The sequence below is a fragment of the Macrosteles quadrilineatus genome, unplaced genomic scaffold, assembly GCF_028750875.1.
Source record: "Macrosteles quadrilineatus isolate MER2022 unplaced genomic scaffold, UCM_ALF_1.0 Scaffold_7__1_contigs__length_78375512, whole genome shotgun sequence".
Classification (NCBI taxonomy): Eukaryota; Metazoa; Arthropoda; class Insecta; order Hemiptera; family Cicadellidae; genus Macrosteles; species Macrosteles quadrilineatus.
The window spans coordinates 38,202,011-38,346,189 of NW_026542600.1; the positions used below are offsets into that span (position 1 = coordinate 38,202,011).

At 34.4% G+C, this 144,179-nt stretch overlaps 5 protein-coding genes across 9 annotated transcripts; 3 read left to right on the forward strand and 2 right to left on the reverse strand.

The window, feature by feature from the left end:
- Positions 1-10,411: 10,411 nt before the first annotated feature.
- LOC128997830 (alpha-tocopherol transfer protein-like) lies at positions 10,412-25,671 on the forward strand. Its single transcript, XM_054423579.1, has 7 exons — positions 10,412-10,490; positions 21,199-21,343; positions 21,785-21,944; positions 22,569-22,836; positions 23,478-23,588; positions 24,142-24,244; positions 25,084-25,671. Exons 1-7 carry the CDS (start codon positions 10,482-10,484, stop codon positions 25,233-25,235), a joined length of 948 nt encoding a protein of 315 aa, XP_054279554.1. The 5' UTR covers positions 10,412-10,481; the 3' UTR covers positions 25,236-25,671.
- Positions 25,672-27,171: 1,500 nt separating this feature from the next.
- LOC128997829 (serine proteinase stubble-like) lies at positions 27,172-75,964 on the reverse strand. Of its 4 annotated transcripts, none has more exons than XM_054423578.1 (10): positions 75,767-75,964; positions 48,831-49,040; positions 47,956-48,139; positions 44,086-45,415; positions 42,670-42,869; positions 40,470-40,588; positions 37,987-38,154; positions 35,592-35,766; positions 32,600-32,789; positions 27,172-28,034 (listed from the first exon to the last, which is right to left on the reverse strand). In XM_054423578.1, the coding sequence occupies exons 2-9, from the start codon at positions 49,038-49,040 to the stop codon at positions 32,605-32,607; spliced, it is 2,571 nt and encodes an 856-aa protein (XP_054279553.1). In that variant the 5' UTR covers positions 75,767-75,964; the 3' UTR covers positions 27,172-28,034; positions 32,600-32,604. The 4 variants fall into 4 exon arrangements, with proteins under 4 accessions (XP_054279553.1, XP_054279551.1, XP_054279550.1 ...); XM_054423576.1 differs by lacking the exon at positions 75,767-75,964 and adding an exon at positions 63,578-63,744; XM_054423575.1 differs by lacking the exon at positions 75,767-75,964 and adding an exon at positions 63,500-63,744.
- Positions 68,114-73,070, forward strand: LOC128998925 (uncharacterized). The gene is made up of 4 exons (XM_054425282.1): positions 68,114-68,212; positions 69,543-69,698; positions 70,855-71,022; positions 72,909-73,070. Exons 1-4 carry the CDS (start codon positions 68,138-68,140, stop codon positions 73,068-73,070), a joined length of 561 nt encoding a protein of 186 aa, XP_054281257.1. The 5' UTR covers positions 68,114-68,137.
- Positions 75,965-78,075: 2,111 nt separating the features above from the next.
- LOC128997820 (uncharacterized) lies at positions 78,076-80,424 on the forward strand. Its single transcript, XM_054423562.1, has 4 exons — positions 78,076-78,183; positions 78,724-78,882; positions 79,222-79,389; positions 80,232-80,424. The coding sequence occupies exons 1-4, from the start codon at positions 78,094-78,096 to the stop codon at positions 80,373-80,375; spliced, it is 561 nt and encodes a 186-aa protein (XP_054279537.1). The 5' UTR covers positions 78,076-78,093; the 3' UTR covers positions 80,376-80,424.
- Positions 80,425-84,662: 4,238 nt separating this feature from the next.
- On the reverse strand, positions 84,663-119,290 carry LOC128997963 (WASH complex subunit 2). 2 transcript variants are annotated; one of them, XM_054423832.1, is made up of 16 exons: positions 119,177-119,290; positions 116,582-116,692; positions 113,874-114,062; positions 108,167-108,312; positions 106,601-106,751; positions 102,839-102,943; positions 101,980-102,043; positions 99,081-99,152; positions 96,851-96,887; positions 96,136-96,233; positions 94,246-94,331; positions 93,381-93,493; positions 90,882-92,581; positions 90,214-90,416; positions 87,597-89,160; positions 84,663-86,810 (listed from the first exon to the last, which is right to left on the reverse strand). In XM_054423832.1, the coding sequence occupies exons 1-16, from the start codon at positions 119,177-119,179 to the stop codon at positions 86,701-86,703; spliced, it is 4,752 nt and encodes a 1,583-aa protein (XP_054279807.1). In that variant the 5' UTR covers positions 119,180-119,290; the 3' UTR covers positions 84,663-86,700. The 2 variants fall into 2 exon arrangements, with proteins under 2 accessions (XP_054279807.1, XP_054279808.1); XM_054423833.1 differs by having other exon boundaries at positions 116,582-116,702; positions 119,177-119,268.
- Between the last annotated feature and the right edge of the window lie 24,889 nt (positions 119,291-144,179).

Consider the following 144,179-nt stretch of genomic DNA (forward strand, 5'->3'; position numbering starts at 1 on the left):
GTTCCATTTTTCTAGCCCCATAGTGGCTATCTGGTTTTGAGTTTTCCGTTTGTGGCTATATAAGTATTTAATCATATCTGGTTTGAGTGTGAACAGACCCGCACAAATTCTCTTTAATAGACATGGCCATTTCATCATTTCAAATTTACCCAAATTTCATGAATAAACATATCGCATTCACAGTTAGCTGTGTTTTTCCTAATTTTATTTTAGTTAATCCTTAACATTCTTTTTTTGTGTGTAAAGGGAGCAAGTGGCTAAGTTAGGGGGGGGGGTTGAAAGGGACAGTGTGAAATGGGGGGGGGGCTTTGTGCTCCTGACCTTAGGGGGATGGACACCTCGGCACCTCAGTATCAGACAGAAACATACATTTGTTTCTTCAGGCCAATCGAAAAGGATGATAAGGCTAAAGTAAATTAGGCCACTTTATGTTTAATTATTTATTGTAAAACTTAATACTTCCAATACTGTACTGCAACATTTACTTTAAACTGTAACATTTAAATGTATGTTGATCTTGACTCATAACAGTAGTTCGCATATTTTTTGCTATCCCAGATTCAAGAACATGTATTATTAGATTTAAATGTTTTTTTTATGCCTGAGTTCCTATAGGTAAGATGTTTGTGTTACCCTGCATTTCGCCACCTTATATCGCATCTTCAGGGGTATTCTTGTGAATTCATCTTCTTACTAACCCTATATAGTATATATTTACACACACACAGTAACTATATACCCTTAGCAATATGGTGGTGCCCCTGAACAGATGTAGTTTACCTGGTGTTCAGGGACACCACCATATTGCTAAGGGTATAGTATCCAGTGGCGGCTAAAGGGGGGGGGCCCCCCCCCCAGATATGAGGATTCGCATTCTTATTGGTTAAGTTAGAACAATTAATTAAAAAAAAATAATAGGAACCTCAATTTTTATATTTGTGAACAAAATTTATTATTTTTATACGGTGTCTAGTAGTACGGGCAAGTCGGGAATTAGTATTGTATTGTAAGTGGCCGCGGGAGTCAATGATGATGTCTAGACGGCCGCGGGAAATGATCATAATTTTGCCGTGATCATCGCAGACGACGCCGATGAAGTTTCCGTGGCCACGGGAGCCAATGATGATGTCTACACGGCCGCGGGAAATGATCATAATTTTGCCGCGATCATCGCAGACGATGCCGATGACGTTTCCGTGGCCGCGGGAGTCAATGATGATGTCTACATGGCCGCGGGATATTATCATAATTTTGCCGCAAACGCGAACGGTGATGACGACGTCCGAGGCAGTTAATAATGCTGTCTACTTGGCCGTAGAAGATTTTCATCATCCAATAAATCCAAATTGGCTAGTTAAAATTGTTATTGCTGATTTTTTTCTTTACTTGAAAACCCCTCTTTACATATTAATACTTTATGACATGAAACAGAGTTTGGTGTAGAATTCAAAAATTTGGTTAGATTATAAAAATTTGTATAGGTATCAAGAATTGAGAATCGCTACATTTTGGTATCAACACACACCACTAATAATTGTTGAAAATTTTCTCATTAGTCTTAAAAAGTCTGGAATTAGTCTTGAATTTTTAATTGTAAATTTGCTAGACACAATAAATTTTAACTTTTTATGGGGTGAAAAATTAAGTCTTGCCATTGCCAAAAAGGTGTTGGCGCTCTCAATAGAGTGAGAAGACCTGAGTTAGGATCCATCTATTTTTTTTAGGATCCTAGGTACACAGTAAACTCATATTTAGGGTTTGGATCAGTCCGTTCCTTTCTTTTACCTTATGTCAGCTATTTTCCATAATGTGTAAGGGTGAAATTCTTACATGGAATTCGTAAATTAGCCTATTACAAGGTCCTTCAAGTATGTTCACCATGTTCACTGAATCCCTAATTCCTTTTATGTTGATTTCCAAATATCCTAAAATACGTCTTTGGAGCTTATATTTTTTTCAAAAATTTTCCCGGCCCCCCTCCACACTGAGGGGTATTCCATACCCTCCAGACCCCCCGGCAGCCCGGCTTAGCCCTCCCACATTTTAGGGCCTAGGTCCGCCTATGATAGTATCATGGTTGTTGTTGATCTGTCAAAGAATTATCAAATTACGGCATTGAAACGGACAAAACTGGAAACACAACAAAAACCGACAACACTGCAGAGATCAAAGCTCCCACCTGACCATAAACAGGGAAAGTCCAAACTACCATCAACCGTTGAACGGCCCAAATGCCAACCAACAAGAAATTAATCGGAAGAAGGACGACCTCGTCTCGTGACTCCGCCGCATGTCTGAAGCCCCGTTGTCCAATCAACCCCGACCAAGATACTTTTAACAATCAAAGTAAAAGTAGTTTGCAAAGGAGATATCATTCTATTTGGTAGTTAAGGTTTTAGAATTTAGTCCAGTAACTGTAACCGGGCTGTTATTGGTAGTATTAAAAAATAATATAAATATTATGCCTGACCATGCACATTCTTTCAAAGCAGTGTCTCAGCATCGCATTCTTTTAGGAACAGTGCCTTTTGGAGCAGTTCCTGAGCCCTGAGCCTGACCATGCTCATTATTTCAGAACAGTGCCTTAGTGGATGGTTCTTTACGGAGCAGTACCAGTGCCCTCAGAGTAATGCCTCTCGTAGCAATGCCAAACTCCGGAACAGTTTTAAAGCACAGAGTTCAACCTTTGGCCCCAAAGTGGTTAGAGTAGTTATTTTTAGATGTAATGAGAAAATAGATATAGTGTTATGTATATTCGATGATCAGGGTTTTAAGATAGCTGCAAAATAAACTTTTACAATTTTTAGTGTGTCAATCAATATATTAGTGTTAGTCGCTTGGGTGTTTTTACTCAAGTCATTCATGAATGCCATTATGAAGGTTTCCCATTGAAAACGTTCATAAAGCTATGTTTATTAGAACAATTTAAGGACAAAAGCTAATTCACTTTAACATCAACACTGCAACAAAAAAAAATTTATTTGAATATAAATTATTTTTTGAACTACTGTGCTAAGAGGCAATTTTTACTGATCATTGTGTGTTTTATGACATGAACTGTTTCATCCATCTTTGGCTGCTATATACAGTGGCTCGTAAAATATAATACCCAAGAAATATTAATCAATAAAAGAGATTTAACATGATAAATATATTCTTTTTTGTAATGTCTTCTTTCAGCTAGTTTTGTTCTAAATAAATGTTACTTGTTTAAGTAAAATGTTGATTCTTTATATGTTAACACAGTTACATTGAAGGCAAACTTAAAATAAAATCGTGTAAATAATAACAAATATTTATTCTTAGTGACACTTGTTACAACAATCACTATAAATAACACCAACAGGTTACATATAACACGCAATAACATAAGTGCTGGGTACCTAAGAAATATAGTTTTAGATAGTTAGACTTGATTATTTACCACATTTGCTACAACTTTAAATCGTTATAATTGAAGCAATGTGTTGCATTAAACTTCATTAGGAATAACGATATAGGTGTACAACCTGCAAAAGCAGAAATTATTTGAACTTTGGCTTATCATATTAATCATGCAGGAGCAGGATTGATATGCATTTTTTTTTTTTTTTGTATTACAAACATATTTGGGTTATTTAACAAACTTTATTTGTGATAAAATTCCAACCACATTGATCGATACATTTTTACATAGTTGTAGATGAATATAACACTAACTTTCAGTGGTATTATTTTTTATAATGTTTTACTAGCTTAGCCTATACTTTTTTACCAAATAGAGTGTATATCTTAGTATTTATTATTTCCATGTTCATATAAATTAAGCTTCAGATTGAATGATTCAAACATAAAAATGTAAACAATAAAATACCCAATGCCACCCTCGCACCGGAGTCTACATTAACTCAATATACTGTATTGGTTTACAGGCTATTTATTTTTAATTATTTGAAACAACTCTCACTTTCTATAGTAAAGAGAAATTCATAAGCCTGAGGCATTATACACTATTTCTAGATCTCCTAGAGGACCAGCCTAACAGAGATACACATGGAACCCCAAGTAGGAACCCTCTGCACTCTCTCCTACTTGCCTAGTACCGGCCATGTTTAACATAAAAATAAAAAAAAATTGTATTGTTGCCTTCACAAAATCACAAAACAGCCACTGACAAGTTGAAGTTTAAATAAGTTGATAAATTGTTTATAGAAAGTGAAGGTGTACGAAGTATATATATTTTAAGTGTTATTAGAGTATCTTTTGTTTACTTTCCAATTTTTTAGTATGATTATATTGCATGTTAGTACTTAAAGTTTCCTTAAAGTTGTCATATTTATTCCGAATTTAAATAACAATAAGGTTTTATTTTTTACTTGTCAATATGCTGCTTGAAATTTCCATTCAGTTTATAATTTATGGTTATATCGATATATTTAGAAAAAAATGTGTTTGGTTTTTAACTGTTTATGTCGCTGGTTTGAATGGGGTATCATTGAAGGTTTTAGATTTATGGGTAGGGTAGTGCAAATTATGTAATCAAGCATGAACGCCCCTCAAGAAAGGGTTCCCGGGGTTTTCTCTTGGAAATTTTGTATTTTTAAATCCGTTTGGTGACCTTCTAAAGCCATTTTTATCGTTTAAAACTGTGTCCAAAACATCCATTACGTTCTTATGATGAAATGTATGTATGCTTTGAATTTATTTTCCATGGCCTAATGGGGGTGGGCTTTATCCTCTGTAGCCCCTTTGGAACTGCCACTGATTATTCCCGAATCATGACAGCCCAAACGCTACATTGACACCCCATGATTCCGACCTCACCTTAGCCTCCAGACGGGTAACCCGTTCAAATGACAGGCGTCTGTCATGCTCTAGCGCTGATTTTTACCAAACATTAAAACAGTGACCGGAAAGAAGCGGTGGTTTCCGTGGCCTGTGCAAGCGTGTATACAGCAGCGTGTCTGTCTACCAATTAAAAGTCATCGGACATATGATGGGGCTCTCATTAGATGTGGTCGGTGGTCGGCGAAAGTGACCATCACGTGATGTAGGAAACAAAACCGGCGAACAGACGTACTTCGGGGTCTTGACCGTTCTGTTCTAGCAGACGATCACTTGTCGACCAGTAGTGTTCAGCCGCCGCGCCGGTGAGTACCACATGGTCTATCTTACAGTCTTAGTGAAGTAGGTACAAGGAAGGTAAGTTGCATTTTTTGCAATTTTAACGTTATTGTTAAGTTTTTTAGTGATCCAACCCCTAGTCTCATTACTAATTAACATCTTCAAAATTTAGTCCTTAAAATACACATTAAAAAAATTGCTATTTCATTTTTTTTTTATTTAAAACAAAACGGGCGCACAGGTAGCACTCTGCTATTTCCTATTTGTATTTGTTAAATTTTTGGGCTATTTAAAACACAACATTTATGTATTACTCTGTAGTCACATGCAGTAATGAAATCTGTAGCCAATGTTTTTTTTTCTTTTTTTCTTTTTTTTCTTTTCAAACTGTATTTATTCATTCTTCCACTATTTGAAGCCGACCTTTTGTCATGTGTCTCCATGGTTACAAGTGTCTACAGTATGTACCGTACTACAATATCTGCTCAGCTTATTTACCTCAACATCTGTGAACACTATATTTATAGTTCTTGCCATGTTTTTGTTACACCGGATTCTGGTGATATATACATGTATTGTATATCAGCGCCTTGTAAATGGCTTTGAGAATAAGAGATCTTATTTTCATTTTTAATTTTACTAAACAAATTAACTCAAGTTTCATGAACTGAACGTGTTTACAAGAGTTGTCTGTCTGTTGGTTGAAGTAGCCACGAGTTACATAGAATGAATACTTCACCGTAATTGGAATGTAAATCAAGTCTAGACACACTCTATTACGACTAATAGTAATAATTCGGTAAAATTTAATTAAAATACTAGACGTTTGTAATTGTATTCATATTACAAACTAAGTAATATAAATTAAACAACTTGGTTTATTAAATCAATAACAACTTGGTTTAGAAAACAATAGCAATATTTTAAGGTTGTCTTGTTTATGGCATGAAGAACATAATAGGGAAATAATAGTGATAGTTTTAAATCCGTTAATTCTTAAACATCAACAGGTTTGGAAACATCTTGTTGTCTCCTCCTGGTGCTATCTCAGGACTTGAGTTCCACCCGCCGGCTGGTTACCACATAAACATGGTCCTACAAAAAATAACCTCGTGGCATTATTAAAGTGTTTATCAAGTTGAAATAAACTGTAAACTATTCACAAAGATCCAAACTATGCCCTGGAGGACCTCAAACTTTCTTAATTGTTTCTTTAAGTATTTATACCAAAAAATTGTGAAAATCCGTAAATTAAACTTTCTCACGTGTGATTTTAGCTTCTAATAGTTAAACATCAATCCATCCCCATCCATTGCAATCTCTGATATGTTAAGAGCACAAAAAGCACACAATCATTGGAAACAAATTACTGTAGTTTTAAAGTGTTGAGAGCTTGTACCGCAGAGGCATGTTTAGAAACATTAGCATAGTTAGCCGCCATCTTGAATTGACCGGGTAGAACCCTCTTAAAAGGAGGAAATCTAATACCAATAATAAGGCTTTTACATATCCCACTCCTTAATATGTTTCTATCACCGAACATTAAAAAGCATATAGCGTTTGTTGACACCTATCACATAACAACTTGCTGTAAATACTAAATGCTACTTCTTCTTTTTTTATATCGAAAAAGAGTTAACAAAAATCCATAACAAACTATTATTCAACAATAATTAATGCTAATAATTCGTGTATGGGTGGTATGATATGCCATAAAGGGGTTGTAATGCTTTGTAAAATCTTAATTTGAAAATACCCCGCAGCAGCAAACCTGCTAACTAAGAAAATTACCATTTGCTGATTTTCACTCAAATATTTCCTTTAAGTTAGGTATAAGTTACAATAATGTTTTATTTTTGACTTGTCAGTATACTGTTTGGCTTTCGTTAGGTTCTTTACTTTTTAAACATTTAAAATTAAAAAAAAATATCTTACTCATTGACAAAAAATAATCGTATCTAAACAAATAAAAGGTTTATTATACACACTACATGTAGGCCTATTATTTCTCTGTGAGATTAGTACACACATATATTTGGTCCATACACCTTTACCTCAACAATTTTCGTCAGTATATTTTCAAACCATAACCTTAAATGTCCGATTTCAATTAAACACGTGAACAAAATTTTTCGTGTTTATATTCTGAATGCAATATGTAGATATTTTCTATCAAGATGAGTATTAACTTGTTATAATTATTAGACTATTGATATTTTTATCGTAAACAATTCTTCTGCTAATAATTCTGGTACACATTATTTTGTAATCAAATACTAGAGAAAGGAGTATCAGGAAATATATTTTCACCAAGTTCAATGTTGATAGGTTGTAGTAACCAGTATAATTCGTCTGTTAAACAATTTCTGTACAATGATACTGTATTTAGTTTTGTCGACTCTAGTGCCTACATTGTATAAATACTGCAGGGCACACATTTAAGTATTGCGCGCTGTATCTTATCATTGCAGGGGAAGAGAAATCGTGTTGCAGGTTGATACACTGTTTTAACACAAACCTGTTTTGAATATGAATAAAATAAATTGATTTCATGAAATTCATGGAGGTTCAAGTATCAGCATAAATATTCAGTACAATGTATTTATATCTGTCAAAAAAAATGTTTTGTACTTTGTAACAAACAAGGTTTTTTATCAGTATAGTTGTACACCAGTATTGTTCATCTTGAAAAGTAAAGTTGTCAAAGACAATAAAAGCGGGTGGGATATTTACATTATGGAAGGTAAATAAAGATACGTCTTAAAACACTTAAAACATATATTTACGCTTATACTGTTACTCACAAGACGGTAAATATACAAAAGATGGTAAGTGGTGATCGATTTTGATTGGACACTCCAATCATCATCAGACCCAATAGGCGAATCTATTCGACTACAAAAAGAATTTACAAAATGTTATGTTTCGGTGTAATAGATTGGCAAACCCCTATGTTTAACCCATAAAACCCCATTTCCATAGTTTAATAATGCTGGTTCGCAAACTCGTTCGAATATACTACATACAAGGGAATATACAAGGGGGGGGGGGTTTACCTTTTAGAATATATATCGATTCCCTTGTCTTTGTCTTTAAATATCCTTAAGTTTACACCTTACTACCGAATTTCATCTAGATCGGATAACTTTTACACTTTTATCGTGTAAATGGACATATATGTATGCATGATTTTGAACGGATGGTGTTTTGGCTTCTGGGTACATTAAAACCAAAAAGCAAATCGGTCTCGCGTCCGATTAACAGCAAAATTAGCAGCTTTAACATGATAGGTAATTGTAACTCATATCTTGAGTGTATTGGCTAACGAACAGAGAACTAAATTAATATATTTTTGTTTTGGGGTTTCTGACACATTTTAAATGGATGGATTCCAATCAAAGTTTAAATGGATTAGTATTTACCTTCTTCTTATTTCAGACCCAACGTTCAGACCACAGATAGTAGATCTCTGAATATTTCTTTGCATTCAATTACTGCAATTTGTGTATTAAATTAAACCATGGTAAATAAAGGACGCGATTAGTCTAATGATTAGAACGTGATACTTCAGTCCTATATAGTGTTCAAATCCCGCAGATACCAATATTTATTTATGAATGTAAATATGTCGTTAGCCGGTGATTTGAATCCCATTAAACTGTAACTCGGCTTACATAGAAAACAAGTGTACGGTTTCATCATACTATCACACACTTTCTTCCTTTAGTTTGTCAATAATACTTATAAGCGGTGGGAGTTACTAAATGTGATATTTTATGGGTAAAACCACAAAAATCATTTCTGAGCCGTAATGGGGGTTGTTGAATTTTGTTTACAGTTAAAAGGTCCATAACGTGCATCATTTAAATCAAAATCGTTAGAAGCATTTAAGTAAACATTCTATTTTTCTATTATTTTATGGGTTTTATGTGAAAATCACTGTTAAAAAAAATTCCAAAAATTAAAAATACCTAGATATGCCATGGGTACCACATACCAAATTTCATCAAAATAGGACCACAAAGTGTAGTCTGAGTCTGTAACTTGGGGCTATGGTTTCTCCACTATTGTAAGAGTCAGTATTTTACTTCTAGACGCGCGGGTAATATAAATAACAAGACAGAGTCCACTGGATGATTTTATGTTTCAATCTACCTGTACTACTAAACCTAACCGTCTAAAAAAGTTTCAACTTCAAAATCGATACTAAAAAAATCGATTTGCTAATGCAAGAATGAATAATTAAAAATCCCGTTTTTACACATTCTACCAATAATATGTATTCAGTTAGATTTTCTCAATACCATCACCCGTTAGTCGTTTGCTTCATATACTAAATTATTATTATACATCGATGACTATATGTACCACCATGGTACCATACATGAACGTCGGTACAGAGTTTGGTAAAGTTCAAGGACATTCAAACGAAATATGTAAACGCAACTCAGGATTTGCATAAATTACCCACAAAGAGATTGTTTGTATCTTTTTATACCTCATCCCCATAAGAAGTTTGATACTAAAGAACGTTGTGGCCGTGCTTTGCTCAGGGTAAAATGTTTCCGGGCTTTTCTACCTGAAAATTTTTCCATTGTTAGAATTAATAGTAAAACACATTCCTTGGGAAATAATATTGATAAATCTTCATAATAAAGATGACAAAACTCAAAGACTATAAATGACTCATGGTTCCACAGTACAAATCTTTATTATTTAAATATTTTCAACATCGCAAATTAGTTATTAGTTTTTAACTCGATGGTATATTATTTTTTGCTTCAGTTGTCATAGATTTTTTAATACAGCCCTAATTTAATTAATTCAAGATCGATGTTTGCCCCTGATAAAATGGGATACGCTTAAATAATTATTTGTCATCAATACCCATGTGTTTACGTATATATTATGCTCTGTGCAGCACTATTTCTAGCTTTACTTGAAGTAGAAAAGCTAATAGTAATTTATTTTGTCACGTTTTTTGAAGAATTACTTTTCCCCAGCATTTACTTTAAATACTGTCTCATATGACTTTCAAGCCATGCAATTCAGTAATTCTCAGGCCAACCAATGCCAGGAAAAAACTATTTGAGTATTGAAAACTGCATGCTTCAATGAAGCAAAGAAGAAAGGCTAACTAATATTTCAGTGCGAAATTGTCTTGTCCCCCTAAATTTTGCACCTGGTTGGGGAACCCCCGATAAGCTTCATCTATGACGTGGGGTCCCCTGACTCAGCTGGCCCCCTTGCGTAAGGACCCCCCCCCCCACTTACGAGTCCCTCATTCTCCTCATTCGCTGATCCTCGTTCGTAAGATTCTTTCCCTCAGTCCGTGCCCGACGTTTCCCTACGCACGATCGAGATTGCAGACCGTCATCATGGCCACTGTAAGTACCCCTCCCACCGCCTCTGGGATTTACACAACAATTATGTATGCATTATTACTTGTTGCCAGCTTTGTTAGAAAACCCAGTAATGATCGACAATCTTCATTATATTTGACGTCAGCTGTACGTATAATGAAACTAGTGTTGATTTCCGTAACATCCACGCAAATTCACTTATTGTTACTTTTGTAAAATTCAACCTTTAAAAGTTTCGGATGGTTATTTCAGGCATATTCCGTTGAAACGTTACTTTATTGAAACACACTCTTTTTGTGTCGTAATTTTGTACTTGGTCGGTTTCGTTTTTTTTTTTCGTTTACGTGTAAACCTATCCAGTAAGTCAAATATTCAGTTTACACATTATGCTAATGTTTGTTTATACTATATTAAAAGTTTAAGGTAATTTTTACGACACGAGTGCTTTTAAAATACCTACCCAGTAATCTATTTCTGTTATTTATCTGCATGATGCTGTGTCACTTATGTTAATACTGTACTTAATTTTTGAAAGGCTTTTAGTTTTTCTCTAATTCATCAGTTGTTGCTCGCACGGCAAAATCAAGTTAATCCATGTTTTTGTCAAAACGTGTAAAAACTACGTACAAGACAACTGCAAATTTTCCCCACCATTTGTTTAAATTGATATTTACGTATTTATTTACGTGTCCGTAGACACTATAACTCTAAAAAACCTAAATAGTTTAATGCAATTTGAATCAAAAGTGAACATAACAATCAATTTGAATGAGCGCGCGAACGAGTTCGGTCCTATCAGTTGAAGAAGGCTCTTTGAACACCTCTTACGGAGGAAAACTTTTAATTCTAATAAATTCAATATAAACATCCTTAATACGTTCAATGACATTTGACAACGTGCTTCTTGTTAGAAATCAGAATACAAATAATACTTAAACCAATTATTATGAATTGTGCTACAAGAACCGACCGCTTTACAATGTAAATTAATTATGAGATACAAATCATAGTTATCATGAAATTATTTACATTTTTAGGGGATTCTTCAGTACAATCTATGTAGAATTGAAGATTCCCGTCAATTTAAATCTTGGAATTCCAACAAAAATCAATACTATTTTAAGGGGTTTTGTGGCTGGAATCATTTTTTAAGGAGTTGAGCTTCTTTTGGTGAATTTCCCTATAGGTTAGTAGCTATTACAGTAGGTGGAACGATAAGAACTAGGCCCGGGACCGATTTACTTTTTCATTTTGATGTCCCCAGATGCCAAAAACACCATTCGTTCAAATTTTTATATATGTATATATAAATGTGTCCGTGAACGGTAACTTGAGAAATATTTTTCTGATTTTGATGAAAATTGGTTTAAAGGTGGGGTAAACTTGAATGAGTTCGTGAACCAGCATGATCGGATCATGGGAATGGGGTTTTAAGGGGGGTTTTATGGGGTGAAAATTGGGTTTTCTCTTTTTTGAGCCTCAAAACACAAAAATTTCCCAATTCCTCTCTAAACCTTTTTAAAGAGCTAAAGAACAAATAATTTTGTTTAAGAAATTGTTTTTGTACGGTTTTTGGTAACAGATAAAATAAAAAAAAATTTTAAATTTAATATTCCCATATTATTTTTTTGGAGAATATTAAAACGTTATAGTTTGCTTGTTTATGGAAATATTTTGATCAAACTTGACAAATTTATTTATTTTATACTAAGCTATTAATATTTTACAAAAAACAAACTTTACTAGTTTCCTTGTAGCAGCAAACCTAGGTACTCGTTAAACCTAATGTTATAAATAGATTTCATTGAAAATCAATTTTTGATTTACTAATCTTTAACTCTGTTCTAGGTCTCTTCTCGCTTAAAGTCTGTATGTAATTCCAATTCCGAAAAATTGTGAAACTGGTGTTTTACCAATCAGTTATGAACGTCCAAAATAATAAACTTCACTGATAAAGCTACTGTTTCAAACTATGATCAACTATTAGGGGAGCGAGCTGGTGTAGTGGTTAGAGCGCGGGACTTCAGACCCTGGGGTCCCGGGTTCAAATCCCGCCAAATCACCAATGAATTTTAAGTGATAATGCCGCAACCCATAGGTCTAGCCTGAAGTAATGTGAAAAACAATCCCGGGCCTATGCCTAACGTCCTAGGACAAAAACAGATAAACTTTTAGGAGCGTATGAATCGTTGTGAGTTGTATATGTCGAACAAAACTATATTCCTTTCGGGTATTCGTTAGGTTTTTATTGGGCTGGAACATTCTCATGCAAGTATAATAATTTTGTATTTTGTCTGATTTTAGATAGAATTAATAAACTCCTAGTCCTTTAACAAAAAATAACTTTTTGATCATTGCGTACATGTTATTGAATTTACAGAAAGTAAAAAATATGTCTAATTAGAATCTTGAAACATGTATTTACACTTACACTGTTAACTCACAATACGATGAAGACATAGAAAAGTACCAATATATAAAAGAATCGACGTATTTTTATTTACTTTATGTTCTATAATAGAAAGCATGATACTATTGAAACGTAACAGGTATATAATTTGAAAACTACTTTACCAGCAGGATATTGTTTGTGTTGTCAAACTAAATTAAAGATGAACTATAGTACAAATCAAATATTTAATCACCATATATTTAGGCAGTATAATAGACGAGATATTATATTATACTTAATTTTTCATAGTTAAGACTAATATCCTTTATTTCCATACTTCAAAGATAAAGTATAAAGAACACCAATCCGTACAGAATGTGTAAAATAGGAATAACATAATAACAGAAACTAAATAACTGGCTGGTAATGTGTCACACAGAAAGTATAGTGAAACTTTGATCGTTCTGCATCAATTACTGTATTGCAATAATAAAAGTACAGTTAGAAATAAAATTTACAGTTGGCCTGGTGCTTTCAATTGTGAAAGTTTGTTCTGCCAATTAGTATCTATAGTTTTTTTATTGAACTGGAGGGAATTGTTATCTTATTAGCATTAGAACTGTATCGAACTTTATTTGTAACTTTATGCAGCAAAATAATATTTATAACTGTATGGATTCGTTCTAGAAACCTTTAAACGTGATGTATTTTCAAAAATGCTGTTGCGATATGAGTGAATTGAATTATCAAATGCATTAAAACTGAGGAATACCAATACAGCAATTCTGGGTACTTAACTAATCACTAGTTAAATTATTGCATATTGATTGTGCATTCACAATGAGAACGAATCTTAATATTGTAATACCTAGTAACAACTTAGGATACTGAATGATTAAGGTTCACTACAACGATGAAAACACAAAAACTTGATCCTTTGTTAAAACTAAATATCGATTACCAAACTATAAAATAAAGTTTATTAAAGTATTCACACAAAGAAATATACGTAATACTTATTTTAAAATATTGTTGATGAATTACAACAATTTATGGTTTTCATAAAAAATACTAAACCAATGTGAACTGTTTTAAATAAAACACTCTAGGTAAGTATCTAATGAAACTCATACTGAACGACAAAAATAATTTTAATGAATACCAACTCAATTTGATATCTAGAACCTAATGGTAAAATATTGAGGGCCAAAATTTGTAATACCTAATTATTACGGTAAACCCTCCCTTAACAGAAGGGGTTTCAATTTGGCAACCACCTCCTACGGTTTAAAGTTCGTAGAACGGTTAACTTGTACTTAAATAGACGCATTGTTTGACGATCTGAGCTTTGACTAACTAGAGTACTCAGTAGTTGCCGACAAACTATTTCCAAGCCACTTTTAGACTAGTTAAAATGTAAGTGCTATTGCTATTTTGAACTTATCAATACAGCAATATTAAAAAATATGGACCTAGTTTTGGGGTTTTGTATCTCGAAAAGTATAAATTGGAAACAAATAAGTTTTACACCGTTAGAAAGAGAAAATTACAACGTTTTATTTACACGGATGCTTAACGTGTCCCCCCTGTGCTCCACGGCAAACATCTAAGCGACAGCCAAATTCGTGCCAACCACCAGACAGCATCTCTTGTGTCACAAATTTCTTGAAATTGCCTAGAGCAACGAGTTATGCTTGTTCTAGTAGGTAGTTTATTACCGATTTCGATGTGAAAAGCCCGCTGCACTGTAAAAGGAGACTAAGTTTTTGCAAACTCTGTCACACAGAAAATCTTATGTTGCACAGTAGGCATCTAACTAACAACTGATGGTAAAACAAAATGGTTGCCCATTGTTGGGATAACTTTTTCGACCATTTACGGAACTATAATCAAATATCTTGGAATTTTTCTTTTTTTAATGTTGTAAAGTTTATTTCTGTCCGATTTACTCTTTTTGAGATTCAAAGTCATGAAGTAGTGTTCATATTTTTGAATAGCTCGCTGTATTATAGAAGGTTGTGTCATTTTATCTATACGAGTCTTATGACGTGTTAATCTTAATACAACCCACATAAATTTGTGCGAATTTCATGCCAGTGGGAAATAGAAATAAAAAATGCAAAAGTATCAAGAGAACGCGGGACCTAGGTTTTGGAGGCTCGAGATCAAACCCTAACAATCGAAATTATTGACTACCGAGTAGTAGTAGTAGGAGTTAGCTCAATGATAGTGCACTATGTGATTAAAGGAATCGTCCATGTTTCTTATTCAATAAATTATATGGCTACATGCATAAAAAATGTCAGAATTATTTTAACAGCTACTTATTATGCCAATAGTATTGTAAAAAAAGTTTAAAAAAGATTTGATAAAAGACTCCGAATTTCTTTAGGTACTCGTCTTCAATAGCATGTTTAGGAACTCTTTGTATTACAAAACAGGGAGGTGTTTGCTATTCACTCGGATTTCATACAACACTGTACCTATATCCACCAGCTATTATTGTTGTAAAATGTGAACAACTTACATTACTATATCTCTAAACAAAACTATCACAGAAATAAGCAGTGATTCCATAATTCGATCCATTAAGACAACAACTAAAGTGAATACTGTAATATTTATAGTTTAACTGTTTATGGACGTATTTAGAAAGTTTTGTTAATAATTCAACGGTAAATATTTATTTTAGAAATAGAAAGTAACACTGTTGCATAGTACGGGGCGGTGCAAAAAAGGAAACCCAAACGCTGAGCTATTTCATGAATATTGCAACAATCATCGATCAGCTGATCGTCAAAAATTGTTGAAAGTGTTTTCTTCTTTCTCATTTTAACAGTTTTCACGAAGGCTAATTTATCAATTTCGATTGAACACTCCAATCATCATCAGACTCAATAGGTGAATCGCCTATTTTGATTCGTCTATTGGGTCTGATGATGATTGGAGTGTGTGCACAATATGGTCATTGTACGCATGGCCCTCTGTTTTTTTTAATGATTGTAGTGTCCAATCGAAATCGATCACCACCTACCATCTTTTATATGTATTTACCGTCTTGTAAAAGTGTAAGTAAAATATAAAAGTACACAGTATAAGTGTAAATATATTATTACAAGTGTTATTTGCCGTATTTTATGTGCTTTCAGGTAAATTTTATTGCGATTTTACAAAGTTGTAACTTGTATGAATGTATAGGGTTACATTAGCTACGGTTGCTTCCTAAAAGCCCGCCGAGCATGTCGGGTAGGGAGAGAGCCCCCAGTAACGTGGCGTTATATAATGTTTCCGCAAGAGGACCATTGCGGTAACGCACTGTGAACAAAAAACGCTTTCCTTTGAGTCCTGGAGTTAATTGCGTGTGTTTTATTTGCTGGTTTCATTTTCACCACTTCCGGCTGGTAATGACGATTCGGTTGTGTATGATTCGATTTATCTCTTTGCGGTTTAAAATGACTAAAACATAAAATCGAACGGAACGTTTATTGCTGAACATAAATCGGTTTTTAGATCGTAAACTGTATTTTAACAATTGCAATATTAAAGTAGATTAACTGTTGATTGTAGGTCTACAAAATTTCATTTTTATTGGTCAGTCTAGTAGAAATTGGATATTAATGTACACACCCAGAACCGATGAGCATTGTATTATTGTATTATAGTAAGTGGTATAAGACAAGATTTTTAATGAATTAAAAAAATAACAAATAACAAAATATCAAAGTAAAACATGTGTGCACATTTATCTTTCCACAAGCTTTATTTTACGTAGAACATTATTCAATGGGAACCGAATTATTCCAAACTATTGTTGCGTACCGTAGCTTCGTAGCTATAAAGAGATTTCCTCTGGTAACTGAGGTATGATTCATCATTGCCCGCAGAGGAGCAAACCAGATGAGACAATGGGACTTAAGTATATCAATGGAACACAGGTTGCCGGCACTTGTATAGGATATGAGGTCCATCTTGAGATCGAAACAGAGAGAGTTGGAGAAAGTGGGTACAGCAGACATCTTATGTAATGGTCCTTGCTCTTGCCTAAGCGTCGTGCCCGGTCAGCGACGGTCCGGGTGTTTACTGTTGGTTACGTTTTTACTCAAACACGAAATAGACGTAAAAATAGATATATAATATGAGTAGATAACTAGAGGAGAAAACATACTGACTGAAATAGAATAGTCAACGATAAAAGGAGAATATAATAAGATAACGTAGGGAAATACGTAATAAAGATACTATTATCGATTGGACAACGAAGAATAATAATGGAATGTAATGAGATAAGAAAGATAAAATATAATAAACATACTTTCGATTACTGATAAGATATAAGCTTGATATGGTATCATTGTAATATAATCTGAGGTTGGAATATAAATGTAATATAATATGGTGAGAAAAACATAGATGCCTACGCTACCAAATGTAATTAAGAACTAGGAAACGGATATGCTGTAAGAATAATATTATGTTAACAAAGCACCGACCATAAAAATAGTTTTCTGTATGAAGCGGCGAACTGATTATGGTGTGACAAAAATTTAAAACGGTTTGAACAAATAACCAGTAGTACAGATACGGGATACTGATAAAAGATAAGATTGATATGATATCGATTGTAATGTAATATAACAAGATAAGGGAAAACATAGATGCCTGTGACTACCAAATGTAATGAATTAGGAAAAGGATATTGTAAGAATGATGTTAAGTTAAAAAGCGCCGGTCCAAAAAGGAGTTTTCTGTATGACGAGGCGAAAACAGAATTTAAAATTGTATTAACAAAGAAACAGTTATACAAATACTTCACGTTCAAATGCTTCACTTAAATTGTTTCTTCTCTTATGTGAGACCTTTTGCTTTACTAATTACCAATTTAACACTATAAGTATTTTTTTGTTAATCGGTTATTCCTCGTCATAAATTAACAAATATTTTCTATTAATTAACATCTTATATTTTTATTCGTGTTTTTCGTAATATATTTTTGTCAATTAATTGTGTGTGAAGTATTTTTTTATTGTCTTATATTTTGTAATTGTGTAGTAATTTATTTGTTTAAATTTATTTTTGTTGCGATTTTAAATGCATTGCATTGGAGACGGACTGGCAACATATTAGGCTAAAAAAAACTGTTTTAAACTGATATTTTATTGCGATTTAGGTACACGTTTTATATTATCTAAAATATTTGCTGGGTCCTTTTTTAAGCAAAACTAAGAATTCATAAACTTGTAAAATATACAAGTAGGCCTATACAAAACACACACGTATCCTTAGTGACTCAACGGATTCAAAGTTCATCCAAGGGTAGTCGGCAACTCATTTAATCTGCGACAGTCATGTCGAAGGCCTTCGTCTCCTAGATACGCCAACATAGGAGTGACCTTTGCTCTTGGAGGACCTCTGAGCACCCAAGGACTTTGTAGCCTACAAAGTGTCCTTGAATAGACTTACTGCAGGAATATCAACGTACTTCTAGACACAACGTCTAAAAAGCGATAAATTATATACAGTATCAGCCATAATGGGGTTGGTAAATTTAAAAATTACTTCAAATATTGTATTTAGGGAATTTTGAAGGAGTGATAACTAACTGTAATTTAACCATATTTAGTATTTTTCATGAAATTAATTTGTTTATCAATGAATTATTTCTTTGTTTGGTTTGTTCTACCTTATAAAATGTTAACTAAATAAGAAATTTTTATTTTGGTCTCTTGCACTAAACAACAATAGAGTTGACAAATTTAGTTTATTAGTGTATAACCAACATGTTGTTAAGCCAACAAATATTTTTACTAGCCAACATTTCTTCTAAATTTGGATTTTAATTTGATTAATTATTATCTACCATTTAAAAATTCAAAACAAAAATTTTTGAGTTATGTCTCACATAACATTGTCCCCTTCATAGTCTAAAACAAATTTCACTAGTATTTCTTATGGCATGAAAACTAATTACGTTCTTGCCTCATAATCGTACTTTGAAGCAATGTTAATCATAAATGACAAACCGCCATTTTAAAACTACCGTGGTTGGTAATTTCTCCTACGTAGGCTACGTAGGTAGTTGAGGTTAATTATCTCTACATTTCAGAGCCATCTACATTTCATAGCTTAATTCATTTAGATTCTGATCCCAAAATATTTATCAGCATTTTAAAATTTTCAACTTATAAAGCGCTCTGTGGAACAGCAAACGCAGGTCGCAAATTATGTTGGAGGCGTAATTAATCGATTGAGATGTTTCAAACTGCACTGCACCCACTGCAGTAATTAGCGTTACCATGGTGGCGGGTTTGTGCAAAGCAGTGATGAATACGGTTGACACGGTTTTGTTGTCTCCCGTCTAATTGTGTATTGGCACAATGCACTATAACGATCACTAATACCTATTCAACAATTGTAGGATTGTTAAGGTTCAATAAACAACATTTTTTACGGATTTATTTCATTTAAAGCTTCCTTAGTTTTATTACTGCTTAGGTAAATATTTGTTTTTACGAAATATTCAGTCAAATATTTAATATGTAGGCCAAGCCAAATTTTCCATTATCGTCAAAGAGGTATCAAATGTGTTGACAGTTTGAATCAAAAAGATGATTTGTTTGAATTTTTATTGAGCATTTTTAAGTCTGATTTTTTATTGTTTAGAATTATAGATATATAAATGGAAATACAAACATTCCAAGTAAATAAATAAATCCCTAATCTATAAATTAATATTTAAATACAGTTATTGTTTGTGGGTTTGCTTTTAGTGTTATACATTACTTTTACGTACAAATTTAAATTTAATGGTATATTTTTTTAGGCCAAAACTTGTGATTAAACAATCAATATCACCCACCCTATTGAGAAGTTGCTGTAGCAAAAAAAATGAAACCATTACTGTTTTATGACAAATGAAAGCCAAATGTATCAAATCTTAACATTGAACTATAATTTATTTAGTATTATAATTTCATTGGTGTATTATAGTAAAACCTCTAGTTTTTCTCTTAAGGGAATACATTTAACAGGTAATCTAGGAAAATGTTACTGAGATTTGTGCTACCCAAATATTTAAGACAGAAGTAAATTTAACGGATATCAGGATATGATTTAATTCTCTAGGGGTATTTTATGTAGGTGTCGGTATCGAGGTTCTATTCTTCTTGCCAATCTCATCCTAAATGACAATGTTTATGAGGTAGAATTAAAATATAATTGTCTCAAAGTCCCAACAAGTGGCGACTCATCACAAATTGCCGTTGAGGCAACAGGGTCTTTTCATCAAGGCAAAGAAGAAAAGAAAAGTCATCACAAGATTAGTTGCTATAATCATCTGTCAAGGTGATACCCGGCCTGGTATTAAGTACAACCTAATAAACCACCTTAGTCAGAATGGAATATAAAATCAGGATGAATATGTGCTTACATTAACTATGATTTTCCCTCGCCTTTCTTTGCCTTGAACAGTTTCTCTTTTTTCCACACAAACATTGTATAACTTCTTCAGCAAGTCTAAAAAATTATTGAAGTTGGTAAACATCCTTCAGTGCAATGTACTGTTGTTAATCTGTCTTGAAAGGAAATTGAAAATACACAAAAGAATCTCTCCTTCACAAAGCGACATCTAAGGCCATTGAAGTCTGACTTTGAAGTCGTAATACAAAGACTAGTAAATCAACCAGGAAGAGCCATCAAACAGATCAGTTGTCATTCCCCATTTCAAGCCCCAATAGTTTAACTTATCCACCAATCTCTTCTCCAACGATCACATACTTAAATCGGGAAAGAAGATCCAGCAGATAAAGTTAACTCTGAAACGCCCATATTGCATTAATCACTGATTCCTTTCAGTGTGGCAGATGGAAGCAGTAATATTAAAAGAACAATCTTTTTATACCTTACCATACTTAACTACTCAGCAGCCAAACGCTAAACCCGATCTTTTCATCAGCACCCAGACTTTTTGTAAGGTCAGTAGTCCAGCACCCAGACCACCGACTCTTTTCATCTCCAGTCGATCCTACCCTGCACCCTCTTCTTCCAGGTGCAGAGGTCTGCTCACTAAGTCTGCTCAGGTCACATTAGACATTTACTTGTCATTTCAAATATGACCCTCCTCTACTCCTCCTTCCATCAGGTCAACCCTTCATCACTCTTCTTGTAACCCTATGGCCCTACATCCCCATCACAGCCCATCCAATATTCTCACAGCCTTTATAAAATTGACAATGTCCCATTCAGTATAACTTATTTCAAGTTCCAGATATGTTCTTATTCTCCAGGCTCCATTTTTCTCTAAGCTTCTTGTCTGACCATTACGATAATATAACTTTTTTTCAGAAAACAATGACCCTGGTACAGCCATCTGCCGAGCAGCAGGCTAAGATTCGTACTGAGCTGAATGAGAATGTCACGACTCGAGATCAAGATTTGGAACACATCAAGGAATGGCTCAAGCGCCAGCCCCATCTTCCCGACTTTGATGGTAAGAGGGTCCTTGGACTCCCCATCATAAAACCAGAGTATCTTCAACTAACATGTTTTTTTGCTAATATTATAAACAAAAGAAATTTAAATTTTCTAGTATCATCTATCTTTTTAGTTAATTTCAAGGAGACTGTTGTATCAGATGTCAGTTATATATATTTATACAAAGTTTGTTAAATAAACAAAGGTGAAATATATTTTTAAATAAATAACTTCTTTACTATTTATGAGAAGGCTATACTGTTCAAAACAGTATAATAAAGGTTAAAAATTGGGCTTCAAAAAGCTTAATATCGCAACAAGGTACTATTATCCCTTGAATAAAGCTGGATTCAGAAATTGAAATAACGAGAGACTCAAATGCAGCAAAAACCTAGATCAATGTTTTATTTCAGAAACAAAACAGTTGAAGGTAACATCAGACCTTTTTAATTCACAGATGATGGGCGCATCATGACATTTCTGCGAGGCTGCAAGTTCTCTCTTGAGAAGACTAAGAGGAAGCTGGACATGTATTTTACCATGAGAACTGCAGTCCCAGAGTTTTTCGCTGACAGGGACCCTACCAAACCAGAAATCCAAGAAGTCTTCAAGATTGCGTAAGTGGTTCTTAAATTCATGGATACATTTAGACCCCTATAATACATTGTTACTAGGCCACAGTAACTTTTCCCAGTCTATTTTTGTATTTTGAAACAGATTGCAAATTGTAAATATTGTGTCAACTTGCATGGTGTTGATTCTTGTGGGATGAGCTGCAGCTAAACTTTATGGAATTGAAACTATGCTCATGTTCACTAGCGTCCCTTCGAGTTATTAGATGGCTGCTTGTGCACTTACTGCAATGGCCGCCGTTGTATAATTCACCATTCTATGGCAAGCACAAGTAAAATTTTAATGAGTTTTGAATAAGTGAAACAGAATTGCAGCTCAATTGTAATCCACTGGTGTAAAATTGTGTGAGCAACAATACAGACAAAAAAACCGGACTGACAATATTATGCACTCTTCTTCCTGATTTTACCTGATCTTGAATGTCAATATCAGAGTGTTACATAAACATTCACTAACAGCAGTCAAATAACCAAACATGCATCCACCTAATGTTTCCTGATTTAGTAAGAGCCTAGAGAATCCTTTTCCTCAGACAAAGCACACCTTTATGCCTAAGTATATAACATGAAAAGCAGAAGGAAGGGCTTAACAAATTTACAACTGCTCAGACAAATCCCCCCGCTGCCAGGACTGACCCCGAATGGAAGACGAGTGGTGATCATGCGAGGTGTAGACGCATCCAACAACATCCCCAACGTAGCTGATGGGATGAAGGTGGTGCTGATGATAGGAGACATTCGTCTGAAGGAGGAGTTGGTAGGCGTCGCAGGAGATGTCTACATTTTGGACGCTTCCATTGCAACTCCTCAGCACTTCGCATCCCACTTCTCCAAGTTTACACCAACACTCATCAAGAAGTTCTTGATTTGTGTTCAGGTAAGACAAGTGAAAATGAAAAATACATTTTAAATAATTCAGTGTATCTGTGTAACACTTTTGGGTTGTTATAACTTACTGTTGTAGCTCAAAAACATTATAATATTGCTATGTTTATGAAGGATTTGATTTGTCATGCATATTCCACATCTTAACTTTACAGGATCATTGCACCTTTTCAGAGTTCTTGACATGTAGATCATTTATGTTTCCAACTCTCCTAGATAAAACTAGCCTCTAAAGTATCCGATTTTCCAGTTTTGTTTTAAGGAAGATATCCGTCTCATTACTCTTTCCTGACCAGTCATTCCTCTATTGCAGCCACGAGCAATAGAGTATTAATGGAATTAAACACTTTCATTATTTTACACGTTTTCTTTTGATCTGCATCCAATCTTTAGTATCCCTGAAAAGGACCAAACAGACCTAAGTGAACTAGTAGAAACGAAAATTTGAAATTTTACAGGGAAGTTCCACAACATGAAATGGTTTGCAATTTTCTTTTTTTTTTAAGTTTATTGTAGAACAATAATTCCCATTTAAATTACAGTAACCATTGTATTAAACATGAACAGACCCTAACTTTTAGAGTTTATAAATTTAGTTTAAAGTGTTATTAATGACAAACTTGGCATTTTTAGGAAGCATACCCAGTCAAGCTGAAGGAGGTCCATGTGATCAACGTAAGCCCATTGGTGGACACAATAATCAACTTTGTCCGACCTTTCCTCAAGGATAAGATCAGAAGCAGGGTAAGTATTTAAATGACTATTACAACAGTAATTGAAATGCCCACTGACATTTAGTGATATCCAGGGTAATAATAGCATATTTAGGAAGTGAATTCTTCAATAGAACTTCAATAGAACAAACTTAAGTTAATCCAAATACACATTTTGTGAATAGCTATTGAACAGCAGTATCTGATAACTGAGGCTTTTGGCTTACAACAAATTGAGTTCCCGAAAACAATAAAGACACTTTTTAGAATTTTCTATACAAAACCTCGAGTATTTTTTTGCTTTTGAACAACTGATTATTCTGATTTAGTGATTTGTATTAGTTTTTATACTCCATAAGACAAACTTTGAATTTTAAATTCCATCTTTCAGCATAGTAGTTAATGCTTTGTACCCATCATAGTAGACTAGAACAAATCGATGGCACAGAATTTAGTAATTTTTAACTTATAAATTAAATTGTTGGCACTGTTTGGAAAATTTTTAACCAACAAAAAACCATAAAAAAGAAAATAAACCTAGGACCAAACCTTACTCATATGATAGGAATGTTATGGGTTTTCAGATTCATGTTCATGAAAACCTTGAGTCTCTTTATGAGTACGTGCCTAAGGACATTCTACCCCAAGAGTACGGTGGAAATGCAGGACCTATTGATGCTATCAACAGTAAGTACAGTGAATGAAGTTAGTATACATGGGTTATTTAGATGATGAACTTTACAATATACGGATTATGAAAATGTCCTTTTTACCCCAGAGATGAAGGGAAACATATTTTATTGCTTAGCATTAATAACTAATGGGAGAAAAATCTCTAATATGAATATCTCCAGTGAATTTCAAATCAATATAACTCTTGCAATGAAGAGTTTACAAAGTAACCTAGAAATTGTTGTTACATTTTTCACCCCAGATATCACACGGACCTAATGTAAACCTTAGTATTTTCATTACTTAAGTATTGAGAAATTATCATGATCACATTATCTTATTTCTTTACCCATGGCTAAAGCTACAAAAAATAGACGTCACCCGTAGTGTATAGTAACTACCTTTATGGTTATACAATGCTATGTTATCCTTATTCCCCTCAGTAAAATTGCCCATTCAACCTGTTCATGGTATTTAGTACTCAAATTTTATTTTAATTTGATATTAAATTTTGCAAACACCCTCTCAAAGTAATTCACTCAGCAACAATAGTTTTGTCGTAGTAATGAGTGTCTCAGGGTGTACTGGGAAAATTATGTTTGTTATCTGCTGAAGCTATAATTTTAAATATCAAAAGGTATATTGATGCACACACACACAAACATACCACTTGAATAAATTTTCTGAAATGTAAACATCAGTAACCAGCCACGCTAGCCGACTGATTTTGTAAGATGCGAATCCTGTCAAAGTTGAGTCTAGACTACTTCGATTTGAATATTTCACAGAGAAATTTATCTTACAATTGTATTTTTTTTACAAAACAATTTTTGACAAAAATTTTCCCATTCCAGAGCAATGGTACGAAAAGCTGGTATCATACCGCGACTGGTTCGCATCCCAAGAGAGCATCAAAGCTGACGAGGCCAAACGTCCCGGAAAGCCTAAGACCCACGATGACCTCTTCGGCATGGAAGGCTCTTTCAAGCAGCTCTCCATCGATTGATCACACCAAAACATCTTATGTTAGGTTAGGTTTCATATGTTAAGCATTTATTCGCTCCTTTTTCTATTTATTTCACATACATAATATCATACGCTAAGGTTTATGAACTGTGATACCAAATGGTGTTTAATTAAACTACATCTTTCAAGTCCTTAAGTAGTGATGCTGGTTTACCAAATATTCCTTAACTATTGACACTAGGAATAACATTTTGAATGAATTTTACTCTAGAAGAGCTTTAAACTTCTGTATGAAATGTTGAAATACTAATCAGTATTATAGCTATAGCTAAGTATTCAAATCAAAATTTGCTTTATTTGATATTATGATATTTTTGAATTGTTAAAACATTATCTACTACTGCTCAACACCTTTACTACTATTAAGTAAGTCAATATATTTGTTATAAACAGATAAATAAATGGTTTATATTACATATTGAGTTTTTTAGTTAACCAGTAGTTAACCTATTCCAGTTCGGCCAAAACTTCTGTGCGTCCGAACAAGGTCGCTACTAGCCAAACTAAAACTTACGGCCTTCCACGTGCCAGTTATTGGTAGTGGTGGGGGGTAGGGATGAGTGAGTCAGGCTGAGTAGCAAGACACAAATATTTTCACAAAAGTACCTCCGCAAACGCCCTCACCTAGACCCGACCAGTTCTGGCCGCGCAGAAACTTTGGCCAGACTGTACCTTTTCCTGTACATCTACTATTGATAAAAAATCTCTCCAATTGAATATGCATATTTTTATATAAATATATAGGTTACTTACTGTCTTCGCAATCATGATTTAGCTATAGCACTATGGCTGTTTCGGAGATTACTCCATCGTCGGGTGTAGTCGTACACTAAACTCAAATACTTTGGTATTTACATTTTTCACGGGATTTCTTCATTTCAATTACATCTTGAAATTAACAATTACAATTTGTTAATAAATAGTATATATACAACACCAGTAACGACACAAAAACATTTAAGCATGTGCACAGCTTTTTCAGTGTACGACTACACCCGACGATGGAGTAATCTCCAAAACTGCCGTAGTGCTATAACGAAATCAGGATTCCGAAGACAATTAACCTATATAATCTATATATATATATATGCAATCTGCCACACTAAAAAATCATGCATATTTTACGATTTGCAACATATTTTCAGGAGGTGAGTGAACTAACAAAATAATAGAATTATTAAAACTGATCCATTTATAAAAACTTGATATAGTTCCTACATAAATTATGTCCTGACGTAAGAAAAATGTTAATCAGAAAGATGGAAAAATCTATCTTTCTTATTAAAGTTTTCTGAACTTCTGATTAGCATTGTGTAAAATAAAATAAATAAAAGCAAAGTTGTAATATCATGATTTCCATACTAGTTTGGCGAGATTGAAAAAAATGGATCACACAAACTTGTTGGAATAGAGATAATATTACATAGTATTTTAGGGTCTGTTTGTTCAAACCTAGCAGTACTAATAACAATGTTTAACAAACTAGGACATAGTAAGTTCAGTTTATAATTCTGACTTCTAGTGAATTATCATTGGTGGTCTGTATTTTTATCTACAAAGCTATAATAAATTACAATAAATCACCCTTTCAGTTCGGTATGGGTAAACATTTGGGGTATAAGACAGAAAATGCTATTTAACAGCACCACATTCTATCAATGGCTCAAACAAATTAAATTATCTTTTGATTCTAAAATTGCCAACAATTTGATGTATCTTTTATGTTAGGGTTTACAGTCAACTTGAATACTACCTCACTATTGCAAACAACAGATAGTGTATGAAGAATAAAACAAGTCATCATCATTTATAAGTGTATAGGTAAAGGAAAAATGAATATTAAATTTCACAGTATTTTGTTTTGTTCTAAGTAAATATGAGGATAAAACGAAAGTATTCAAATTCCGAGCAAGATATTTGTTTTACAACATTTATTAAAACATGATCTTTGTTACTTATTAAAACTTAACATGAGCCAACTGAATTAAGTCTATCATCACGTCCTATAGTCCAATACTACTCAAATGAGTGTGTTTAGCCCTGCATCTGGCAGCTACAAATCTCTGTATTGGCAGGCCATTTGTTACTGTATATACATAGGTTACTTTAGAGCTGTATAAATTGAGTTCTACCATACAAAAGTATATACTATTATACATTTTCTTTTTCAGGATAATAAAAGGAACAAATTTAAACCATTGACAGATTACAAACAAATTTTTTTGAACTGTTTACTTGTAAATACAAAAGATTTTTTTATTAGAAATCCAAGATATGAAATAACTGTTGAAAAATCTTTCTTTACATGAAAAAAGTAAAAGAAAATATTTATTATTATTTGTATGTAAACAATGTAAGAGTGAATTTTACATCACACGCAGTTGCGTCAACCTACGTTTTTATTCTCAGCTTTCAAAATATTGTTAAATCACGGTAACAAAACAAACTATGTATCAAAATAAACGTTATAATCTCCTGTGTAAAAGGATATAAAGCAATATCTAATACAGTGATGTTTTCTGTTGAAACTTAGAAGGTAAAAAAGTTGATGCTCAAACAACTAGTGACTAGTCATTTGGTAGTGGAGGAAATAGTTTCAATAACAACTAGGTAAGAGTCGGTGTCCAGATGCAGGGTTAACAAAAGTCTTTCACTACTCTACATAGTTGAGCTTGTAAATTATCCGTATAATACAATATTCACATGCCTCTTCCTAACTTTGTTTGAAGTCACAGCCACTTTGAAGTAAGCAGGAAGCTCCACCATTCTCAGTTCAAACCTGGAAAAATGTTTAATGTATAAAGTTATGTTGCCATCTGATATAGATTGTGCCAATTACAAGTAGAAAGCGGGATGTGCATACGTAACAGAACCCTTCTCCCAACATTGTTTCTTTTGTTATTTTTTACATTAATTTAATACCACTATCGTCTAGAGGTGTGACTTTCAGGGCTGTTAAAAGAATTTCCTCATCCTAGACGCAATCCTAATGACATTATCTATACCTCTGCTCATATGAAAGGAACTGAACCAACAGTATGAAATAACAAATTGAAATTACAAATTAATGTTTGATTTATTAATAAATTGGTATGTTTGTTAGTATTCAATAATATAGCTTGAATTTGTAGCTATCAGCTACACAACTAATTGGAAAAAAACTTCTTAATTAGCATGTTATGTGTTAATGTTATGGAGATTTCTAACAACTAATTGGCCTTTCCTAACTCTATTAACAACTAACCACTAACTTTAATAACTACTAACAGCCAATTTGTCTTTCCTTTACTTCTAACAACTAATTAGTAGATTTAATTTTTTATAAAAGTGCAGTTAGCCAACAAAATTTAAATACAGTCGAACCTCTATAAGACAAATTTCAAGAAGTAGGGGAAAAATTTGTACTATCGGTATTCTTAAAAAAGAGGTTCTTTTTATCAAGGTTTAATACTGCCATTATTTGTCTTATAGAGGTTTCTACGTGCTCTGAGATAACCTCTCTAAAGAACTGAGGAAGGAAGAGGGATGGGCGGGGGTTTGATGTTGAGACAAAAGCATCTGTTTGTTTTGAAAACTGCGTACTATAGAGGTTCAGATAATGAGAAATACATCTTATAGAGGTCACATTCGTCTTGAAGAGGTTTTGTGCTAAGAATATTTGTTGTAGGTATAGAGTTTAAATAGTCCTAGCCCATGTCACAAACAAATTCGTCTTATGGAGGTTTTAAACCTAATTACTACGTTGTATACAGGTGTTTTTAGCATTGACCTATGTGACAGTTTCAAGGGGATTAAAAAAAAAATTGTCTTATTGAGGAATTCTTTTTACTGAGGTTCGTAGTAACGAGGTTCGACTGTATTCATATACCGCAAATACCGTTCCAGTCTTCATAATTAATAAAGACCTTAAGCAACCAACGTTTAAACACTCAAGGAACAAACCCTTTCTCAAATCACAGCTGTGATATGATTCACTACCAGTTCAAATATTACAGTAATATATGTATACTGTATTGAAATATCAGTTCAAATATGTACCAGTAATTGGTTATATTTAAAAAAATATCAATTATTTGTGTCTGGTATTATACACTCCCGCAAAACTAAGAACAAAAGTTTCAAATACACATGTCCTAAGTACATTTTTCAAAGGTTGTAAAAAAACTAGGGATGGACGGGTCCCGAAATTTCGGGAATTTTTCGGGAAAAAAATATTCTCGATTATCGGGACGGGATTACATTGGACTCGGGAATTTTTCGGGACGGGATTTGGTCCGATCGTCGGCGATTTTTCCGCTTCGCGAGTGCCGATAACGCCGTTATTGCGAGCGATAGGTCCGCGAACGCAGGAGACGAAGTCATTTCGACGATTACGCCGTGACCGCGGAGTCCTACCGACGACCGCGCCGTGACCGCGAGTCATACCGACGATCGCGCCGTGACCGCGGAGTCCTACCGACGATCGCGCCGTGACCGCGAGTCATACCGACGATCGCGCCGTGACCGCGGAGTCCTACCGACGATCGCGCCGTGACCGCGAGTCATACCGACGATCGCGTTGTGACCGCGAGTCATGACGACGATCGCGCCGTGACCGCGAGTCATGACGACGATCGCGCCGTGACCGCGAGTCATACCGACGATCGCGTCGTGACCCGCGAGTCATGACGACGATCGCGTCGTGACCGCGAGTCATACCGACGATCGCGTCGTGACCGCGAGTCATACCGACGATCGCGTTGTGACCGCGAGTCATACCGACGATCGCGTCGTGACCGCGAGTCATACCGACGATCGCGTCGTGACCGCGAGTCATGACGACGATCGCGCCGTGACCGCGAGTCATACCGACGATCGCGTTGTGACCGCGAGTCATGACGACGATCGCGCCGTGACCGCGAGTCATACCGACGATCGCGTCGTGACCGCGAGTCATACCGACGATCGCGTCGTGACCGCGAGTCATACCGACGATCGCGTCGTGACCGCGAGTCATACCGACGATCGCGTTGTGACCGCGAGTCATGACGACGATCGCGCCGTGACCGCGAGTCATGACGACGAGTCATGACGATGATCGCGCCGTGACCGTGGAGTCATACCGACGATCGCGCCGTGACCGCAAGTCATACCGACGATCGTGCCGTGACCGCGAGTCATGACGACGATCGCGCCGTGACCGTGGAGTCATTCCGACGATAACCCCGTGACCGCGAAGTCATACCGACAATCGCGCCGTGACCGCGAGTCATGACGACGATCGCGCCATGACCGTGAGTCATACAGACAATCACCTCGTGACCCGCGAGTCACAAGTTTCTATAGGTACCTGTAAATTGTTACCCATTTTTTGGTTTTTATAGATCAGTGCCACAATGGTAAAAATTGATTTCGTATGTCTTTTTTGGTAACTGCAATACAGTACTTTCTTTTTATGCACAGGAAAAAATCCCGTCCCGTCCCGTCCCGAAAATCGGGAAGGAAATAAAAATCCCGTCCCGTCCCGTCCCGAACTAAAAATTCAATCCCGTCCATCCCTAAAAAAAACCGTTAGTCTTTTTGTTTATTCGTTATACATTCAAGATTCCATCAAACATTAATCTTATTACTTTTACATAATTTAATTTAAAGTAATGATTGGTGAACTAGTATTTATTGGTAATGAAATTCACCCAATAGGATAGTGCATTAAGCTAAAATAGTAACAGAATAGACACATAGGAATACTAAAAACAATTTAAGGTAGAACATTTACAGTGTTAGAATATCCTCTCATCTGATAACAATAGATATAGTTTAGGGGGATCCATGCTGTAGGTGAGAAAGTGAGTTGAGCAGCCAATGACAATAACGATAAAGAAAGTAAAATCCTCCAAAAAAACTTGAATACAGAAAAGTTTTTAAGAGTTGTTAGCCTCCGGATTACGTTTGAATATTTATAATGGTTTAAATACCTGCATTCAGTAATCCAATAAGCTGCTTGTGGCAACTATAGTTTCGGTTCACAAGGAACCATCTTCAGGCCGTACAAGGCGTCGTTATTCACTTCCATATGTGAAGGTCGTCATTTAATAAATAAGTACATAGAACACAAACACACGAAAACCACATTGACACGAACATTTAACATTAAAAATACCGAGTACTCGGGAACACGAGACAGATGACGCTGTATTGTGTCTTTATATTGTGTCTGTATATGTGTCTTTCGAGCTACAACTTCCACCCGGTCGCGTCACCTGTCTCGTGTTCCCGAGTACTCGGTATTTTTAATGTTAAATGTTCGTGTCAATGTGCGTTTTCGTGTGTTTGTGTTCTATGTACTTATTTATTAAATGACGACCTTCACATATGGAAGTGAATAACGACGCCTTGTACGGCCTGAAGATGGTTCCTTCCGTGAACCGAAACTATAGTTGCTACAAGCAGCTTATTGGATTACTGAATGCAGGTATTTAAACCATTATAAAGAAAAGTTTTATTTCTGGTATTGCATACTTTATCTCATATCAATCAACATTATGGCGTTTCTTAGTACCTGCTTGAATTTTATGTATTGACAGTTTCAGTGATTAAACAATTCAGAGCAAGCAAAGCCGTTTTGGGATTTATAACAAAAGAGAGAATTTTTTATAAACTTTAAACTAACTTTGAAGTAAAGAAAGAGTCAAATTATTGATATTGAAATTGATCAGTTTTTTTATTGGGATTGTGTACATCTTTTTTTAAATGTAATAAAGATCAATTTTTTTATTTTTTTATCTTTAAATTAATTAGATTTTTTATTTTTACCATCCAAATTTCATCATATCCGGGAGTTTATCTCGGTCAAAAATTCATTGGATGGCTGTAAAAACTTAATTAAAACCTAAATTCCAAGTTGTTGGGATGTAGATGTTAATTTTTTATTTATTAGTAACTACTAGTTTTAAGGCTTTACTATTCAGTCAGCAGGTCTCAGATTTTATTGTCCTGCTTGCCTGAAAACTATAAAAGTGTATAAGAAACCCTTCACAACCAACCATATGATCAAGGACAGAACCAGTGTCATTGCAAGGTTTTGTTGTACCCTCAGCAGGGCTTGCTGGAATCTATGGAACCCCCCTCAATTAAAGGGGACGGAGCCGAGGGTCATCCGAGAAAATAGTTTGGTAAGCCTAAAACCGCAATTCAATGCTAGACCCCTTGTTCCACCTCTGATTGATGTGTCGCCCTAGTAATGTGTCTTAAAAAATCAAATGTATACATTTGACAACAGCAAAAGTGCTCACATAAACAAATTAGTGAGGCACATTTGAACCTTGGTTATACAAATCAAAACTAGAATATTAACATTTTACTAACCTCCTTTAAAGATATTGTGCAATCCAGTCCAGGTAGTTGGAAATGTCAGTAAATACAACGTAATGGTTAGTGTCACACACACGTAACCCTTGCTTGGCAACTGTAATACTGACGAGTCCACGGAGGTACCACACCCCGTCTTGCTGGAAGACCATCCCACCACCACTGTCACCATTGCAGACACTGGTACCTGCAGCCGGAAAATTGTTTTAACTTGTGCAAAATATATTGGAAGTAAGTGGGCCCTAGCCACAGTTGGGTCTGTGGAAAGAGGTGTGGAGATCTATTGTAAATTCCTTTCCCAGCTGATAGAAACAACTTATCAGAAACCAGCGAATGAGGTGAAAATGAAAATTGGAAAGTAATCATGATAATATAAAATATAAGAATAATTTAAATACTAGAGATGTAGGAAAATTTGTTATGGTTTATGGGTGATATATTAATTGTTCTTGGAAGACAATTCAAGTGGCAATAATTGACGGGCTCCATCAGCTGGGAATATATATATATTTTTAAAGAAGTTGGCGGCCTCTTTTAAACTTGTATTTGCCCTTTCCATATGGACCACAGAGGCCTGTGTATGGAACGTATCCAGCAAAGCCAGGAGGTGAGCCGGTACAGTACAAGGGTGAACTTTACTGTTAAAAATTGTGGCAGTGACCAGGATCCGAACCCACAACCTCGCTGCCTTGGGTTTGAAATCTGAGGCACTACTGACTGAACCACCGACCCACCTAAAGACTCACCATTTCTATCTTTCTTTTCCAACACACTCAACTGACTGAATCAGCTGAGATGAGAAGATGGTATCATGTTACCTTACTTTTACGAATAGTTTTTATTTAATTTTTGATCAAATAAAACTAATGGAAACCCAGGAGCCTGAAGTTCAGAGTTTTGACTCATGGTTGGTACACTCTTTTAGTCGTGTTTCCAATGACAATCCTACTGACCTATCGACTAAATTACGTAACCTAGTAACCTATGGTCCTAGGGACTAACAATTAACAAATACTTTTTTCAATGTTCAACACAAGAATCAAAACTCAAAAGCAATAACATGTTTTCTGCTGGCAAGAACATTGTGCATAGAACATATTTTTCTTGAATTTTAAACTTAGTTGTGATTTAATTTTGTACTTTTTTAACAACTTGGTTGAAATATTGTCCTTGAAACAACCCATCACAACCTCATTTTATATCCGTGATATATTATATATAAAATTCACACATGTCTAGTAAATTTACATGGCTTCCAAGCATGAATAGTATTTATTTAAAGATGTTTTTATTGCAGTATGTTGAAAGATCAACAAAAAAAATTTAACAAATTATTACTCTTTATACTTACAACATTGCCACGCAGGCTTGGGTAAACTTTTAACTTACCCTTTACACACAACAACAAAATATTATATTTTTCTCAAAAATGTTTACATCATCATCATTTTTGCCGAACACGGCGGCTGGGTGGTTTTGTCACCAAAGACGTCTTAAGACTTATAAGCTAGACATTACTTTTTCAAAACCTACAGCGTAGACTATCATACAGTATATTTCAGTCACCACAAGCATGCCACAAGCATGGTGACTAACACCATAATGGTACTTAACTATTACCAAATCACAGTACGACCAGTAGGTCTATGGCGACAGGTAGTTTATTATACTTTTATAATAAAAGTACTACAGTAGACTCCCAATTAATTACCCACGAGTAATTTAACCACATTGGGGATTAACCACAATTGCAAAAAAAAAAAAAAAAAAAAAAAAAAAACTAAATGAAAAAATACACTATACAAGTTAAACGTGTTACTATGCAGTATCAGCCAATATGTTTAGCCCATCACCTCATGGTCAGACTAAAGATACTATAGATTGCCGTTGTTTACTTCACCAACCACTGATGAGTCACCATTTACAACCAATGAGTTGGTAAGTTCCATTTTGTGGGTGTTCTGATTTTTGTTATTGATAGACCTATACATAGGCTATCCAATATTACTTGTTTTGTAAATAGACATGTGTGAAACAAAGTCAAAAGAGTGTACACTGTCTTTAAAATGTTTCATTATTGCCTAAACCTGTATTGAAGCTTAAATACATTCAAAGTAGTTAGTAACCACATTTTAGGTTAGGTTTGCGTTATCCACAATTTTGATTATCCTTGATCACTCAGCCACTCATTATTGTGGGTAATCGAGAGTCTACTGTATTTATCAGTTTGAAATATTGAACCTTTAAACCTTTTAGTGCTACAGAGTCGCTGACCGCAACGATGTGTTTTTACCTTAATGTGTGAGTGTCGCTGAGAGCAACTTAACTATTCATAATTCGTATAGTACGCATCGATGCCCTGGACTTAATTGGCTGGTTAATTCGTCAGTATGTTCCAAAGGCTTCAAATTATCGATCGCCAGACATTTCCCTCCGTTACTGTTGCTAGCGGTCAGCTGTTTACTTTTTAATTCTTTGTTTCTTTGTGCGCAGTGACGCTGTGACGAATTACGTTTTCGCTGTTGTTTGTTTTGGAACAAAGATATTTCTTAAGTTATGTTTTCCAAAGTTAGTATGTGTAGTGTTTTTAGATGTATATAGTTATTGTAAGTGATTCATTTTCATAAAACCAAAACGACTACAATGTAAAATGCATTGTTGGTGAATGTTTTCCATAGCCTAGAGTGTAAAAAATGGATCGTGATAGCTCGTTTTCTGTTGTAAAAATATTTGTTTGGGTGTACCAAAAATGTAAAAGATGGGTCATTACTTTTTAGTACATTTATTTGTGTAAAAGACAAAAGATATTTGGTTCAAATATATAAAACAATAAGGGGGATATGAATTTTTTCTAAGAGCTTGCTTATTTGGTCAAAATCCCCTAGAACTTTTCAGCACGGCGCTGTCAGCGACTCTGGAGCAATAAAAGGGTTAAAATTGGATTAGTGGCTTAAAGCTAGTATTGACTTTAGTCAACATTTCCCTTCACCTTTAATCGATGTACCTTGTCTGAATCCAGCACAGAAAGTCTTGTTCTCAGCTGTGAACTGGGAGAAGAACTGAGGATAGCTCTTGAGACAAGTGACGTAAGAGACGACTGGCATTCGGGCCATCTTCAGCTCCTCCGTCACCTGGTTGTTTTCATCGTAACCCCAGCCAACGACCTGTCGTCAAACACAAAATGTTATATTTAGCATGTGAAATGTTATATTTAGCATGTGAAATGTTACATGAAACGAAATAGATGTAATTTGGACAATCATTAATAAATCCATGCACACTAGCGGTCCCAGTGGGTGGATGGGAATATTTGATATTTTATTAGCTAATATAAATACTATTAGCTTGAGCATATTTTAGAGCTCAAATACGTATAAAAATATGTTTTTAGGCTTTAAATGCAACATTTCAATCCCGGACCCTTTTTTCTGGATATTCCCAACCCCCAGACCACCCAGTGGTCATCCTCCCTTCCCCCTGAAATGAAATCCTTGGACCGCCACTGTCCACGCATGACTCGATTTAAGAAGATACTCCAAGGGAAGGTGTTCCAGGACATATCTCTCCCTCTAGAGAAAATGTTTTAACGTTTAAACTAAAAACATTTTAAATAACATTTTCTAAAATATGTTTTTGTTAGTAGGTAACATAAGTACTTACTAAGACACAACACTGATGGTGCAAATTTATTTAATAATTTTACATGGTTATACTACAGCAATTGACTAGGGAATAAGATAATTATAGAAGATAGTGGAGGACTTAATAGAAGAACAAAGTCTGCAGCTAGTTTTCTGTTCCAGTACCTCAAATTTCATCACTGAGTGTACAACAGGGTGAGATGATCTTAGTAGCTTTGTTACTGACTGAGAAACAGCTGATCTTAGGCCTCTTTTATGCACGACGTTTTCTGTCGGGCGGAATCCATTGGGCATACTGTCAGGGAGTTTTTAACATGAGATCAAATTGGACCTTTCTATTCACGACAGATTCTGTGTCACGTTTCAGCGTTCCGTCCAGGGCGGGTGGAAAACTTACGTTCCGCCGAGTTTTTTTACATAGGACCAAATGGAACCCTTTTATGCCTCAGCATTTTCTGTTGGGCAGAACACAGCGCTGCCAACCTACCCCGAGCACTGTCATCCACAATATCTAAATCCCCTAATCGTTGTAAATAGATGGGTAATTAATTTTTAGTGCATTTATTTGTCGATTTATTGATCATTGATACAGCGATATTGTGAATACAGCTAAAGAAGTGATATAATTGTAAAAAAACTTAAATGGTGAGTATGATCAAGTTTAAATTTTTGTTTAAATCCTCGTAATAATACAATCATTTCGCATCACACCATATAAATTTGCAAAAGCCCCATCCAACCTAAGACTTCAATTCACCGGGTGTACAGCCCACTTCCTTCTTTGTCGTCTATTTTTCTCCAAATGTAAATTGGTCAAAACTAATAAACAAGAGTCCATTTTGGGTGACTGATGATGGCCAAATGAACAAAGTTGGCAACACTGACACTCCCACCGCTCGGCGGAAAAACTGCATAAAAGGGTCCTAGATTCCGCTCGACAATTTCGCCCGACCGAAAACGTTGTGCATAAAAGAGGTCTTAGTGAGTAACAAAAATGTTAATTAACAACCAATCATAACTACAAATATATAAATCTACAACCAATCGGATAACTAAAAAAATATAAATCTTTAACCAATCACATTCTAGTATTTTGTGTGAAAGTTAAATCTTCTTTATGTGCTTGCTCATTTTATTTTTTGTATATAAAAAATGCTTCTCTATATTTAGGAGGGGTAGGTGGCTGAGTCAAGTCAGATATAACTCTATACCTATACTTTTTTTGTAATGTCCCACCGTCACATCCTAGGACGCGAGTTCTAGCCCGGAACTGTTTTACACATTACTTCAGAATAGTCCTAGTGAGTTGCGGCATTATCATATGGATAAAATTCATTTGGTGATTGGCAGGATTTGAACCCGGGACCTCGGGCACCGTAGCCCCACACTCTACCACTAGACCAGCTCGCTACCTTCTATACCTATAATGGCAGCTATTTTTATGATACTTATCTATACCTCTTTAAAGTGTTTGCAACCAATACAGCTATGTGCTTTATATTAATGGAACAAACCACAATCATAATCAAGTGACGGGCATTTTATTTGTCAGAATAAGTAACACATACTTGTTCAAGTTATATCATTGTTTTAGAATGTCTTTTCCTCAACTGTTGTAAAACCAGCTTTAACATTTCCTCAAACAAAAAGATATATGTTTAATCAAGACTTTTTACAAGATGAACATACTTGTCAAGAGAAATTGAGATGAAAAAAACAACTCTATAAAAAACTATAACTTACAGTTCCCTCCTTATTGTCAATATTTGGAAGATTAAAGTTGTGCTTAGGCCAAAGACACACTGGTCGAACAAACTTTGTATATTCTGCCGGAGTTGAGAGAATCAAGATGGCGACATCGTCAAGATAGTTGGAACTGTTGTAACTTGGATGAACGTGGACATCTCGAACCTACAAACAAAATAAATCTTAAAACAATAAACTTCAATCAAACAACCCACACCGATAACTCAAATAAAATATGATTATTGTCAGAAGTTAACAGACAGTTTATCACCCTTAAATGTGATTCAAAAAGGGCTTTCTTATAAGGTTGACGTTTTTACAATTTAGTTTTGGTTCCCTTATTCTCATTACTGTAGTAGCTGTGGAGGATAAAAAAGATTTAAATTACCATTTAAATCATGCACACTCTTAAATTTAACAAATAGAGTACAAAAGTACCTATATAATATTCATAGCACAACGATGTCACTGCCACCAGCACTAGTGAGTTTTTTGTCCCTCACTGAAGAATGTAATTTAGTTTAAAAATAGAAATTTCATACAACTAAGTTGGGAATGTGCCAAAGTTAACCACACAGCTACTTTACATTTAGAATACTATACAACTACTATTTATATTTAAAAATTCAGACAACATTATTCAAGCTTTTTCTTGTAAAAATTGTTTAATTACATACATGGGGTTCCAGAACGGTCCTGTATTATGGTCTGTGTGATTGAACATGTCTCCTGATCCTTCCAGAACCTGGGTACTGGCCCATCCCACTGACTAGTCCTAGTAGTCCCCAGGTAGACAAAAGGTCAGGAGACAGGTTTGATCATACAGACTATAGCACTGCCTTAAGGCCAGGCGCACATAGGCGTCTAGCAACAGTTGCCTGACTAAAATGTTCAACATTGTTTGAAATTGGAGTGCGCACACCAAGGAAACAGTCTAGGGACAGTCGCGCAACTGTCGCAACCGATGTTCCCAGAACCCAATTTGCCAGAGACAGCTCTGCGACTCAATTGTCGCGGGACTGTCGCTCCAGGTTTGGTATCCATTGAAACAAGTGTAGACGTGCACACATGCGACTAAATTGTCGCTGTGTCGCTCAGACCACCCCAGGAATTCAGCTACTCGTGGGCAGAACTGTCACTAGTGTTTGCTCTTTTTTTGTTGTGTGAAGTTTTTAGAAAATTTCTTAAATATGAGTGCCCGTGATGAGGATGTCAAACAATTAATTGATGAAGCTGAAAAGAGGCCGTCTTTATATTTAGAGTCATTGAAAGACTATTCGGATATTAATTTGAAGAAGAAGTTGTGGGATGAAGTGTCTTTGGCAGTTACGAAAGATTGGAAGAACCTAATACAAGAGGATAAAATCAAAGATCACAACTTCAACAACAAAGCACATACTACGGCTGTATCATTGAAATCCATTCGGTACTGTTAACGATGATAGCGAATGTAATGTCCAACTTACGTCTTAAGACTTTAGATTCACGACTTTAAAGTTGCCTGGGTGCGCACTCCAGCTCAACTGTCGCTAGACTTCAGAGTCTCTGAGTGGGTTGCGGAACAGTCCCCCAATTACAGTAGAGTCCCGTTAGTCCGAAATGGTTGGGACCGGACCCATTTCGGAATACCAAATATTTCGGATTACACATTTTTCTTGTTTTTTTAACTTTTTGAAAATTAAAAAAAAATTGGAAAATTAAAAAAAATGTATTTTAATTTTTTTTTTCATTTTTAATTTTTTTTTTTTGTCTTAGGACCCTAGGCACGAGCCCGGGATTGTTTTTCACATTACTTAAGGCTAGACCCAGCGGCTGCAGCATTATCACTTAGTAAAATCCATTTGTGATTTGGCGGGATTGGAACTCGGGACGAAAATGAAAAATGTTAATAACAAAAATGGTGAAATATTTACTAAAAACTCCACAAAAAAGTCTATCTACAGAATACTTTGAGGAGGTACAGCTAACTGTGTTAAAAATTAATTTTTTATTTTATTTTAAAAAGATTTAAAATTTTAATAAATTTTTTTTTATTAAAAAATATATTTTTTAGTTTCGGATTAAGCGGACTTTTGGATTACCGAAGTTCGGATTATCGGGACTCCACTGTAGTTGGGCAACTGTTGCTAGACTCAAAATCGCCTGTGTGCACCTGGCCTAACTGATATTAAGATAAATGTAATTCAAACTTTCAAAAACCTAGAAGAGTTGGATCCCCAATTAGTTTGTTTTATGAGGATGGTTAAACGGAACTTCCTCTTTGTATGGCTCTCTTATAAGTATGACGCTTATACACTTGACTTGCAGATTGTCCTACAAAGATTAATTCCTTGTTCTCATTTAGTAGCATTAGAGAATAAAGCGTTTAAATTGAAACCACTTGTAAGTGAACATTAACATTCTTACATTAAACAACTAGAGTACAAAAGTGACGTGAACAGTGCAAACTGTTCTGTCTGTTGCTATTTAGATGTACAAACCTGTTTGTTTTGAACAGAATCATCGCTGAACTGATAAAGATGGTACTTTCCGAGCTGGACAACCAAGATATCTGCATCCACAGGCCGGTCTCGTGGGGCCTTGGTCACACAGTGAGCAGCTGCAAACATGCGATTGTTTATTTTATATTTTGCACTCCTTGAACATTTCCTTAACCGGTTTTTAGTTTGCACCACTCAAGGCAAAATAATTTATGAAGTATGGTAAGCTCTAGAATATTTTTTGTTTGATAAATGTTGGATAAATAATAAACATATTCCATTTTACAGCAACGTCTTAATTATCTATCATCAATTACCTCCCTGTTTGACCTTTCAAGTGATTTGACTCTCACTGTGAACGATTGGGTAATGAAACATTGTGTGTTATTTCTGTGAGGTATGATTTTACACCATAGCAAATACGTCAAGAACCCCCTTTTGCCCCCCCTCATGTGTACTTGGAAGATAAATTTCATGCTTCAGACACCTCCAATGGCTTTCTGATTCTTTTAGTGTGCTGCACACAAAGTTGGTTAACTCGTCATACCTATCTCTTATACCTTGTGTCTTAGTCACAAAGCAAACAAAGATCTTTGTTGAGTAGACGAAGATCGTTTTTTTTTTATTTGACAGTTACAGATGGAGAATTTTTACTTTGTCAGTTTTTTTTATATTGTTAGTGATAATGGCTTTAAAACATAAGAAGTTATTGGTTTCAATGGAAGAAAATCTTCAGGCTATAAACGTGTTTGACAACGGGGAAACTGAGAGATTTTTAACATTTTCACCACATTCTATTTTATAAATTTCTCAGTTACCTAACCATTTTGCTTTAAATATAGACACTGCCAAACCTAGTGGTGAAGGTTTTTAGGCAAGTAAAGATCATGTAAATTATAATGGCTTGTAAGGTGGACACAGAAAACTTCCCCAACACTCTCTTCAACCTGAATACTCTTATTAAATGGGATCTTACAGCAACTTTTGGCATGACTTACAAAATAACAAAAAGCAATGGGTTGGAAGGAGAAGAGTTCTAAAGTAGCACATTCATCTTAGTACTCTAAATGTTTCGATCTATACCCAAACGAGAGTTATTAATCAATACATTCATAATGGTTTACAATACCTATGCATATGGTGATCCTTTTTTGCTGTTTTGGCCACATACAGGTATTGTAAACGATTATAAGTATAATACAGTAATCCGGAGGCTAAACAACTCTTTGTAAAGAAAACATTCATTTTCTTCTGTGTTTATGAAGAATTAGGTACTTAAAGCCACATATTTATTTTATATAAATTTTAAGGACATACAAGAACTCTAAAGGGAGACTCAATAAAAAACAAAACACGATTAAGTTTTAAATGCATTGCCGACACGCCCTCAATCCTGCTAGGCTAGCTATGTCCTTGTTATCAGTAAACAGCTGATCCCCCCAACCCTGTATCTTGTTTCTTCCCCCTGTTGAATCGAAGACGGCAAGTTGCGGGAGGTTGTCGTATCGGTCCGTGTCTCTTTTTCTGTCTCATTGCCAAACCCATTTTTCTTTATTTTTCTCTCTACGGCGTTGCCGTCTCCATGTCTAATTAGCAAAACTGTAATTTCACTGGACACATCGTCCAGATTAGGTTTAGTTTCTAAGGTGAGCGACATAGTTCCCTACGCACTGCAAAACTGTGCATGATTTTCGATCGGGACGTGTCGTGAAAGGCTGAACCACGCTTAATTCTGATGTGAGCAGGAGTATCCAATTCTACTGAGGGCTAGGAATCTGGGTAACCAGGTAATAGCACAACACAGCAGCAATGGTGAGTGACTTTAACATTTTATTTCTACTGGTAGAATATTTAGTGTAATATTATCCCACCTCCCTCACATGTCGCTGGTTAGAAGCTAGGAATAGGACAGCTATTTCCAATATTTCAATATTACTGTAGACCTGATAATATTACAGTATGTTGTCTATACGCCAGAAGGCCTATTATTACATCTTATTTTCTGCCTAGAATAACTAGGCTGGTCCTTCACATTTATTTCTCCATTGGCACACAGTCAACTTTAATATCGAAGGATTGTCAGTGGGAATTTACATCCCCACACTTTCTAAAGTAAATAGAATAAATATTTTACCCTCACCAAACATATTTATACAATTCAATATTAATTAAAAGTGATATATCCAAGCAGATAACAAACCTGTGATCACAACTGTGGGGCTAACGAGAGAGCCTCCGCAACTATAGCTCAGGTTGATGCCTTCTATGCGGTACAACGCGATGTGCCACGGCCACTGACCACGCGCAGTGTTCTGACCGTGAGTGATGAGAGGCGCTGGGTTGACGGCCACCTGACCACACTTGATATTCGAGTTGGACGCCATCAGGTCCCCGTCATCACTAAAAATATATTTGATTGATTATTTTTTACATTTTTTATTAACAGAGAATTATACCTTAAACATTAGGAAGATGATTGAAAATTGGAAGATTCAATAATTTAAAAAACAACAGCAAAGCGTACACGTCAGCTACATAGCTGCAAATGGTGTCATTTTGTTCACCAATGATGCCAGTAAGCGGCGAGGAGCCTCATTGCTGCATAAGCCAGAACTACGGAGCTATACGCAAAACCTTAAATGGCCTTTACTTAAGGCCCTCAGATATTGGTAAGGCATAGTTTAAGAGGTGATGCAATTTATGATTTGTACTTTAAGTATGAACTATTTAGTTTTACTTCTCTGCTTAAGCTAGTGATTGTGGATTATTCTGCTGGACAAAGACTTACCAACTTAAATACCACATTAACCTAACAACCTGTCATATAAACTATTGTTGTGGGGAAACACCAGGGCCAATGTTGGAAGGAGTGTGACAACTGACTTAGCTACTCTTAGCTTTGTATTTATCAATGTTTTAAGATATTAAATCTGTTCTGAGTAAAAAATATTTACTAATTGTTCCCAAAAGTAATCCCCTAGATGTATTAAGAGTCCATAATTTATTTTTTAAACTAAAACAACACCTTTTACAGATGACGTAAACAATTAGAATGTACTATTTAACCTATAGGTGTATGTTTTTCCCAAGAACCTGACCAATATTGCATTATTTGCATTTTGAGCTGTGGAATTAGGTGGTTTGTTTAAACCTTCCAAAACAACTGGCTGATTACATTTAAGAAAACTATAACCTAGAACTTTATACTACATACAACGTTTTAAACGCAAAAACTGTCTTACTTACTATCCCAACAAATGAAAAAAAGTTCTTTAACGTAAAAGAGGATTGATTTTAAAGAAATAGATGATCCTGTTTATATGTCATTAAAAATTATATTGATTAATGAGAATGGATTTTTTATGTGTTAGCTATAGGAGGCATCAATGGGCAATCTTGTAGCATTAAGAATTAGTGTTGTATCATTGACTATATATACCTGGTTGTATACAAGTTGACAATTTATTGGCTTATAACTCCCTATGGAGTAAGGACCATAATATATTAATGAAGGTGTTGACACACATCCTTCACACTATTCAAATACTTAACCTCACTAGACTACTTATTGTGAACTAATAGAAGGGTAGAGAAATGTATATCTATTAATACATACCCATGTTTCTGTCCAGAGGTTACTGGGGGTCTTGGAATCTTTTGATTGTCATTTCCACTATATGGTCTGTTGCTGGGAATAGCTACAGGTCTAGTTCCACTATTTTCAGTATTACTGCTAGGCCTATTGTTATTGTTAGCATAATTCTTCTCCGTTGTTCGATCGTTATTACTCTGCCCATAATTATTTTGTCCATACCCAGGTTTATACTGACTTTCTGAAGAGGATATTTCAGGATTTCTGTTAGGTCTGTTTTGATACACGGTATTACTGGGTCTTTGATTGTCAGAATAAGTCGGTCTGCTAGTCGTTTGACGACTGTTGTTATTATTATTGATGGTATCGCTACTGCTTCCGTAAGGCCTCTTAGTCGTAGTTCTTGAACCACTTGTAGTTACTACACTCCCGTCGTCATTAGTGTGTATGCTTATTACTACATTGGTATTAGTGTTTACCACGACAGGTTTTTTTGTTGTGGGTTTCACGTAAACGTCCTCCCTGTTTCCGGGATTCTCTTCGTGGTATTTCTCCGTGGTCTTGGGATACACGTTGTTTGTGTAGGTGGGTTCTCTCTCATTTGAAGGTCTGTTTCCTCCACTCGTATGGGAATTGTAACCACTTCCTGCTGGATTGATGTTGATGTTTATAGAAGTGTCAGGACTGACATAGGCGTTTTCGTTGACAGGTCTGTTGTTACTCTGTCCCCCTGAAGATCCTGGTCTGTTGGCGTCTATGCTGGAAGATCCTGAAGGCCTGTTGTGATATGTTTCATGGCTGTCATAACTGTAAGTCGTTGAGCGAGTTGGTTCTCTCTCCGTGTAGGAGTTGTAGCCGTGACTCCCGGTAGGTTTGTCCTTTTGGTAGATAGACCCTGTGCCACCACTATTGCCCCCACTGCTACCATAGCCCCCACCACTATTGCTTCCACTATTGCCCCCACTGCTACCATAGGTCCCACCACTATTGCTTCCACTATTGCCCCCACTGCTACCATAGGTCCCACCACTATTGCTTCCACTATTGCCCCCACTGCTACCATAGCCCCCACCATTATTGCTTCCACCATTTCCCCCACTGCTACCATATCCCCCACCACTATTTCCTCCACTGCTACCCCCGCTGCTACCATAGCCCCCACTAACTGGGCTCTCTCGTCGCGGAGGTTTATAGCTGTCACTAGGGCTTGGAGCCCTGGAGGGATTCACTTGAGGTCTAGAGTTGGTCCAGTCGTCTTCAAATGACGGATCTGGTCTCCTAGTCACTCTCTCTGTTGTGTATCTATTCTCATACAAGTGGTCTTGCCCACTAGTCTGAGCATCAGGAGAGAAATCTGTTGAACATACTTGTATTACAATTATGAAAAAAAAATTCTTAGATATGCTGAAGTATAATTACAGTATTTCTATTCAATACATATTTATACATATGCTGGAAGCCTGTTGTGATACATTTCATGGCTGTTATAGCTGCAAGTCGTTGGGTGGTGTGATTCTCTTTAATTCACTGCTCTAAATTCTAGATTCTGCTCTAAATTAAATTTTTATCAAACTTAATATTTTTGGCCACTGGACTATTTTGTCAAGACATAAATAGGTTTTACATACCTCTGTCAAATAGTCCAACAATTAAATTGCACAGTGCCTTCAAAGACAAAATTTTCAAAGCCTGCAACTTGTCAAAAATACCCCCGCTGCAGCAAACGTGCAGACTAAGCAAATTTCCATTTGCCTGATTGGATTTACACTAAAATGTCTCCTTAAAAATATCACAGTTTAATGAGTACTTAGGTTTGCTGCAACAGGGGGGGCAAAAAGGTGTTTTTTTGAAAAATGTTAATAGTTTAGTATTAAATTAATGCATTTTCGAATTTTGATCAAAACATGCTCATAAACAAGCAAACTACAACAGTTTACAATTTTCTCCATAAGAATAACATGAGAATTTTAAATTTACACTTATTTTGAATTTTCTCTGTAACCTTTAGGAATACAACAATGCTTCAATATACTAAATTATTTCTTTTTTAAGCTCTACAAAATGGTTGGGAAAGAAATTCAAACATTTTATGTTTTAGGGTCAAAAATGGGAAAAACCAATTTTTACCCCATAAAACCCCTGTTCCCATAGTCCGATCATGCTGGTTTGCGAAGTCGTTCGAATAAGCATAGGTTTATTCTTTGTACTAAATTTCATCAAAATCGGTTGATTTTTGCTTGAGTTATCGCGCTAACGGACACATATATGAATATATATATATATAAATATGAATTTAAACAGATGGTGTTTTTGGCCTCTAGGGACCTCAAAACAAAAAAGTAAATCGGTCCCGGGTCCAGGTTTTACCATGAGTACTACGGTAATAGCTTATTCCCTGTATGGGAAATTCGCTAATATAATTAAAACAAACACAACACGAACATAAAAATGGTACAAATACACAACAAAATATATAGTGCTATCTAAGCGACCTACTACCAAACCCCGTTCCTTGCTGGACTAACTCAGTATTATCTAAATGTTTGTGTATTGGAACCGTTTTTATGTTCGTGTTGTGTTTATTTTAATTGTGTTTTTGACTAGGTTGTACAGTATTCGCAACAAAACATGTAAGCTACTGAGCGTTTCGTGCTGCCAAGCGATCACGAAACGGCCGCAGTTATTTTATAACTTAAGGATCAATCGACGCAACAGGTAAATTAAACCTTTTATATTTGTACTTGATAGACAATTTCACAGTGTAATTTTATAATGTAGCCCTAAGCAAGAGGAATCCTTTCTGTACATTATCTGACATTGTGTGTTGATATTTAAGTAAGTTTTTAGTGTATCCCTTTGAAACATGGCAAATGTGTTTCCAATATTTTTATTAAGGAATAGTAGCCTATATTTCTTTACTAGGACCAAAAGTGGCATTTTCCGTCGTGCACACTCAAGTTTCATGTGTGAGAAAAGCCGAACACAGGAAAACCAAATTTCATACAGAATAGCTTTCCTCATTCCTCAGTACTTTTAAAATAGTTTTAGACCACTCATTATCATTGAAAATCTACTTCACAATGTATATAGTTTATGATTACAGATTTTTTTTAGATTAGTATATTAATAACTACTTCTTCATTTACTTTAATTGACAAAACATTTTGTAATTTTTCACCAGTTTGTAAACTTTCTTCATATCTTTCCCGTGATTTCTCTGGTGGAATGTGATTAGTTACCTCTGAAGCTGTTTTCATCAAATCTTCAGGAATGTTAGACAAATTTTAAGCAATTTCAAACACGCACTATGCTAAAACACAGCAAAACAAACTAATGCCTGTTTCTGTATACATTCATTGCGCAAAAATGAAAACTGCTGATTTTAATCATTAAAATAAACCATAACAAAACATTATTACGCGTAGTGAATAAATTGAGAACTATTCGAGGGCAAGGGAAAGTAAATTTAGAACAAGGGAAAATCTACTGATAATTTTTCCGTCGCTCTAAATTAGAGCTTGGGAAACAACTAGTTTCTTTGATATCAGCTGTTATCGAAAATTGTTACTTTCTGTACTGGATGATGAAAAATAAAATCAAATGTTTCAGGGACTAAAACTTTTATTTCCTCAAGTTACACCTATCCTGAGTATGGCGAAAAAAGAGAGTAAAGTATTTAGAAAGTGTTAGCGAATTCATCTAAACTAGCTTATATTAGATTCTCTTGCAAGCTGTGGAAACTTTAAATTTAATTACTGTGTCTTTTGCAGCTCTGTGTAACACGCTCAATGATAACACGAATAGAACTATGATTCTACACTAAGTTTGCAAAGCAAAGTTACTTTTATTAAGTTAATTAGTAAAGTACAATATTGACAAGAGCTTTGTACTCACTGGGGTCAGGTGGACAAATCTGTCGTCCGTTTAGTCTTATTGATTGCACCTGAGGCGGACCCTTGACTGGGTTGAACTTCACCATGAGGCGAGAGGGAGTGGGAGGCCCTGGGTGTAGCTTCTGGTCCAGGCTGAGGATTGTGAAACGCTCATTGTCTTCTGTAGTTACTGTACCCATCCATGACTGTAAACCAAACTGATTTTTAGATTAAAACGTTCCCTGCTGATGACTACGTCCACTCTCGGGGTAACACAGAACCATTACCGCCGCAGTCAAGACTGAAATATTTTAATGACTATTGCGTTCGCTGATCGCTGATGCGCCGAGGCTGCGTAGCATTATCGACTGCCTTGCAATGGGATTTTTGCAACGAACGTGTTAAGTACTCAAAATTCAGCAGTTTATTATAATAATAACATTGATCAATGAACCCACAGTGATAGTTTCAATTTCTGCAACATAAAAAAGTTATATCTAAATTTTCAAAAGTGTTTCAATCGCTCTAAATTGAAGTTTTAGAAGAAATCAGTAGATGTAGGCAAGAGCAGCCTGCACATGCAATAAAAATTGGTTGATAATAAAAACATATTAAATTTGTTATGGAAATTTCCAGAATGAATAGGACATTTTTTATCTGTACAAAATAAAAGATTGCCCAAGCATTTTAAGTCAATGTTCAGTCATTATGGGCATTCTCCTCTGTTTGTAAAGGACTGGGTGTATTAAGGTATAAGACAATCACTAGTTGGGATAAATTGTTTTTAAACATTTCATAAACTATAAGTATATAAAAGAACGTCATTGTCACTGATAACATGATAAAAAGAACCATTGGCAACCTTTTTGATAGTAAAACCATGATTCAAATACTCACCACTAACACTTCCGCTCTGCGGTCTAATCTTATGTCTATGCGAACTCCAACTAGCGACTCTTCCGTGTCTAGCAGCACTACCCCGTACCACCTTTCATTCTCGGGCTGTGTCCCCTCATAGTGAAATATACTGGGACAGGGAGAAATGGGGTGTAGGGCTGCAAAACTTGAAGGCACCACCAGATATAGCACGCACCACAAAAACAGCATCTGAAAAATTCAAAAAGTGTTAGTATGTTTTAAAAACATAACATTATGTTGCCACACCATCCTTTTGGTCAGGTGTGTACTCTAGCTGTATAAATAAATACTCGCCTTTGGCTCGCTGGGGGCTCCGCCCCTAGGCCCCCTTTTTTGGTTGGGGATAAATGAGCCACGGGGACAGGGCGCAAGACCTACAATCGGGCCAAATTTCAGACATCCAGTTAATCTAGAAATGGGTAAACGTGATTTAGACTTATGCACCTGTAAGAATAACATTGGGGCGGGGGAGGATATAATATTAGGGAGGGGGTTTGGAAGTACGATAGGGGGATAAAACTTTAAGTAAACCAGAGTATATACAAAATATTAATAATGTTTGCAAAAAGAATTTACTTAGAATGGGAAAAGTAGCGAAAATCGTAAAAAAATCCTGACCATGAAAATTCTTTCAAATCTTTTCTAGCTTTTAGAAAACCGAATAGAAAACCGAGGTCGCACTGAATTAAATACAAGAACACAATCTTTCCAATTGGGTAAAGTGAAAAAGCCATATTTCAGAAAGCTTTGAATTATAATTCCTCAAAATCGTAAAACAGTACACTCACTTATTACATTCGGTATTAAATTATATGGTGCAACAACCATTGAAAATCGAGATAGTATATTAATTTTACAAAAGAGAGCCATAAACATTATGTTAAACTTAGGAAACAACCAATCGGCGAAACAGTATTTTTTTAATTAAATATATTTACAGAGTATGGATTACATATTTATAAAACTATAATTAGTCTAAAAAGTGAAATGAATAGAAATGCACTAGCTGGGAGTCACACATAATAATTATAATACTAGGCCTCGGAACTACCCACCATCCAGACATAATTTAGAGTTTTATAATAAAAAACCTACAACTGCAGGTACTTGGTTTTTTTTTAATTCGTTGCCTAGATATATTGTAGAAATTAATAATATTAAGACTTTTAAAAATAAATTGAAAATATTTATAATGCACAAATGTTACTACAATACTCATTTAGTGAGCATATTGAATAGCCTACTTTTTCCTAGAATTAATTTTAATTGTATAATCATTGATGCCATTCTATATTTATATAATGCAAATATTGAATAAAGTGTTTGCTTGGTTTAAGTGACAGTTAGACATATGTCCTGTGGATGACACCATTGACACCAATTTTGTCTCAAAGCAAGTTTTCAAGTTTGTGGATTAGTATAAGCTATACAGGGTGATTTATATAAGTGTGCAACCTGTTTATTCAAAAGTTATCAAAAAATATCAAAAAATGTTAAATTGTAACTGCCTTGGATTTTTTGTTTAAAAATGTTTGGTCAAAGTTGAAAATATGATTTTAGCCGCCATTTTCCCAATATGGCTGCCAACTTTGATTTTTCTTATGGAAGACCCTATATTTTATGATTTATTTAGAACGTAAATGCCGTTTAAAAACGTTTTTATTCTTGACATTTTTTCTCTAAAGCTACTCATTTAGGATTTACAGTGTGTTAACACTAAGAAAAAATAACTTGCCGTGTACATTCTGCGTCATGTAGCTCCTATACGAGTAAGTTTGGAGAGAAAATGCTAAGAGTAAATAAGTCTCAAAATTGCATCTACATTCTAAAAAGACCATTAATTCCATTATTTCAAAATGACATAAAATTTAAAAATAAAAAAACTATATATTTTAGTTTTCTTACGGTATTTTAAAATTTGTTCTTAGTTTTAACATGCTGTAACTCCTAAATGAGTAGCTTTAGAGAAAAAAATGCCAGGAATAAAAACGTTTTTAAATGGCATTTACTTTCAAAAGAATTCATAAGATATGGGGTCTTCTATAAGAAAAATCAAAGTTGGCTGCCATATTGGATAAATGGCAACTAAAATTATTTTTCCAACTTGACCAAAATTTTTTAAATAAAAAAACCAAGGCAGTTATAATTTAACATTTTTTTATATCTCTTATAAATTTTGAATAAATCAGCTCGCACACTTATATCAATCACCCTGTATCCACAATTTTCAACTATACAGAATTATCGGTTTTAGGTGGTAGAAACTACATAATGCTTAAAACATACCTTTCACGTCCAATGTATAACAAAATACTAGTAACCTAGAATTTGAGAAGCCCTAAGGTATAACCTCAAGAGTTATTTCTCCAAGAAAGGAACCAAAATATTTATATCAAAACATATTTAATGTAGCAAATATTTTAGTTTCGAAACAAAGGTTTCCACAATTAGTAGCTTTTTAGACCAAAAATGCTTCTATCTTGTTGTTGTTTGAAATCTTCCAGCCATTAGGAGCAGAGTTAATGCCATTAGCATCTTTGCTAAACAGGGTAATAAAGATAAACTGTGGCCCAAGAGCCTATTTTGGATACAAATTCGGACTTGGAAAGAGTTGACATTTTCCTTGTACATTCTTTCTTCAGCAGTGTAGGGAAGTAACTATTGCTATAGTTATCGTGATAAGGCTGGGAGATCTTGGGAGGAATGCGTTTTTCAATATATATATGTGTGCCCATGGACACAAAAAGTTCCTATACAAATCATCCAATTTTTAATGTGGATAAAATGTGTTTAAACCGATTAGCTATTTGATTCTTGATTTAGTTCACAAACCACCCAATCTGGCCATGAAGTTATGGATTTGTGGGGGAGGGATTTTGCATTACAAAAACTAGTTTTTTTTACTTCCCCTCAAAGTTTACCAATATGTTTTGAACATTCATCCTTGGTAAAAATTAAGTAACAATTTAATCCTACACCTATATTTTAGGTTTCCAAGAAATAACAATTAATAAACACAGTACATTGTCTCTCATGATACCCTTTTGGAGAATTAAACACTGTATAATACTTGTTTGATAACATATTAAGAACGTTTTTGAATAAAAACTTAATAAAACAATTATAAATTTGCTCATTCCACAGGCTATTTTTCAGCTGTAATTTCTGTTTCACCTTAACCAGTGTTACATTAGAATCTACTACGAACTCATTAAAATAGAAGTTACTAATTGGGTCAAATTTATTTTGAGTTCAATTTTAAGTAAAGCACATTTTGAAGAACTTCACCTTGCCCAGTGATATCTAGGTCAAACTTTCTCCATATCCAAGTCAAGAAGACCCTAACACCCCTAGTTTCACTCAACAGGTTGGTAGATACTGAATGTTTGAAATCTTTGGTTCACAATGGTAAAATAGTTAGTTAGATGAAGTTAGAGTAATCAAAAGAACTAAAAGGTTAAGTAAGTTTTGATAATTAATCTATTACTTTTATGCACCAATGCAAAAATGGTATTAGACAAATTTAATATTTCACATTGAGTATAGAAATAATATGTAATTCCCACCTTCACTTCTTAAAGCTTTCTTTGGATTTTTAAAATTGTAATCAAATGTCTTTTTGCATGTTGCTACAAATCACACATCATACAAAAGTAAACAATACAAACTTAAGAACTTGAGGTTTCTATTTATTTTATTTTAGTCTATGCAATACTGGTACTGTTTCTCGTGTCATCAAAGTAAAAATACTAAGTAAAAGCAGTCAAATAGTATTTTACTTCATAAAAAATGCTCTAAGAGAAAATCTAGCCAACCTTGAACCTGACTAAGTAGATTTTAAGTCCAAAACCAACTTACAGTACAGAAATTAAATTAAGTACTATTATCATACAAGTAATTTTTTTCTCAAACTCTGAAGTCTGCAATGCTGATGGTAAACCTGATAATATATTCATGGCTATGGACACTAAGGTCAACTTCAAGGTTATTGCCAACCTCCTTCTTCTCTTTTCCCTTTTGCTTCTACTTACCAATTATGTTTACAAAGTATCCCTCTGTGTTTTCTAACGATAAAAAAATTATGATTGGAATAGAATTTTCTTACAGTTGGAAACATTAAAAACTGATAGTCATTAAAGCAGTTTTAAGAACATATAATTAGTTTGTTACCAATATTTTAAAAAGGATTTTTATACATTCAAAATATTTTATTGATTTTACCATCTGACCAAATGTTACAAATCCTAATAGAGGCATCTATTAAAGATCTTGAGCAAGTACATTAAGAATATCCTTAGATAAAAATATTTAGCAAAACAGTATTGACAAAGAGAAATGTTTTTTTTTTTTATTTGGCTATAGAAACATTTTTAAGCAAAAAGGAACAAAAATATGAGGCAATGGAGTCATTGTGATCTGATGTGGCTATGTTGGGATCAATGTTATATCTTGGGAAAATGTGGTTAGATTGTGACAAAGGCATTGAAATGTGCCAAGACCTAATGATCAAATATTACCTTGCCAAACCTAACACAAACTAGTAAATGGTGACGATTTGGGATTTTATTTTCTGTAACATTTTAGCTTGAAGAGTAAAATGCAAAAGTATATATCCACTAGCAAACCTAATGGTTCAATTCCCCAAGAAAAATGGGTTGGACCGGGATTGCGCCAACGCTACTCTAGGTAGCCAGGCAGCAGGGTAATCGGGCGGAAGATGGAATGTAACCTAACCTAACCCGATATTGAAGGGAGAAACTAAAGTTGAACTTGAAGTATTTTCTGAACTTGAAGAAATGCCGCATTGGCGCAATGACGGTGCCTTTTAGGGAGGGGGGTAGATTTGACAGTGGCGCTTTGCCAATGTCTACCTGGTCCTAGTGGCGCAATCCCGGTGGACCGGAAAAAAGTTGCAGACGCTTTATGAGCTTTATTTTTGATGGAAAGAAACCATAGACTCCCTATTATCTTGATGCATTTTGTGTAAAAAATATATGCAATAATATCCTTAGGGAAGATTGTTTTGCAGCATCCAAAATGTTGAACATGTTTTATATTTGATCATAAAAATCATAAAACCATAGAGATCATAAAGATCATAGAATCATAAAAAAGATACAGACATTCATCAAGAAGTAAGGTGATTTGGTGTGAATTTGCACATATACATACTAATACACAAGCCGCAGCAAACCTGCAGACTAAGCAAATTTTCATTTGCCTGATTGGATTTAAATTAAAATGTCTCCTTAAAATGTCACATTTATTCCCTATTTAAATATAATTATTTTAACGAGTACTTAGGTTTGCTGCAACAGGGAGGGTAAAAAAGGTTTTTTTTTTAAAATATGAATAGCTTAGTAAGAAATAAATGTATTTTCCATATTTGATCAAAATATGTTCATAAACAAGCAAACTACAACTGTTTACTTATTCTCAATAAGAATAACATGGGAATTTAACATTCACATTTTTTTGGAATTTTCTCTGTAACCATTTGGCACATAGGAAGGCTAAAATATATACTAAATTATTTGTTTTTTTAAGCTCTACAAAATGGTTTGGAAAGAAATTGGTTAATTTCATGTTTTAGGTTAAAAATAGGAAAACCCAATTTTGACCCCATAAAACCCCGATCCGATCATGCTGGTTTGCGAACTTGTTAGAATAATAAATGTAGGTTGATTAGATGATTTTTGCTCGAGTTATTGTGCTAAAGGACATATTTTATATATATATATATAATATATGGATTGAACGGATGGTGTTTTTGGCCTCTAGGGACCTAAAAATAGAAAAGTACATCGGTCCCGGGTTCAGGTCCTACCTTAAAGTTAGTTTGAATTTTATTTCTCTGAACTCATATATTTGTATTTGTACACAAAATGACAATACAACTCAAAATTAAGAGGCAAAATAAGATTCACTCAAAGATGTGTTGCATTTCTATTGGACTGATAACCTCTTTCAACTCAGTATGAATAAAAACATTCTTATCGATACAACAAAGGTTTTACGATATTTGTTTGGATTCCCATTATTTTGTTATTTGTGATCATGACAGAGCCTTAGTTTTTCAAAAAATGGGGAAAACAGTCACACTGTAGTTGAGTATTTTCAATGTTTTCCTTTAAACATTTTAAGTTATATTTAAAATATTTTTGCTTGTGATGCCATCCCCTTTTTACCATATCACACAAAATATGAATGAAACATTTTTGATACTTTGAATTTTTATTGATTTTATTGTATTATTATAATAAAACCACCCCTAAAACACATCAAATTGCATATGATAGAAACATACAATTTGTTGTAAGTTGATAAGTGGTTAATTTCCTTTTGATATTTTTAAATCAGCACATGAGATGTTTGCTCAGTAAAACATTTTATATTGCTGAATCTTGCTTCACGATGAAGGATGTGAAACTCTCACAATTAACATTTTATTGTAATGTGGGAACCCCAATAACCAATGTATAGGCCCCAATGAAAGGAAATTTCATCCAATTGTCAAACTGTTTTGATGTTAAGTTAAAAGTGCATAAAATAATAATTTTTTTACAGTCTATCCATAAAAATGGCCAATAAATTTTTAGTCTAATTTATCAAATTAGTTTACTAGGCCTACTACCTCATTATTTGAGTTCCTAATTTTCTCTAGAATTTAAAATCAAATTGCCTTTATTGAAATGATAAAGAAGTTTAGGGTTAGCCACTTCCATCGATGTATATAAAACTATATACATCAATGGCCACTTCTAGTATTCCTTGAAACTAAAAGAGGGGTGTGCCCAAATTACAAGGTGTTATTTATTTTCAACCACTTTAAAATTAAATATATATATATATCATTTTTCAGGTATCAGCTTACATAACAAAACTGTAAATCTATTGTTATTGTATAGATTTGAATACTAGGAATTTAAAAAATTGAGAAAAGTTCTATAAACTTTAGGACATAAACAAACCCGTTTCTATACAATAAGCAAAAATGCATGGCAGCAATTACGTTTTTACACATAAAAACCCCCAATAAGCAAACAAAAAATGTAATTGTCCCTAAAACAGAATATTCAAAAAACAAACTTAAAAATCTAGGTCGCTAATCATTGACAATCGTATTCAGGACACCTTATTAATATATCAAATCAGTCAGATTAGTAAATTTATAGATGGTATTTAAAACTATAATATCTCCTAAATATAGCAAATATGTATCACAGATCTATGTAATCTTTATAATATGTAAAAAAGCTTTTATATTGTATTTGCTGTGGAGGAATTGAGTATCTTAGTAAGGGTTTTATTGGTAAATAAACTTTATAATGAAAGTTATTAAAAGAATAGAATAAATTATCAATCCCTTCAAAGAAAAATCTTTACATGATATAAAAAGTACAAAACAGTTTTCCGTCGTTAGATAAAAAAATCAAATGAAACTTCGATTGAAATAGGAATAAAACAACATTCACTCCAATAACACATTATTCACACTATGCATGAATTAACGAGCAAGTTTGGTTTTCCGTTCATTTCTATGCGGTTATTCCCGCCGTTTACGCAACTGTTGTTATATTTCCCGCGGTCTGATTCTGTATCCAGTCCGACCAACCTTAATGACACGGCCAGGAAAATTTAGAGTACAAACTTCACAGTCACCTCTGGGCAAAGACAACCGTGCTACCTCTGACGTGGAAATAGCCAAACAATAACATAAAGTAAAGCGATAAACAATGAACACATAATAATGTGGTTAAAGTCACTGACGAGGTAGACAGGCCTACTTGTTAGAATTTGCAAATAATGTTAGAGTAAGAAAAGCGATCACTTATGTCATAGCGCTGCTACCTAATCAACAGTGTAGGGAACTATGCTTTTTTATGAATCCTAAGAATTTGTCGTGCACTAATTGCGACAACGAGTTCCTTAATTGCGCCAAGCCCTCAAAGGGTCCAAAAAAGTTCCTTAGTTGCGCCAAGCCCAAGCCAGGTAGGGCTGAGTTTCCGGCAGAAGGAAAGTCCTTGTTTACGTGGCATCCTAACCTATCCTAAGATAACCTAACCTACTTAATTATACAGTCAAAGAGGGCCACCACTTGGCGCAGGTAATAAACGTATCGGGTCGCTCCCTGGAGTAGTAGTTGGTGCAATTCAGGAACACCAGACTACCTGACTCAGGTCAGTTAACGCGATTAATGCCCACACTAAAATATATCAATAGGTGACCAATGTTTTCCATTTCACAACTCAACAATGGTTGAATGGGTTTCAACAACTTTAAAATATTCAAATAAGTTACGAGTCTCATAAAATGGTGGCAAAATCGTGAACATACTTTGCGGTCGCGGCGAAATCGCGACTCTTCTGCCATCGCGGTGAAATCATGAACATCCTCGGCGGTTGCGCCTTGCACCCGGCGGTCGTGGGGACTGGGGATATCATCACCGTAAACAAACCCGTAAACATATCCCACGATCGCGGCAAACCCGTTAACATATCCCACGATCGCGGCAAACCCGTTAACATACCCCACGATAGCAGTTGAATCATAAACATATCTGGTGTAAATCAATTCTCAGGTGATAAGCGTGCCCACGCTGGAAGATTTACCACTAAGCCATTTAAGATTAGCCTTCTCGGTGCGGACAACATTTTCATACATGAAATTACCGCATGTTGTATGCGCAGCGTTGTTTTACGACATAAAAAGATGAGACTATTTTAAGTATTTTTATTTTCATTGTTATATTTTTAATTGGTTGATGGTTTCTGTTTTTATTGTGTCTTCCGCTATCTACTCTTTTTCTTCTTTTAAGAATACGCATGAAATGTGTTTAGTAACTAAAAATTTAACTATTTAAATATTTCGATGTTTTTGATGAGCATATGCAACAGCAAACTTATATTCAGCAAAAAAACAATGTTTGTACACACTAGCTTTATTTGTAGAATGGAACGCAAACTACAGCCGGGAACTAAAACGCCTTAAAGCATTAGATTTGTTTAATAATATATAATATATTTGTAAACATACCCCATCTTCATTTAAGTACATATACTTATATCTACATTTGGTTTGACCTAATGAACATACCTTGATACGATGTACATTTCGTAATTGTATGTAACATTATCATACCCAAACGATTTGCCCTTAGGCTACTGAATAGAGTCAATATTAAGTGATCTTTTAAAAATACACACATAAACAATTTACAGTCATAATTTTGAAAAATGTCAATGTTAATTAAGGAAACTTAATGAAATGTTGAATGGCATTTAGAAGTAAGTGAAATCATCAATTAAAAATCGTCCATTAAATACAGAAACAATTTAAAATACTAGAAGGTAGGTATTTTTAGTTTGTGATGATAGTCGAAGTTGAATGTAAATAAGAAATGTTTTATTGTGATCTTAGACAATTGTAGTTTATTAAAATTCTATATAATTACAAATATATTTATGACACTATGCATTGCGTTAGTACAAGTAAAATGTATACTCTTAACTCTCTATTGTGTGGAACAAGCTAGACAGGTTGATTTAAATTTGTGTAACATCAGCATAACTGAGAATAGTTATTAGCTGATTAGCTTTATCAGTTTTTAATAAACATTTATTTCTAGTGACAATAAATATTTATTGCTGTCACAGATGAAGTTCGGGCTTCGAATTTGACGCAGCTTTCCTCGTAGGATTATTATTGTACCAACTTCCCTCTTTTATCACTAGTTCACAAATCAGCTCACAAATGCCATTCGATTTAATAAGACGTTATACGACCAAATTGGAAATACATGATTATTACATTTCAATAACATACAGGGTGTAAGTAAACAGCTAAACTCCGGGAAATGGTTCTATGGGTCAAAATAAAGAGAAAATCAGGTATAACATTTCTTTTCCAAAACCGCTTCGTTAACCAGATATGTTAAATTAAAACAGACCAACGTAAAAAAATATCTTAATCCAATTTTCAAAATGGCGGCCATTCTAATTTATTAAATGAAATTGCTAAAAATGGCTAGTTTTATGAAAATATGTCTAGAACACTTTTATTTAGCATTTAAAATTGCCTATCAAACGACACAAAGTTCAAAAAGATCGAATTAAACAGTAACTTAAATATCACGATTTTACAATGTAAAATGATGCTGAACAAAGCTACACTACTCAGGTTTGCAATTATTTTTAATTAGACCTTCTTAATCGTTTAAAAGGCATTTTTAAATGGTAAATAAACGTGTTCTAGAAATTTGTTCATAAAATTAGCCATTTTTAGCAATTTCGATTTAAAAAAATTTAAATGGCCGCCATTTTAAAATTTGTAATTGGATTTAGATAAAACAAATTTATGAGGTGGGTCTTTTTTACTCAAACATGTATACTAGGCTTCATAATGATTGGTTGAAAACCCTCTAAGGTAAAAATGTTTATGTGAAAAAACAAAATGGCCTTGTGTTTTTTCAACAAGCGATTTTGGAAAAAAAAATTATTTTTGATTTTCTCCTTTTTTACGCATAGAACCTTTTCCCGGAGTTTTGCAGTTTACTTACGGGACACCCTGTATAACACCTTGAGTATTAACAAACGGGAGGATCACAACTTAACTATTTATTAACAATTTAAAAAATGTATTAATATATTTACAATTATTAAAAATAAGATGTTAGTAAAGTAGCATAAACTTGTTATGAAAGCCTTTTACAGCGGTTTTTTCCTATTAAGTATATTTTACACAATACGGGTTTCAATGACACCGATTATTTGTTGGTAGGTACTAATATACCACAGTTTCCTTTTCTTGGATTTATTTTTTTAGATTTTTGAATAACCTGTTCGTAGCTTCTAGGAAACTTAATTATAAGCACGCTGTTCAGCGGTTCTACGGTGCGGCTGCCACTGTAAAGTACACAGTCCAAGAACATTGAGTTACATTTGACTATTTGTAATCGTTTATTTTTCATACTTCCCCATTTTTATTAGAGAGTTCTATGATAAATGGTTTTTTTTCTTAAATTGCTCTGTTACGTGCAAATGAAAACGTCTAACGCATTTGTTTTATGTTTTACTGAAACAAATTTTAATTAGTTTTTTTATTGGTTTGTTTCAACCAACTGCTATTTTAAAAACACTTAATAAACTAAAAATCTAAACTCTATCAATTTTATGTCACCATTAATGTTACGAAGATAGATTTATTTCTTGTTTACTGTTGATAATTTATTATTACTACGAGGGGACACTTGCACCAATTTCTCATTTTACTAGGGTAAACCATATCTCTGAGGTATGACGAATAATGCAATAATGCAGGGTAGATTAAAGACTACTTTGTAGCTTAAAAGTTTAAACAATTAAGAAAACATGACAATATGAAAATAAGATAAGAATGAATGTTTGAGACAATTACAATGTTGTTTTAAGTGTATAGATTTATTATTCTGTTGTTAGCGTACCACGACCGTTTAAGAGTAGACTTAAATGTTCATGGTTTTTCGTGCGTGTTATGTCCCACGTGTGTATTTTCATATCAATGAAGAGTCTATTATCGGATAAATCATATTTGTTTTCGGAAATTACATAACTTGACAATGCCTTAATAGGCGAAACATGTTGCGAGTCTAAACACTAGTATTTTTATGTTGGCGAGAAGGTAAGTACCTATAATAATCTATAGCTATTTTGATTACATTTGGTTTTCACACAGCTGAATATTAATTTATTTATTTTATAATTTTCGACTGCAGAAACAAAACGCATCAGTTTTGACTTATCTTTTATTCGAGACAAGAACATTTCTTTTCTGAAGTGATAACAGCAGTTAATGCAATCAACAAAATCATTCCACTCACTGCCACATAAAAACAACTTAGAGCGTAAAGCTACAAACTAAATCAACAATAAGGCTGTTGATCACGTAGACTACACAAATTCACTGCTAAATGCCTCGCAGATCATAAAATAAGTATCAGAGAGCTTAGCAAGGTCATAAGTTTGAGAATAATACCCTCGCCGCAGCAAACCTGCAGACTAAGCGAATTTCCATTTACCTGGCTGGATTTCTAATAAAATATTCTCTAAACATTTTCAGATTTATTTCCTATTTAATTAACAATAATTTTAGTGAGTACTTAGGTTTGCAGCTACAGGGAAGATGTTGAGATGTGTGTTTTTATTGCAATGTCGATAGGTAGCTTAGTATTAAATAACAAAATTTCCAAATTTGGTTTGAATATATCCATAAACAAGCAAACTACAACAGTTTATTTATTCTCCATAAGAATAACATGGGAATTTTAAATTTAATATTATTTAAATTATCTCCGTAACCGTTGGGCATACAACAACGCTTCAATATACAAAATTATTAATTTTTTTAAGCTCTACAAAATGGTTTGGAGAGAAATTATGAAATTTTGTGTTTAGGGTCAAAAATGGGAGAACTCGATTTTTACCCCATAAAACCCCCCATAGACCCCCGTTCCCATAGTCCGATTATGCTGGTTCGCGAACCCGTGGGTCTAGGTCTTACCATGAGACCTGCGGTAATAGCTTATTCCCTGGTAAATTCGCTAAAAAACATAGAACGAAGTTTTTCTCGGGGATAGCAAGAATCATTATCTCTTTAAATGCAAACATCATATGAGAGATTCAAGAGATTTATTGTATTATTCAGTAATAAATACAATAGGTAACGTCAAAACTACGCTAAAAATAAATCAAACCAATGTATATAAATAAACTAAATGTTCACCATTACAAACCATGCTGAAATTAGTTAATCTCACACACCAAACAAAGCAGCAAACCGTGCAGTTATGGCAAAAAAAAAGAAAATGAAATTGTGTCACATACCTGAGTATATAAATAAAATTACAAATTAAAACAATGGCCAGCCTTCAGAGCACCATAAAATTCAACAAATTCATAAAAAGGATTCGTTTCGAGCAAATGTTTTACAATTTTAGTAAATATAGACTTCCGCAACAACCGAACACTTTCCGGGAGAGCATTGTAAAACTTTACATATATGTATGTACATAAATTATACATTGTAGGCTATTAGAGAGCGAGTAGTGGGTATTTATTATACCTTCCTCTTTGATGCCCGATGATACTTTTACAGTATAAAAATGCTACACCACGACCAAATATGTAAAATATTCATTAACAACCTTATAAGTAAAAATAATGCGTAAGTTAAATTCATTTATGCACTACCTAACCGGCATCTGAAGCTGTACACGAATTATATTTAAGCCCGTTTCGTTGTTTTGATGAGTTTTTGAGAGTATGAGGATAGGTACAGTATTAAGTAATGTAATCTAAATACTCAATAGGGATCACCTGATAGATTGTAACTTTACCTGTTTTCTGTGCGAACTTGCAGTGTTGTTTAGTTTTGTTATTACGTTTAATGTAAAAAAAAAACTTTAATTTTTGGACGGCAAAGCAACCTATCCTGTTTTATCCTTACATCTCGTAATGATTTACAGGGGAAGGCAAACAACTACTTGTATAGTTTGAAATTCAATATTTTAAACTGTTTCATCGGTAAATACGCAGTTTCAAATTTAAAAATTGGATTAACGGCGCGAAAACCGCCGATTTTGCAAAGGAATTGTTGATTTTAGTTGAATCTACATAAATATATAAATTGTAAGTGCCATTTTGCTTTAAGCTTAGACCTATAGCTAACATACTCTTTCAATTACTGCCCTTTTAAGTTACTACCTAGTTTGTGTTCGCAATGTTCACATGTTCGAATGTTCACCAGGTAAACATGAATAGTCCGTCTATTAAACAGAGCCTCAAACTTAAAATGATAAGTCAACAACGAGTGCCTCAGATTTCTTACTTACTAGTTTTCTTACTTCAACATAACCTATAAATACGTTTGATAACTTGAGCTGTCGTGTAAAGTATGAAAACAAAATGCTTATTTAGCGAATAAGTCATCTTTATTAAAGGGTTTTTAATTGTCGATGGGTCAATAAAACAATATTTCACACGATATTTGACACGGCCAAGACACATACGCAGTTTTCTATGGACTGGGAAAACTTCTAAAATCATCTTGAAAGGTATTTTGTTTTAACTAACTGTAACACCAATTATTAACAATATATTGAGTATGATTTTGAATAATACAGTGTTACAGAAACTACTATTATCACCTTAAAGAAAATGAGCTTCTGAAAAATCTTAATTCTAAACAAATGTTTACACATAGGTAATAGTAGACCTAATTTTGTAAATCTGCGGTTCTTCAATAACAATAATATGATAATTAAAGCAACTTTATTATAATTAGTCCAGTGTTCGTTGAAAATAAATTTATACTCGGAAATAACCAAGTATGCTAGAATTGTTGACATTATTAACCTTAAAATTCTAGAATCCTAGGAATTTTCCAGGGAAACGATACCGGTACAACTGGGGTTCACAGTAATAAGGACAAAACTGTATCAATATTTGGATATTTTACATATTTACCACAGAGGTTATCAAATCTGCAAACTTAAAATGAACGAAAACAGAATCAAAGCACATGTGCGCAAGAAAACAAGTGTACTTTCTTGATAAATAACACAAACATCCTACACAGGATTGAACTCTCCACTTAATTATTGGAATCCTTACATTCGTCCTTGATCCTGAGCGGAACTCGCACATTCTGCCACTGGTCACTTAATTAAGGATCACAACAATCTAACGTACCGTAAACAAGTCTGTACCCATGACGAGCTAGTGGCCGAAGTAACTATTTATCACTCAGGGGATTTTGACCCATATCCGATAGCGAAACACATGATGCGGGCGAAAATCGAACTAAAACACTTGAACACTGTCCACTCCACACCACGAACGCGACTGGTCGGATCAAAACAGGGAAATAATATCGTAATTTTCCTAAAACCGGTTTAGCATTGACTAACCTGTCAGTTCGACTCCGGCTGTCGGAGTGTAGTTGCGGTTGCCTAGGTAGCCGTAGTGCCTGCGACGACTTCATCAGTAGGCATCGAGATTAGAATGATAATCAGCCTTACTGGGTTCTTTGGAAATACCTATGTTTATACATTGTATTTCCGATATTTAATTCATTGTCATGCATATTTTTATATTATCTAGTTAAATTGAAATAAAATTTAATATTGCTTTAAATAACATTCTAGTTAATAAATAAAGATACAACAGTCATAAATGACCGTACAATGTATTATTTATGATGATTCTTTTCCGTTTTCACTACCACTACTTCTTTATGGAAATTCCGATATTTTTAACAGTTAGCCTAGTCACAGGGTGTCCACAGAAATTTTGTCATTAATTTCCATGACTTTCCATGTTTATCCATGACCATTATATGACCATTGTTCTTTGTTACCATTGATTTTCATGACTCACGAACTTTACTCGAAAATTATAATATAACGTACACACACGAATACGGCCAAGAAAAGTTATAAAAAAAGATACTGAAATATGTATTAACAGATTACAATGGAGTACAATAGGTAGCCTACAACAATGAACTAATACAAAATCAAAACCCATAAACTAATACAACTCTATAAATTGAATTGTCTTACATTTGTGAAATATTCTGAAAAATACTACAATAGTCGGGGTTACGGCCGACTAGAGCATTGAAAGGTCCCCTGAAATCCATCCATCATTGGGGATATCCATGACTTTTTGCCTATTTCCATGACTTTAAATGACCAGAATGTTTTTCCATGACTTTCCATTACCATCCCTGACAGAATGTGGACACCCTGAATTGAATATATACATTATAAAATTAAACTATTCTAAACTAACCGAATCAACCAAACTTGCTAATTACTGTATTAAAAATTCTGGTAGTGAAAAAACGGAATTGCAATAGTAAAAATTAATGGTAGTTTGTTCTCGTGATGAAGTAGCTGAAATCCTACTGGACTGAGGCTGTTTTGGACTGTCCTCTTCAGTCAGGGAAAATGAATTAACTGAAAAGGACCTTTAAGATAACCAAACGTTACAAAAATAATGATTATACTGTATTCTTGGTCGTAGTATTTTATTATATTTTTGTAGATTCTAAGGTAAACGCACCAGTAGCTGACAGTATAAGAAACTATACGCACTTAATAATCCGTGGTTTTTAATAAACAGGAACTAAAGAGATATAACGGATTTTATGTGATTCTAAATTTAGTGTAGTTTTCAAATTTGTCATACAAAAAGGGGTTTTTAAATATATTTTATAACATTTTTAAACTTAATTCAACCTTTGTACGTGTTCCAGTGGCTGACAGTGAAAAAAGTGCTTGTACCAGTAGCTGACTGTCAGTTGTCCCAGTAGCTGACACTGGAACTATAAATGACTATATAGGGCCTACTATATAGCTGCTAAACCTAAGGGTTTTATAATTTATAAGACGAATAAAATCTAACTTAATAATTAAATTATAAAATTATGTAAAACGTTATTAAAAAAATTTATTTGATATATTTTAAAATAAAAAATATTTACATTAAAAAATGTATATATTTAACAAAAAATAATTTTTTTAAGATAATTTGGCTTATTAATTAAAAAATTTAAATCATTTTATAAAAATATGAGATCGCATAAATTATAAATAGCATGCAAATTTCTATGGGTAAAACCAATTTAATATTGTGCAAGCAGCAAATATCCCCCTGTCAGCTAGTGGAACTTGTATGGCTTTTGTGTACCAAAGCCTGACATTGATATAATTTTAAATCAAAAACCCCTAACACCCCAATTTTATCATGAAATTGTCAACAAAGGTATAATTGATAAAAATAATGAGCCTAATCATTAGTACTATTTAAGAAATTTAGCAAAATGACAAAAAACCAAACTTACTTTCTTAACAATTTCATTAAGGGAATCGACTTAATGTGATATGTACAGACAGGGTCGCTTTCAAACCACCACCATTCAGCGAGTATGGGCTAAATTTCACTGAATTTTTTGTGAACAAATCAAGAATAAACATATGTTCTTCTAACAATGCAATCATGTGTAAATATTTTTAAGAGACACATTATAATGTTAAGAAACTCAAACTGTCAGCTTCTGGAGCACTGTCAGCTACTGGTGCATTTACCTTATGTCATAACTAAATTGATTATATTACTTTCACATATAATTTTCAAAGCTCAGTCCAAGAGGGAGAGAGTTATTTAATGTTGAACTGTTTTAAAGGAAACTTATGCAAATAAATTAATACTGGTTTAACTGTGCATGCGGGGGGGGGGGGTGGTTAAAAACCAAAATGAGAAGCTGTATTTCAAATGACCAAAGTTTTCCACAAACAATTAAGATTGTTGAATTCGTGATAGAAATTAAAACAGGCTCCAGTTGAAGGGGCTTGTTATATCACTCCTGATTATATTTCTCCATAATTAATAAGTTAGAGCCATATAAAATAGATTATAAATTAATGTAATGCCATTGTTGTATGTCTAACGGTTACAGATAAAATCCCAAAAAAGTGTGAATTTAAAATTACCATGTTATTCTTATGGAGAATAAATAGACTGATGTAGCTGATAGCTTGTCTATGGACATATTTAATGAAATTTTGAAATTTTGTTTACTTCATACTACGCTATCAATATTTCAATAAAACCCCCCTATCATCTTCCCTGTAGCAGCAATCCTAAGTACTCATCAAAATTAATGATATGTAAATAGTAAATAAATCAGACCATTTTTTAGAGAATAATTTAGTGGAATTCCAGCCAGGTAGAAGGAAATTCGCTTAGTCTGCAGGTTTGCTGCAGGGGTATTGTTAACAAATACATCATCCCCTAGCAATAAAATACTGTAAAATATGCATAACAGATACAGCAAAGTAAGTTATTGATCTTCTTTTAAACAGTTTGTGTTTTGTATATATCTTCCGATCTTTACTCATGCATCTCGACCACCCCCCCCTCCGACAACTAAAAGTTTATTACATGAAGGGTGAAATCTTGGTGTTCTAATGATAAAAATTAAAAGTTTATGATAACAATTTGAGAATAGTAACATAATGGTCAGTCAATTAGGCCTAACATTATCCAAAAAAAGATTAACTTACTGCCAACATTTTTTTGTTTTAGGCTATGGTATGGAATCTTTTTACACATTACTTAAAACTAGACCTAAGTTTCGGCATTATCACTTAGAAAAATCGATTTATGATTGATGGGATTTGAACCCTAGACCTCAAGGACAAAAATCCAGCGATCTCCTTTCTCCTCAAAATTCACAATGGGTTGTTTAACACAATTTTTATGCTCCACAGTATTTTCCATTGAAAGTATTACCTTTGACTATGTAGACTTCCCATCTATATGGACCAGCTGTAGCTAATTTGTTATTAAAAAAGAACATAGTTGTATGAGCCAGTCACAGAATGCGCTAGTGTCTAAAATTATATTTTATACCTTATTTTTGGTTGCTGACCAGGTTGATGGGTCAAAAGAGTTGCTATAGCTCACCATAAGTCATTCCCTAAGTTTGACTTGGTTAAAAAGATTGTGTATTTGGCAGAATTTAGTAATTTAGATCAGCACAATCTGCAGGTGGCTCACGTCAACTACGATAAAAAAAGCTCGCTACAAATTGAACATGGGGATGGAATGTCTAGGATTACTTACGAAACGCCCCCTTTAATGGCAAGAGTTAGCTAATAATTTCATGTGTGACTATTAGCGAAGGATAAAATAGATAAAGTTACTCCTTAGAATCCTATACTATATTTTTTTTGTTTTTTAGATAAGAGGACCTGGAGATTAATATTGGCTCATACCACCAATTTGTCATATTAACACATAGTGAAACACCATTGGTGATTGGCAGGACTTGGACCAGGACCTTCAGGAAGTCTCACACACTAACCAATAGACTAACTCACCCCCATATCAATTGTTGAACATAGTATATTCATCCAAAAAATTACTGTACATGCTACAAAAGAGGGAGGAGGAAGTATATTTTCATGGTCCTTTAAACTAATTTTACTATTTGGCAATCACTGCTTAATCTTTGGTCCTACCTTATTATGATTAACTGATGTTAATAATTTAAAAGTAAGGATAAAATTCAATTGTGACAAATTGTTAAAGCAGTACTGATGACAAACTAATTTGACATCCTTTTTCAGATATGATCTCTACAAGGAAATGGACCTCATACAACACAGTAATAATTGTTTTCATCAGATATAGTAATACTGTCCCTGGTTAGTTTTGAGTACTAGAGGCATCACAGGAGTCATGAAGCTGTTACAGTTTATTTGTACTTTCTTAATATTGCCACTAATATCGCATCAACAATTCCCTTTTTCGTTGGTAAGATCAAATTTACACCTAAAATTTCATTTTTCATTAACATAGTATTAGAAATAAATCGTAAAAAATATGTGTTGTTTTATTGCATGTAAAATTAGAAAAATAATTAAGATGTTTTTAATTATAATTCATTCAATACCTACTAGATCATAATTACTTCTTAGTATTATTATCACAAAACAACAATGGTGGGATGGTTTTTAGATAGTTTAGTTACCCACCCATAATATATAATATTACCCAAAATATATAACATGTAATGATAATATATTATTTTTTGTATTACCCATAATATATTTATCAGTTTTAAAATATATGTGTGTGTAAAATATCTGTGTATTAACACATTTAACGCTAATGCTGTCTAAGTCTAGCATTTAACTTTAAATTCTAATTTTTTACTACTGTACATAACTGCAATGAAAATGTTAGTGGCTATTGCAGTTTCAGTATTACCCAATCACAAAAGAACATCAACTTAATACTATTCAAAAATATTCTTAAGTTTTTAAAATTAAAATAAAGTGTAGGCCTATGTATTCCTAAGATATTTATTAAAACTGTTTTTGATATTGGGAACCTGTATATGTATACTTCTGGTTTATATTTTTTTTTTCAATTCAATAGCACCGCCTTCGAATTTAAATTGCCAAAAATTTTGCCCCTACTTTAAGTGGCATCCTCAGTGGATAAACCTAGGCTAAAAAAGGTAGTGAGAACGGTGCTTCAAAGTACAGTAGAATCTCATAAGAATACTCTCATGGGGATTATAAAATAAGACTTATATCAAGGTCGACTTCTATTGAGGTTTGTTATAACATGTGATTAGGGGTAAAATAAATTTTAGGGGATTTGAAAATGTCAAGGGTGACTTGTTATCGAGGTTCTTCTTATTGAGGTTCCACTGAATAGCCAAAATGTATTCAAACATTAAGTTTAAAATGCTAAAACCTATCATTGCTACCAACACATAGAAATTGGGAGTTTTCTATTGGTTCAGTAAAACAAAAAAACTAGTAGGGTAAATAAAAACTTCTACATTACAACAAGGTTAAATTGTTTAAAAAATTTTTAAATACCATTTGTTGTTGATTGAGAAGGGGCAACCTCTATGTCCATGTAAGTCAATCATAATGAAGTTTATTTGTACTCTTTGTTGTTGATTTGACAAGCTATTATATTTTTAGCATCATTTAAAAGGGAGTTTTTTTTTCAATATTGGGGTATTGCATCAGAGGTAGATTAAATATTTTAGGTTCAGAACTAAACTGTAATAAATAATTAATAAAAAAGGAATTAATTAATTTACATTTTGCTATTGAAACCTCAGAGCAGGCAGTTTATTATCTTTGATGAGGTTCACCAATGTGCAAATCAAGGAACAAAGGATGTAGTCTGGGATCTACGGTTGAACCGAGTCTCAAGAAAGAATCTTGTACTTCAGGGCAACGTTACCCTGAACCTCCCGATGGACGAGAAAGTGTCGGTGAGTATTCAATTTCTGATAGCTAACCTGCTAAGTTAAAACAAATCTAATCCCATGTAAAAGCTTTTAAAAATCAACAGCACTTCCGTGTCGGTATTATTGCAAACTTTGTAACATTGCAACTTTGTATTATTATATTTTCCACACAACATATTTACACTTATCATTTAATAATGGTATAAAAGGTGAAAATTATAAAATATGTAGGCTATTAATTTTACCCAGTCATCATCAAGCCCAATCTGATATGTAATTAAAACGTCAAAAATATTAACATTTTTTGGTTGGGAAGCTATTGGAAGAAGTCTAAAATGTTCCATAAGATTTAAGTTGAGTATCTTCAAGTTATCTTTAAAGTTCTCTCGAACTGGGCCTGATGACGACTGGTGTGACTAGTGAAAATTAGTAGCCAATGTGAAATCTTTCGTACATATCTACAATCTTTTTAATAATTACAGTAAAAGTCTAAATGTATCTGGATTTTCATAAAACATATTTTACTCTATCTGTATGATAACACCATTTATTTGAGTTGTTTTGGTGTAATTATTTTAAAACACCTGTTCACAAGTCTTCACTTTGTTTGCACACCTGACTATGGAAAGTTGGATTCAAGACAATATAGAGACTGGGCTACATGTTATGGCAAATGTACGACAAACAAACAAATACAAGACTTATTTTATAAATGATTTATGATACCTGTATGTGTTTCGCAAACTAAATATAATGCTTATTGTTGTGGAAAGGTTCAGTGTTTAACTTTAAAAAAATGTTTTCATTTAGCAATATGTACCTATGCTAAACATGGTAACACGTTAATATTTGATTAGATTAACAAGTAATAAGACTCCTGAAGCATATGTTTTCGTGTTTCTTGCATAGACTACTTGACCTCAAATAAAGTTTTAGATAGATACAGTTGATAGAGTGAGAAAAACTACGCTACTTTATTCTGCCGTACAAAGTAGGGTTGGTTTACAACATAATTTTCCTAGTCCTTAGAAAAAATTAAATCTTTCGGTAATTGACATCAAACAAATTTCAATCAGGTATTCAAACGACTTATAGTAATGTCAACCATTTAACTTATCCTGTCAATGAATTACTAATGTAATACTGTATGAAATTTAACATAAAACAATATTTTTCTTAGGCACTTGTATCAGTTTCGGAAAAGAGTAATGGCAATTGGATCGAACAAGCATTTTTGTTCAAATTTATAAATGTGTGCCAAGACATGATGCTGTCAGTACCCTCAATATGGATCAGCTTTTGGGAGAAGGCAGGAATATCACCACCTGTAACATGCCCTATACCCAAGGTATACTAAGCTTATTTATACACTAGTTTCTTAAGTTCAATGCTAAATTTAAAATCAATACGTTTATATCTTAATCAAATTAATAAATTGGTTAAACTATTGGAAATGCTTATTTCCTCCCTTTTTTATCAATTGATTGAATTCTGAAGGCAAAACAATGAAAACTATTTACCAGATGAACTCACTTTAAACCACTATTGGTTTTACTAAACTGAAATATTTTCAGCTGCGGTTTTGTTTAAGTCGTAGAAATTTTAAGGTGGACCTAGGGGTTGAGCCACAGCCACCTCTAATACAGTTGAGCCCGTGACCTAAACTGGGGCTATTGTTCAAAGCTGTGTGTGGTAGTAGCCTTTTTACTGCCACTCACTGAACTTCCAGTTAAGGGGGCTGAGAGCCTAATAGCTTGAGTTGACAATCTGCCTACTCTGTAAACTGTTCTAATAGTAGCAAGTACTGTGATTGTAAAAATAAAACAATGGGTCAATCCATATCAAAGTCATCCAGGGCATGACACCCATGTACTCAGATTCTACTGAATATTTGTTCATGTGTTCTGCTTGCTATTCTAATTATAAATACCAAATTTCATTTCGATACCTTGAATACTTTTTTAGTTATGGATTTTCAAAGATTGCGAAAAATAAGCGTTTTTCCCATTTCCGCCGATTATTGGGAAGGCGACATTGATTTGGAAAAAAATCATTACTCAGTCAGTATTTATCATATCGCAATGAAACTTTCACCAAAATGGTCAAAAAATCTTTTAGAGTTTAGGAAAAATATGTTTTTGGGGGTTTTTATCAAACTTTAATTTTAGTTAAATTTTCAAAAAAAAAACACCATATAATAATTAGAGATTTGATTAGATAATTGATAAAAATTAGAGACACTATGTAAACCAATGGGTTCTATTTATATTTATGTTCCTATGGGCTTAAACTAACAGGTTCTAAAAGAAAAACACTGGGATTTTCACTGCCTTTTAATTTATACTTCATTAAACAAAAAAATATAATTATCATGGAAAAGGTAGAATGCGGGCAATTAAATGTTAGTATATAAGCCTACTAAGAATCAATATTTAGAAGGATGTATTATTAAAGAAATATTCATCACACATTTAAAAGAAAATACAATTACAATCTTATACAACATATGGGGTTTTTATAGGGGCCCAAAAAGAGTTCTGCTCGAGGCCCCCCGAGCCATTATTCTGTCATGATCAAAGCGCTGTCCATGATCACTTGGTAGATGTATGTATTGCATGTACAGTAGAACCTCGTTAGTACAAACCTTGGTAAAAAGAATTACCGTACTCGATAAGACAAATTTTTAAATATCACCTTGAAACATTCTTAAAGGTTAATGCTAAAAACACTCTGTACAACGTAGTTATTAGGTTAAAAACCTCCAAGACAATTTTTTTGGTGACATTGGCTAGGACAGGTTAACCTCTATTACAACGAATATTCTTAGCACAAATCCTATAAAAGACGAATGTGACCTCTATAAGACGAATTTCTCATTATCTTAACATCCATTACGTAGTTTTTCAAACAAACAGAAGCTTGTCTCAACATGAAACCCCTACCCATTCCTCTTAATTTCTCAGTCATTGTCTCAGAGCGAGGAGAAACCTCTATGATGAATAATGGCAGTATTAAATCTCGATAAAACAAACCTCTTTATCAAGAATACCTCGATCGTACAAATTTTTCCCCTACCCCTTGAAATTCGTTTGATAGAGGTTCGACTGTATTCAAAACTGTAATTCTTTAATCTTCTTCAATTTATAAAAAAAAAAAAAACATTTAACGATCATAAAATGGAAGTAAGTTAACTTATAGATTGAGGATCAAATTATTAAACTATTCTGTTTCCAGGGGAAACACCACTTAAAAAATTATTCAACAACAGAAGGACTCCAACAAGTACCCGGAATAAAACAAGGGAAATTTAAAGCTACTGTGGAATTTCTTCATAGGAACAAAACTCGCCTTGGATGTGTCGTGTTTATTCTTCACACTTCAACAAAAAAACAGTAATTCAATTCCACTGAATACGAACAGATGTATTTTAAAATGGTGTTGCAGGTTATTAAATCAGTAATAAAGTATCATATTTTATTCTTCTTTCAATTTGTCCTACCTACAATATAAAATATGCAAAAGTAGGTATAGTTGCAAATGGTCGTTAATATCTTTTCATTTTAATTTGTACTCGCTAGTTTTTCATTACCATCAGCAATTTTGGTTTTTTTTTGTTGACATCTGAAATTATAATAAAGTTCTACTATTTGTGAAATGGGATCTCAATTTGTATGAACAATTTTGTTACTGAATAGCTGTAAGTAGCAGCTGCCCGCGGTTTCCATGTGATGCATGCACTATGTGCCCGGTAGAGATAATTTTGCGCCCCTAACAAACCTAAAGCGTACCTCTTGTGCCTCTGGCCATTTATGGAAGCAGCCATGATAACAGTAGGCCTAGCCCTTTTTGAAACAGTTTTTATTAAAACAACTTCTCAAAAGAAAATTAACTCGGGATTTAGTATATATTTAGAGTAGATATTTATATTTTATAGTAGATATTTAGTATATAAGTTTTGAATTAATTAGCCTATTATACAGGGTGATTCAAAAGTAATACCACAACTTTAGGAATTTAAAACTCTGCAAACTTCAAATTTCAAACTCTGCAAGTAGAGCTAAGTACTATCTGTCGTTGAATTGAGGAAGCTATAAAGTTTCATTTAGTTGGTCATTTGTACGCTTGAGGCGCTGTTGACAAGGCGTCAGCGTGAGTTGATGCTAAGATGGCGACAGCTCAACAGAAAGCTATTTGTGTTATTGAGCGCTTCATCACTGGCCTCCAAAAAGCCCTAACCTTACCCCCTGTGATTTTTTTCTTGCGAGGGTATGTTAAGGATATGGTATTTCAGCCACCTCTCCCATTGATGATTTGAAACAAGAAAACAGCAGCTATCCAAACTGTCCCGCCTGATATTCTACAGAGAGTGTGGAACGAGTTTGAGTATCAGGTTGATATTGCTCGAGTGTCTGGAGCTCGTATTGAACATCTCTAAACTTTTTGATTGAAAAAAAAACTTTTTTAAACACTCTTTGTAATGATGTATAACAGAAGGTTTTATTATGTTTCTTTCATTTAATAGACATTTTTAAACTTGTAGTATTCTTTTTAATCACCCTGTATTTTGTAGAAGTGACATGCTGTATAAATGGGCCCTTGCAGTAGTGTACGGTCGCTTATGATTAGTAGGTATGTCTGCTATTATCAAAGTAGAAAATTGTTGAGGAAAAATGGGGCTTTAAAATGACTGGCTCAGAGGCAGGTTTTTACAATCTCAGTTGTGTGATCCACAGAGTCCATTAGGATACCGTTCCTTTAGATTATAAAATAGGTTTACGTCTTCAATCCTATTATAGTCTCAGCCCGAGACTATGTAGTGATGTTAGATACCGTGATTTAAAAATATCGGTGACTTTGTTCCAGTGACAAAGAAATATCGGGGGAAAATATCGGTGACTGAAATATCGGTGACAGCTTTTAAGACCGCACTGGTTTGTCACTGGGGCATTTACTATCGATGCTGTGGCGATACGTCCCTTGACGATTTAGAATCAGCTGTTTGTCACTGAATTTTAAATATTTTGGTCAATTAGGTACCAGTACCTTTGCTTTGGGGTTTTAAAGGAACATCTACTTGTTTGCTTACACTTTGTGAAATAAAATATATCGTAGTATTGACAAACTAATAAACTTTGGTTTGATATTAATTAAAATTAAAAATATATATAGGCGGTCCATAGATACTAATAGACATAATAGGCCTAGTTGAGGAGGTTAATATTGGCATATGAAAGCATTTAGAATACGTTGAGTTTGAATAATGTTGGTTGGCGTTGTTGTCCGAAAATATTGTGTATTGTCTAGTGTCGGATGTGACTCATGTGAGGTGGTTGGTTATGCAGGGATTGGTTGATACGTGAATACGCGGGCACCTCGTCACAGGTGATTTTGTAACAGATTCTGATATCGTCAGAGAGAACAGTCTGCTGACTCGCCCCTCCCTCCAAGCCGCCGCGCCATCGTCGAGGAGCGACTTGCCGCTGTCACCGATATTCCAGTCACTGTATTTTCGAGCCTCTTGTCACCGATATTTCAATGACAAGCAGGTATCGGTGACTCTGTCACCGATATCAAAATATCGAACATCCCTATATACTAGGATTGACGACGTAAGGTACGTTTTAATCCTATTTTATATTGTCTTAAATCAATCCTGGAGGCAATGCTGAATAAATTTGTTTACCTCAAGTCAGTGGAGTAGAGGTAGGCCTACATCAACGGAAGTAAATGCTGTTCCTCTCCCCCTATTTCTTGAAACAGAATTTTCATGTCTATAAGTGTTAAATTCCCATGCTCAAAGTTAACCCTAACATTCCAACAGTTGCAGAGGTATACGACACAACACACTGATAGTGGGTGGAGGATCATTAGGCCTAAAATTTATCTCAGACAATCTTAGGGTTATTTGAAAGTATGAATAAATAAACACATTAACAGCTCTTACATGAAAGCATAAGATAGCCATTATGGATTTGTTAAAATGCATTCTTTAGCGATAGGTAGTATAATAGTGTAGGCTACACAAGACACTCGGTGTAAAATGGATCAGGCTATATTTACGTTCAGGCTTTTAAGTAAATAATCACCCTTACCTGACATACTAAAATGACAGAATTTCCTCCAGAAGGTGAATTTAGTTCAGAAGGTTTTTACTTCAGGCATGGCTTTAAGTCTTCATAGCCTACACGGAATTTTATTTTTCCTTTAAAATGACACGGAAAGAGTTTTGGTTCGTCGAAAGTTGTGATCTGGAGTCATTCATTTTACCAAGCATAAATAATACAACAGTAATTAAGTGTAATTAGCAGTTAGCATTCCAACAATAACATTTAAAAACAATCAAAAGTACACTCCGACACAGAAGGTTCATAATTCCCTCAAATCTCAAATCAAATCACAGAACAGAACAGAATAGAACAGCTGGCGCTTGCATACAGACGACACTTTAATCTACAGACAGACAGAAGGCAGCCAAAATACAGAATAGCCAATAAAAATAAAGATACGAATGTTCCTAGAGTATATTAAATGTAATTTGAGGTGTATTTCGCACGGTAAAATCATTGTTATTCAAAGAACGGGTTGGCAATGTTTAAGTATTACGTCAAGATTATGTCAAGACTGCATATAAATCCCTTTTTTGAAAGTGTAATTTTATATGGTTTGAGCTAGGGGCAGTGCACCAGATGTAAAATGTGTATTGCTACTTTGCTACTGCAAAAGAAAGCAGTACGTCTGCTGACTGATGCAACGTCCAAAGATCATTGTAAGCCCATTATTTGTATGTGAGGGCTTGATGACATGTTTAGCTTAGGCCTATATATGTATTTGTGTACCTATTAAATTTAAAAAGTAAGCTAGACAATGTTAATTTGAGAGAGGATGTTTATGAGCATGACACTAGATCTAAGAAACTTTTTGATGTGCCATTTGTTAGATTAAGTCAAGTTCAACACAAACACAGCTTATTAAGTTTAAGATTTTTTAACAGACTCCCATGTGAAGCCCGAAACCAGATTTTTTCAAAATTCTAAATCAACCACAGAAACCTTTAATTGGCCAACCCACTGTATTCCTGTAATGATTTTTTAAATATACAGTACCAGCAGCATCCGTAAGTACCTATTTTTAAGTTTTGACTCTTGATATGTGATATACATATTTGACTTGCATGTGTAATTAGACCTTGCATTTTTTAGTTTATAGTTCTGAACATACAGTGGATTATTTATTATCATTAATTTATGTATTTATTTATTTATTGTAGAACTTTTGAGAGTTTTTGTAGAAGCATGTTGATTGAATTTGAATTTGTAGGGTTTGTGATCATTATGCCTTGTTTAACTGACTATTCCAAATGCATACTTTGTCAAAAGGAAAATAAATATTCTTACTCTTTACCGGTACCATAGTCATAAACATACTCCCTCTTGCAGCATCTAAAGTCAAAAACGTAGTTTATTTTTATCAAGAGATGCTGTAAAATATTGCTATAAATTTAACATACTCCGGTAAACAGAATTAGGCAAATGGCAAATGTATGTATAGCTCAAATGGGTTATACTATGAAAAATTAATTCTGCACACCTATTGTTATACAGCATACAAGTAAAATTTTTGGTTGGTATATCCAAGATCCAAAATTTTACCTTGGGCTCTAAAATTGGGTATTTTGGGCAGCTCAACAATTTTAAATGTAAAACTTCGAGTGACACAATGATGTGTGTAAAAAATGTTTATAACAGAGTTTATCATTGGCTTTCTTTGCTGGTCCGGTGTTGTACAAATTGTTTTAGGTCTGGTGATGGGTATATTCCATGGGGGTAAATTTCTGGGTTGATAATTTTCAGCTGAACTCAGGGCAATGGGTTAAGATTCCATCTATTTTATTTCAAAATGTATATGTTCTTATTCAATTTACTACCATATATGTATAACAAGAAAAGTTAAGCTCTACTGGTACCACTCATTTTGATTCAAATTATCCCCATTGTGCTGTTTAAATAGCAATAAAAAAGGTTTTTATTCAAGATGTATGTTTTGTAAAATGAATTTTGGGTTCTGAAAAAGTGTAATTCACAATATCAATTATATAGTGTTAGTTATCATCAAAAATTTGTTTCATAAGGTACTAAAAATTAGTTCTAAATTTGTTGTACTTGCACTCTAAAAGAAGTTTTTTTAACACTTGAATATAATTTCATATATTTATCTGCAGAAAATATATCCAGAGTCATTTTGTTGAGCTGGTAGATTTTGTTGTTGCATGCTCCCAAATGCCATCTAAAAACTACTAGTCATTGCTATTATCAGATTGCTGATGGTATTGCATGGTATTGTACTAGTGGACCCATAATGATGAAAGGCATTACCATCCATCAGGTTTAGGTTACAGAGTAGTTATAGTCACACACACACAATGTGTATTAATGCCACAATGTTGATGGGAATTTTTGTTATTCTGATTGTTACTACATTGTCACACCAGATCCAGATTCCATTTGTATCGGTAAGAAATTTACTAAAAAATAAAGTGAGGTTTTTTGTCGATAATTTGAAAAGTCCAGTAAAAACAGTGATTTTCATGGTAGGATAGTGATTTCAAATAAAATATTAACACGATAAAATGAATAGTTTGCTCTAATAGAAAAATATTGGTGGCCTCTTTTAACTTTCCATTTTCCCCAGGCATATATGACATGAGGAATGTTTAAAGCAAAGCAATTAAGGGACTAACAAAACAATCGTCACTTAAATTTAACAGTTTGTCACATTATTGACTGATCCACCGATTCATCTGAGACTAAACCCTTTAAATAGCTCCGCTATTTCTAAAATCTACATATGCGATCTACCTCACAATGACTTATATAGTGATTTAAAAACTAAAAAGCCCCAAATTTAATTCAAAGATAATTTTTTAATGAGGGACTCGAAGATAATTTTTCTAGAACAAAAAAAAAAAGATTAGAAAAATCCGTCTCACTATTGATTAAAGATACATTCTTTTTACAATATTTCGATGCTTTAATTCTTGTATGCCACTTAGGGTAAGACCACTGTGTTTACTATTGACGAAGTGCGCCAATGTCCGGATCAAGGATCTAGAGCTATAGTTTGGGAGATGAAATTAAACCGCCAATCTCGACAGCAGGTCGTACTTCAAGGCAACATCACAATGAAGGTTCCCTTGGACGATCAAGTAGCAGTGAGTATTAAAAATAAATTGGCAAGTACAAAAAGTGTAAAAATATTATACAGAATTTAATTACTGTTGTGCTCTATTTTGGAAAAGTAGAGAGTATCCTGAAATAGAATGTGTAATGATAAAAGAGGAAAAATAACGCCAATAAGTTTGTTTTATTCATGAGCAGTTCTGATAACGTGTTAGTTTTAATAATGCTCTGCACTTAACTCCCAATGGATGTCATATGTAGAGTACTCAACTCGCCTGTTGTATGGTCCACAAAATTTTCATTTATAACATTCTAACACAATTTATCAATATAACATTCAAATATAATTTTCTAACATTTAAATGTTTCAGGGAAACATAGAAGTTTCAGAGAGGGGTAACGGGGGCTGGATAAAGCAAGGATTTGTTTTTAAACTTCCCCATCTATGCAAGGACCTAATGTTAGTGCTAAGATCAGGATGGATAAATTTTTGGGAGAAAGCAGGAATTTCTCCTCCGATTACTTGTCCTATTTCGAAGGTAAGGCTTTCATGTGCCAGGAGACCATAAATAAAAAAAAAGCAAGAATATAGGTTGTTAGTGTTTACGAGAAAGAGATGAGATAGCTAAATGTGAAAAACAAAAACCCTAAAAGTAGTTGATATTTTAAAGAGGTAAATTTAAAAAAATAAAATAAAATTTATGGCTATGGACCTTTTTCTTGAAATTAGTGATTTACACAGTTAAGTACCATATTTATTAAAACTCCCGAGAAATCATTCACTGTTGAATGACCCATTAGCGGATTCAAAATGAGAATGGTGCAAAACTAAACGGTTGGTATGTCTGTTTCCGTGTTTTCAATCAGCTGAATCGAAAGGGTGTGTTTTATAAGTTTGGTTTGACAAGATTATGTTTTGTCTCATGTCTCGGTTGCTTAGTTGAGTACCATGAACCCTGTCAACAAATGGCTACTAAAAAAAGAAAAAGCGTCTGGTGGAGTCCGAGGACGGCCCAAACTCTTCCCGGCACACAAACATCCAGTTGTCTTGAATTGCCTCACCCAACGAGATATGCAGTTCCAATGTTTCGCTATTCAAATTCAATAGCATTAGTATGAGCTAATTCTAAAACATAAAAGGTTTTTTTATTGATTTGAGTAGACATTCGCTGGCAGGCTTTGTGGTACTCAACTAAGTGACTGAGACAAAACATATCCTTGTCAAAACAAACCCTTTTCATAGCTGTAACAATCAGCTGTTTAAAACCACAGAAACAGATTAACCAACCATTTAGTTTCGCTGTATGATATTTGGTTACACATTGTCACTCTTAATATTGTAGTATTTATGTTCATTTCTACATCCATTTTGCTTTCCCAGGGAAACTACTCCTTGAAAGACTTCCCAACGTCAGAAGTTTTCAAGCATTATCCAGGAATGAAACAAGGGACGTTTAAAACAAATGTGGTTTTTCTCAAAAAGGATACTCGTTTGGGATGCTTAGAGTTCATAGTTCACTCCTAAACAAATTTAAGTTTTTATTTCAATGAATGTTACTGATTTTAAAATAATTCCAAACACTGTTGTAATTTTAGATCGTTGGTTGGTTAAAAATAAATGGTTCAAGGGAGTTAACGTTCAATTTTTTTAAACTATTGATATTGTTTGAAGGATTTCAATCAATCGAATCAATATAACTTTTACATTTAGTTAATTAATTAAATTTAATTATATGTATTTAATTATTTAAACATTTACATCAACATGTAAATGAGTATGAATAGATTCTACATATATTTACTTATATGGTTATTGGGGTTGTTCTCGTTTATGGATGTGTAAAAGTATTTTATTTTACCTTACCAAAATTTCTAAAAGGCAGATATACTTTATTTTTTTCATAATTTTTATTCTTCATAGAAATGTAATTATGTCTATTATCTATTATAGAACCATCATTAGGAATAAATAATATTTCAACTTCATAATAATCACTAATTTTATTCTACATAACAACTGTACACATGTCGAACAATTTAAAAAGAACACTCAATCGAAGAGTGATAATATATGAATCACTTATTTGAGAAACAACACATATCCATTTTTTTGACATTTTCACTTTTCAACTAATATGTCTTCTTTAAATGTAAATACATCGTTTTGTGTAGAAACAACACTAATCCTATGTTGCTAAGGGAAACTAAAATGGTCCTTAATATTTCGTTTATTTGAGAAACCACACATCTCCTGGACATGTGTGGTTTCTCCAACAAACAGAAATCAGCTGTGCCTGTGCAGAAATCAGTCTTCAGTTTACTTACACTTTTGAGGTTATGTATGACTTATTTCGTGAAAGAGCTTATTTCGTTTTTTATTATTGCATTTTAACTTACTTTCATTATGTCAGATAGTGAGGAAATTCCTAAGAAGAGAAGGAAAGGTGTAAAAGGTGTTAAGTACAAGTGTGAAATAATAAAAGAGTGTCGTGTAAAAGGAATAAACTACAAAAACTGGAAAGGTAAAGATGTTGTTCTAACCAAGAAAGGAGTAGACTGTCTGTGTACAATGAAGTGTTTTGAAAGAGTGAACTCTACTGATAGGGACGAAATAAATAATAGGTTCTATAGCCTAAATACTAAGAATGAACAGGACTCGTACTTGCAAAGCCTTATTACTTTGCATGAAATTGCTCGACGAAGGCCTAAGGAAGAAGTAAATCCAAAGCCTAAGTCTTATTCTTATACTTACCGAGTTTCATGTAGTTCAGGTGCTTATTCTGTATGCAAAAAGGCTTTTGCAGCAATACATGGTATTTCAGAAAATCGTATCCGAAGATTGTACACTTTGTTGTCTCAGGGCAAATCACCTATAGATATGCGTGGAAAGCAGAGACCAGGCAATGCAAAATCAGACCAAGTGATTCAGACGGTATGTAATCATATACAGTCATTCCCACTCAAATCATCCCACTACAGCAATAAAATTTTAAACTATTTAAGCGAGAGGCTTAATGTTAAGGTTATGTATAAGTTGTTTTTGGACAAGTATCCAGATATGGTAAAAGATGTGAAGTACAATTTTTACTATAAGCTATACAAAGAAAAGTATGGATTTCCATTCGGAAGGCCACAAATAGACACATGCGTAGCCTGCGAAGAACTTGGTGTTAAAATTAAAAGCGTGAGGTTGAATGACAGAGCAAAGCTAGCTGCAGCAGCAGAGAAAATAGTACACATTAGAAGGGCTAAAAAGTTTTTCAAAAAATTAGGTGAAGTGAAAAAAACTGTGAAAAATAGCAACAATTCTGCCGCTGTTTGCCTGGATTACATGCAAAACTTGGAGCTGCCACATATTCCTATCCAAGACGTATTTTACCTACGACAGTTAACTGTCAATGTTTTAAGCATACATGATTTAAAAACAGGTAAAGCAAACATCTATGTTTATCATGAAGGTATGGCCAAAAAGGGACCTAATGAGGTTGTATCATTTTTAAATGAATATGTGGAGTCTCTACCCAAAGAAATACAAAAATTGTATGTTTTCTCTGATGGTTGCGGTGGACAGGTGAAAAATAATACAGTGGTACGCTACCTACTTTCTTTGACGGACCGGAAAAGGTTTAGTGAAATTACCCAATTTTTTCCTGTGCGTGGCCATTCATATCTTCCTTGTGACCGGGACTTTAGTGTCATCAAAAGGAAATTAAAGACTGTAGATAGAACCTACACCTTACGTGAGTATGTTGAGCAAATCATTACCTCAAGCGATAAGATGAATTTTATGGTAACAGTTCCTCAGACCGAAGACATCTTTGATTTCAAATCATGGTGGAAACCATTCTATAAAAGAAATACAATATCTGAATCGTCAAGAGGACGTCATGTGCCCAAGGATCAAAAGGTGCATTTCAACATAAGCAATTTTAGGCATTTGACATACAATTCTCAAGAAAAAGGAACAGTGTATACCAGAGAGTTCATTGACTGCATCGTACAACACAAGTTTTGCCTTTCGTCTCGCTTGGAATCGCCTAGTGAACCACCCAAAAAGGCCTACCCTAGTGGAAAATTCCCTATTAATGTTAAAAAAATGTTGGATCTTAAGAAGATAGCTAATTGTTTACCTCAGGATGAAGATATTCAAGAGTTTTGGAAAGAAATTTATGAGTGGCCAACACACCAAGGCAACGAAGAAAATGAAACACTCCAAAACGAAGAACTGGATGATTGAAGGTATGAAAAATGGACAGATTTGACTCTATGTAGGCTTTAACCAACTCAGAAAACATATTCATGACATGTTTAATAAATTGTGTAATTTTAAACAACTAACAATCTATTTATATTATATCCTTTTCTCAATTTATTTGAGAAACCACACATCTCCATTTTTTTTTTATTTTATAAAAAAATATTAAAATAAATTATTAAAGAAATAAGTTGATAAAACATATTAGAATGACGTTAGTTATGTATACAAATATAATATAACTAAATTATTTAAGCAATTTAGTTGCAAATATGTTTTTTTTTGTTTTCCGAAAGTTTTATTTTGTGGATATGTGTTGTTTCTCAAATAAGCGATTCATATAAAGTTTTACTTTCTTGACTTTGGTGACCAAAAAGCTCAAAAATTCAGAATTTTTATGGTAAGGCAGACATAATAATGTCATAAGTTGTTCTAGTTTATTTTGCCTGGAAGAAAGATAGAAAACCATTTAATCCCCTGCCCAGATTTTAATTCAAAACCTTTTTTATTGAGGGAATGTAATATTTTGAAAACCAAAGAGGACAGGGGCCAAAATTATTTTTGCCAAAAATCCATCAAACAGAAAGAGTGAATACAAAACCTAAGAAGCGCAATGCCTTTGTTAAAATTCAGTCTGGGAATATTTGAATTTCAGACAGTTCCCGCGGCGGCCGCTAGGTAGACTATCCTGAGCATGCGGCCAAGTTAGCTGGCCAAGTTAGTTGAGAGAAAGTGAGACAAAGAATTGGCAGAGAGAGAGAGAGAGAGATAGAATATTGTGGCCGCCGCGTGAGCGATCCGCTTATTTCGGTGGCAAAATTCCAGTTACGACTAAATCAAAACAAGAAGTTAAAAGTAGTCTATCAGCTACAAATCACAGTATCATATTAACGTTAAGTTAGAACATTAACACAAGGTTTATTCATGATCATATTCAATTTATATTTCACTGGTAAAACTTCTCTTAATATTATTAAATTCCTTTACCTACGACCGTTTTGTAAAATAGCCCTTTCAGTTCAGTTCTTAGAATTGAAAAGTTTCACATAACAGCATAGTTTTACTCATAACAAATCGGGTAACGGACAAATGAGGTTCTAGGATTAAGAGGAAAGAAGTAAAATTGTAATGATTCGGACTTAAACTAATCAGCTGTTCAGGCCAATTTAATTGTTGAGGCTACGGCCACACGGGCGTATTTTCACGCGGTAAAATGTAGCTTATTTTCACGCTGCTTGAATTCCCGCTGTTGTATGCCACACATGCGTTTTTTTCAGGCAGTAAAATGTAGCTTATTCTCACGCTAGTTGTAGTCCAGGAACGGCAAAATGCAGTGGGAACCCGCAGTTGATTGATGAATTCACGTAATTATGTTGTACTGTATATCTTCCTAATGACCGAAATAGTTACCTTATTTTCTGACTAGTGAACAAGAAATATGAATGGTATATTAATTTTGGTACATTAACATTTTTTTTATTTTGTTAACCTATCATTTAATTATTTACATTTAGTATAAAAAATAAATATAATATATTCATTTCTATATGAAAACAACACTAAAATTATTTTATTTTAACATTTAATATAAAAAATGAATATAATATAAATATTTTTATGACAAGATTTTCATCAGATCTATGTATATTCTACTACAAAAATGCCTCTTTACATTTTTTAGTTCAACCAAACGCCTTTCCTTTTAGTAACAAATTATTAAGTGGTCCAGTAAGGTCGACCTATGTTTAAGATCCTACTGTGTACTCGGATAGACCCAAAAATATTTTACGCTATCCTGGAAAAAATTAGATACATTTATCTTTATTTTACTTGCTAGAACGACTTGATCAAAGCTGCGTGTTGCTCCCGCCTGTGTGGCCAGGGACAGAGCGTGAAAACAAGCTTCAAAAATGCACCCCAGTCCATTCTTCTGCGGGCCCGCGGCGGGTGATTTTGCAGACACGCCTTATCTGCGTGAAAACACACTCCGTGTGGCATACCTCATTACATTTAATGCTGCTCATATTTCTCGCGTTTTTTCACGCAAGAACCCAGCGTGAAAAACCGCCCGTGTGGCCGTAGCCTGAGTGGTGCAATGTTTCCTTGCATCACTGTCAGTGGCAATGAGAGGTCATAAACGAAAACATAACCTCTCTTATAAGTTATGAGTAGTGATTTTAGTCATTAAACACTGTCGTAGGTAAAGTAGTGTACACAACTAGCGTAATTAGTCTTAACACAATTGTTGCGTCAACTACTATTTCAATTATCCAATTTTACTAAGTGACACCAATATGATCACATAATGTTTAAAATATTCAAACAAATGATATTGTATAAATTCAAAACATGTATAGAATGAATGTCATATCACAAAGAGTTTGTTCATAAGGCTGCACCAGAGTGACTTAGAAACTATTAATGGATACAACACTCTTGATAATTGTAGGATAAATTAAATAAAAACAATAAATTGTATATCAACAATAACAGGCCATACATAATGGTATGTTTTTAAGTTTTAACACACATTTTCAACAAGTACAATGTAGTTAAAATGTTGATTGGTTCATGAGGTTCACTAACAAACTTTTGGTCGACGTCTGAGTTTACTTTGCCTCGTGAAGTTAGCCAGTAAAGCTTTCAAGTTATAGCCTTTGTATGAACATTTAAAAAATAAACATTTTCAGGAAACTTTGTGTAAACATTGTACATCAAAAATCTATTAGAGTGAACTTTTTAGACCTATAGTGTTTTCATGATTTAAAAACGGTAACATGTGTTAATTTTTTTTATTTAACACTGATTCTTAAGACTAAGAAGCAATATTGTTTATAACACAAATATCCTAATTAATTACAAGTTGTCATACTTTCAATAAGTGACAAAACCACAAGTTACATAATATATAAATTGTTTATTTATATATAAATTAATTACCTACCCGGTTGTGTATCAATAATCAGTGAGAAGGTACATATCCTAATAACAGCAATATACACCCATAACTATAATATATATATATTTTTTTATTTATTTATTGTAATATACAGTTTATGCAATATTTATAAAAATTGATTATCACTTAAGAGTTTGAAAAACATTAAAAGCCTAAAAAAACACCAACTTATTTTAAATAATAATGATCACAAAATATAACACTATAGTTTAAATGTATAAAAAGGATAATGATTATTTATCACAAGATGATGATTACTAAATATGACTAAATAAATATCTAAAACAATATTATACAAACATATATTATCAAAACAATGATTTAACAACTAAATTATAAACTCACAACTCCTTGAGGCTATCCCTGATCAGAAATCATGTGGATTTTCATTCTTACAGAATAAACTGAGGCATCTATTTTAAAAAGTATTAACAATTATAAATAAATGTGTTGAAGCTAAAAAAAGGTAGTGTGTAAAAACAATATTGTTTCATACTGCAGCCAAAACTGTTGTTTTGAATACATACATTGCAGGTCTAAAATAGTAAGGGTCTTTATACTCTTTAAAGAATGAAAAAATTCAAATAACTGTACAAAATAAATTAACTAATGAGCACTTGCTAAAAAAGGGAAACATTACTGATCTTCTTGAGAAAACAAAGGATCTGAGAATGTTTGTTTTGTCTCCAGTTTAACAGGTTTTGAAGATCCCACATTTCCTGTTTTCATCGTTTTTAACGATGACCCTAAAACAGAAAAACGACATATAATGAGATTTTACCATAACAAACTCAATAAATTATCACACACATAAAAAGCTTAATATTTTGTTAAAACAAATTTTGTATACTGCAAACTTCTTTTATTTGATTGAAATATAATTTGAGTATAACACTCATTTCACTTCAGCCTTGTCAAAGAAAAATAAATACAAAAACTTCTGCTTGATTAACATTTTAATTTTTCTCAAGCACATTTATTTCTCATTTGGTTAGGGTGTTTAGAGGGTGTAACGTGGAGTCTTTCAATAATATATTTGATTTTTTATACAAGTATGTTTCTTTAAATGGTATAACATCGATCTTTGACAATTTTATTTTTATCCATTCCAGTCTCAAGAATTCAAAAGCACAGCATATTAAAATTGTTAGTTTTATGTGTGTCCAAACAAATGAGATAACTCTTTTGATGCTAGAATATTTTTTTGTAATTTTTACTTATTTTGTCCGAAAAGTGCTACGCTTGCCACAGGGGCAAAGTCTAGTGTGCGAGAAAAAAAATTAGTGGCCTCGATCGTATGAGGAATCGAAAGAAACCATCGCTGTTTCGTCACAACAGGAGTCAACTGATATGCCCATTTAAACTCACACGATCGAAAGTCGCGCCGACACGATATATCGTCGCTTAGCGCTTTTTGGATGAAACGTGAACAACGATATATCGTTTCATAGTACTTTTCGGGAAAAAGACGCACAACGATATATCGTTTCATAGCACTGAAAGGGTTAATCTAATTATAAGAACTTAGATACCTTTTGTTGATTGGGAGGTTGATGGAGCAGCCTTACTCTCTGTTTTTTTACTTGAAGGCAATGAACCAAAAATATCATCATCATCTTCTTCATCTCCGAATAACGATGACTTGACAGAAGATTTTACTTTGACCTTTTTGTCGAGTACAGATGAAAACAGGTTACTGGCTTCTTCTTCATCATCACCAAAAAGAGTGTCTTTTTTTATAGCATTTTCATCTTTATGTTTTGAAGTTGTTACTTTAATTTCACTAGTTATAGATGAAGGCTTCGTTGTGCTAACTTTACTTTGTGACCCAAACAGTTCATCGTCCGAATCCTGGTTTTCGTCTTCTTTGAATTCAGTTCCTAGTTTATCAGAAATATTTTTTGAATTATCACTTGAGAATAGTTCACTAGTTGACACCATTTGTTTTTTACTAGAGAGAAAAGAATCTTCTTCATAATCTAAATTGGAAACTATTGATTCTCCTTTAGACTGTGATTCAACCTTGGGATGTATGGGTGTTGCTGTTGTTTTCTTATCAGCAGAAAATATTTCACTAGATTTTTCCTTTGGTACTTTGGAAAAGAGTGATGATTCTTCTTCATTACTCAAGTCAGAAAATATTGAATCTTTCTTTAATGAGTTATTAAATGTATCCTTGGTAACCTCACTTGAGTTTTTTAAAGGACTATCGAACAAGGGATCTTCTGTACCCATCACTTTTGATTCCTCTAATGTGGAGAATAAAGAATTTGTACTGGTTGTAGTTAAATCTCTAGCAGTAAAAAGAGGATCTTTTTCAACACCAGTTTTCATTTTTTGTGTGTTTATAGAAGGAAAATAAGAAACTGGTTCAGTTGACTGAGAAAACACAGAGCGTTTGGTATCTTCTTTTGGAATGGATTCTAAAGCTGCAATTACAGAGCCACTGTGCAGTGGTTTACTAAAAACATTATCTTTCTTCTCCCTGGTCATAAACAATTCGTCGTATTCTTCATCATCGTCATTATCATCATCAACAAGTGGAGGAGGGGCTTCTTTTATTCCACGAAACAACCCATCCTCATCCACATCACTGAATATATCTTCTGCTGTGATTGTTTTCTTACTTTGGACTTCATGTGACGGTTTTCTCTCCTTGGTCAGACTACTGATTAGATTATTCTGTGATCCAAATAGATCATCTTCATGATTGGACCCTTCTTCTTGATCTTCATCTAAAGGAGGAGGTTGAGAATGAACAAAGGGTGTGGAGACAAATGTGGAGGGGATTAGTTTGTTTGTTGGTTGGTTGGTTGTGGTTGTTGTCGTTGGTTGAACTGGAGATAGGACTGTTGGGGTACCAAAAATATCGACAGAGGGAGACACTGCTTTGACATCATATACAACATCCAGGGGAGGGACGCCAAAGAGGTCTTCCTCATCTGTAGAAGGACTCATTAGAGTAGAAGTAGGGGGAACAACATTGGAACTGGTGGTATCAGCCTCTGTTCCATCGATCACCATTGATGCTTTCAGAGACTCTTGCCTGGCACGTCGAGAAGAAGGACGTCTCTTGCTTGGAATTTTCACTCGTTCCTGGCAACAAAGAGAATGTCAAACTTACACTATATAGTTGTCTTTATTTTATCAATAATTATTCAAAATGCAAAGTGTATTATTTGTTTTGAACAACATTTCATAGTTTTTATGAGTTGTCTATTCACGTGATTAAATAGTAATATGGAAAAAGATTTCAATGGATGAAAAATAACATAAATATTCGCTCAAAAATATTGTGATGCTATTAGATCAATGACAATTGATGTATACATTTTTTGGTGGGTACATTAATGTATGTACTAACCATTTGGTTTTTTAAGAGGTTGGTGGCCTCTTTTACTTTGAATTTGCCTGTCCAGATGGGCCAATAATGTTTGTGCGTGAAACGTATCCAGAAAAACAAAGGGTGAGTCGGTACAGCACAAAGGTGAACTGTACTGATAAAAAGTAGTGGCAGGTACCAGGATCCAGCCCTTTGACATCGCTGCCTTGGGCTAGGAGTCCGTTGGGCTACCAACTGAGCCATTGACACCATACTCTAGATACCATAGTTTTTTATGTGTTATTGCTCATCTAATCCATCACTAGCACAAACAACAGATTTAGAAAGTGAACAACTATGTATCAGTTGTCTGTCAGAATGGCAAGGACAAGATGTAAACAAAGGTAAATGTACAATTTTGAAGGTAAGCTTGGCGTAAAATTGAAGGTTAAATGTTCTTACTGGTCTGACAGAACTTGTCATTGACCAATCAGAAGCCAAAATGTATTTATGTCTTACACACTCACACATGCATCTCTTTATCCAAATCCACATAAACAAATAAGTCACAATCTGGTTATGCAAACCAAGAGCTACTTTACCCCGTTTGATATTTATGTATCCCATGATGAAATCACAAATAAAGATCATTGTCTTTTGCCAATTGGCCTAAGCAGTGTCGCCACTGGCTGTACTAATCAATTTACTTATATAGTTTACTTATATTGCTAACATTGATTAAAAATAAGCTGATCACTAGTGTTTTGTTTGTCTGTCAATTAGTGTATATTCACTATTATTCTAGATAACATAGTTATTAGTATTACCTTATTTACACTGTGCAAAAGTGAGCTTTTTTGAGGCATATCAGGGACAGTTGTTGAGACTGTTGGTGGAGAGGGAACTTCTGGATCAGGAGATTCCCTAACATTCGGGATGTTTGGAGCTTGAGACTCTGCCTTGGAAGGTCTTGCACCAGGCAACAAAGCTGCAGGGTTGATCTTTATCAACTGAGAAGCTTTCAGCTTTCCTGAAAAAAATATTTTGATGAACTTAAATAAAAGTTTGTTTCTGTTGAATTTATTCATACACCAATGGTAAAACAGAATTTATCTTGAATAATAAGTTCAATGTAAAAGAGGGTCTTTAAGTTTGGAAGAATCAGAGTGTAATCTGTAGATTTAAATTGTGCAGAGCCAGTTTAACAACTGTTTTACAATGACTTTGGGTGTATGTACCATACAATCACCAAATTCTTTATTTTGACTATATGGGAGTTTTTAAATGTTAGACATAGTGATGCTCAAACAAAACTTACCATGTTCCATTAAACATAAGTTGGATCTTAGAACAATGAAGGTCCCAGCTCGCTTGTGTTTAACAACCAAACAAAAACTTTCTTTTCTCAAGTTTACATTATGAAGGTTGTATATCAAGAACAAATGCAAATAACCTCACATAGAGTATGTACAAAACAAAATGCATGCATACCAACCTGGAATTTTAGAAGGAGAAGGAGGACTGATCACTTCCCCGTCAGTGGAATCTTTTGGTAGAGATTTTTCAACTGTCACACTTGGAGTTGGTTTTTTTGACACTGGCGGCTTAGGGATGTCTGTTTTATTCTCTTGTTTTGATTCATCTGATTTATCACCCATCAACGTCTCAGATATGGGTTTTATGTCTAGAGTTTTAGGCGGGTCCAGCTTTTTCATGATTGGTTTCTCTTCATTGTCAAAAAGACTATCATTAAAAATGTCTGTTTTCAAAGCACCTGACTCAACTGGTGTTTTTTCACTTTTTTCCGTAAGCTTTTTATTCAATGCTTCAACCAATGTTTTTGTTTGAGCTTTAGATGACTCACTGGTAGATTTTATTTCATTTTTGTTTTCCTCAGAAGTTAGACTAGAATCTTTTTCTGTTTTTAGTGAATTTTTTGACAGCAATGAATTGTTACTAAACAAATCAGGAGTTTTTACATTTGAAGATAAACTGGAAAATAAGTCTTTATCATCTCCAAAAAGATTACTTGGTTTTTTTGTTTCTTTATCCAGCAAAAAACTAGGCGTTTCATCTTGAGAGTTTGAAAAAATGCTACTAAAATCTGTTTTTGGTAACCTTGAAGTGTTTGAGTCACTTGATTTCTTCTTGTCTTCTTTATCATTTGACTCAGGAGTCTCATTAACTGATTGAATAGATTTTCTGGAGCTTAAGGAACCTTGAGGTGAGGAAAATAGGTCATCGTCTGAATCAGAATCGAACAATGAACGGTTTTCTAATCCTTTTTTGGGTTTCAACACAGATGGTTTTCCTTTTATATTTTTATTTTTTAAATCAGATGAAATTTTTGGAACACCGAACAACCCATTTTCAGCTTCTGGTGATTCTTCTTTGCCAGACTTGGATGGTTCTTTAATGGTTTTTCCAAATAATGAATCCTGATTCACTGTTTGACTTCGGGGATTTTTTTCTATTGAACTTTTGGTTGAAACGCTGAAAAGATCGTCATTATCATTGTAAATTTCATCAAAAAGATCTTTCTTAATAGACCCTTGTATTTTTTTACTTTCTTGGTTTACCAAAGAGCTTGATGGCTTGCTTTTAATAGGAACTTCTCCAAACAAATCATCTCCTTTCAATTTTGCGACATTCCCAAACAAGTCCTCCCCGTCACCAAAGATGTCTCCACCAAAGTTTTGAGGCTGATGCTTTTGAGGTGCAGCTTTGCCTCCAGTTTTACTTGCCCCAATACCCTTGGCCGATGGTTTGTCATCTGAAAACAAACTATCACCAAAGCCTTGTGAAACTGAGGAAGAGGTTCTATAATTCTTTTGTTTATTTGTATCTGTTGTAGAAAATAAATCATCACTTTCATCGGCAAACAAATCATCACTAAAGATGGAATGTGACTTTCTTGATTCAGGAATTATACTAGAATTACTAAAGAAACCTTCATCATCAGGTTCACTTTTGTTGCTGCCAAATTGAACGGTACTGGAGTGCAAAGATGATGGTTGTGATTTTGTCTTTGATTCAATCGACTTGCTAGAGAAGAGATCATCTTCCTCTTCATCATCAAATAAACTTATTTCTTTCTTCTTATTCAGTATACTGGAAGAAACTGTTGGTAATAATTTTGTGGGGACACTAAATTTCTTTGCAAAAATGTCTTCATCGACATCATCCTTTTCTGATCTGAAACAAACATTCATATTTTACTTAACATTAGTATTCTCTATATATTGTTTTACATATATGTGAATGTCATTAAGTTTTTCTTTGGACAGCAAAATCGTTAATTGGCCTTGGACTAAGTGGACTTTGGAATTACAGTAGAACCCCTCATATCCGACCATGACGGGACCAGGCCATGGTCAGAACGGCCAAAATGTCGGATACCAGGAGGAGCATAACCTGCAGTCTCCGCGACATCGGTAATTGTCTCCCGCAACTGCAGCAACACCCGTGATCTTAACTTGCAGTCTCCGCGACATCGGAAATAGTCTCAAGTGACCGCAACAACACCTGTGAGCGTAGCTTGCAGTCTCCACGACACCTGGTGGTGAATTTGTAAATTTTTAATTGCCTAATCTTTGCACACTTTGGGAGAAGATCGTGAGAAAAGCTTGGTTCGGAAATTGAACTTATTTCACTCTTCTAATAAAAATTACCCAACCCAAGTTTGATCTGAAAATTATTTTCAGAACCATATCTTTCGGGCAAACTAGCGGCCTGGCCCGACCCTGAAATTTTGGGGGATGAAAGACTTTTTTATTACACAACTGTTTCTTCATCATAGTGTCTGTCAACAAAAATTAAAAGAACTAACTTTTTTCTATCTTTACGTTAAACTACAGTCCTATCTGTTTTTCAAAGGCAAATAAGAATATGTTTTGTACCTTGTATCTTTACTGCATATATATAAAAACAAAATGAGCATATTAACAGAGAAGGCATAATTGAAAGGGTTGTTTTTAGAATACAATAGACTTACCTGGATGGCTCAATGGCTGGAAGAAAACCATCGTCCTGGTCATCTTTGAACTGGTTTCTATTTGAAAATGGGTTGAAGTCTCCACCAAATATTTTTACACCTCCAGCAGGAACCTTAAAAAATTCATAGTCTATCAGGTTGAACTTAAAGAAAAATTACCTCACAATATTGGGCTACTGTTTGAAACAATCTAAAACAAATGAATCCAGTCTATATTATTGAGAGAATTAATAAACTTAGGGGATCGCCCTCCATCAATCCGACAAGATGTCGCTGTCTACGCAGAAAGGACTAAGCAAGAGACAGACCCTTGTCACCCATTACACGGCCACCAACCTGCAGAGTGACGGCTACGGTCCAGAAAGAGTTTTTTGTCACGTTCACGAGTCCTGGATGGATCACTCTCAAGCAATCGGGTGGCAGGGTGGGAGGCGACGTTGACTAACCCTCCCATACCAGCCAGGGAGGAACTGGCTCCTGGTGGAGGTCTGCATTACACAGTGTGGAAGACCCTAAATCGAATCAGGGTCGAGGTACCAAAATGCAAGACAAACATGCAGAAATGGGGTCTCTTAACAGACGAAGAAAACATCTTGCGTGCGTGTGGTGCTGTTCAGGATCCTGGCCATCTGCTGATCTGTCCATGCCTAGACCAGTCTTGCACATTAGATGATATTTTACAAGCGAATTACAAAGCCATATCGGTAGCTAATTTTTGGAAAAGCAAAGTCTGATTTCCGGACACGGAAAGTAAGTAAGTCAAGCTAGCTCAGATTTGAAACCAGTTTTTAAATTTGGACGGATAACTAATTAATAATTGAATGGTTATCAAGACTCTAATATTGTCATTAAAATAAATACTTACAAATTCTTTTGTTTGAGGTTGAGTTATTTCCCCTTTAGAACCAAATAGATCACTGTGATCATCTTGTACCAATACTGCTTGCCTGCCTGCAAGGGAGCAAATATGGGTAAGCTAAATGTGTATAGGATACATCTAGATATTGTTGTCAACATAAAAAGTAAACATGCAAAACTAGCTACGTACACTATCATATTTGATAATCCGTCAGTTACTAGAACTTGAACATTGGCGAGACTGATAAATTGGAATAGCATTGTGTCCACCGTACAAACTTGGTTGGTCCATTCTGGTTTTAAATGTGGCCAGCGTAATGTTTAATCTGGTTTTTCAATGTTTTAATGTCCGTATCAAGTCTATACGTATGTATTGACTAAGGTGTTTGTTGGGTATAATCTCTCTTTAATTTCATTTTGTATTTGACATCGGGTCACTCGACCTGAAACTAGTAATTCACTAAATAATCAATAAGACTGAAGATGAACAAAGTTCATTAATGTATACAGGGTGATTTGTACTCAGTGTGACAAAATTTTTTGGTGTAAGTACAAAGTAAATGAAGTGTGATGATGCATATCAAATGTTCCAAGTCTAAAAATTTGCTTCCCAAAAAATGATTTTATGTTTTTCAAAAATAACCATGTTTTTAAACTTAATACAGCGATTTCTCAATTACTTGTATATGGATTTGAGTAGATAATGTAATTTTCGTGTTCTACATTAAATTTTGAACAAGAATAATAGAAAATGACGGAGGATCAGTTGTAAAAACTTCATTGTAAATAGATTCAAAGATAAAAATTAAGATGTTTGATAAAAATTTTAAAAACAATGGTCTATTGCATTTTTCACACCCTGTATACAAGAAAGTGTCGGAATATGATAAAAACTGCGCTATTTTATAAGCTTTCCAACGATATGCTACACTATTGAGGTTTATGTCTGCTTATGTACGCTTTAATGGTTTAAATACTACAAAGCATGGTGTCTTTAACATTTAAAACACAGAAAGTCGGCATGTATTAAGCAAAAGTTGTATTTTTGTTTCAGCTTGAACAGTAAAAACGGTAAAAAAGTTCCCTGTTTGCTGGTATTCAAACCACTAAAACAAACAAAAAAATATCTAAATCTCAATAGTGTAGCATATGGTTGGAAAGCTTATAAAATGGCGCAGTTTTTAACATATTCCGACACTTTCTTGTATACAGGGTGTGAAAAATGTAATAGAATTGTTTTTAAAATTTTTATCAAATATCTTAATTTTTATCTTTGAATCTATTTACAATGGAGTTTTAACAACTGATCCTCCGTCATTTTCCATTATTCTTGTTCAAAATTTAATGTAGAACACGAAAATTACATTATCTACTCAAATCCATATACAGGTAATTGAGAAATTGCTGTATTAAGTTTCAAAGCATGGTTATTTTTGAAAAACATAAAATAATTTTTTGGGACGCTAATTTTGAGACTTGGAACATTTCATATGCATCATCACACTTCATTTACTTTGTACTTACATCAAAAAAAATTTTGTCACACTGAGTACAAATCACCCTGTATATCCCAATTACCAGAAATTAAAACAAAAAAAAAATACTGTCTACTTTGGATTTAGTTCACTGAATTTTCAATTTTTGTGAATTTTTGGAAAAGTGGATTATCTTACAAGGCAAAAATTCCATTCATACAAATCCCATCACATACTTCTGTGACGAATTCCACAAATGTTTTTTTTTCTATATGTGTTGGACCTTTACTTTAACATTCAAATTCAGACACACGTAGTTTGTATAAACCGTTTGCATTTTGGTAAGGGATATCAATTATGGGAAAATTATTATTCGGCACTTTATTGATGTATTTAAACGTATCTATGAGTAAAAATCTTACCTGTTCCACTTTTTCCAAAATCTTCACTCGTCTTTTTGATAGGTTCTGACATGATGGAGCTCTGAGCCGAGGATATACTGCTGTTGGCGCTTGATGGCCTGTGAACAATCATGGTTGATATTTTAACTAATACAAACAAATTCGACAACGTTTTTAAACTGATAAATATATTTTTTTTTCTATTGATAAAAAAAAAATATAAATGTATCATCAATTTCTACAATAAATTGAAAAAAAACCTTGCACTTCAATAATGAGTAACAATAATTTGATAAGATGAGGAGATACAAACAATTTCTTTATTAGACTTGATCAAATCTAAAATTTATAGACAAATTATATTTCCTAAAAAAAAAATAATGTCACTTATAAGGTTTTTTAGTCACAGTAGAACAAAACAAATACATTTTTCGTGGCAACATTGGAACCCACGACATAGCTACCATGATTTTGCAGTCTGTTGCACAACCGACTCACTATACATTAGGTCAACAAAACAAATGTATCAACTCAAATTTTTCTTAAAATTATTAAAATGTTGTGTAACTATTTTAAGTCAACTTTGGTGTGCTGAGTGAGGCTCATCCTATACAAAATCAGATGTAATTTCAGGTTTAAACAATATTACTAATAGTCCCAAATAGCTGTAACATTTGGTTAACTACGTTTACTTACTTTCTATTTTAATTTTCTATAATTGTGATAAATATCCTACCTAATGTTGTCACCAAGGCGTTTCTCGTCTTCCTCTTCTGTAAAAAAAATGTAAAATTAGTTTCAACAACAGAATTGTAAAAGAACACATTAGTATTGAAATTAATATTCCCCCTTAGTCTTGTAACTAGTACACAATAAAAAAGAAAAAAAGATGTGTGCATGCATTAACAAAAATTGTGCCTGGATTTAATAAACAAAATCAGTCTTTCTAAATCAAACTGATGATGGTTTACTATATTTTAGATACTAGGTAAATAGTATACAGTGCAGAATTGTTCAATCAACTATATGTAAACATAATATTAAAAGTGTAGTAGGTAGTTTATCTTCAAATATAAAATCTCATATGGGAAATTGCAAATTATTTTTACTTTGTGCTATTGGCAAAGAATTGAGCCTTATTCCAATTGAGCCAGCTGGTGTCAGTAAATATGACTAATGTCTTTTTAATAGCTTTTGGCAGTTGAAAACTAAGTTTTCCTACTGTTTAACATGAAAGTACAGTAGAGTCCCGCAAACTCGACACTCGATAACCCGGCAGTCTGGATAACTCGGCCATTACCTGGCTCAGAAAATTAGTGATTTTTTGAGTCCGAGTTAAGCTGGATTTAAGTCAGCTTTAGTCAAATTATTCCCAAATGGTACAAGGATTTGTTGTACTATATCTGATGACTTAATACTGACTTGTAATAGTATATTACGTTACTAGTCCTGAAAATAAGTGTTTACCGGACGAGTGTGGTCGTTCCCGTGCGAGACGAAGTCGAGTACGGGATTACCATACGAGTCCAGTACACACATTTTGGACGAGTTACGTACGATAGTTTACGCCATACTACTTAATTCGTACAAATCCTTATACATTTCCACCAACTAAAGGACTAAACATCACTAGTCATAACCTCTAAGAGAGGTTATGTTTTTGTTTATAACCAAATCATTGCCACGCAAATACAGTATAATCAGCTGATTGGTGTCCGGTAAAACTCATTGCAGAACAGTATTACGCAATGAAACCCCATTTGAATAAGCTGGCGGCAAACAGCTGTTTTCTGGACTAAATCCTTGCGTGGGAAGTTCGACAAAATAATGTAGTGTGGCGTAAAATAATATAAATAAAAAAGGTGGTTAAAAAGCTAAATTGTTCTGATTTTTAACCCTAGTTCCCGATAACCCGGTATTTCACAAACTCGGCACCCTTCCAGTCCACATTACGCCGAGTTTGCGGGACTCTACTGTATATACTGTTCTTGCATTATTACATATTTCCACCAAAATGTCTAGCATGTTATGATCAAATTTGCTAAAATGTATCCCTTTACAAAAAGTGTATAAATTAGTATACATTAGAACTTTAACCATCTGAATCAATTGAGACCCTACCATATTTGAATAATCAAACATTCGGATGATTGTAATGAGATATTTTACAGAAAATACATACATGAGATATACATGATATATTTTACAGTCGAGTCAAGTTTTTACCTCGGCTCGGCCTTCGAACAGGTCTGCGAAGATTTCAAGATAAAAAATTCACGATTTTGCCGTAGTCAGGGAGGACGATTATGATTTTCTGTGATCATGGGAGATGAAGATAATGGTCTACAAGACCTAGGAAGATATTCAAGATTTTGTCGCAATAATGGAAATAGACTACATTGTTTCCGTGATTGCGGGAAACAAAGATGATGTCTACACGACAGCGGGCGATATTCAGGAATTGGCTGCGATCACAGAAAACGTGACTGCGGGAGACGATGATTATGTCTACACGACCACAAGAGAGGTTTCGGGATTATAGACGTTCGGTCGTTCGCCTATTGGGTCTGAAAATGATTGGAGAGTCCAATCAAAATCGATCACCACTTAACATCTTTTATGTACATTTACCGTCTTGTGAATCAAGAATATAACCGTAAATATATGTTTTAGTGTTATTAGACGTATCTTTTATTTACTTTCGGTAAAAACAAAACAAAAGCTCGTTTTTTTAACCTTCACCTGTTCCTCAACACCTAACTTAGTAAATTTTGAGAATTCTATAAACAGGTTTATATTTACACTTTTGTATTACACATAACATTGAAAATGCAATATAGGGAAATTTAAAGAAGGTTCAGTCTCTATAAGATAATGGTCACTGACTGACTTTAGCATGTAGTTTTACAGAAGCTCACAACTTTGACATTCTATGATTAAGGCAGAAAGATAGTCCCAACACTCACCAGATGCCCAAAGATCTGTAGGCTGCCAGCTGGAAAACGTTGGCTTCTTGTGAGTCACCAAAGAGCCTTCTCCTGGGAAAATATTGCAATAAATATCAACAATACTAGTTACATATTTGTATTCACTAAAGGATTTAAGAGTCCTAGCAACGTAGGCTAAGCCCAGGTCAAACTTAAATGCAAAACAGTTAAACGGTTTTAGCTCCTGCAAGATGAAAAGGTTGTTTTAATGAACGAAACCCAATTTCATTGTACATTTTGTAAATCTGCACAAGAAATTTGTTTCAGTGAAAAAAATATTATCGCTTTAAATATATTTCAAAACCTGGCTTGTTTCAAATATTTAAAGTGAATTTAGAAAGATGTATCCGAAACACCTGACGATGAACTCATATTGACCACGAAATAACTATATACACACTACTACTAAGGATTACTTGACATTGGTACAAGTATATTTAACCTTAACTTTGCAGCAAAACTAAAGGTTTAAGTTACTTACATCAATACCTGATCAAACTTTTTTAGTTTGATGCAATTGCTGTTAAACGCAAACATTATTCATGGATTCTGGCAATCTTGTAGCCAATCCATTACGAAATCAGTTATTCTTTTATGAATCCATTCACATAAAAAAGTTTTATTTGAAAAAAAAATGTAATGTGTGACACTTATTATGTTCTAACAATACCTAAATAACACAGGAAAACCTGCAGTAATGTGTTTTATTGCAATTTACCTAACACACAGAAAGTTTAACCTTGAAATAAAGTTAGTCTAGTTGAAAAGCAATGTTTAGAATAAAAATACTTGCATCACTGACTTGATGTATTAACCACACAACCATAAATCATAAATCTCTTAAACAATATTTACAACTCTCACATAGTGTAGGTACACAAAATAAGCAATATTATAATAGATACGTAACGTAAGAGTGACTAACAGTAACAGTCTGTTACACTCAGTCATGATGTTTACAGAAACATTTGAACCACTTGTTGAGGCTATTAATCATTTGAGATAAATGTTAATGGCTATCTGCAGGATAACAATCCAAAGTTTTAAACTGCAGAGATATCAAGTGTTATTGTATGAAAAAAGTTTGTAATATACATAAAGAGGTCTGGTTATAAGATGAAAAAGCTATGTGTAAAACTACATGAGTGATAGAATTATAACTACTTTGAAATTATCAGCTCAAAACAGTCGGAAAATAAAATACTAATTTAAAACAAATAAATACTAATTTAAAACAAATAATGGCAATTTTTTAATGAGACCTATATTAATAATTTTAAACAAGACTAATTGTTAATATTAGGGTTATTTTTTAAATCCTCAATTCATTGTAAATACCCATGATTCATCATGTTGTATGAGATTATAAATAAGTTTAATTGTTAAAATTTTAAACTTTTAACTACAACAAAAATAAAATCAACATTTGGAGCTTTATCGAGTGTTAGTAAAAAATATATATAAATAAGCTTCAAATTATGTATAACAATCTTTGATTACTGTCTTATTTTGTATAAACAATCATGCGTCATTGTGAAAAAAAAAACACAGTAAAGCTAAAAACACCCCCGCCGCAGCAAACCTGCAGACTAAGCGAATTTCCATTTGCCTGATTGGATTCACACTAAAATTGTCTTCTTAAAAATATAACATTCATTCCTTATTTAAATATAATTACTTTAACAAGGACTAAGGTTTGCTGCAACAGGGAGGGTAAAAGTCAAAAGTGATTTTTTTTTTTTTTTTTTTTTGTGAAATGTGAATAGTTTAGTAAGAAATAAATGCATTTTCCAAATTTGATCAAAACATGTTCATAATCAAACAAACTACAAAGGTTTACTTATTCTCCGTAAGAACAACATGAGAATTTTAAATTAACAATTTTTTGGAATTTTCTCCGTAACCATTAGGCGCATAATAACGCTTAAATATGCTAAATTATTTTTTTCTTAAGCTCTACAAAATGGTTTGGAAAGAAATTGCAAAATTTTTTGTTTTTTGGGTGAAAAATGGGAAAAACCCAATTTTTACCTCAAAAAACCCCCCCATAAATCCCTGTTTCCGTAGTCTGATCATGCTGGTTCGCAAACTCGTTCGAATAAATGTGGGTTTACACGTTTATACCAAATTTCATAAAAATTGGATCATTTTTGCTTGAGTTATCTTGATCTCTAGGGACCTCGAAACAATAAAGTAAATCAGTCCCGAGTCCAGGTCTTATCATGAGTCCTACGGTAATAGCTTATTCCCTATATGGGAAATTCGCTAAAACAGGTTTTGTGAAGAATAATGGATTTAACAAGCAATTTTAAACGCTGACAATCGTCTATAAATATGATTTTAATGTTAAATGTAAATACAGTGGAACATTGATAACAAGACCCTCGATAACAAGTAACCCTTGATGACAAGAGTCATTTTCAAATCCCCTTGAATTTATTTTACCCTCTAGTTACATGTTATTGCAAACCTCGATAAGAAGTCAACCTTGATAACAAGTCTTATTTGATAATCCCCCCTGAGAGTCTCTTTAGCAAGGTACTACTAGTAGACTATCGTTTTTTTTGTTTTTGTGTCTCGTTTGTGAACTTTCAGCACACCTCTTCAGGCAAGATTAGTGTTCTTAAACTATGGATCTAAGGATGGTGTTCGTGCCGAAATACACATAATCAAGTAGGACAACTTGGACCACAAGGCGACAACCAGGTATTTTAATGTTTTATTTAATTGTCAATATTTGGTCTGGAAACACCACAATGATAAATCATAAAATAAAATAAAGTATTGACTAAAAATCATGTGTCCTCCTTCCAAATTTGGTCGGTCAAAATAATTGTTACCACTTGGCTGTAATTAAAATTTAAAGATTTAAACTTACCTGAGGGTGGTGAAGAGGCATTGGAGCTCATTTGAGCTTCTAAACCAGGTAGTTTGAGATTGAGCTGAAAAGAATTGTAACCCGTTAAAAAAAGGCACTTAAAAATTGTATTAATAAAAAGTTGTAGCTGAAAACTGTATTACTCCAAATCCACACTAAAATATAATCAGTTAAAATTTGGACCTAAAAATTGAATCAGTAAAATATGCAACTTGTGAAAGTTGAAGTCAAAACCTTATGATGTAATCAATTTAAATATACATCTACACAAGTATTTAGTTCAAATCTGTATTAAATATTGAATAACGCCAAAAGTTCTAATACAATTTAGAATCATTATACTATATCATTATACTAACTTTTTTTGAGTGTTGAGATTCGGTTTTGACACATGACTACAGTAAAACTTTGCTAACTCGACAGTCAACAGCTGACAGGGCACACATCTAGCTGGCTTTGTCTTAATCGTGTGTTCGACTTTTCAAGGACGGCTCAAGATTTTTTATAAGATACATTGAAGATATTTTACTCAATATGTAAAAATAACGAAGTAAGTAATAAATTTATATGTTAAAATGTTAAAAATTAATCTTTTATGTATTCATTTATTAAAAACCATTAAAAATTGCAATGTTCTGGATTACTTGACAAACCCAAAACTCAATAACCTCTGAGTCCACAAATTGTCGAGTAAGTGAGGTTTTACTGTACCACTTTTCAAATTTGATTTTTGCGTTTTTCACAACAATAACATCATTGTATGAATGTTATTTAATTTATTTAGTGTATTGCCAACATTTTAATACTTAGTAGGATCACAAAATAAGAATTAAATCCAGTCTTAGATAAAGATACTCACAGGGTCAAACGTGTTATTGCTTGGTTTCGGAAATAGGATATGTTGAGCCTTGGGTTGGTCACTTTCAACATCTGAATCCTCGCTATCTTCTACACTGTCATTACTCTGAAATCGAAAGTAATATGGTTGAAGGGTCTGTTAATATAACAAACTGTAACAAATATAATGAACGTCTCTATATAAAAAATGCAGCCTACGTTACATTCTGACATAAATTAAGGTGTGTATTTTAACCCGAATGTGAGTGAATGATGAGTGTAGAATGGAGTGAGATGATCTTTGTAGCTTTGTTACTGACTAAGACCAGCTGTTTCATTAGTCAGGACCATTTAATTGCAATGATCAAAGACAGCTGAGTCCAGTATCGAACCATCAAAAAGCTACACTCTTTTCTCAGGATCAAACGGGCGAACTTGTGATTACTAGTCAAGCTCAACTCAACTACTTCTTCAGAACACACAAAATAGTCCTATAATTTGTATTTGTTCTTTGACAGTTTTCAACCGCTTTCAACCATGTACCAAATTCTAAATATTAACTCAAACATTTATTGCGGTACAAAGCATTAAAGTGTAGACATAGGTAAAATATACATTATCAGACCGAAAGGTCCTGAGGACAGTTGACACAGCCCACATTACAATAAGCATGATGTTTCCACTCATGTTAATAGTGCAGCTATATCCCGTAGGACCTGTAATTCACTGTGAACATTTGAGTCAAGGATAGAAAGATAGTTGTCATCACTTTTTGTACCGTACAGAAAGTAGCTATTTTTGATAACAACTGATAAAAGAAATTATTGATTTCCAAGCTCTAATTCAGAGCAAGAAAAATAATAAGCTGATTTTCCCTTGCTCTAAATTTAATTTCCCTCGCTCTCAGTCAATTCTCCATTTGCCCACTATGAGCACTAATGTATATTTGCCATTTGTTTTTACAAATAAAATCGGCGGTTTTTACTGTTCAGCAATTTAAATGAAAACAAGAACAGTCATTAAATAGTTTTGTGTGTTTTAGTGTGTGTTTACTGCACAATAGATAAAATCTTAAGCTTGTAATTTTTACCTTATCAGGTAGGTTTTAATGACCCATTTAATTTTTTTCATATTTTAATAATGTTAATTAACAATACAATTGTTTTAACTTTACTGAGGTATATTATTCTGTATATATTTATTTGTCACAACAATAAGTATCGGTCATAGCTTGTACTGAAAGTAATTATCCATCACTTGCTCCAATTGTTCCTGTGTTTAGGTTTGCCTCACACTTAAAACTTGAGCGCACACCAGAAAATGTCACTTTTGGCACTAGTAATGGAATATACTATTAAACTACTTATTCTTTTGGCAGGACAAAAAAATCCCTACCTAAATATACACCTTGGGGAATATTATTTAAAGTAAAATTTCTTATAGGCTACACTCTTTACAACAGGTTAACTAAATACAAACTAAATTGATAGGGTAACAATGATCCTGCGAGCTGCTACGTAACGCAACAGCTCATTGTGAAACCTGAAGGTTGTTGAATCAACCCTAATATGGATTTAATTCTGACCTAGTCCATTTGTCTATGCAGCAACACCACGTTAGTTGGTGGCTGACTGTTGCCTTACAGAACTTTGGAAATTGTCACTAACACATTTGATGGCACAGGGTGTTTACTACATTCTGGATAAAAAATTCATGGACAATTCCCGTACATTTAAGGACACTTTGCCGTAACCTTTGTCGGTGTCATTAGGCCTACCGAATAATTTTCCTGATTTGTCAAACTGTATTAATCTTGTTATTCACTGTAGTTGTACCAGAGAGAAAAGTAAATAATAATAGATAAGAGTTAAAAATTACAAAATAGAAATTTATTGAAAGTAAACAAACATAGGCCTACCTATACTTTAGGTAAAGCTTTTATAGTGTAACAGAGAAACGCAATCATTGTCTCCTGCGATAGCGACAAATATCTCCATCCGTCACATAAACTTCATAACATAGCTTATCCGATCCAGGCGGATTAATTTGGCATGATTCGCCCTGGCACAACGTTAGGTTCTCGACTACTTTTGAAAAAAAATCTTTAATGCATATTGTTACTCAATTCTTAGTACAAAATCAAGGTATGGTAAGCGGCTATTAATAAGCAATAAGCACAGAGTAAGATTATTGTATTTTCATTTGTAAAGTTAATATCGACACATAGCAATCATTAGTTGTTTATCTTAGGCTCAATTACATTTTCTTAATATATTTTACAGCTCTTTCAAGAATCAAAATACCCAGGCCTAAACCTAATTATTTTGGAGGGCCTATATAAACTGAGTAACAAACAATGAGGTTATAATAGCAGCAAAGTTACTATCATCATTCTAGTTCATAAGATTTTGATTGCTTAAAGCATACAACTCAATAAATAAATATATGGGAAACAAAAAACATTGAAACCTGAATAGCCAACAATATAAGACAAAGATACAGAAAATGCAATGAAATAATTTGAAACCAAGCAGGCCTACATAGTGATAAAACATTAATGCAAACAACAATGCTTGTGGTTTTGTCAATTGAAAGATAAAATGTCCATAAAAAAAGGGGTTAACTTACGAAATAAGACTGTAGATTATTTACATGTTTAATATGAAACCATAAACAGTTTTATGGCACTAGGCACTGGCCGCGGCAAGCCGAAAGTACAAGTAAGAAGTGAAATTTAACAGCCATTATAAAGCTATTATTTTCACATAAAATAGGTTTGGGATCTAATAATAATTACTCTAGTAATAAAAAAAGAAGTTGTAAAGGAATAAAAGTGATAAAACTTTTATGAGCTAGCTGCTGAGTCAACAGTTCTTGGAAGTACTTGACTTGACACTTGATTGTCGTGATAAAATATTAATGGGTTTGAGATTGTTAATGGGATTTTTATTGCATAATTACTCTAGTACTAAATTATGAAAATGTAAACAAACATCTGATAAACCTTTTATGTGCTCCTAACCAACTAGCGATCAATAAAATTATGGCCCATTAAAAATTTAAGGACATTGTCTGGAATTTAAGGACAATTCCCGTACATTTCATGGCCAGTAAAAATTTAAGTACAATTCCCGGTTTTCCCGGATTTCCCGGTTGGTAGATACCCTGTAGGCAGTAAAAATTCTGGTTTGTACTAGTCGGGGCAAATTTACACAAAACATTACCAAAAACCGTTCTCATATATTTTGTAAATTTTGCTGTGTATTGACAAATAAAGTTGGCTTTTGCCTTTTAAAAAATCTGTTAGTCATTTTTTATGATATTTTAGTGAATGTACCCAATTGGATACACGACAGGTCTACTGAATGAGTGATCAACCGGCGGCATGTGCACTTTCAACTTTCATACACGGGTAACAATCATAACAGTCATCTTAGCTCAAATAGAGCTCTTTGGGTACTTACTTACTTAGCAATTTTGTTTATCACGTAAATACTTATGCAGCTTAGTTTTAACATGAATATGTATTGTATTTGAACCAAGCAGATAAATAATATTATATGCAACTTATGTTTATCATTAATAGTCCGTAGAAACCTAAAGAGTGTGTAGGTACCCATTCGGGCACCCAACGTACTTAAGTAATTAATTTACTGTGTTCATCTAATTGGGGACACACTCGCCATTTCAAAAGCACTTGTGTACCCGATCAGGTGCATGATGTTGCGAACGTATTAAATACCAACTTTAAAAATTAACCAAAGACTATCAAAGATCCGTTTACCTTATCACTAGCACTTTTAAAATCATCCGTTTCCTCGTCACTCGGAACTTCTCGCAAGCCCAGTGTGTCGTCTGCCGTAAACTCAGCAGACCCAATCAAATGTGGCAGTCTTCTGTCCTTGTATCTGTTGACTGGCTTTAGTATAACACCACTGAAACAAAGATTTGATTTCTTTTGTTTTTTATCATTTTAAAATCCATTTTTTTTGTGTTTATACTTAATAGAATCTATTGCTCACCCTTAGGGTCTCAATCCCAGGATCCTAGCCAATTTTTGACACATTTAAATCCTAAGGATATAGTGTCTTTTAATCCTGGGATGACCAAACATATATTTTTTATTCATTTTCTGTTAACTTAAGGAGTTTTACTTAATATGAAATAAAAGAACAGAACTGATACAAAAAAAAATGAAAATTAATTGGTGATTGAAGTGTCATTTTTGTAGTAATAACGTAAGCATGTAAAATATTTTCTATTTATATGCCAATATTGCATTGGTAAGAGGTTTTTATATTTACTATTCTATCAGTATAATTTGTTCTAGACTAGTGTGCTGATTAATTATTTTACCAGAAACGACCGTCTTTTTTTAATATCTGTTTCAGTTCAGTTCTTAGCATTGAAAGATTCACTTAACAGCATTTTTTTTTTACTTATCAACACAATGGACCAATGAGGTTCAAGGATTGAGAGAGAAGAAGTCAAATTGTAATGCTTCGAACGGCAACTCATCAGCTGTTTTTAAGACCAATTTTTTTTTTTTAAGAGGTTGGCCTTTTTTAACCTTGCATTTGCCTGTCCACATAGACTAACCACCCGTGCAGGGATCGTATACAGCAAAGCAAGGAATGAGCCGGTACAGTACAAAAGTGATCTGTACTGATAAAATGTTAATGTTGTGACTTAATTGTTAGTGAGTGGTGCAATGACTGTTTGGTACAAGGTTTCGTTGCATCACTGTCTGTGACAATGAGAGGTTATAAATAAAAACATAACCTCTCTTAGAAGTTATGGGTAGTGATTGTTAGTAAATAAAAAACGGCCTTAGGTAAAGTAGAATTGTTTAAGGCTCCTACCTTAAATTTATACTTGTGTCGTTAACACTATCTTTGCACGATCATTGCGTAAACTACTATTACAACACCAATCTGTGTGCTTCATACACACGCAAGTAGTAAAATGTGAAGTTTGAGGTTTATAAGCGAGAGCAGTTGTCAAAGTTTTCTTTGGTGTGTATTTGATCAATTATAGAATGACTGGTTAAAATGCATATAAAGTATGTATATAAGAAAGATGGTATTACATTGAGGTATTACATGAATATTGATTCACTGAGAACTGTCCCTAACCTAACAGATCCTACACATACCCCAGGTTGATTTGAGTTAGAATTGATTCCCTATCAGCTGGCGGATGTTGGGACCTAACAGATTTCTTTCAGGTGTAAGGTCTCGCAAAATAATACAGTTGTGACACCCTACAGTAAAACATACTTTGATGATTCAAAATTAAGCTACCGGTACATTTTTTTTAAATGACAGATTGTCTGGGTTAATGTATTCACCTATGAGGAGAGCTGTCTTCTTCATCAGAGTCACTAGCAGGAACTTGAACTGTTTCAAACTTTGAATCCAACACATGAATTCCGTTTTGGATAGCATCCCTCAATCTTTGAATGACCACGGCTTCATTGTCTTCAGTTTGGTTAACCTGCAAATAATATAAATTCAGTTAATACAACCTTTTGTTGTGTATAATGCTAAATGTCTTACATGATATAAAGAAAAGGTATACCTGGCTAGGAATAAATTCCATGGAGGTATTGAGACTTAGGTAAAGTACAGGGTGCGGCAAAAAAACCAATCTATTTTCTGAAGAGCACTGTTCAGCGACAGGTCGTCCGAGAGTGGTGGGAGTAGGCTCGTTGGAAAGCGTACACAATGATATTTTTTATAGTCATAGAGCTGTGGTCACCTGAGCTAGTGCAGTTGTTATGGAGTCGTTTTTATGAAATAGTGAATTCATTCATTGCTACTCAGCGGTTTCATGCATTCTTTCAATTAAGGCGACATGGAGAAGTTCCGTTGCGTAGCACAATAATGCGGTGGGTAACTTACTTTAGAACGATGGCTTCTGCGTTAAAAAGGAAGCTGACAGGCCTTCCAAAGTCAGATCGGACGCCAGACAACAAACATTCAATAGAGTTTGTGCTGCTACGGAAAACAGTCCTTGCAGCCAGCCCGAAAACAAGCGGCTGCCTTGAACATGTCTGACCGCTCATTTATACGAATGTTGAGGTTAATTTTCATCCCTATGGATTAGAATAATAATCTGTATAATTTGGTAATCACCCATACAGATTATCACGACGGAACCTCTCTATGTCGACTTAACTGAATAAAAGCACGGAACTGCCGCTGAGTTCCAATTACTAAACCATTAGTTTTTAAAACGACTCGATAACAACCGCACGTAGCTCATATCACCACTGCTCTATGACTACACAAAATGACATTGCATAGGCTTTCTAATGAGCCTTCTCCCACCACCCTCAGATGACCTGTCGCTGAACAGGTCGCTACAGAAAATGGATCGGTTTTTTAGCCGCATCCTGTACATTAACTGTGAAAAAATGGCAGTTAATGGAATTGACTGATTTGAATTCTTTTGGGGACATAGGAGATGATAAATGCAGTAAAAAAAATGTATCAATTTGAATAGTGTTTATGTAGAAAAATAGCTTGAGTCTACCTAGATAAAATTATAATTTTTTACTTTGTCGTTCTTTTATAACAAAACATCTGTTACTTTCTTGACAGCCCTCATATGAAAAACACACTTTAAAAGACCTATTACATAAATGGTTGATATTATTAAGTTTTAAAAGAAAACAGTAGTAGAAAATGTATTGGTGTTAAAATGAAATATCTTAAAGCAGTTGGAATGTAACAAAAATCAATTTAAACATTACAGTTTACATCATTAGGCCTAAATACAACAAAACATTGACTGGATATTTGATATTCTTTATGTTATTCCAAAAAATTAAGTCTTTAAACAACACTGTGGTAGTAAGTTTTTTTTATACATCAAAAATGCAATGTAGGATTTTACAATTTCAGTTTTTAGGGGCACCCTTGAAATATAATGTTACAGTAGTTGTCAAAGTCAAAGTCAAAGTCCTTTATTCAACCAGATTAACAATACATTGCATTGGCCAAGTCAAGAGATTACATTTTTATGAAATTAATTAACTACTAAATACATTATATACAAATTGTTTTCTTTTATGTTTAATAAGGTTAAAGACTACCAGGAAATTCCCGGACGCTGTAGCAGACCTTATTTATCAACATGGACTTAACAAATTTCCTGAATTTTCCGATGTCCTGTTCGGCTTTCAAAGGGAGAGGGAGGTCATTAAAAATTTTTACTGCATTGAAGTGGAAATTTTTCTGAAAGAAAGTGGTTGAGTGTCGTGGTACTGAAAGATTGAAATTGTTGCGGAGACGATAACTATGGATACTTAGAGAGCTATATGATGATTGGTTTTTCTTGATAAATGATAATGTTTCTAAAATGTAAATGGAAGGGAAAGTTAGAACTTTATGTGATCTGAAGACATCTCTGCAGGATTGACGACGGTGAAGGGAAAAAACAGTTCGGAGAGCCTTTTTTTGAAGCCTGAATATGAACTGAGTCCTTTGGCTTTCACACCCCCAGACAGGTACAGCATATGTCAGATAAGGATAAACTAGTCCATAGTAGGCTGTCAAGAGGACCTCACACGAAACAGTATGTCTAAGAGTGCGGAGCATGAAAATCCCAACAGATATCTTGTTTGAAACGTGATCGATATGCTTGTGAAATTTGAGGTTCTCGTCTAGAATTAAACCAAGGAACTTTACATCTGGGGAGGGGGAAATAGTGGTATCATCAAGAAGAACATGTATGTCAGTGGATGTGCGATGCTGAGCAATGCTGAATTGAAGGAGTGTGGTTTTGTTGGCATTTAAGATTAGTTCATTATCCTCACACCACTGAAGCAGGCAGTTGGATTCAAGAAATAGGGTCTGTTCTAAGGCCTGAATACTGGGATTTGAAATGGTGATAGAAGTGTCATCGGCAAAAAGGCATATGTTTGCAAGATTCAAGCTGGATGGAACATCATTTATGAAGATAAGGAAGAGAATCGGACCCAAGACGGAACCCTGGGGCACACCTCTCCTGACTGGGACTTCTGAAGAGGAATGGTTCTGCAAGTAGCCACTTTTATTTACAGCTGGTATCATAACAAACTGTCGCCTGTCTTTCAGGTACGAAGAAAACCAAGCATGAGCTACTCCTCTAATGCCCAGATCATTAATTTTTCTCAACAGTATATCATGGTTCACGAGGTCAAAAGCTTTGCTAAAATCAAAGAACATCCCTGCTACTTTCTGACGTGAATCCATATCCCTCACCACTCTGTTTATGAGACCAAGCATGGCACTGGTTGTCGATCTGTTTTTTACAAATCCGTGCTGGTTTTCATATAGGATGTTTTGGGACTCTAGGAAACTCCATAATCTATTAACCATTGCTTTCTCAAATACTTTACTAAAGGTTGATATTAAACTAATAGGCCTGTAGTTATTGCAACTGGTTTTGTCCCCTTTCTTGAAAACGGGTCTTACTATTGACAGTTTTAGATTGGAAGAGAATTTTCCCTCAACGAAGGAGCAGTTAATCATGTGACAGAGTGGTGATGAGATCAGACCTGAAATGGTTTTCAGTAGTTTCGGAGATATTTCATCAACTCCTGAGGATCTTTTATTCTTTAGCTCACTGATAATGCTTTTGATTTCTTCTTCAGTCACTGGTTTCAAGAAAAATTACGATATTATATTTCTATTGTTTAAATTACAGGAGTTAGGAGGATTTCTCGCACCTTTGTTGTTATAGCTACCAACTTCAGCAAAAAAACTGTTAAATCTGTTGCACACTTCATTGGGATTAGTAATGGTTACACCACCACTGTCATCCTTAATACAAATACTATCCATTGCCTTCTTTTTTCTTGGTCTGTTTTCATTTATTACTTTCCAAATACCTTTAGTTTTACTGTCTGATTCTTCAATCTCGGCAATTACCATTTTCGTCTTTAATTCTCTAATTAGTTTTCTATATTCATTTTTTAATCTCAGATAGTATTGTCTTAGAACGTTATCAGAGTTGAGGTGCTTTGTCTTCTCATAGTATACAAGACATTGTTCTTTTAGCTTTAAAAGTTCAGCTGAAAATGAAATTCGTCTTTTGTTTTTTGAATCAAGCTTTTTAATTCTTTTTGGAAATGCAATGTCAAAATGATAACTTAATGTACTATTGAAAGCATTAAACTTACTATCAATATTCTCAGCTTCGTACAGATCTCCCCAGTTCTCTAGCTGAAGGCAATGTTTAAAAGTCTCTATATTGGTGGAATTAAAACTCCTAGCGTACGTAAATTTCGCTCCTGAACGATCAGCAGGCAAGTTAGTGTTGATCAAAATTGATTGAGCATAGTGGTCGGACAGACAAGATTTTATGACATCGCTCCTGAGGTTGTTATTATCGTTTGAGAATATGTGGTCGATCAATGTACATGAGCCCAAAGCTTCCCGTGTATAGGAGTGGACCACATTTAGGAGACCAAACGACGACATAGTCGCAGTTAATTTCCTACTATCAAAACTGTCAGTAGATATGTCGATGTTAAAATCCCCTAGCACATAAGTTCTAGAGTGAGAGGCTGAATACTTATCTAAGAGGTCATTTATACAATCCAAGAATGTGTCTATTTGGCCTGAGGGTGGCCTGTAACCTGCCACCATTAGTAACCTCTCATTCTCATCTAAATTAATTGACATTGCTGTTAATTCACTTTCACCTTCGATACAGAACTCTGTGGCATCGAGTGGGTCGAATTTTATTTTGGGGCGACACCAAATCGAAACTCCACCACCATTCGTATTAGACCTACAGTACGCATTAACATAGTCAAACCCCTTTATTATAAGATTTTTTATTTCATAGCTCTTCAAGAAGTGTTCAGACAAGCATAAGATATCGGGCTGCTCGTCATCTATGAAAATTTCAAGTTCGTCCATCTTGTTAAGCAACCCTCTAATATTTTGGTGGACTACTTTGAGGTGATTTTTGGTACTGCTCTTATGATCTTTTTGAGGTAATGCGACCAGGGTACTCCTTCCGGTTTCCGAGCCTCGCCTAAAAAATGTTTTGAAGAAATTGTACGAGAACGGAGAGTGTGGGAAGAGCCAACAGGGAACAGCTGTCTAGGAGTGGGAGCCTCAGACTGACTCAGTTTGTTTAGTAGAAGATTGGACAGGATGGTTTTACCTTTGAAGTTGAGGTGTAAGCCATTCCTGTTATTTGTGAGTCGTTAATAATCCATATCACTTTAAATTACAGATGGTAAATTTCTAATTCATGCTTACCCAATTACTAATTCACTCTTTGTGCAATTACCAGTTGTGTGGATTGTTTTATATGATCAACTTAAACATAAAATAAAATCAAAAAAGCATAACATAAAACACTTCAAACCTAACCACTAATTTAAAAAATGACTGCCAAATATCAGTATCTAAGAACAGTAAGAATCAATAAAATATAAACAATAGTATAGTACCCCCACCACAGCAAACCTGCAGACTTAGCAAATTTCCATTTACCTTGCTAGATTTCTATTAAAATATTCTCTTAAATTGTCAGATTTATTTCCTATTTAAAAAAACATTAATTTTAATGGGTACTTAGATTTGCTGTTACAGGAAAATTAGATGTGTGTTTTTTTTTATTTTTTATGTTTATAGCTTAGTATAAAATAAACTAAATTGTCAAATTTGATTAAAATATATATATCTACAAACAAACTAACTACAACAGTTTTTTTTTATTTTCCATAAGAATAACATGGGTTGGTGTTCAACTACATCGGTTAGTCATAAAAGACAATATCACACAGATTTGGACACAAAACATAATTTCACGACTCGGTGGATTATTAAAACACAGATAACATTTACACCGTAGACAAGGTAGCTGACCGTTGCAGCAGTCCAAAGCCCTTTGAAAATAATTATTGTCCCACACATAGGAGAAAACGTAAGTAAAACAATATTGCGGGATTAACATCAGTGCGATTTGCCACATCAAACGCCCATAGCGAGAACTATCTAAATAAATGAGAACAGCTGACAGATTTTGATACTACAGAACTTATATACTACCTGAAGCGTTGGTGGGGCAGTTGGAGAGGTAATGTCATCATCATCATACACTCGGTTCTCCACGAACTGAGTATCCGAAAGCGTCCAGAACCGGTTGCCAATGTTGCCAACCTCAACACAAGTTGTAGCTATGTCTGATTCCAAATTATCCAGACATTTCAAAGTCCCGTGTGTCTCGCTTAGCAGATTCTGAAATAGAGAATAATATAAGATTGATTTGCAAATGTTACATACACAAATAACAATTACATACATATTAGTGATAGTCAAATATATCCCAAGGTCGTTTTGACACCATCATCGTCTCCTGCAGTCACAGAAAACCATAAACGTACTCTGCGATTGCGGTGAAAGCATGAATTTTCCGATCGTGAAATCGTCACAGAACATTCTACGGATACAACAGTAAAAGCTTGGCATGACTAGGCCCATTTTCTTTAAAAGACTCTGAATTTCAGATAAAATCCAAAATCCAAATTTTTGACTATCCGAATGGGTTTAGGTCCCAATTGATTTGGATAATTGGAGTTCTACTGTATTTACAATATTTAATGATAAAGTAGCGTATTAAAAATGCTGAATGTCTGTCTGTTTAGCCTTGTGCTTTATGTCTCGGACGTTGGTGTGTGAGGGACTGGGATTTTTTTATATTTTTTTTAAGGGAGAGGAGGGAAAATGCTTTTACGCACACAGGTAGCCAGCCTGTAGTGTGAGACTCCTGAATCTATCACAGACAACTCACTAAAAAAAACCCCCTCTACTCTGTTGGACACAGACCTGGAATTGTTTGTCACACTACTTCAAGTCAGGCTAACATGTGACCTAAGCCCTCAGGGCTCTCACCGTTTCCATTTAGATACTTTATGACCTGCGCCGCATCCCGGTCAAGGTCGAGCTTCTTGGCATGGAGGAATACCCTGGATGTAATGTGACACACAGGTCCAATTGTCCTCACCCTAGAGGACCACCCTAGCGGTCTTGTCCGCCGTACGGAAAATCTGATCCCGCCAGCTAAGCTTACTATCCAAGGTACTTGGCAGAGCGAACGGTCTGGACTTTGACGGCCCCAACCCTCAACAGCAGTAGGGGCCGGATTTGATGGTGTCAATCCGTTTTTTTGTTAATAAAACAATCTGAGTTTTGCTCAAAGCGAGCGAGAGACTGTGGTCTGCCATCCATGTATTAATGGTACGCATAACTCGGTTCAGCTTTAGCTGAGCCAGCTCAATGCTACGTACAGCTATTAAAACTGCAACGTCGTCTGCGAACCCAACCAAAACAGTTTCCTCAGGCATTTCAGACCTCAGAAGGCTGTCGTACGCGACATTCCAGAGGTCTGGGCCGAGTATGGAACCTTGGGCAGCACCGGAAGTGACACTCATCGTCCGTGGGCCTTCTGTAGTGTCATACATGAGGAGGCGGAACCAGAGATAATCCTCTATGATACGCATGAGGTATGCCGTAACGTGGAAAGTGTTCTCCAGAGCATCCAGCATATCGCACCACCTCGCGGAATTAAATGCGTTTCGCACATCGAGTGTTACGAGCAGCACAACTCTACGAGAGTAGTGGTTAAAATCCTCAGCTTTCATCACGGCTTGCTTCACCTCCTCAACAGCGTCAACAGTAGATCGCCCCATCCTGAATCCATACTGTCGAGGGGATAGGTCCCCCGCAGCGACCACGGCTGAATTCAGCCGGGAACGGATCATCTTCTCGAGGACTTTGCCAGCCGTATCCAACATACACAAAAGTCTGTAGAAGGATGGCAGGTCTGGGTCTCCCTTCCCCTTCCCAACAAGCACCAGCCTAGCTGTTTTCCAGCACGAGGGGAAGACTCCTTCGGCTAGGCATGCGTTGTACATGCGCCAAAGGATCAAGAGGTTAGTTGTCAAAACCTTCTTGAGGACTTCGCCGGGTAGGTACCCCATCAGGTCCAGAAGCCTTATTGTTCTTCAGGGATAGGACGGCCGTCTTCAGGGCTGAAAAGAGGGACGTCGTCCACCCTTCCGAAATCCCGCAGTGGGCACAACGTATGAGCCGGGAAAAGGGACTCAACTATCCTCTCCATAGTGACCCTGTCCATGACGGAAGGTGGAGAGCGGGTGCCAAGTTTCTTGGTTACAATTTTATAACCCAGGCCCCACGGGTTGGAATCGACATCGGAGAGACTGGGTTGATCCCGGTGTATATCAAGACTAATTGGGGTTTGAAACTGCTTTCCAGAAAAAAGGTTTAAAATTATTTTATGCTAAATGCCACTGACGTAGATATTGACAAAGAAAATTAAAATATAAAAAAATACTTGTAGGCAGGGTTTAAGCTGCGGTAGCATTTTTAGCATTTTGCTATACACAACTATATACAACTTCAAAAAGCTAAATACATTGTTTTTGCAGGCTATAGCAAATTTGCTACTTAAATAATATTGAATATGTAATGTTCAAACATGTAATATTACCGGCAATTTTTTTATACTTAAAGAATAACATTTTTGATACAGTTGATCAAGAGTTTGTAGCATTTTTCTCAAACAAATTTTATCCCAGCCTATACCCTGCTTGTGGGTGATTCTAATTCCATTAAGGTAACTAAAGTATTACACTGAACAGTTAGGCCTACAGTTTAAGGTACATTGAGTAGGGTTTAACTAAAGAATAAAATATAATATTAGTCTAAAAAGATAATTCACTAAGCAAGAAACAAACCTGAGAAAACTGTTGCATATAAGAGAAAAGGTGAATGTCTGCTGCCAAGCTCCAGTCATTTCTGTGCTCTCTCATTGTCTCTGTGTCCCATTTCTCCCTTGCAGCGTCCCCCTGGAAAGTTCTACCAATAAATAGATGTTTTGAATACCTTTTAAGTGTTCAATTTCAGAAAATATGCAGTTTATTTAGAATTTTATCTTAGCGAATGTTTGTTTTGGTTTATTAGTGGCAAGATTTTGAAATAGTATTTGAGTTTCCTTTTTGTAGTAGGTACCTAGTTTTTTAATATTGCAGAACCAAATTCTTATTCTATTCTCTGATAGGCCTATATTTCACAACAAAGTGTGGCATCTTCTTTTATTCACACTAGGCATATATACAGTATAGGCTACACTATTTATATATGATCTACATCTATATTGTGACGATACACACACAGACTGTGGCCAGACGGGCTCGCACAGTCACGGGTTTGTGTTACACCTTAGTTGACAGATGGTTTATAGTTGTTTCATCTTCAGACAGTACTTTACGGTGAGAATAAAGTACTTGTCGGAATCCAACAAAAAAGACTGTTTTCGCTTTTGCGAGGCTGCCTTGTCACAAACTTGGCAATTAATTACTTAATGGTTCAATAAATCTCTTGAATCTCTTGGCGAGTGTAGCGTCCTAATTTATATTGTATTAATAGTGTATATTGCAAATAAAAGAAGATGTGACACTATGTGGTGTAATATATAAGAGAATAAAATAAGAACTTCTATAACAAAATAAGATAATACAAAATAGGTACCGTAGCTAAAATATTAACATCCTGAACAGCGTTATATTAGAAATTTCTTAGTGTAAGAGATGATTATGGAGATCACATGTTGACGAGTTAGACGTTAATGCAGTCTACTGCCAAAAATGAATCATCACCAATAATTGCAGAAACACATATCATATGTCAGAGACAACACAAAGTTTGGGATTTTTTTTTACATTTTGTGAGTTACCAGGGTTTTGTACTCCTTCAATCTTTTTTGTTGGCCAATTCTCTTTTACTTAGCAATGAACTGCCAAAAACCACAGAGAACAAAGGTTAAGAGGAAACTCTCTTATAGGACAACCGTGCGCTTTCAGCTCTATAATGTTGTGCTGGAAATATACTGGTGACGAGCAAGGAAGATCCTGAGCGATGAGCATTGCTCTGAAATTCATAATGCAAAGGACACAGGTCTTCCTTCACCATGAGCGTTAGTACATGATGGCGAGGAGGGTGGTGTTGGATTTCGCCCTAGACACCAGTTTTGGGAAGTAGTCACTGTAGTAGCGGACTACTTTTTTGTAGCTTTAGCTGTAGCGAACTACATTTTTTAGTAGTTTAGAGGAATTTTAGCTAGGCCTACTTTCATGTTGATTGAGATAGTGATTTTCATCACAACCTCTTTCAAACTGAAATTTCCAAGAAAAGTAGGCCTAACTACTTACTTGGCTTCATACAGCTAGTCGCAGCCATTTTGTTAGCATTTAGATTTGCATGGACATGAAGGCCATAGAATATTGAGTATTTTGGTGTTTTGACTCTCATTCCTTCATTTGCTACTGTATGGTCACTGTTCAGATTAAATAATATCGCTAGACGTAGTTGACATTAGAATGTTACCGGTGCCAGTGTGTACCTCAGTTTTTCCTCTGCACCTTACTTCTCTGTGCACCAACTATACATTGCTGGTAGTATTCAGTTTAAAGAACAGATCTAAAGCAGTATAAGTCCTTGCAAAGCTAAAGAATAGGATGAACATCTGACCAACTTCAAATAATGCACATTGAAAAAGTAGTGATACACACTTTGAAAACAGGCCTTCATTCATTTGTCAACACAGCCCGTTTTCCGTTATTTTAAAGGACAAAGGGTCTACATTTTTACATTTTTGTCAATCTGTTAATCAAAAATTGAACAATGACCCAATGTAATGGAGTAGCCTATGTTTGATTCCCAACAGATTTAAACCTTGGCTAGGCCTAAGTTGTATAAGTTAAGCTCAGGTCTTCATTAAGAGAATTGTAAGATATGTAGGCCAAATTACAACGAGTAAGTTATGCTTATTGTTTAAAATTAGAGAAAATATTAATATTGGACCATGACCTGCAATCGTAGGTACAGAAAACTTGAACGAATGATGAACCTGATTTGTTTTGTTTTTTATTTATTGTTACGCTAGAGATCCAGACCATTTCTAAGGAACAATTTCCAGAGTAAATTTTACAAAAGGGTAAAACACAAATGGCCTAGCCTAGCCTATTAATCATATCAAGGGCCTATCCAAATGATCAGAAAATCTAGCAATTAAACTTAGGCCTAACTTAATACAATAAATTTAAAACTTTGATCGTCCAATAACGTCAAAAATTATATTGGAAATGAATTCCTCATATTAAACATTACCACGGATTATTTTTATCAAATATCCTACGAAATAATAGTCTATGAGTTAGGTTATGTTTGAAGCTAAAACGCAATTCATTAATTTAAGGTTAATTTCTGGACCTGTATTTTATGCTATCTTAGGCCTAAATCACTTTTAATATTGCTAAGCATACTCTACCTACCATGATTCCGCAATTCCACCAACCAATCTCATCCAACAATATTAATTATTTTAGCAAAATAGTAATTCTGAGAATTTTAATTTGACAACCCCTGACTCTGACATAACCATCATCAGCAATTTTGCCAATTTTTGACGTTTGATTGAATTTACCTTTTTTTTCTCCTTGCCGAAAAGGCGGTCTGGGTATTTTTACCCATGAGACCTCAATGTTCTCTGTGGTTGTCCATCAGTAAACACAATATTATTTGCAAGATAATTAAATGGTGAATAGATTTTTGTTAGTAAGAAACATAGATTTGGTATATCGTAGTGTATGTACTTTTTTTTTGTTGTGGAGTTGTGGTATGAATGACAAAAAAACAGATATTACAAAATTAATAATACAGTACAGTATTTCATATATCATGGAGTGCAAAGAGCACATAAGTACAATAGTTGATAATATAAGAAAATAATATAACAACATACTTTAAATTAATGTCATTCTGTTACCATTCTGTGATAATATAAAATACCCCCGCCGCAGAAAACCTGCCGACTAAGCGAATTTCCATTTGTCTGAATTTATGTATTTATTTACAGACGGAAAACTCCATTTTCATATACATACAATTGATTTTCAAATAATAGTATATTACGTTACTAGTCCTGAAAATAAGTGTTTACCGGACGAGTGTGGTCGTTCCCGTGCGAGACGAAGTCGAGTACGGGATTACCATACGAGTCCGGTACACACATTTTGGACGAGTTACGTACGATAGTTTACGCCATACTACTTAATTCGTACAAATCCATATATACTTCCACCAACTAAAGGACTAAACATCACTAGTCATAACCTCTAAGAGAGGTTATGTTTTTGTTTATAACTAAATCATTGCCACGCAAATACAGTATAATCAGCTGATTGGTGTCCGGCAAAACTCATTGCAGAACAGTATTACGCAATGAAACCCCATTTGAATAAGCTGGCGGCAAACAGCGGTTTTCTGGACTAAATCCTTGCGTGGGAAGTTCGTCAAAATAATGTAGTGTGGCGTAAATCTATTTAAATAACATTAGGTTTAATGAGTACCTAGGTTTGCTGCTACAAGAAAACTATAACTAAAATGCATTTTTTAGTAAAATATTAATAGCTCAGTATAAAATAAATAACATTATAATAAATAGTATAATAAAGTCGTTTGCAACCTATTTAGTAATCCACCGTCATGTGTTTGTTTATATATAATTTAAATTAAATAAAACCCAACAAAAAACTCATCCCTAAGCGAAAGAATAAATCAACGCAAACTGTTCGTACAATATAACGTACACTTAATCTATTTAAAGTCATGTTAGCTATGTAAGAAACCTCTGAATCCGTTGACTCTCGCAACAACTTTTGGGCGAGTAAAACATGACTACCCCAACTGGCCACTGTTAATGCATCAACTCTTGTAGTTATAAAAGTACGGTATCAATATTTGAAAAGCCGAGAGTTGTTACTCTATCGGAGAGCGACGATTGGCTTATAAACTTAGGTGTCATCACCGTTACTTTTACTTCTCTCTACTTCGTGTGTAACTCATCGATATAAACACAAGTGTTTGTTACATGTCAAAGGTGTAACTTCACAATATACGCTATCGTCATTGTTTTTCTGTGGTAAATAAATTTTTAATTTATTGCAATAAATATTATCAGGCACTTTACATGCTGACAGTCGTCAATCGAAGTGATATAAACTCTAAGGCTGATTTGCAATACTGTATTTGCATGGTTGCGATGAACGAGTCTATCACGCGCGACCGGCCAGAGAGGTTTAAAGCCTATTTATTACATGAATGACAAGTGAATGAATGTACGGTACTCCAGCTGACTTTACCGCCATTTTCTGTAAACAATTATATTCTGGTCTAAAAATAGTATAGAGAAGTATTGAATAGAGACGCTTACTGTGTGTTGTGGCGAAAAGACATTTACATACAATTTGTAAAATATTAGGATCATGGCTTTATGTTTATAAGAATGGATGGATGACAAAAAATCGGATAGAGAAGAACTAAACAATCAAAATCAAAAGTTATTAAATTATTATTTTATTAACACACATAACCGTAGAACTACTAGATCTTATTAGCATTATTTATAAAAAACAATTAACTAAGGTATCATAACACTTATTTCTATTTACACTAGCAATTAGGTGTCTGCGAAGTGACTTAAGAAACTTATTTTATTTGAATATTCTTTAATCGGGTTAGGAAGGCTACTAAAAATTTCGAAGTTAAAAATAAATAACACTTTGATTAATTTCAAAAAATCTAGACTCAATAACAAAATTGTGACAGTATAAAATAGGTTTACGTACCTTACGTCGTCAATCCTTGACGTAAGGCCGTAAACCTATTTTATACTGTCTTAAATCAATCCTGGAGGCAATGCTGAATAAAACAAAATTGTACCATTAAAAATGGACAAAAAGCAGATATTAAAAAATTAATAATACAGTACAGTATTTCATTTATCATGGAGTGCAAAGAGCACATAAGTACAATAGTTGATAATAATACCGCCCAACCTAATACAATCTACAGTTTGTTACAGTCTAGTTGTGTGTGTTTAAAAAAACACACTCTTTTTACCCTTTAAACGAACATTTCCAATTTGCGAAATATTTTGAAATATAAAAATGGGTGCACTTTTGTGAACCACGATGTAAGAGCTATCTAGCAGAGAATATACGAACTTTCTATATTCAAGTAAGTAGTAAGAAGTATTCAAGAACTGTTACGAACGATGATGTAAGTGTTTATATATATTCTAGTTTATCCCGCATTACACCTTCAAAACAAATTTCGTGGTTTTGTTATAGGCTTAAGTGATTCCAAGATTTAATCTCATTGCATTAATTAATCATTTGTAGCATTAATTGATGTAAATTAAGATTGCGTAATAGTCTTTCAATTGTGCAGGATGATTTTCATTTCAATCATGTAAATACGACCCACACGTATGCGCAGTATTTTTTCTTCGTCTCCGTGTGTAGCTCAAACCACAGATAATATAACCACTACTAACTTAAAATAAATAATGAACTCAAAAGGTTCGCGGGGGTAGCGGATTTCTACCCCGGATATTTACCCCCATGAAAAAACGCCTACGTCATTTTGACGTCACGAGGGGCGGGGCCTATACACGGTCGAGAAACAGCCCGCGACTGGAAATCTACCCCCGGACATCTACCCCCAGACATCTACCCCCGGACATCTACCCCCGGACATCTACCCCCAGACATCTACCCCCGGACATCTACCCCCGGACATCTACCCCCGGACATCTACCCCCGGACATCTACCCCCGGACATCTACCCCCGGACATCTACCCCCAGACATCTACCCCCGGACATCTACCCCCGGACATCTACCCCCGGACATCTACCCCCAGACATCTACCCCCGGACATCTACCCCCAGACATCTACCCCCGGACATCTACCCCCAGACATCTACCCCCGGACATATACCCCCGGACATCTACCCCCGGACATCTACCCCCGGAAATCTACCCCCGGACATCTACCCCCCGTGGTCAGCTCTGTCACGTATCGGCCAATATTCATTGTTGTAATTGATTTTATTGACTGTTTTATGTAAATCAACGGCTCTTCGGTTAGTAATTGCCCTCTAATATCTAGTATTACGCATGTGATATGTCATTGTCTTGTTTAACATTATCTATATTCCTAATGAAATAAGCTGTAACAGTCCTTTTTCACCCGAGCTACTTCACAGATTTTTATGATCGAGGTGTAATTTTAAATCTTAAGATCTAGCGCAACGCAAAATGGGAATTAAAACGATATTTTGATAAAGGGCTTCAAAAGTTTGACCCTTAAGCAATCCTTTAAAAGTTCCCTTCCCAGATTTGTTTACGCTATCGTCATATGGATTATTTTTTACTACTTTTAACGAAACAGCTGTTAATATTGAAATTGTATTTTAAACAACACATAGAGGGTTACTGAGTTTGTCAAAAAGAAGTATTTACAATGTAGTTTTCTGATTTAAAAAATTATTTTATTCTGCATCATCTCATGTTCTGCAATACAGTATAGCGTTCCATTACGAAATCATTGGAAAATATTACATACAGTAACTATTAAATTATTACTTATTGAATTATCTTATCTATTGTACGGTATATATCTATTGTTTTATAAATTTTTATAAAAATTTTACAAAAACTATTTTATATTTCGAATAGAGATTGAACAAGTTGTATATCAATATTCGAAACTTAGGACATAATGAAGTGTCATGTAGAGAGATTAGTGAACAAAATATCTCTATTCAGTTATCGTCTTGTTTTCAGCAAGAGCAAGCTAGATGTTTGTACCGATATTCTCCAGCACTGACGCGGCAGTTGTAGAGTGACGTGATCGACAACACATCTATCTGCATCTGACAACGTAAGCTACGGCTACGGCGACGGCACAGCGCTGCACCGCACCGAGGACGCTCACGACACCTTGCGAGTAAAAATTTAACTATTTCCTCCCTCCCCGCAGGTCCCTCAGCCGCAGCGGCCTAGCGGCCTCAGCCAGATGCCAGATATCTGTAGTAGGGGTTATATTATCTGTGCTCAAACGCAATCGGAATACATAATTTTGACCAATTTGTATGGAATTATCAGCGTTATACCAGATCAATAACCTTATGATAAACAAACGTTATGAGCGTCAACTTTTATGAACCCAATAACTTTGGTTTGTTGGTGTTGAAATTGAAAAGTAACTACAACATTTAATCCAACATTCGATGCATCGCTGTAAGAGCAAAATATCCTAATGGCTGTAACGGTACTCTCTGTTCTCAAATGTTATCAAAGACAATAAAGTGTCCTCGTTTCGAGATACTGCAAAGCTCATCCCAATGGGTGGCATATGCAGGAATCTGCTTATTTAATATTTATTCATGCAACAAAACATTATAAACCAAATACATTTCATACAAAGCTACAAAAGCCTCACTACTACTAATACTAGTTTTAGTACTACTACCACTACTATTAATTAATTGAATGTCTGTGTCAATTTCTTGCAAGCATTCAATAGCTTAAGTTTACTCAACTCGTCACTGGCACCGGTAACACTCTAATGTCAACTACGTCTAGCGTTTTAAGTTTACGGAAATTGGTTGACAATATAAATTTGTCGTAACCATGTTGTTGTTATAAGAATAAATAACTTCTAGGTCAGCATTGTACGTGTTATTAAATTAACGGAAAGTAAATAAAGAAACGTCTTATAACACTTAAGACATATATTTACGCTTATACTGTTACTCACAAGACGGTAAATATACAAATAGCCCCGCCGCAGAAAACCTGCAGACTAAGTGAATTTCAACTTGTCTGATTACATTTGTACTCAAATATTTCCATAAATAAGACATATTTATTTAAATAACATTAGATTTAACAAGTGCTTAGGTTTGCTGCTACGGGGAAGGTAAAAAGTGTTTTTTGACCATATATCAATAGTATAGGATGAAATAAATAAATTTGCCAAATTTTATCAATATATATCCATAAACAAGTAAACTACAACAGTTTTCATTTTCTCCATAAGAATAACATGGGAATTTTAAATTACACTTTTTTTATTTTCTCCATGACCGTTAGGCATACAACAGCGCTTCAATATACTAAATTATTTCTTTTTTTAAGCTCTACAAAATGGTTGAGAAAGAAATTGCTACATTTTTTGTTTTTAGGGTAAAAAATGGGAAAAAACCCATTTTTACCCCATAAACCCCCCATAAACCACTGTTCCCATGGTCCGATTATGCTGGTTCGCGAACTCGTTCGAATAAACGTAGGTTTACACGTTTGTACCAAATTTCATCAAAATCAGATCATTTTTGCTCAAGTTATCGCGCTAACGGACACATTATATAAATATATAAATATATATATATATATATATATATATATATATATATATATATATATATATATATATATATATATATATATATATATATATATGAATTTGAACGGATGGTGTTTTTGGTCTCTCTCTCAAAACGAAAAAGAAAATCGGTCCCGGGTCTAGGTCTTACCATGAGACCTACGGTAATAGCTTATTCCCTATATGGGAAATTCGCTAAAAAGATGGTAAGGGGTGATCGAATATAATATTAATATAATGTCATTCGCCTATTGGGTCTGATGAAGATTGGAGTGTCCAATCGAAATCGATCACCACTTACCATCTTTTTTGTATATTTACCGTCTGGTGAGTAACAGTATAAGCGTAAATATATGTTTTAAGTGTTATAAGACGTTTCTTTATTTACTTTCCGTATAAGAATAAGTAAACTGTTGTAGTTTGCTTCTTTATGAACATATTTTGATCATAATAAAAAACACCCCCGCCACAGCCAACCTGCAAATTAAGCGAATTTCCATTTGCCTAATTCGATATTGTACCTTGGTTTGCTGCTACAGGGAGGTCAATAAAAGGTGTTTTTAGTAAAATATTAATAGCTAAGTATAAAATAAGTAAATTTGGCGTTATCGTGCACGTAAAAATTCAATACTTTAGAACTAACTCGTTAATTAGAATGTTATTTATTAAATTTGTTTGCTTTGCTTTATCTTCTGTTTTAAATACTCCCTGTACATGCGTAAGTGATCAACATGCTCTTTGACTCATTTAGTCCACGATTCATTGATTATATTATCTACCAATTAACAAAGTTATGGATTTATAAGCCAATTATCGAACTCAAGTAAGAGAAACGACTCTCGGCTTTTTAAACAATAATGTAAATGTGGTTTTTCAATACCACTGAACCTCGCATGTTCTTAACGGGTGAGCCAGGTAGCCTAGTCAAGGAGCAACTAAACATTCAGAGCGAGAGTCAACGGATACAGAGGCTTCATAGTTAACGAGCATAACTTTAAATCTAAAAAGAGTGCAATTATTTGAATAAATAGCCTGTTTGTTTTGTTTTAGTGCAATTAAAGGTTGTTGTTATGCTTTAATACAATTTTAATTACTTAAAATAACTAAACAACAGTGGATTTTAAGTCGTCGACACCTAGCGGTGAATAGGCGAACTGTTGCGAACGTGGATTTGAGTGACACCTAGTGACATCTAGCGGCGACTTGCCGAACTCAAGAGTATTGAAATGAAATGTGCTTTATTGTACAATTTGGAACATTACACAATGATACACATTTATGTGCACACACAAAAACAATGGTTACTAAACCGTCTGTTTGGTTGACACATTAATTTATGTTTGTGAATAAATAACAGAAAATAACTCCTTGACAAAAGACTGAAAATAAAATAATGAACTTAACATAAAATACATATTTTTACATTTAATTATCTATAAACAGAATTTATAACAAAAGTCACAAACAAGGAAAAAATACTTTTTGAGATTACTTGTTTTTCTCAGTCGTCTAAAAGTTGAACTCCTGTATTAGATCCCATCTTACACTTTAAAAAAAAGCATCTTTAAAAAAAACTACCCAAAGCCCACCAACCCGTCCATTTAAATAATCAAAGAATTCATCTTCACTCAAAGAATGTGCTTTTAGCCAAAAATATCTTATATTGCTTAGAATCGGACATACTGTTACGTAATGAAACAATGATTCTATTTGCCTATTACTGCATAGAGAGCAAATATAATTTTTATTATCCATCCAAGGTTGATAATTTAATGACAGAAGCTCTGCTCTGGCCTTAATTATTTAGTTTTGATTGGGGATCTTAATGGACGAATAGGAGCTGAACAGAATTTTACTGAGGGAACAATAGATCATTTTAATAACTCGTTAGTTAGTTGCAAAAGGTCTAAAGATACCAAAATAAATTCTAGAGGTAAGAAAATATTAGATCTATTTACGAATTTAGGGTTAGTAGTTTTAAATGGTAGGACAAAAGGTGATGATGAGGGAGAGTTTACTTTCCTATGTGGCATGGGAAGCTCAGTAATTGATTTAGCTGCAGTATCTACAGATTGTTTAGGCGTAGTAAACGATTTTAAGGTTATCAGTTGCCCAGGTTCTGATCACATGCCAGTTGAAGTGAGATAAGGGTCCTAGTCGAGAATGGGATTGAGAGTGAGAATGACAATGTTATCCTATCTCTGTAACCTAAATTAAAATGGACTAAAAATGACGATTTATTTTACAGCAACGAAATTCATAGAGCCATGCTCCAGTTTTCGAATATAGAGGACAACGAGAAAGTTATATCAGAGTTAACAGAGACAATTGTTAAAGCAGCGGCCTTTAAACTAAAGCCACAACAAAAATCTTGTACTTTTATTAGGAAACAGCCTTGGTTCGATAACGAATGTTTGGCTCAAAGAAAAGGGGGGTTTAAGATGTTAAATCGTTACAGGAAATCAAACTGCCAAATAGTAAAATTACAGTACTCTCATGAGCAAAAAACTTTTAGATCCCTTTGTAGATAAAAGAAACAATTGTACCAAGATAATTTATTTATCAACTTAAATCAAACATCAGATTCAAGGAGTTTTTGGCAAGCAGTCAGTGTAATTTAAAAAAAGGAAGGGAAGAAGGTAGGGGAAATTGCATCGAAAGAGTGGGTTGAACATTTTCACACCCTACTCAACCTACCTTTACTAGTAGATAAGTTAAGTTACGCAGAACCTTTTATCGTAGATGCATACCTTGATAGTGAGTTCACTCTCGCTGAGTTATCTTGTCCAGTGCTAAACAATAACAAAGCACCGGGTTGCGATAGAATTCCGTATGAATTTTACAAAAATGCGCCTCAGGTTTTACTAATTAAACTACTTAAAATCTACAATAATTGTTTTAAAACGGGAATAATACCAGAATCCTTTAACATTTTAATTGTGTTTCCATTGCATAATAATAGGGATATTAACTGCGTAGCAAATTACCGAGGTTTATCTTTTATTAAATTATATAGCAAAACTTTTTATTGGTTTAGTAAACAATCTTATATACTAAAAAACTTTGGCAAAACTTACGACAGCTAGCCTAGCCATACTGCTGGATAAATTTATAAGTTAAAATAGGCTCAAAAATAAGCGCGAAAAATGAATTTGAAATGTTAAAAAATTTAACATAGGCCTTATGGGTTGCTATGCTGGTGACAAAATAACAACAAAAAATATACAGAAAATCCAAACAAATTCCAATCACATGTGTTCTTTACAGTGTGGGGTGAAAATAGAGAAGTCTGTACCACAGACAATATAATACTTTAATGTAAAAGTATTAAAGGTTAAAGTATTATATTGTCTGTGGTCTGTACATTACATGTTTTTGGTCGAGTTTTCAACCACTGGAAGATTTCTATTTTACTATATTAAGTATTTTACGGAGTCGTTCGATGAAGGAATCGTCTGTGGCAGTTAGATTAATGTATCTGCAATACTAAAATGATATTGGAAGGGAGAGAAAAAGGTCCATGATGTAAAATGTGAGCCGTGTGGAGTTTGGGAATCCTCTGTGGCAGTTAGGATATCTGCAATACCTTAATGCTATGGGAAGGGAGGGAACAGGTCCACGACGTTGAAAGTGGTAAATGAAGTAGTAAAGGCAAGCAGTGCGGAGCGTGGGAACCGTTTGTGGCAGCTTGATTTACGTATCTGCAATACTTAAAATACAACGGCTTCATGGCAATGAAGGGTGGGAAACAGGTCCACGACGTAGGAAGTGGAAAGATAGTAGTAAAGGCAAGCATTGCGGAGTGTAGGAACCGTTTGTGGCAGTTGGATTAATGTATCTGCAATATTTAAATTCTATGGGAAGGGAGGGAAACAGGACCACGACGTTGAAAGTGGCAAAGGAAGTAGTAAAAGCAAGCAGTTCGGAGCGTGGGAACCGTCTGTGGCAGTTAGGTTAATGTATCTGCAATACTTAAATGCTATGGGAAGGGAGAAAACAGATCCACGACTTTGGAAGTGGTGAAGGAAGTAGTAATGGCAAGCATCGCGGAGTGTGGGAACCGTTTGTGGCAGTTGGATTAATGTATCTTCAATACTTAAATGCTATGGGAAGGGAGGGAAACAGGTCCACGACGTTGAAAGTGGCAAAGGAAGTAGTAAAGGCAAGCAGTTCGGAGCGTGGGAACCGTATGTGGCAGTTAGGTTAATGTATCTGCAAATCTTAAGGCTGTGGTATACCCCAGCTCGAAAATCTCAGAACGATGTTCAGGTTCGCCGCGCACAGCGCTGTTTTGTCAATCGTGCCGTTGGAGGGGAATTGGTGGGAGGACTTATGAGTTTCGAGGATCGTCCACTACGTCTACGCAGCGCTAGTGCACGCACGCACGCACCATTTGCGTACGGGCGCCATCGAGGTAGACTTCTGGAGTGATCGCGCCCGTGTTGAAGCGAACCGTTTTTCGGTCCGGCCGCGAGTAGTTGTGAGCAGCCCGTGGTAGGCAAGAACGCCAGCGCTAAGATGGGCGGGATAGGGAAAATCGCGACGCGCGCCTACTTTTATTTTGTTTCCAGACGACATGATTTTTTTTAGGACAAATGAACGATTGAATTGTATTCTCTAATAGATTGTGGTTCTTTCGGAATTAATTTCATTCTTACTTTCACATCAGGTGTATTTTTAAAACACGATTAACTTCAACTTTTAGTGTAATTTTCTTGTCAGTGACATGTTTTATTTTATTTTATTAAAAACAAATTGGAATATTTCCCTAAAACATTTGTATAATATTTTTAAACATGTTTTGGCTTTTGAAATAAATTTGGATAGAGGGTCATAACAGTCCAATTACTGTAATAATTAGAGATTGGTCTCATGTTTATAAATTAAAATGAAATAAAAGGCAATAAGAACACTTTCAACGAATCAAAATAATTTATTATTATTAAATATACATTATCTATTTGAACTCAAATAAGATAAAAAACATTATATACAAACATTAACACCTTAATAACATTTATGTCTAGATTTTTAGATCTTAAATCCTAAACATTTAGAAATCAGTTTGGTTAATTTTTGTCTTAACCCAAGATTAGGCAAGTTGGAAGCACTTGTAGCTTCCCTGGTTTTGTGATGGCCAATTACCTTTAAAAATAAACTACCAATTGCTTTAATTAGCATTACTCGATGGTTTACTTCGTCTAAACCATTTGCTGGGTGGTTTTTAAAAATCAAATCTTTGAAATGACTACTAGTCTGAATGAGTACAATTAATAGCTGCACAGGATGTTACCATCTTGGAACATTGGTAACATTTTAAAACTGAAAGTCCAGTGCATTAAAATATCAACAAACGATGACAGAGATGATAAGACGCCCAACTCAAGTGTGCGCTGCTCGTAAACAAACAAAAAACATCTCGGTCCTATCAATGCCTGGCAGTGCTACCACTGCATTCACGAAAAATCCCAGATTTTGGGTTGTCATTCATGAAATTTACCCGTTAAAATCTCCAAATATTCTTCTTGTTTTTAAAGTATGGCAAATAATCAATTTGATTTGAATGAACATTGGTCGTTTGTATAGCTGAAAACAAATTTATAAATTTAATCTTAAACTTGATTGTTAATTTTACTCCTAAAGTACATATGTGGAAAGGAAAGTATGTATTTTCGATAAGATCCTATACAAATACTTATTAATAAACGTTCTAGATTGTTTTCTGAAAATGCATATCGACAAAGCTACACAACCGGGACCGGGTACTCCGGGAGTGGCCGTGCGGTGGCGGCGCGGTACCGTCCCACGCTCGTTTCCAAACGATTTAATAATGACGCAATCATTTTATCACAAATTGGTTGATTTGAAAGTTAAGATCAACTCATTGGCTACAACTTTCCCGCTAGAAGTTTGTTTGTAACCCAAAAATAAAAATTTTCCTCCCTTAGTGACTTTTCCATGTCAGTCTCTGGTAAGTCTTCTATATTTTCAATTATTAAAATTCGAAATAATTATTACAATAAAAGATACTTATACTGTCAGAATCCGATGTTTATGTAAATTAAGAATATATAAGTTTTATTTGACTGGAGCTTTTCCGTTGAGCTACAACAGCGAGTAAACTGCAGCGCGCACGATACTGAAATACGCCCGAATTCGTTCTTGCCTACCACCGCTTTCCAGCACGGACCGTTTTTGCCCCATTTAGCGATCACTCCAGAAGTCTACCTCGATGACGGGCGCAAGCCGCATGGACCCCCGCGCTCCTCGACGCCAGCAGACGTTGATACGTTATCGTGCAGCGCTAGGTCCTACCTTTCATTTGAGTTATTGAGTTGAATTGCGTTGCCTTATTATTGTATGCGTTGACATTATTGTAATAAATTAATCAAAACTGTACATTTCATTCTAAGGCAATCGTTGAAAATCTATTTGAAGCACAACCGATTAATGTTTTTGTAAATAATAATAATATATCTATATTAAAGGCTGCTAATGTCTCGTGATACAAACAAAGTATACGTTTTTATATTCTCTGGTATAGAGTGGGACGAGATTAGTAAAACCTGGCATACATTTGTTGGTGGTTTTCATTAATTAACGTTTATTGATTTTAACAATATCCTATTTTTTTTCCTTGTCCAATAATAAGATAACTTACAACTTTAAATTTAATTACACTGCATATTAAGTTGTGCCATCAAAAATGTTATAGATAGGTACTTAAATGTGGGTTTACATTAAAGGGTTAAAAATAAAATACAAACATGACGGTTTCATGAGATTAAATGTGCAGTTCTTTTTTAATTGAGTGTGTCATTTTAATAATTAGAATAAATATAATTTTTTTCTATTTGTATAAAATACAAAGATGACAGTTTCATGAGTTTAATTGTGCAGTTCTTTTATAATTGAGTTTGTCATTTTTCAATAAATGATTAAGATAAGTTAACACTCATCATTAAAAAAATATACAAAGGAGTTTAAGATATTAAGACTCAAGTGTGCAGTTTATAATTCAACCAGCTCACTCTATCTATAAAAACTTATAAAACATAGTGGTTCATTTCAGTCAATATGTCTTACAACTTATTATTTTCTTTATCTTGATGAATAACTTTGTTCATCTAATAACTTTACCTTGTAATTCACAAAAACCCTGTAATGACAATAGACAACACTCTTAAAAATATAATTTATGAAACAATTAATCTATGTACAATATATATACAATATACAAACAATACATATACAGGGTGAGTTTTAATTGTCCCCCCCCCCCAACTTTTTTCTACATTTTTTCAAATATCAATCCCAGACCACTTCCAAACATTGTTGGGTAGTAAGTACTTCATTTTGACAAGGTGGTCATTTCCGGCCGCCATCTTGGATCCACCATATTGGATGCAAATTATTTTTTTCAAATGTAAAGGTGGGGTTGTGACCCATTATTTCGAACTAATTTTTACCCTGATTACAATGCCGCAAACCGTTTTTAAAAATCTTGATTCATTCAAAAGTTATGAGGGCTTTTTAAAACTTTATTTTTAGCCCATTTTAACATTGTGCATTAACAAACTAAGACCATAATCTCAAAATAGTGCTAGATAAAGATAAGTATACACTACCAGTAACTGTCAACCTATTTTCACTTGGTTATGATTGATGTATTTTTTTCGGCCGCCATCTTGGATCCGCCATTTTGAAATGTGATAAATTATTTTAAATATGAAGGGGGTGTTGTGACCCATCATTTTGAACTATTTTTTTAAGCTGAACTCAATGCCGCAATCCATTTTTTGTTATCAAGTTTTATTTATGAAATATTGCAATTTTTTTGTTAAAAATGTCAATATTTTAAAATCAATAAAATGAAAATGAAAAACGGATCATGGAATTAAGTTCAGCTTAAAAAAATAGTTCGACATGATGGGTCACAACACCCCCTTCATATTTAAAATAATTTATCACATTTCAAAATGGCGGATCCAAGATGGTGGCCGAAAAAAATACATCAATCATAACCAAGTGAAAATAGGTCGACAGTTACTGGTAGTGTATACTTATCTTGAATTGTTCCAACAATTCACAAACACAGCTGTATCGAAGGGGATTGCCCAACTCCGCGCAGTGGTCAAATTTAATCCGAGGAAAAGTTTTATGGCTCCCGAAGGGTTCAGCCCAACTCCGCGCGGTGGTCACTTTAGGACCAAGTCCAACTCCGCGCGGTGGCCACTTATAAAGTGGTAATACTTTTCATTGAAAGGTATGAAAAGTATTAAATAGTATTAATAACTATAGTACATCCTGCCAACTAAATGCGTAAATCAAGTCCCGAGGATATTGATCTCTCTTGGTTTTGGGTTTTCTCACAAAACGTTATCGAAAATCAAAGTTATTTCCCATCAATTGCATTATTTGTAAACAACTTTTAATGTAAACATATCTGTGACAGTATGAAAAAACAACCTTATCCCAACAACTTTTTGTTATTTAATAGAAGACGTATTCTATATATTCTATAAACCATGTTTGGTATATCTAGTAAACATTAAAAGGAAATGTGAAAAATCACACAATTTTGGTTTTTTTTAACATTTTAAAATTACGTATGTAGGCCATGTCTTCTAGGTACAGGTATCAAAGATCGTCGTCGAAATTTGGTTATGAATAATTGTTTAGGCCTACGAACCCAAGAGATAGGAAATTGGTCTATTGGCTGTATGGTCCAGCGATTGCAGTACATAGCGGTGAGAAGACACATTGGAAAAGCGAGTTGAGCATCACCCACTGCAGTTGTCACTTTACACTTTACACAAGCACCATTGAAGTGCCGTCAATGAGTTGAAACCTTTTTTGTAAGCTAATGGTAACGCTTATTTAAAAAATGTAAGTTTCCCAGCCATATACAACACTTATTCAAGGTTTTCTCCCGGTTATCAAAACGCAAGTACAATGTTATACGCAAATAATCTCTATTTTCTTTTACGATTACCCTGCACATTATTGTACTACTTGCGATTAATTAAATCCGTTATGTAAGGAAAAACGTGTTTAATCGAACTTGGTTTGGATTTGCTTTCAAAACGTGATCGGAAATGGTTGCGGTATTTGTAAACAACATTCAATGTAGACATATCAGTGACAGCTAGAAAAAAATAATCTTGATCCGAACATATGTTCGTTATTTCATAGATGATTATGTGATAAACATTGGTAGAAAACTTGACAAAAATCGCTCAAAATTGGGTTTTTAAACGTGCTTATTTTATTTACAATGTATATTTTAATAGCTAAAGACACTCTCACCAATCCAGTGAATACATTTAAACAATTTGGATCTTAATAGGTAATCTCGTTTTTCAGGAGAAGGCCGCGTAAATGGCTCTTGGGCCGTGATAGACAGAAATTGAGATGAGACTTGTTTCGGCTTCTTTAATGTATAAAACGTAAAAATAACCTAAAAAAATATGATTCTGAGCAATGTACACACAAAACTCTAATTGTATTTATATAGATGTATTATGTAATGTGGTTCTAAAATTATTAATGTTTTGTTAAAAATCGCAAATTTTTGCTAACTTGTCCTAGAATTTTGATCATTTTGTAAATAGAGTAATTAAATATAAAGTCAATGTTGAAGTTTGACGTTTTAATAATATTCCTATACTGCTTTAAGTACCTATTGATTTATTTTTTTATTGCAGTTCATAAAAAGCTAAGAAATAATTCAGCCATTCTTTTCCAATTTAAGGCGTGTAGCTAACTGTTTTATGAAACAGAGATTACAGATAATTTGTTGTAGCAATCTGTGGTTGTTTACAAGACTAACATTTTTGAACTCAGTACTCAAGTTTATCAGCAAGATCATAAACCCAGTGCTAATATGAATGATTGAGTATTGTAGACTTTGGAACATATAAATTCACAGTCACTCTTTCTCACGGGCTTTTTTAAAACTTCTTATATTAGTGGTTTTTAAGCTTCATCTCCTGTTTTGGGTATGCGTTTCCCTTTCCTATAAATGATGAACATATACAACAATTTCAAACTTCGAGCACAATCTCTCAGCCGTCAGAGCTGTGAGAGCCAAAATTGACCACTGCGCGGAGTTGGACAGTCGGTTTTGACAGATTTTTGACCACCGCGCGGAGTTGGGATAAGCCCGTATCGAAATGTCAAAGCTTCAATTCAACCACGTGTATCCTCACCAGTTGAGGGGAAACGGAAAGGCAGGGGTGGGGCGCGCCGCAAGAGTTACGCTGTCTGACCGCTACGAGCACCACCAAACGGCAGCAAAATTTGGGGTTGCAGACGGTTCGTTTTACACTCGTAATGCTTTTATTTATTAGGTTATTAAAATTAACTAAACTTATTATTGAAGGGCACACTTGAATCTACCTTTCTCTAGTTTTAAAAATTAAAAAAAAATTTTTTTTGCACCTCTAATTCTACTTTGAAAAGTCCCAATTTCCATACAATTTGATTCGTCTTTTATACTTCCCTTAGTAATTTTAAGAAATTATAAAAACAGGGAAACGTAGATAAACTGTTAAGCTTTCAAACGAGACATTAAGTTTGTTCTTAACTTATATACAGCGTATGCAATCAGTGTAAAACGAAAGCTCTGCATTTCCACGGAGTGGCAGGGGTGTACCACAGCCTTAAATGCTATGGGAAGGGAGAAAACAGATCCACGACTTTGGAAGTGGTGAAGTAGTAATGGTAATTGGAAGTAGTAATGGCAAGTGTGGGTGTGGGAACCGTTTGTGGCAGTTGGATTAATGTATCTGCAATACTTAAATGCTATGGGAAGGGAGGGAAACAGGTCCTTGACGTTGGAAGTGGTGATGGAAGTAATAAAGGCGAGCAGAGCAGAGTGTTGGAACCGTATGTGGCAGAACTTATGTATCTGCAATACTAAGACTGCTTGCTGTCAGAGTAAACTAATGATTTCCCCTGAGCAAAGCTTTGTCCCCAGGTATTTAGTAGGATACAATGCCGTAAATTTGAGCTCAAAATAACAGGTTGGTAAAAAATGGCAGATTCAAGAAATATTTTAACGGTTGACATTTTGACTCGGTTGTCCGTTTGAGTTTGGGTTTACGGCAATGTATTGTATTAAATAAAGCCTTTAATTTGATACTAAACTTGACCTATGATGGTGCTATTCAATGAAACGCATGTTAGTATTAACATTTTACTGATTTGGCTGAAATTAAATTTTATATATTTAAAAAAACTTTTGCAAAACTTATGTCAGCTAGCCTGATTATACTACTGGACCGTATTACACGTGGGTTGTACCAAAAGAATTTTGAAAATATTCATGTTAATTGGGTAAAAAATGGAAATTAAACTTTTCTTGTGGAGATTTGACATGGGGCTAATTCTATATATTAATAAACAAACATGTTTATTGAAAACCCTTTACTCAGCTCCTGTGCATCGCAGGGAAAATCTACGCATACTGTTAAAAAAGATATTTGACTATAGATGTGCAGAATCTGTATATAAATTATTATAAATTAAATAAATCAGGCTAAAAAATAAACATAAAAAATTAATTAAAAATGTAAAAGAAAATTTAACATGGACTTTATGGGTTGCCATGTTGGTGACGAAATTACAACAAAATATAAACAGGAAATCAAAACAGTTTGAAGAAATTCCAATCACATGTTTTTACAGTGTGGGGTGAAATTAAAGAAGTTTGCACAATACATACTTTTGGTCGAGTTTTCGACCGCGGGCCAGCTCTAGTAGACTTACTAATTGGGTCCATGAAAAAATATATATTATCGGAGTTTCAGGCTGGGTTTAGGAGGGGATATTCAACAATAGATAATATTTTTAACCTAACCTGTATCACTTAAGATTAGAGGAAAACAAGGGAACCTATTTTGTTTTCTTTTATAGATTTTTCATCAGCTTTTGATACAATAGACAGAGATGCCCTTATGTTCAAATATCGTGTTTAGGCTTATCAAAAAAATTACTAACTACTGTATATATATTGAAGAACTATTACTCGGGAACCACGGTGTCAATATGGGTTCCTGGAGGAATGGCCAACAGCTTTAACACCTCCATGGGTTTAATACAGGGATGTCTAATCAGCCCTAATATATGTCAAATATATGTCAATAGCCTACCTCAAAACCTCCCCGAATTCACAAAATGTATAATGTTTGCCGATGACACAACCCTCATTGTTCCAGCATCAAATATAGAAGAACTGGAAAACCGAATTGAAGCAACAACAATTTCTGCAAGCGACAACTTCAAAAAACTCAATCTCACTATAAACCAGACAAAAAGTGCAATTGCCGATGACACAACCCTCATTGTTCCAGCATCAAATATAGAAGAACTGGAAAACCGAATTGAAGCAACAACAATTTCTGCAAGCGACAACTTCAAAAAACTCAATCTCACTATAAACCAGACAAAAAGTGCAATAGTAAACTTTACATCAAGAAACACAACAAACCAAAAGCCTAACGCCAATATTGAAATAGTATCAGAAACCAAATTCCTAGGACTAATAATTGATGAAAACCTCAGCTGGAAAACCCATGTAGAAAATTTAACAAATAAATTATCCTCAGCATTTTATGGCCTTAAGAGAATAAAAAGAATATCTGGGAAAAATACCGCACTTGTGGTTTACCATGCTCTAATTTCTTCCCACATAAGATTTGGCATTATAGCCTGGGGAGCGGCACCGCAAATCTACCTAGACCAAATACTAACTGTCCAGAAGAAATCTATAAGAGCAATTAATGATCTGCAAGATGAAGAACACTGCAAACCATACTTTATCAACGATAAAATTTTAACAGTCATATCCATCTACATCTACGAAACCATCATCCATTCCCTAACATCAAACAACAATAGAAGAGAAGACATACATGACCATAACACAAGAAGAAAACAACAATTTGACCTACCATACAATAGACTTAAAAAATCTCAAAACCATCCAAACTACATAGGACTAAAATGTTTTAACCATCTCCCAGATCAATTATAAAATATTCAAAACACAAACGGCTTTAAAAATAAACTTAAAGACTTCTTCTCAACAAGACCCTACTACAAAATAAAAGATTTCTTTGAGGCTACTGATGACCAAAAATGATGTGAAGAAATAAATCCGGACGAGCCCCCTTTCTTAAGGACAGCGGAGGCGAACACCCACAAGTAACAAGTAAGTAAGTAAGTAACAAGCCCTATTAGTTTTTCATTATTCATTAATGATCTGCCAGAAGTGTTAGAAGGAGGGTGCAACTTTGGTGGTCAGAGGGTCAATATGCTGATGTACGATATAGTGGTTATATCTCCGACAGCTACAGGTCTGCAGCACATGATAAATAGGCTAGAAAATTACTGTGTAACATGGAACCTCAATATCAATTTAAAAAAAATCAAAAGTCATGGTATTTAGGAAAGGAGTGAGGCTTAGGACAAATTGGCAATGGTGGTACAAAGGCAAAACAATAGAGGTAGTAAACAACTACATATAAATATCTAGGGGTCGATTTTACTCCATCTTTGTCGTTGAACTTATATTTCCATCAAAAGGAATATTATGACAAAACTAGCAATAATTGAGTATGGGCTGGTTTCATAAGGGGAAGTAAGGTTCTACTAAGCTCAAAAATAGTTTGTTATAACGCAGTTTTAAGATCAACTTTATGTTATGGGTCACAAATGTGGGGCTTTTTGGATTCAAAAACAATAGAGAACGCACAAAACCTTTTTCTTAAAACATTATTTTTTCTACCTAGAAACACTCCCAATTATATTTAGAAACAGGTTTCGAGAAATTGAACATTTATACATTAGCGCTACATATCAAGACAATATTAAAAGTGTTATTACTCCCAGAAAATAGACTCCCACATATTCTTGCCAAAAAATAATTTCAAAAAATGCTCTCTGGTGCAAGCAATTAAAATCTATTGGGTGCAAAAGAGGAATGACGATAGATTTTAAGAGGGTTCCCTACCTCCGCCAAAAATCGTGAGAAAACCGCTTCACGCGGTATCATAAACATTTAAATTGTGACCTACACACCATTTTGAATATAAAGAGTGGTTCTACTAAGTTTACTTTAAAAAAAATGTCTATGCTTACGCAAATAAGGGCAACAACTTGTCAAAGTTAGTGAACTTTACAGTTAAATATTAGTATTTATTTATGAAGTTATCGATTTTCAATAAAGCAATATTAGTGCGAAATTTTACTAAAAATATCAAGTCACTTTTAATTTTGAAAAAATATTATTTTTTGGACTGTATGTGCAAAATGAAACCGCGTAAAACCTTGCACGGCAAAAAGTGCTATGATTCTGACGGGCTCTAACGGCCTTTATCGAAACTACTATCTCAGGAGGGATACAAAATGTACACATTCTTCATTTATAATATTTTCCCCAATATCTTCCCCATGAAAATATTTTCCAAATGACCTATGAAAAACATTATTAATAATTATTATAAACTAGCTAAGCAGTATAAATAAATAGAGCCAAGAACCTGTTGATGATAGAAAAACGTTCAGCCATGTAGGTTGTAGCATATTTGTACAACGGAAACGTTTAAAATTAATATTACATTTGGATATATGAATCTAAGAACTGGTACAAATGTTTTAAGTTGTAACGTTTTTCTTTTTCAACCTTGCCAAATGCAAAACCTGTGCGACGACGCGCTGCGGTGTGATCCTAGGGCGGCAGGTGCGGCACGGCAGAGAAATTCCCCAGAAATGAGTGAAGGGTTGTAAAACGGCTCTTTTATTGGTAGTTTGCAATCGGTTTCTCGGTAAATAATATTTATGTTATATGGTATAGATTTGTATAGTATGGTATGTTCGTGGAATATTTTTATTGCTTTAATGTGTAAAATTTACCTATACAGTAGATTTATTTTTAAAGATTTAGTATTTGTAAATATAGTCGGTAAATATAGTCGTGATTATTATTTTTTCATTAATGCATTGATTTGTACAAAAAATTGTTCTCCACCCCCTTACATAGGCTATATATGGAGTTTCACAGGGGCCCTGACAAACTTCGGGAAATGGTTCCTTGGATCAAAACTAGAAAAATATGTCATATAAACATATGTCCTAAACTCACTTGTTTTCTATTTATACGTAAAAATAGGTTTTCAGTGTATCTGTTGAACATTTTGATAACACTTGCATTGTTAGATAGAATATTACATTTTAAAGAGATTCCATTACTATTTTGGGCAAAAATGTTGGGTATGACCATTGACTATACAAATATTTTCTGTAATAGTCAATGGTATGACTGATGCTTTTGGCTTGCAACTTTGCCAAAAGTTTTAAAATTTAACGGAGAACAAGGAAATATGAATTTATGTTTACCTTTTATTGGGATTATTTGTGTCAGAATCTAAAATATTGTAAAATATCGACAATTAATTAAATTAATAGAAATAAACAAACTTGTATATTTAGCTAATTTTTAAACACATCCTAATATGGGTTCTCCTATTTGAGAAGTATTGCTTAATGGCCTAAAATTCCCTTCTTTTTAATTTTTAATGATATAAAACAAGCATACCCACTTTCCTATGTTAACCTTTTGAGGAAAAAATAAAATACGATAGGTAGCTCTAATATTGCTGAACACATCTTATTAAAACTTTGTATGTCACTTATTTTAGTTGAGTACTACCATTGGTCAATGGTACTATTGGTGATTTAGACCATTGACTATATAACACTACTTATAGTAGTGTTATATGGTCAATGTTTAGGTGGGTTACACACCGGTATCGCAGATATTTTTCGTGCCCGTGACATGCCCCTCGAAAACTAACCTATGTTATCTTATGGAGCTTTACACACCAGTGTCGCAGACACGTTGCCTGCGCGTGTCTCGAGCGAACCAACCGGTCGGTGTTTAGACAGACATGTCTCGTGTCTCTTGGGCCCGCGCATGCGCAGAACACGTTTCTAGTAGTTTTTGCGCTTTATTACTTAATTTAATGCATTATGGTGTGAAATGTAGTATTGTGATATTAAATACTTCAATTTACGCCATAAGGAAATTACGTAAGTACTGTAATACAATTAATTACAATGTATTTTGGTAGAAAGAACAACACATCATCTTCTTATGACGATGACATTATTTAAAGTGATGAATGTTGTGATTCCTTCACTTTCATGTCGCCAGCGCGTGCCTCTTCCATGGTTGTATTTTATTACATGTCGCAGACATCATGCCCGCGACATCAGAATTATCGGCGACATCATATCTGCGATACCGGTGTGTAACCCGCCTAAGACTCGCTCAAGAGTCAAGACACAGCTGTTTGGTCTGGTCACAGAAAACATACTACTATAGTAGTATGTTTTCTGTGGTCTGGTATAGTCCTCGCCACCCTAAGTTGAGGCAGCCAAAGGCCGCACTAGATATACGCCGTGCGGCCTTGGGCTGCCTCAACTTAGGTTGGCGAGGACTATAGAGGTAGAGCGGCACGCATGGAAGGGGAGTGCGAGGAGAGAGGAATAACGTCGTTGTACCACCAAAAATATCTCTCACTTGACCTTGAGCTCGGCGACAGACCCTTGCTCACTGATTAGTCCAGGATGTGAAGAGGGTTGAGTATGCATGAAAAGGGTGACGCAATTTTATTTCTGATTGTTGTTATAGATATGCACTATAGTGATCACGAAAACGCATGTTGTCGCCCCCCAGCGTGGTCGACAACCCGGGGGGGAGGGGGGCAATATGGCGGAGGGCACCGTTTACTAAAACGCCTATAACTCAAGAACTATAACTATTCTAGGTAGAACATTGCAATCTACTCATAAAATTATGTTCTTTAAAAATGTGATTGTGTTGAAATTGGTATCTTTTATATTGCCCCCCTCCCCCCCGGGATGTCGACCACGCTGGGGGGCGACAACATACGTTTCGTGATCATTATAGTGCCTATAACAACAATCAGAAATAAAATTGCGTCACCCTTTTCATGCATACTCAACCCCCTTCAGATCCTGGACTAGATAACTTGGACATTCCCCTCATCTTCTGGAATATCAAGGCCAGAGCAGAGCTTCTGTCATTAAATTATCAATCTTGGATAGAGAATAAAAATTATATTTGCTCTCTTTGCAATAATATGCAAATTGAATCAGTGTTTCATTACGTAGCAGTATGCCAAATTCTACAAAAATATAAGATATGTTTGGCTAAAAACACATTCTTGGAGTGAAGACGAATTCTTCGATTATTTAAATGGATGGGATTGGCGGGCTTTGGGGTTTTTTTAAAGATGCTTGGAGTGTTAGATTGGATCTAATACAGAAGTTCAACTTTTAGACAACTGAAAAAAGCAATCAATCTCAAAAAGTATTTTGATAATTATTAATAGATAATTTAATGTAAAAAAATATTTTATGTTAAGTTTATTATTTTATTTTCAGTCTTTTGTCAAGGAGTTATACTGTACTGAGTTGTATATGTTTATACTGTGCATTGTATACACAGGGTGATTCGTAAATCTCTACCAACCTTTTAAGGTTTTATTTCTGGGTTCACAACAAATATAAATATCACATTAAAGTCGTCTGTAAGCAATAACCTAACCTGTAACCTGCTCACAGAGCCGCCATTTTGTATTTTCAAAAGTCTCTTTTCCCTCAATCAATAACCTTGATACGCAAAACTTAATTAATACTAGTGTCACTCACCAGCTTATAAAAATGTCAAAATTTTCCAATCCAAAGTGGTGGATATTTTAATTTTTAATCAAAATTAACTATAAACTTGCGAATCTTAATAAAAGATACAAGAATACTTTTTTGTTGGAAATATTTAACACAAACTCAATAACGTTTTAACATTGAAAATCCAGTAAAGAATTATAAGGTTAACATATTGATAGAGAGTTGTGAAACACCCTGTATATAACTCTTTCCGTCCTTGAAGACGTTTTGATTGTCCATTATCGTGCTGAATTTCTGCCAACGATTCCCAGTTACACGTTTCTCTCCCAGTTTTAGCTAGTTTGCAGAAACTTTCCTATAGTTATGGGTCAATCATAAACATATAAATCACCGTGTCGCGCCGACAAAGGACAGACACATATCCCGTTCGTTCTTCGTGACGTTCCAATCCAGAGAGCTGAAACCCTACTATGAAAAAAAGTGATATTACTAGACTGAGGGAGGGTACAGACCGGTCGCGCGGAGCGGTCAAAAATCTGTCAAAACGGTCAAAACTGGCTGACCAGTTGCGCGGAGTGGTCAGTTTAGGGTAGTGAACGTTTGCGCGGAGTTGTCAGGATATTAGTAGGTTGAAACATTTTTTATTCCTGACGTTTTAACTACCTCTTAAACAAACGTATCCTCCAACTTCAATATACCAAAATTTATTAACTTAATATACTGGTTGTTTTGAGTTTCAAATAGGCCTACAGTTCTCGGGCCCTGAGTTCTCTTTCCTACCGGTCTTTGAAGTTCCTGAAGTAGTTAGGGAAAACTGGTTGCTGTTCTGTTTAAGGTAGCTAACTTAAAACTACTTATAATACGATAGAGTTTCTGAAACTTTTACTCCAATTGAAGATTTAAGTTTCCAAAAATAAAATCGACTGTTATAGATATAAAAATTTAAAAAAAATCAGATTTGTAAGCTTTTGAAAGCTGGACACAAGTATCCAGCCTTTCTTTCCACCTCGCGTGGGACGATTACAATAAGCAGCAACTACTGACGTCAAAATATAAAGAAATATATTATGAAAAAATAGTATTTTAGGAAAAACAAATCAGTGTTTAAAATGTTCGTCTAGGTGTGAAGATGTGCAAACTGACCTTTCATTTTTGAAAAGTCCCTTGGGCTTTGCCCCAGTGGCTTTTAAAGTTCCCATGTTATCCTTATTAAGAACATATTTGTTTACATTATGATCATCTGGATAATTTAATTGCTCTTATTTTAGTTGCAATTTAAAGACACGTGTGCTGCAAAGATTTACTGACTTGGTTGAAGTGAAATATT

Coding starts and splice junctions, on each gene's coding strand:
- LOC128997963 (XM_054423832.1), bottom strand. Junction 96,234..96,850: donor CGCCTTGGTGACAACATTAG/GTAGGATATTTA, acceptor GATTGTTCACAG/GCCATCAAGCGCCAACAGCA. Junction 93,494..94,245: donor AACCTCAAACAAAAGAATTT/GTAAGTATTTAT, acceptor GAATTTTTTAAG/GTTCCTGCTGGAGGTGTAAA.
- LOC128997820 (XM_054423562.1), top strand. CDS start 78,094: ATGTGTATTAATGCCACAATGTTGATGGGAATTTTTGTTATTCTGATT. Junction 78,184..78,723: donor TCCAGATTCCATTTGTATCG/GTAAGAAATTTA, acceptor TATGCCACTTAG/GGTAAGACCACTGTGTTTAC. Junction 78,883..79,221: donor CCTTGGACGATCAAGTAGCA/GTGAGTATTAAA, acceptor TAAATGTTTCAG/GGAAACATAGAAGTTTCAGA.
- LOC128997830 (XM_054423579.1), top strand. Junction 23,589..24,141: donor AGGATAAGATCAGAAGCAGG/GTAAGTATTTAA, acceptor ATGGGTTTTCAG/ATTCATGTTCATGAAAACCT. Junction 24,245..25,083: donor ACCTATTGATGCTATCAACA/GTAAGTACAGTG, acceptor TTCCCATTCCAG/AGCAATGGTACGAAAAGCTG.
- LOC128997829 (XM_054423575.1), bottom strand. CDS start 63,532: ATGTGCGAGTTCCGCTCAGGATCAAGGACGAAT. Junction 48,140..48,830: donor GCAGAGCGGAAGTGTTAGTG/GTGAGTATTTGA, acceptor TTTGGTTTACAG/TCATGGATGGGTACAGTAAC. Junction 32,790..35,591: donor ACAAGGTACATCGATTAAAG/GTGAAGGGAAAT, acceptor TTCCGGCTGCAG/GTACCAGTGTCTGCAATGGT.
- LOC128998925 (XM_054425282.1), top strand. CDS start 68,138: ATGAAGCTGTTACAGTTTATTTGTACTTTCTTAATATTGCCACTAATA. Junction 69,699..70,854: donor CGATGGACGAGAAAGTGTCG/GTGAGTATTCAA, acceptor TATTTTTCTTAG/GCACTTGTATCAGTTTCGGA. Junction 71,023..72,908: donor TAACATGCCCTATACCCAAG/GTATACTAAGCT, acceptor TTCTGTTTCCAG/GGGAAACACCACTTAAAAAA.